The sequence below is a fragment of the Sus scrofa genome, chromosome X, assembly GCF_054392235.1.
Source record: "Sus scrofa isolate SSC_HxYL_T2T_F1_AM1 chromosome X, Sscrofa_HxYL_maternal_Yorkshire_Landrace_v2.0, whole genome shotgun sequence".
Lineage (NCBI taxonomy): Eukaryota > Metazoa > Chordata > Mammalia > Artiodactyla > Suidae > Sus > Sus scrofa.
In genome coordinates this window covers 25,988,941-26,133,119 of record NC_139401.1, presented here as the reverse complement: position 1 = coordinate 26,133,119, position 144,179 = coordinate 25,988,941, and the positions used below count along the sequence as shown (strand labels likewise).

The 144,179-nt window shown below is 36.8% G+C and overlaps 1 protein-coding gene and 2 long non-coding RNA genes across 3 annotated transcripts; 1 reads left to right on the top strand and 2 right to left on the bottom strand.

Moving 5' to 3' along the window:
* Window positions 1-50,222: 50,222 nt before the first annotated feature.
* LOC146394519 (uncharacterized) lies at window positions 50,223-126,643 on the bottom strand. The gene is made up of 3 exons (XR_014835684.1): window positions 126,513-126,643; window positions 97,096-97,171; window positions 50,223-54,142 (listed from the first exon to the last, which is right to left on the bottom strand). It is a non-coding gene; the product is annotated as an uncharacterized LOC146394519 (long non-coding RNA).
* LOC106506928 (uncharacterized) lies at window positions 53,705-66,090 on the top strand. The gene is made up of 4 exons (XR_014835683.1): window positions 53,705-53,799; window positions 56,347-56,505; window positions 59,056-63,114; window positions 65,785-66,090. It is a non-coding gene; the product is annotated as an uncharacterized LOC106506928 (long non-coding RNA).
* Window positions 103,973-104,755, bottom strand: LOC100157863 (cytochrome c oxidase assembly factor 8). The gene is given in 4 exon segments (XM_013986024.1): window positions 103,973-104,208; window positions 104,211-104,521; window positions 104,523-104,617; window positions 104,723-104,755. Coding segments are annotated over 4 exon segments (675 nt in total).
* Window positions 126,644-144,179: the final 17,536 nt, after the last annotated feature.

Here is a 144,179-nt window from a genome sequence, read left to right as displayed (position 1 = left end):
TATATTTAGTTTTCTGAGGTACCTCCATACTGTTTTCCATAGTGGTTTTACCATTTTATATTCACATCAATAGTGAACGAGGAAATTTTAATATAAAACTTTATTTGTTAAAATACTAAAACATACATTTTGTTATTCTAGAGACAAATTATTGGTTCCTTTGATAGTTCCTCTAATAATTTACAAATGATAATTATAAGCATATTTCTCCATTTTTTTGCAAAAGAATGTGTTAAATGAAAAAAATATTGCATCACCTCATGAGTGATGAACTATTCCCAACAAAGTGAACATAAAACACCTGTATCACAGCTGTTCTCAGCTATATTTGTGTCATTGCTGATCATTCTGGAAAAAAGAAAACCCTGCAACATTTTAATGAGGGTTAATTATGAAGGAGACATTTCACAGAATTCTCAGGAAGCTTACTAGTGTTCTCAAGTAGTATTGGTGATAGGTAATGATGATTTATCACTCTACATAGTTGCTGATAAAGCAGTTCTTAGTAGAGTCATGACAATTTGTTATTACTGGTATAAAGTATATGATTTTTTAATTGGCCCTATCATCTCTTGCTGAGAAACAGGCCACACCATCTATCAGGCAGAAAGCTTGTTTTACAAATTGCTGCTGCCTACCTGCAGTACATGTTTAATCTTTCGTTTTCTGTGACTCCTGAAGTTTACTGTTTTATCCTTTTTGTATAGAGAGTAAATGCTCATCATTTTGAGTATTTGTTTCCTGGTATTTTGTATAATTATTTGCAGTGATTGTTTACCCTTTGGACTTAAGTACATGAAATTATTTTGCCATCTGAGAATGACTTCCATAAGGAAATTAATGACCTTCACAGTTTTGGCGGCTATGTAGCACTTATAGAAGATATTCATGAAATACTTCTATAAGGAAATAAATGAAGAATTTGAGAAAGAGAGAAAGATAGGAATGGGCAGCAGAGTGGGATGGTGACTAATAAAGACGCCCCTTAGGTTCTTGGCTGAATTTCTTGTCCTGTAGTCAGGCCTCGACCCCTCATCTCTTTCTTGCAGAGCCTGGCCCTAGCTACACTAAAATGGGCAACCCAGCAGATGGGTGGGAGATGTAGAGAAATCAGAAAAGAACCTCAGCCAAGGGAAATGGGAAAAACATCAGGATACAGACTAAGTGAGAAATAACTTAGCATTATGAGCGCCTGAGAGTGGCATAAAAAGATTAAGGATAGCAATTCAGAGTTGGGGGAGGGGATTGATTATGGGGAAAGAGAATTTATGAAATATTAAAGCTCTGGAGACAAAGATTTTATTCAGGAAGTCTTCTTCACTGACTCAGTTTTCTCCCTTTGGCTGAAGACCATCCTTGCTGACTGTGAGTTCAGTCAAGGAATCCAGGAAGCTTGTAATTTATCATCATTCTCCTGAACAGAAGCACTTGGATTATTAATGTCAGTTCTTTCAAATAATGAGTCAATCCCTTATGTAAAAACATTTTTAAAACACCTGAAGAGAATTAATTAGTCTCCTTTCTCAACTCTAATAAGACCTTCTTTGTTCCAGAAGTATCCCAGATGTCTTATAGGGATGGTGAGGGAAGCTATGCCCACAGAAATATTTGCTGTTCTCAACCCATGGAGCAGGCTTGTTTCTATTAAAGAAATTGGCAACTCACCTCAAATGTGTTTCTTCCTGACCTAAATCCTGCAAGTTATTTTCTAAATAAGGGTTCACTTTAATTTAAGGGCAATATTTATTTATAGCTACTGCATCTTACTTTCTAAATTACTTCATAGTACTGGTTACTACCTGACATTATTAATTATGTTGAAATACTGCATGTTCATCTGTTCATTTAATTATTGATCTCATCTTCTATTAGAATGTAAGTTCTATGAGGGCAAGTACTTTTGCTTACAATTGTGTCACCAGTTTACAGGAAAATAACTTGGCTCAGAGTAGATGCTTAATAAACATTTGTTGTTGAATGAGCTCTGGTACTTACATGATTATGCGGGCTTAGGAGTGTATGGATTCCGGCCTTTTCTTTATTCCATCCATTCATCTAAAGCAGACATGTGGATGGGAGGCTAGACTGGGGTACTCTGCTAATTGGAGCCTCTACCTTTATTCTAAGTCTTTGCTCTATCCTCTCAACCTCATACTTTCTAATATTGTATGTGAACTGGAATTTACCAGTATTGACTTCTCCAATATTTCCCATTATTATGATTGCTTTTCTGTGTATATGTGGAACAAGAGGGTGGTGGATTTTCTCTCTACAGCACTCACAGTTCACTTGGGTCAGCAGATGACTTACTCCTTGAGTAAGTATATATTTCTTAATATATATATATATTACATATTTAAAGTATGCCAGTCATTTCCACATATATATATATATATATATACACACATACATATGTATAATTATAGTTGATTTACAATGTTGTGCCAATTTCTGCTATATAGAAAAGTGACCCAGTCATGCATATATATATACATTCATTTTCTTATATTATCTTCTATTATGGTCTACCCCAAGAGACTGTATATAATTCCCTGTGCTATACACCAGGACCTCATTGCTTATCCATTCTAAATGTGACAGTTTGCATCTGCTAACCCCAAACTCCCAGTCCATCCCACTGCCCCACACCCTTGGCAACTACAAGTCTGTTCTCTATGTCTGTGAGTCTGTTTCTGTTTTATAGATGGGTTCAATTGTGCCATATTTTAGATTCTACATATAAGTGATATCACATGATATTTGTCTTTCTTTTTCTGACTTAATCCACTAGGTATGATAATCTGTAGTTGGAGTCATGTCATGCACAGAGAGAAATGTGAGTCATTTCTATAGTTGAAGAAGGCATTTTCATTTTTTTTTTTTGCTGTCCATCCTACTGAAGGTGTATATATAATTAAATGTATTTCCTTTATTATATCCCTCAACTCGCTCATTATTGAGTGTCTGCTATAGTCCTGTTCTTCCTCACTAGCATTCAGTTCAGTGCAGCAACTTGGTAATATTGGTCAGCAGTCATAGGTATGGCCTCTGGATGTGAGTTTCAAAGAAAAAGATGTCATTGTAACAAGAAGGAAAACCCCCTCTAAAAGTTCAGTACTCAGAGGTAGGGTATGGAAGTGCTTCTAGACTCTAAACCCTTAATTTTACCCTACAAGATATCGTGAAACAGCTCTTCTAATGTCTAACTCTACCTCACTTAGGGTAACACCTAGCCAGGCATTTGCTCAGCTTGAGTCTTGTAACTCACCACGTTTTGCTTTTGTGAATTCAATTTCTTAACATAAGATTTCTAAAGAAACAGACCTAAAATTCTCACTGAATAAAGAGCACTAGGGGCCTTGATAGAAGGGAACATGAAGGGGAAAGTGAACACAATATTGAATTACAAAAGCTAGGAAGAGGAAAAAGTCAAATGCACAAAAAAAGAATACTAAGTAGGGAAAGGAACTCTTTAAAATGTCCTTGAAGATGTTCTAAATCATTTTTCAGAACACCCAAAGCCCTTCATGATCTAATATCTTTTTCATGTTGATTTTGTAACACTGTACTCTGGTCAAATATCTTTGGATCATGCTGAATATGCATATTTATGCTTTATGTGCCTTTGCTAAGATTGTTCCATCTACCTGGAATTCTCTATTTTCTCAATCTAGTAAAATCATTTTCCTATTTTCAAGAAGTACATGTTATTTATTATCTTTTATTTATCCGTAGATATGAAAACAAAACTTTCTAAAGTGAAGTGTTTTCATACCAATTTAATAGGAATTAACACTAAATATTCAATGATGTAAAATAAAATGTTTGATTTAACACACATATTTCTGGATAGAGAAGCTATGTTTAAGAAAATGTTAGTCACAATTTCCTTATGGTTTCCTCTTTGACATAGCTTTGCTCCACATCAGACTTTGTGGTGAACAAAATAAGAGTGATGAGGATGCTGGTTATTACTTCTCTATGTTAAATCATATTCCAGATTTAACAGCAAAAAATAATCAGCCCCTTTGGGCTTGGCATAAGTCAATCCAGAGAAGATAGTCTGAGCCCCAGGCAAATTGGGCTCCTCTGTTTCACCTTCAGCTTAGCAACCAATTTAACCCATTTACCTATGTTATTCTTTGATCTTTGCCCTATTTTGTAGGTCAGATAGCTGCTAAAAATCAGAATAAACTGTGCCCAAGTATGTGCCACATTTAAGAGAACCCAAGCCATATATATATATACCCCAGAACTCCTGGGAAAAAAATACCACAAATAAGAGAAAATGGATCACCATTCCAGATGATAATAGTAACAAAAACAATAAAAGATAAAGAAGCAAACGAAGGACATGTTTTCCCTAGTTATCAAGTTCTCATAGACTCCATTTTTATCTGGTCTTGAAGAGGACCCTCCCTGAATGCCATTTGATGAGCTAAGCCTAATTAGGAAAAGTAAAGCCCACAGCATTATTCTAAAGTAATGAATACACATTAGAACTTAACATTTTAAGCAATGACTTTATTTTTAAGCACAAATGGCAGTGTATAAATAAGTAATAGTTGCTACAAGATAAAACAAGGAATTTAAGCAAAGATGGCCATGCCACTCAAATAGAATTTTATCAACAAAAAGATGCAGTTGTAAGTAAATTAATCAACATTATCCTATTTATTCTAAAGCAATATTTGTGTCCTGTTTTTTCTATCTAGTGTTAGATTTATGACTGTTTCCTATTGACAAGGATTGACTAAATATTACCCCAGTGTAATTTTTCTGTAGCATTAATTATAAATATCTCACTGGAGTAATGTGAAGGCAAAAACTCATTTGGAAAGCTGATCACCTAGGCTTCATGCTAATAGATTAAAATCAACAGACGAGAAACCAATCCCTTTCTCACAAATGTAAATATCTTTCTTGATCCATTAAAGTTCACATATCACAAATTCATGGTCTATGGTTTAATTTCCATAATACATTAATATTATTAATACATTAAATACATTTAAACTCTGTTACAAATCTTTCCAAGCCATGCAGTACATCACATCCACAGCAAAACTGTTAAGTTGTGTTTCTATAATTAAGATAAAATAGTCATATGCTTGCTGTACAGTACTTAATTACATCTGAATTAGAAGAAAAAGATATACATACATGCATATACAAGTTCAAGTAAAACTGGGGAAATAGGAAGATAAGTGTATTGTTTTACTGTCAATTTCCTGGTTGTGATATTGTGCTATCATTTTGCAAGATGTTACCATTGGGGGGAACAGGGTGAAGGATGCATAGGCTCTTTCTATATGGTTTCCTACAACTGCAATGTGACCCTATAGTTATCTCAAAATAAAAAGATTATTTAGTATATACAAGAAAATATTTACTTTGTATTTGACAAAGAAGAGAGAGAGAGAGCTTTAGGAAGTAGGAGCTAAGGAGAAGTAAAATAGGAGGACTTTAAATCACTGACATACTGGGGCTATACTCAAGAGCCAAGAGAGCTGTAGATACTTAAAGTAGACAGTTCAGAAAATTCTGCAAAATTTTATTTTACTCTGGCTTGAAGTTAACCTGGCTGGAGTTAACAGGGTACATCCTTATACGGTCAGGAAGATTCCTATGGGATTCCTATGGGATTTGTGTGTTTTTGTTTCTTTTTAGGTACACTGTTTAGGATGATTCCAAACTGTCCAAAGGCCACAACAGGAGGGAGATATTAGCAGTGTACATAATTGTGGAAAGTGTGAAAGAATAATGCTGGTCCTATATTTTATAATCTTGTTCATATTTTTGAATTTTAGAATTGTTTTAACAAAAGTTATCAAATTTATAAAAAGATATTCATTCTCTCTAAATTCACCTATGATTTATTTCAATATAAAATATCAAGATTATTCTATTAGAAATAATCCAACAAGTGACTTCAGAGCTCAAATGGCAGTAGAGAAAAAACATGAGATATATCAATAAATGCATTTAAAAGAGGAAAGGGGGGGATACCCTTATCTTAAACCAAAATACTAAATAAAACTGAAGTAATTGAAACAAAGTAAAATTAGTGTAGGAGGAAACAAAAGTTGATAAGACAGAAGAGAGAATTCCAAAAGATTCATGTATAGATAAGAATTAAATTAATGGGTGTTCCCATTGGGGTGCAGTGGTAACGAACTAGACTAGTATCCAAGAAGATAGGGGTTAAATCCCTGGCCTCGCTCAGTGGGTTAAGGATGTAGTGTTACTGTGAGCTCTGGTGTAGGTCACAGATAGAGCTTAGATCCCGCATTGCTGTTGCTGTGGCTGTGGCATTGCTGTTGCTGTGACTGTGGCATAGGCTGCCAACTGCAGCTTCTATTAACCCCTAGCCTGGGAACTTCCATATGCCGCGGGCATGGCCCTAAAAAATAAAGAGGAATTAAATTTATGATAAAGATGCATTTCAAGCAAATAAGGAAATGCTATATTAAAATAGATTGAATGATGTTTGAAGAAAAAACATCACTTAACCAACCTTTTTTTAAAAAATCAAGAATATAGAAGTTATAGAAAATATTGTTTGAATTTTTTTCTTTAAATTTTTTAAAAAACTATGCAATTTTAAAGGTTACTTTCCATTTACAGTTATTAGAAAATATTAGCTATATTCCCCATGTTGTACAGTACATCCTTGAGTCTGTATTATTCCTACGTATAACTCCTCCACACCTATATTGCACTGCCCTTCCCTCTCCCCACTGGTAACCACTAGTTTGTTCTCCATATCTGTGAGTCTGCTTTTTTTGTTATATTCACTAGTTTATTGTGCTTTTTAGATTCCACATATAAGTGATACAATACAGTATTTATCTATCTCTGTCTGACTTATTTCACTTAGCATAATGCCATCCATGTTGCTACAAATGGTAAAATTTCATTCTTTTTATGTCTGAGTAATATTCCATTATATATATATATATATATATATATATATATAATATGTATATATATATACACACACACACACACATACCACAGTTTCTTTATCTATTCATCTATTGATGGACACTTAGGTTGTTTTGTCTGGTTAGTTACAAATAATGCTGCTATGAATATTGGGATGCATGTATCTTTTTGAATTAGTATTTTTGTTTTTTGCAGATATATATCCAGGAGTGGAATTGCTGGGTCATGTGGCAACTCTATTTTTCGTTTTTCAAGAAAGCTCTAGGAGTTCCCATTGTGGCGCAGTGGTTAATGAATCCGACTAGGAACCATGAGGTTGCGGGTTTGATCCCTGGCCTTGCTCAGTGGGTTAAGGATCCAGTGTTGCCATGAGCTGTGGTGTAGGTCACAGACGCGGCTTGGATCCCACGTTGCTGTGGCTGTGGCATAGGCTGGTGGCTACAGCTCCGAGTAGACCCCTAGGCTGGGAACCTCCATAGAAAAGGCAAAAAGACAAAAAAAAAAAAAAAAAAGAAAGAAAGCTCTATACTGTTTTCCATAGTGACTGTGCCAATTTACATTCCCACCAACAGTGTAAAAGGATTCCCTTTTCTTCACACTTTTCTTCACATCCTTGCCAATATTTGTTTTATCATTTTAAATGATGTAAATAGAGACTCCAGCTCTCTCTTATCACATTGATTGAACACTGCTGAGACATTTGGGGAAGACAATTGATAAGATCTACCAAGACTTTGAAATACTGATGGATGGACCCCATATTTGATAAGCTTTCCTATAGACATATTTATGGGAAAATACAAGAATATTCATTACACTATAATTTGCATTGATTTCAAATTTGAAATGAAGTAAATGTGCATCACTATGGGTTTCTAGGTTCATTTTGATTCCATAAGACTACATTGTTGATATGCAGCTATTATAAAGAATTAGGTAGGAGTTCCTGTCGTGGCGCAGTGGTTAACGAATCCGACTAGGAACCATGAGGTTGCGGGTTCGATCCCTGCCCTTGCTCAGTGGGTTAACGATCCGGCGTTGCCGTGAGCTGTGGTGTAGGTTGCAGACACGGCTCGGATCCCGCATTGCTGTGGCTCTGGCGTAGGCCGGTGGCTACAGCTCCGATTAGACCCCTAGCCTGGGAACCTCCATATGCTGCGGGAGCGGCCCAAGAAATAGCAAAAAGACAAAAAAAAAAAAAAAAAAAAAAAAAAAAAAAAAAAAAAGAATTAGGTAAATGCAGAAAAATTATGTTGACAGAGGAAAATGTCTTGAAGTAGGTTCCTGAAGAATTTGGTCCCATTTATTTTTAATGTCTATATGTGTGGATAACAGTTATATTCTGCTTCTTCTCTCCATTCTCCTCTATTTCTATGAGTTTGGCCTTTTCTGATTCCACGAATAAGTGAGAACATACAATATTTGTCTTTGTCTCAAACCATTGATTTCTAAATACCTCTGACCTCATACCTCAGAAAAGTATTTTGTAAAATTATGTACTCCCACTCATGTTTCATTCTAAGTTTTCATATTCAAATTGCAATATTAAAAGAATTTCAAAGACAATAATGTATCATGAATAGTAAATAGTGACATTTTAAAATAAAATTGTTATGCCATATTTTAGGTATTTCCAAAGAAATTTAAATAATGTATTATCTTGATATTCATTATGATCTGCTTAAACATAAACATATAATTCTTAATAGCTGGAAATGTTAACTCATTCCTTTTTTAATTTGACTTAGTATTTCCATTCCATTTCTCCCACAAAATTTATCCTAATGAGATATACTTTCTGCTTAGAATTCCTTTATTTACTATACTATCATATTCCAGTGACTAACATATGTAAATTTTGAAGTATTACATTTTTTAATTTGCTATGACCGAAAGATCTCATTTAAATTTTTAGTTGGATGGAGTTGTCATCCTAATACTAATGAACACAAAATTGATCAAAGGAATAGAAACATGACATAATTTTGAGAAATAATTATTAAATATGAGAAATACATTATTGAAATGTTTGTCTATTAATGAGATGGATGGGGATTTTCTTTTCTTTTTCATAATATATGTAATCCCGAATAGCTATTACTTATTGCTGCAATGAGCCAGGGTTGAACGTAGACTTTTATCCTCATTTTAAAATTTTGTAATAGAGAGTGTTGATAAAACTCGTAAACAAGAAGAAGTAAAGGAATAGGTTTTGTTTTAGCAATTCACTTCCTTAAAGCCCTAAATTATATGCAAAAATAACTGAATGATCCACCATAAAAGAGTATTTTAATGATCTGTCAGCTGACAACTTGGTTAGATCCTCTTCAGTTCCTTGAAAACCAACAAAGGGAAAACCAACTCCTTCACAAAATGATTTGCTGTCTAGTAATTAGAGTTATTTACTTTCTCTAACCAATATAATATGATTATATTGTAGCTAATTGTCCCTTTGTTTGGTATCCTGGTGGTTCTTACCACCTGGGAAAAAGTTTAGGGATAGGGTGGAGGTTTTCGTTCTTTTACAAGGGCCTAAGGAGGTTGTGAAAGGGAAGGAAGAAAAGAAGAACCAGCATCTCTACCATACCTGTGCCCTTTTTAGATCCATTTTAGGAAAGACTGGAAGTTGAAGACCTGCAAATCAGTATCTTCATATGATTCATACTTTCTTTTTTTTTTTTTTTTTTTTTTTTGTCTTTTGTCTTTTTTTTTTGTTGTTGTTGTTGTTGTTGCTATCTCTTGGGCCGCTTCCGCGGCATATGGAGGTTCCCAGGCTAGGGGTCCAATCGGAGCTGTAGCCACCGGCCTACGCCAGAGCCACAGCAACGCCAGATCCGAGCCACGTCTGCAACCTACACCACAGCTCACGGCAACGCCAGATCGTTAACCCACTGAGCAAGGGCAGGGACCGAACCCGCAACCTCATGGTTCCTAGTCGGATTCGTTAACCACTGAGCCACGACGGGAACTCCATGATTCATACTTTCTATTGTGGGGAAGTCTTGGCCTGAGCCAGAGGTATATATACCCTAGATTGAACACTTCAAACTTAAGTCAAAAAGGCATTTATTGGTTATTTGACCAGAAGTCCAGAGACTGGCAGTCTCTTGGTTGATTCTGTGGTTTCATAGTATTTTCTTGTACCTACACTCCTTCAGTACTTCACTGATAGAAATTTGATGACTGGAGTAGCTCCAAGCATCATAGTTTCAAGTGGCAACATCAAAAGCAGAAAACATGGGATGAAAGATGATACATTTTCAGGAAGAAACCACATTCCCAGAAGTCTAAATTAGATTTTCCATTTGCCAAATAAGGGACACATGCTCACACTTTGGCAAAGGAAACAGAAGTGCCATAAACATAATAGACCAATTGTGATCCAGCCCCTGATGAACTGAGGCAATGTACATTGGCACTCCGCCCCGCAAAAAAATAATCAGATTTTTTTAAACAAAGAATTGAAGTATAATAGCAGATGTGTTCAGTGCTTTGCTCATGTCCCCTAGAATTATTTTATCATTTTTGTTCCCTTTACCATCTTTATGTATACTACATGATTTCAGTCCCAAAACCCAGCATCTGTATCTCTGTTTTGAGGACTGTTCTCAAGATTCAAACCTGCTTCGCTTGGGTGCATAGAGGGCAGAACTCCCTGGGAATTTACTATGCAGGAATAAATTGCTTTCCCTGCAGGAATTGTTTAACCAACAGCTTATTGGTATGTGGAGTAGAGATGCTACAGCTCCCTTAGGTCATGCTGGAGACAACTCTTAAGTGTGATCAACACAGTCAGTCAGGCTCCTCTGTAGGATTTGGGTAAAGTTACCTTCCCGGGGGCTTTGCTTGACATGGTATCCCTGCTCAGGCCCCTCCACGAAAGGGGTGGGAGTGTGTGTGTGAGGAAATATTTTCTAGCAAATCACTTTTACATGAGTCATTGCCTCAGGGTCGGTTTCTGGAATGCCCAGCCTAACACAGGAGAGTTGGCTATTGCACAGACACCAAACGTTTCCGCAAACAGAGGACTCTGGTATAGAGAAGGCTGGGGAGAAAGCATGGGAATAATTCACTATTTGTAAGATAGAGCCTGTGAGTGAATCTTAAAGGAGCAAACAAATTTGCCAGCTTACTTCCAGAATGTGTATAACTTTTACACACACTTCCCAAAATTCCTCAGTATAGAATAGAGAATTGTTAAAATCAATTCCAAACCTATAATGCTTTGGTTTATGAAATAGAGCCAGATATAATTTTATAACACAAATCCCTTGCATAAATGAGAGAATTAAAAATTGAGGCATCTATGGATGTAGAATTTCATATATCTAGACTATAAAAAATACATTAGAAGTACTTTGTAGTTCCCCAGTAGGATTGAGAGTAGCAGAATTATATCTACATGTTATACAAACCATGTTCCTAAAATGATAAGATGAATTCCCCAACTTCATGCAGAAATCTGTTTTATTATTTGAAATCTATCTTGTTACCTGATAGTAACACCTTATATGAGGAATCTCTATGTATATTGCAATGTTCAGTAGAAATATTCATATTTTAAGTATGTTAAAGATCACTTTTAAAATTATTTTTAGCGGTGTTCCCATCGTGGCTCAGTGGTTAACGAATCCGACTAGGAACCATGAGGTTGCGGGTTCGATCCCTGGCCTTGCTCAGTGGGTTAAGGATCCAGCGTTGCCATGAGCTGTGGTGTAGGTTGTAGACACGGCTCAGATCCCCAGTTGCTGTGGCTGTGGCGTAGGCTGGTGGCTACAGCTCTGATTAGACCCCTAGCCTGGGAACCTCCATATGCCCCGGGAATAGCCCTAGAAAAGGCAAAAAGACAAAAAAAATATATAAAATAAAAAAATAAAATTATTTTTAGCTAGAGTCAATCGATAGATAGGGATAGATAGATAGATAAACATTTCTCACTGGAATAAATGGCTGCTGAACAGACAAGCCCTAAGGAGGTAAACTAGTTTTTAAATAACATATGTTGACTATGCCAGTAGGGAAAATTGGTAAATGGAATGATTATAAATGATATAATTATCTCTATAAATTCATTTGTCCATTATATGCAATGTGCTATGGTATATATCTTTTAATTTGAGCTTCGTATTAAATGTAATTATCCCCTTAAAAATTATCCTTATTTTTGCATAAAAGTAAAATGAGCTTCCACAAGATTAAAGGTCCTTTTTCAAAGATGTGCTACAAACCACTAATAGAGCTTAGACTTAAACACAAGTCAACATGAACTTTAAGTATGTGGTACTACACTCTTGTGTCTGTACCATTTTATGAGACAGATTAATCTGTTTTGAGAAAATCACCCTGAATTGTTCTACTCGTTAGTGTGGCAAAGCACAGTGCAATTCTACTCTCCCTTAACTGTCCAAAAGATTTTAAATAGAGAACCTCTTCTCAGGATAGGGTGATCACCAGAGATATCTGCAAAGAATATGGGCTAAGTGTGGGTGAAGGAAACGCTGTAGGACGTAGATATGAGTCCACTCTGAGTCCCATTGTCTCTGCAGGGCCCCGCAAGCATTTGTTTACCAAACATTTATTTCTCCATGGCCCTGTGAATTGCCTTCCTCTCCTTTGATGCCCCAAACCACTACCCCCAACATCCTCTTTTGTTTTTAGCTGAAGTTGGTATTTAAGGTGAGGGTTTTGGCCATTTTGTTGAGTTACACTGTTCTCCTGAGTCTCTCCCATGTATTCATGTTACTAAAGTTTTGTTTGATTTTCTCCTATTAATCTCTCTCATGTCAAGTTAATTTATAGACCAGAAGAATCTAGAAAGATTAAGGAAAATGTCTTCTTCTTCACAAGTAATAATACTGAGTTTTCTAATGCATGGCTAGAGTAAACATTTTTAGTAGGAAAGAGTTGAATACAGTCAGTACCAGAAGAGAAGGGGTTGCCTTTAGGTACATAGAGAGTCCAACCATCCTACCAATAGTAAGGCCAATATTCTACCACTGTTACAGTGAGAAGTTTGATAGAAGAAGTAGTAGAGCTTTTATTTTGATCACTTCCTTTTTTCTCATATAGATTAGTAACAAGGTCATCATCAGAAAGAAAGAGCAAGGAATAATATTTCATGAAAGATAAGAAATTGTGAAAAGATCTTGAGGAAGTCGGGGAATGAACTGACTGTGAGACAGTATTGAGAGTATTCTGTTACTGCTTTGGGGTATCCTGTGATTATTGATAGACAGTGGGCTCAAGCTATCTTGCTGGGTATATATTCCCTGTCACCCCTATCATCACAGGCAATAGCTAGCACAAAGGCACAGCCAGAACCCATTATCAAACATGGAAATAAGTCCAGGTAATTTCCATCACATGGGTGAGCTCTGATAAGACCAACAGGACTGCCCTGCTGAGCCCAACCTAAATGCCTCGTCCACACAACTGTGAGCTAAAAAATGTTGCTTTAAAGTTTTGAGATTTGTCTTCCAAATTGACTGTTACTCAATTAAGTATAGTACTAACTATGAGTCAAGCATTGTTTTGCTGACTTCACATTTATTAGCTTATGTTAAGGTGATCACTTTTTCCCTGTGTTCTCATGACCCGCCTAATTTTAGCACTGAAGGTTGCTTCATCCTGGGCAAACTGGGACAGTTGGCCACCCTATATTTAGCCCTATCTATGTTTCCTTATGACTTCAAGCCTGTCTGTTGCATGTGAAGTATGTGGAAGGTTGTATATAGATATTATATTAGAAGAAAGCATTTGATATACCCCCCTCCATCATCACCTAGGTGATCTTGGGCAGTTAACTTAGAGTCTCAGTTTCCTTGTCTGTATACTGAAGATAACAGTACTACCTATTCACAGGGTTATAGAGGGAATTAAATTAGTTGGAGGTTGTTTAGAAGAGTTCTTGGTTCTACATCAGTTCACTATTGTCAAAACTTCTATTAATTCATACTCAAAAGTCTCTGCATTAATAAAGAGTGGGCACATGTGAAGATGGTATTGCTTTCAATACTATTGGTACTGTCTTAAGTAGCACAGCATGCAAGTGCTTATTAACAGAGAAACTGACATTTTAGCTTTAGTTGAAATATTATTTCAGATCCCTAGTAGTATTAAACTTAGTTAATTTAGAAGGAAGAGGGAAGGCTTTGATTCAATGCATGATAAGCCTATCTTGGAGTGTTCATATGGCACTGCTTGTTCTTATGTGAGTGGAAGTTATAAATTTTAAAAATGAAATTTAGTCATAATCGTAGTAACTCATCTACCGTGGATTAAATATTAATAGTAATTTTTGACAAAGTAATGCAATTATTTGGGGTAGGGGTTATCAGTAGCATTTGAATATTTTAAGACATCTTTCAAAGGAAATAATAAAATGAATTTAAGCCCCCAAAATCATGAAGTCCCTATTGTTTTAGAAAAGAATAGTGATGTAAATTTTACCATGTTACTGATATCCTTTAAATAGAATCATAATTAAAATCTGCCTTCTGGAAGAAATATTTCACTACATTTACAATGCTGACCTAGTGATTATATGTGTTCAACTTGCTCATAGAATATGACCTGAAAGGCAGAAAATAAAAAAGGATTAATTCTGCCAGTTAAGTGGATTTGGGGCAGGGGGAGAGGGAATAGAAAAGATGAAGAAAAAGTGGTATTAGAGAAAAGTAAAAATGAATATAAAATTCAATGTTGAAAAGCAAATACATATTGGCTATTTTTAGAGGAAGAAATATGATAGAATTATATAATAACCCATTAAGTCTATGTCCCATTCCATGGATTCAGAATTCCTAAAAGAATAAAGTGGTTAATTGTTGTGATCTTTACCCAGCTTTCCTGGAACCAGAAATTCCAGGAAGTAGCAGAAGTACTGAGATTTTGTTAAGTGCCTTCTGCATTGAGGAGAGAATGCCTATTGCACTTGTAAGAGGGATAAAAATGGAAAAGGTTCATATATGGTAGTTTTATATTAGCCTGATACAGAACCAAGAATCAAAGAATATGAATTTGGGTGTTTATGTGTGGGTAAGTGTCTGTTTATCAAGCGGGGCTGGGTGGGGTGGTTGCTACTGCCTTAGTGAGCTGGATGGCAATGTGAGCTGATGTGTTGCCATGAATATTGAGCAAAGCTTGCTTTACATCTCAGGACAGCCTCAGTGTGATTGTAGCATTTGTCACTTTCCTTGACTTCAGTAGACTACTCACAATGATCAGCTAATAATAATGGTCTCCCAATACATTTGGCATCAAGGTGTACTGAGCTGCATTTTCCTCTTTTCTGTTTTCATTTCTCTTCTGCAAATTTTGCCTTGTCTTTCTTGAGTCTCTGGAATATTAATTTTGCTTTGTCCACTCTTTTTTCGTATATTAACAGGGAATGTGGAGTTTCTAAGGTAGAATCTTTATAAACAAACATTAATGTCCTTGCTCTTTGAATATCCTCTTAATGAGTAAGATGTTTATTGTTTTAAAGGTTCTTGTATGTTATTTTCATCTGTTTGATGACAGTGTATTTATATATTTACAATAGCCAAATTATCGCCTAGGTAATTTCCTATATAACCTGTTTCTTGGCACTAATAAATTACAATTTTTTCTGACAATGAAATAAATATTCATCTTGGAAAACTAACAAAATCACATACACACCTACACACATAGAGAGAGAAAGTAATAAAATAGAAATAATTTCATTTCCATTTGTTCTTTTTTCTTCTTCTTTGTTTTGTTTTCTGTATATTTTCCAAAAAATTGGAATCATGCTACATGCACTGATTTTGCACACTTTATATGTCACAAAATATTTTTCTATATTATGACGTTAGTAGTTTCCTAGTGATGATATACTAAAGGCTGGGTTCTAGTCTAAATAATTTTCTTTTTTTTTTTTTTTTGTCTTTTTGTCTTTTTGGGGGCTGTATCCGCGGCACATGGAGGTTCCTGAGCTAAGGGTCTAATCGGAGCTGTAGCCACAAGCCTACATCAGAGCCACAGCAACGCAGGATCCGAGCCGCGTCTGCAACCTACACTACAGCTCACTGGCAACACCGGATCCTTAACCCATTGAGCAAGGCCAGGGATCGAACCCGCAACCTCATGATTCCTAGTCAGATTTGTTAACCACTGAACCACGACGGGAACTCCTAGTCTAAGTAATTTTGAAGTGCGTTTCAGTAATCTGCACATTAACAAATTGAGGTGGGTAATATTATTTTTATTTTAGATATAAGAAAACTGAATCTTTAAAAGAATAAGTAATGGAGTTCCCGTCATTGCTCAGTGGTTAACTAATCTGACTAGGAACCATGAGGTTGCGAGTTCGATCCCTGGCCTTGCTCAGTGGGTTAAGGATCTGGCGTTGCCGTGAGCTGTGGTGTAGGTCGTAGACTCAGCTTGGATCTGGCATTGCTGTGGCTCTGATGTAGGCTGGTGGCTACAGCTCTGATTAGATCCCTAGCCTGGGAACCTCCATATGCCATGGATGCAGCACCAGAAAAGACAAAAAGACAAAAAAAAAAAATATATATATATATATAAAAGAATAAATAACATGTATCATACTGATAATAAGTACTAGAGCACAGATTCAAATACTGGTGTTATGGTTCATACATTTTTATAACTTTATTTTGCAAACTCCTCATAATATTCAATTGAATGGATAAGAATAATTTGTTCTACCAGTCTTTTCTTGTTGGCTATTTAGTGGTGTTAGAAAATAGCCAGTGGAGTTCCTGTTGTGGTGCAGTGGTAATGAACCCGACTAATATTCATGAGGATGCAGGTTTTATCCCTGGCCTCACTCAGTGGGTTAAGGATCTGGCGTTGCCATGAGCTGGAAATTAAAGGGAAGTAGCAGGAGTTGCCATCATGGTGCAGTGGAAACGAATCCTACTAGGAACCATGAGGTTGCAGTTTCAATCACTGGCCTCCCTCAGTGGGTTCAGGATCCAGCATTACCATGAGCTGTGTTGTAGGCCGCAGACACAGCTTGGATGTGGCATTGCTGTGGCTGTGGTGTAGGGCGACAGCTGCAGCTCCAATTTGACCCCTAGCCTGGGAACTTCCATATGCCACAGGTACAGCCACAAAAAACGGAAAGGAAAAAAAAAAAAAAAAGAAAGAAAGAAAATAGCCAATGTATTTGTCTCGTATTCTTTTATAAAAACTCATATTCATAACTATTAGGTTAAGGCTCTGAATAGTTGTAAAACTTGTAGTATATATTGCCAAACTGCACAAAAGTTTTTTTTTTCAATTAAATACTGTTTCGTTTTAAAGATTTCTTTGCAAATGTCCTTTTCATCTTTTTTAAGGTGATTCTATATATTTATACAGATTGAGATCATTCATAATTTTATTATCCCCAATCTGAGGTGATATATTTAGATCTAGATCATCATCTAGATCATCTATTTCCCCAGGATTTTCAAACAAATGAAATCCTTTTATTTACATTATATTTCATCACTATTAAAATTTGTTGACTATAGTTCTTCTTTTCAATTTCTCATTCATATGCTTTGCCTTTTTAAAAAATAATACATCGATCTTTTTTTTTTCTTGGCTCTGCCCAAGGCATGTGGAAGTTCCCAGGCCAGGGATCAAATCTACACTACAGCAGCAACATAAGCAGCTATGGTTACAACATGAGGTTCTCAACCTGCTGAGCCATCAGGGAACTCCATATCTATCTTTTTTTGCTTTTTAGGGCCACACCCACAGCATATGGAGGTTCCCAGGCTAGGGGTCTAATCAGAGCTACAGCTGCCGGCCTATACCACAGCCATAGCAATGCCAGAACTGAGCTGCATCTGCAACCTACACCACAGCTCAAGGCAGTGCCGGATCCTTAAGCCACTGAATGAGACCAGGGATCTAACCCTCAACCTCATGGTTACTTGTCGGATTTGTTTCCACAGAGCCACAACAAGGACTCCCACATCTATCTTTTCTTAACTGATTTTAAAAATAAATTCTTTTATTGAGTTATAACTGATTAATGTTAGGATCATTCTCTTCTTTTATAGCATTATGAAATTAATAGGGCAAATGACATCCCAGAAGAATCCTGTCCAGCTGGTCACTGAGTGTAAATAATTCTTGTCAATAGGGTAGAGTAAAAATGTTATGTGGTAGATTCTGAGAGCTTTCCCTTGGTGACTCAGTTCTGTGGTGTGATTTTCAGATCCATTCTGAAAACTACCGTTTATTAGTCACCTCTTATTCAAAATTTCAGTTGTCTCCAACCTTTCTTTCTCATGTATCTGTGAGCTAGCTGTGGCAGCTCTATTTCAGGCTGCAGACCAGGCTCAGTTATACTTCATAGATCTATCATTCTGAGATCCAGGCTGAAGAAGCAGCAGCTTCCTAGGTCATACTCTTCTCATGATGGACAGCAGAAGGACAAGAGAGTGAGTTGAAATGAAAGATTATTCTAAAAGCAGCTACTCAGAACTGCCATAGTTGCACACTCATGTGGTCAGATGGGATGCGGATATATACTCTGCCTGTTCTATTGGTAGACACTTCAGTATCACATGACAGAGAGCTTGGGTGTCCAACCCTATAATATGGAGCAGAGCTGTCAACTATAATTGAATCCACCACACTCAGATTACATGCTGTTTCTAAAATCAAGGATACCATGAGCCATTGGATTTCCTATAAAAAATTCCTTCCTTGTTTTATATTGAATGGCTTCTGTTCTCTGCAGATAGATCCTGACTGCCATTTTCCAGAAACTTTCCTTTTTTAAGTTATCTGCAATTTATGTGCTGCATGGTCAGAAAGAAGATAGAGTGTTCATCTGATATTTCTAAACATGTTCTTCACCTCTGCTCTGTGAAGCAGCATGGTTTCACTCTCTATGGCCTTTGACTGAGCCATCCTACCAAGAGTGGAATGTGTGATATCATCTTAATTCAAACAAGAATGGAGAGACATTGAAATACAGTGGGGTCGGAATAATCTTATGGATCTCATAGTAATTAGAATCTCTGAATGTCCAGGGAAAGAATTAAACCAATAGAGTGATGAAGACCAAAGAAGTCAAAGCGATATTCTGAGTATAAGCAACTATTTAAGTACAATGAACATGGCCAGTGGGAATATTATTAGAGTCAACAGTAGATCTATGCTAGTCAGTAATGGGATATGCTTACCTGGTAACTTTTGGCTTTCTGAGAGTGAACAGAAAGACTGTAGAAGAAAATGTATAGGTAGATTATACATGTGAGCATTATCTGTATACCCTTTCTTCTGGATAGAAAGGAATTGAATTTGTTCTCCAGAATTATTGTTTTAGATTAGTTCGGCAAAAATAATCATTTCAGAGGGGGACATTTGAAAAAAAGCAGGAAAAGGTGAGTGAAAGGAAGAACAAATCAGTCACAGAGTAGAATTAGATTCAGTTCAATTCAGGTGGTTATGTATGGCAGAAATAAAATTCAAGAATAATTTTTTCCCACATTCAATTTAGGGAGAGTGATTTTCTCCTCCAAAAGTTCTGATTTTTCTTATAACAACTTTACCTCTTCATTAAGTAGTATTACATTTTCCCTTTGTTTACCCACTTCAAGGGAACTCAATATGATTTCCAATCAAAATTATATGAGCCTCTGCTAGGCAGAACTTGAAGCATAATATATAATACCTTTAGAAATGAACCTCTGGTATATACTTCTTCTCTCAGATACATATATTATATTCCCAGAAGCATATAGAGAGGATGAAATATGATTTTATTCAGTTACCCAAATAATTAAAGTCAGTGTCAGGTACATTGTTACTGTAGCTGATCCCATTCCAACAATTATTCCCATGAAACTCATTGTTCTTCATGGTGGTCAATATATCCATAAACAACATACATTTATTAGATAAAATAACCTCATTTTGGAAAACTTGGTTCTATTTGTGCCCAATTAGGAGATATCAATATATCTTTGAAAACCATAGAAAATTTTATTGCTTCATATTATATGGAGACCTGATGTGTAAGACAACAGAGGTCACTACTCACCAGGAGGGCTAGCAGCTATGAGTTGGGTTAAATAGGTAGAGAGAAAAGAGAAGACAGACAGAATATTTCTCAGAAGTACTATACACTAGGAGGATCAGAGGACAAATAAAAAATATTGCTAGAGTCATGAGGAAAGAGTCCAGGGTCATTAAATCCATGATCTAAGGGATGGAGTAGCAGAATCTTGAGACATTAGGCTAAGGGAATAATGACCACTGAATTGCAACTCAGGTACATTTTCTTGTAGCAAAGATGAAAATAGAAACTCTGGATGGGCAGAATCTAGAAACTAGATCTGAGTGACAATCCTTATACACAAACTGCAAGAAATACACTTGACTTGGTAGCTATATAAGAAAAAAGATTAATCTTCACATATTTCAAATGGAAATTAGTTTCATTACATTAGAGTTTCTTCCCAAACTCAGAACTGGTTCCAAAGAATACCCCTAGCCCATGGGTTGAAACAGGTAGGCAGACTAGGCCCTACTCTCATCTTTTCTAGTTTGGCTTTCTAATTTCTGTGTCTATGCCTCCTGATCTCTAATTCTGCTACTACTTCAGATTAATTAATCATTGAATGGCTTTTCATTCAGATTTTTACTTTTTCAAATAACGCTTAAAAATATAAGTCCAGACTAGGACTTTATATTTCTTAACATTTAGAAAAGCTATTTAGAAAAAATGCTATTGCACCAAAATATGTTACATAACTACACTGTTTCCCCACTGAGGCTCTATACTTACCTCCACTCAAAGACATTTGTCTCTACTCATATGTATATAAAACACACTAAATCCCTTAAAGTCCATTCATTTAATGGCTTAATATTTGCCTTCTGTTCTCAAGCATTTTATTTTTGTGGTCTTAACACTGTGTACTATTTTAATTTTTCATCTTCTGAATGTTAATCAACAAATCAATAAAGAACCCACACACTTGCGTCAAGACCATCCCCTACAGGATTGTATGTTTCCGTCAGCAGGAATAATTAGAGACTTGGAATTCTGCATGCTCTTGGCACTGATTCCCCCACTTCTTATCCTCCTTAACAAATCAGAGATTTTTCTACCTTAGGAAAGTCATCAATGATCTCTCTGTACCCTTGATCTCTTTCTAGGGAGTCTCCATAGCAATCACAGGTCCTCCTGGTAATTAGAATCTACACATAGCTCTCTTGTGACTCTATATTATACTCTAAATTAGTCAGGGTCCTTCCATGAGATAGAATGCCACTCAGATGGTTCCTCTGAAGAGATGTGATGAAAGAGCAATTTATAGAGGTCTGAATAGAGTTAAAGCAACCAACAAGAAATTGATGTACCCTGAGACAAAGAAAAAAAGAAATCATTATCATAAGGATAATGGGAGAAAAGAGTGTTTAAGGAGCTCAGTGAAAGCCAAAGCAGTGAAGGAGGATAATCAGAGGCAATGGTGATGAACAGAAGCAGACATTGTCAGAATAATGGCCTGAAACAGGGAGAGAGTAGGGAAGAAAAAACTGGATATTCCTGTGCTCTCTTTCCACCTACTATCCAGTCTCCTAACAAAGTTAGCAGATGTTTGGTTCTGTACAAAATATCCATAAGATATTTGGTGCCCAAGACATGTTGTTCATAAGATGCTTGATCCATGCAAAAATTTCCTTGATACTTATAGGGCCATTTGGTCCTGTCCAAAACGTCCATAAAACATTTGGTTCATGCCTGAAGGTCCTTGATATTGGTTTGGTCATGTCCAAAACCATTTTGCATGGGGCAAACATGCTCATAGACATTTTGGAAAGGACCAAATTTCAACATTTAATGATGCTGCTTCTTGTCCAAACTTAAACAAATGTTGACCAGTAAAGGTGATGTAGTCCATAGGAGTCAGATTCCTGGGGTATATATACCGCAGAGAAAAGAATAGAGAATGAATTTGGTGGGGGCAGGGGGTGGCGAAACATGCTCCTCCCCACCTACTGAAATTATTTCATCTTAGTGCAGCTCAAGATCAATTATTAGCAAAAGCCTCTATATTCTCAACCTTTATTCAAAGCTTCCTTCTTCTTCTTACTCAAAATGTTAACTAGAAATTCTTCCCCAAAATACTCCTTCCCCTGAAACCCTCATAAATACTGGCCATTTTTTTCCCTAACTCTTACACTCCTGTTATTTACAGGTAGAGTCGTTCTTCATTGCTGCTTCCATAACATTCTCCTCCTCTCCTTTAAAGTATCGCAATATTTGAATCTCATGTCAGTAGGGTATAATACTCATTACTCCTTATTGCAGCCATCCACAGCTTCTTAAGCTCCTACCTGTTATTTTACTAATATGTTATTTTGCTCCTGGTTCATTGATATTTTCTGGTATACTATTTCTGTTATAATTATAACTGATAACTGATTCCAATATCCATTTTGATGACTATTCAGATATTTTAACTATCAGCCCCTGACTTCTATCAATAATTTTGTCATTTTTTAACCATAAACTCATGACCATAGAATTTGTTACTACCAGTAAATATAACTCTTCAGAATCCTTGTTCAAGATCCCACCCTTCAGTTACCACCTGCCGTATCTTTCAACTTCCCTTAAGCCAACCACCACTGTACTTTCAATTGATGGATTCTATAATCTTTTTATGTCTCTCATGTCCCTCTTGTCCTCATTTCCTTTTTAAACTCTGCTTGAATTCCACAATCATTATTAATCCTTCTTTGTGTAGATCCTCAAATCTCTTGCCCTACTCTAAGTCATACTTTCTTGGACGTCCTATAGTTGATTAAATCCCTTTTTCTGTCTAGTCCTTGATGGCACACACATAGTTAAATCTAGCTGTAGCAAACCACATACTATGGTATTTAGACCCACTTAAATTCATTGTCACTCGTTATGAGAACATAATACTGTTCAGTCACACTGCATTTCCCTATCCATTCTCTCCTTCGTGACTAGTTTATAAATCTTTTTTTCCCTTCACATTTCCAATACCTACTTTTTCATTATCACCCTCAGCTGATGATTTTGTATTCTGTTTCACTGAAAAAAATATAGCTATCAGAAGAAAATACATGTTTCCAACACCACATCTACCCACTTACCTTTATCTGTGTCTATATGCTCTAGAATCTCTGTAGGGATTGTCAATAAACCTAGATAAAGCCAAATTCTCCACTAATGAACTGTGTCCCTTCTCCACTGAATCAAACACTTTGCCCCAGAAAGACTCTTTTTTCTCTTGAATCAATGATCTTTCCATGTACATGATCATTTCCTTCTGCATAAAATTTGCCTTACCTCTAAAATCAGCTGAATTGCTTCTTGTGAATTTTGTCTACTTTTCAATGTGATTGTTTTTGTTTATGATTTATAGTAATAAATTTTTGTATATTAACCCTATATCTGTGATATATTTTTCAAATGCTATCCTGTAATTTTACACTTGATACTGAACTTTTTGATGTTGTCTGCCATATAAATAAATTTAGTATAGTCAAATTTGTATGATTTCCTTTTAAGAATTGTTTTACTCTCCTATTGAGGAAGCCATTCCTAGCTCAATATCGTAAACATTTCCTTTTTCTTCTAATACTTAGTTTGTTTTGTTTTTTCTTTATATATGGACTTTAACGCATCTCAAATGTTATCTTTATGAGTAGTGTAAGTTACAAATCCACCTTTGTTTAATTTACCTATGTTTTCTGAAAATAGATATCAAAGCTACTTACCTTTTAAACAAAGTTCTGTTTTTTCCCTTCTTTCAAATTGCATCTCTATCATACACTAACCTCATAAATATCTGCCTGGTCTTACCTCTTGGTTCTATTCTACTGATTCCCCATTCTCTTGCTAATATTGTACATTAATTTTCTAGCTATTTTATTAGACTCAGTTATCATAGTTCATTGAGATATGATGAAAAGGTGAAATATACAAAATGGATTCTTTCCAGAAGTTTAATAATTAGTGGTTCTATAGTTCAAGCAGTACAATGAAAGGTCAACTGGTGGCTCTTAACTAATCAAGTGTTTATGTATGTACTTTTCAAGAGACCAGCCATTATAAATACAAGATTTGCTCCTCTGAGCTGTTGAGTCTCCTCAGTGAATGCTCAGAATGACAAATATAAAGCATCTGTAACTTCATTGGCTCCCCGCCTATTTTCCAATTGTTATCAAGTAGCAAAACCAACAGAAAATCAATTGCTACCTTTTCCTATCCTATAGGGAAAGATAGTTTGAGAAACAATCACCAGTATCCAATTGCCATCAGCATTTTACGGCAACATACAATTTGCAAACTGATTTTAGTTTAAATTTCTTGGAAAATTAAAGTAAGGTAGATTTGGGAGAAGATGCCCTATCAATCTAGTGGACTTTTACTCACTTTCAGCAGAATAGGTATTACTGCATACATAAATAAAGAAGTGATTTAAATGTTAACACAGCATTTTAACATTAGAAATTAATATCTTATCATTAAAATATATGATCATAGTTAAGGTATATGCATATAAATTAATCGCTAAGATAGAAAAGCTCATTAAATCAATGAATGCTATGTATCTATTTTTTCAATTACATACTCCTTTGTTTCGAAAGCTGAGGACTAATTCTGATGCAGATTGCTCAGTTTCCTCACAAATATGATTTTTCCTTCTTATAACTTCTGTAACACTTAAAAAGCTTTACATTTTTTTCTAAAAATACCTTACATGCTATCTTTTAAAATATACTAATAATACCTTATACTTGCACAGAACTTTAACATTTGCATTATGCTTTAAAATACATCATCTTTATTTATATACAACAGAAGAAAGTTTTTTTTAATCACAGTTGCTTATCTTGTGGCTCTTAGGAAGAACCTAGGTTTGGGGGAGAGTTGGGAAAAAGATGTTCTAATAGTGACATTCCGTGATTATATTCTATTATAGGATTTTTGTATGTGAATAAATGCCCCACATCCTGCCTGTTGCCCTTTCCCCTTTATCTACCTTCAGGAGGGCCACTGGGAAGCACAAAGTAGAAATGATTGCTCTTGAGATCATTTATTTAGAAATACAACTTCCAGATTTCCCACTTTGCATGGACGCTACCCCCTTGCATTTCCTGCTACCATGGGGCAATGTAGCCATCATTCCTCCTAATCTTTGAGCTTCCTCTTTAGCCTGGTTCCAAAACCTCTCTTTTGGCTTCAACTGAATCCTCAACACAATGAATAGAGATCCAAATACAAGTAATTTTTATTAGTTAGTAATTCTGACATTAAAATATTAGGTGTAAAGGCATAGCGTTAGTTGGATATTTTTCTTAGGCTTCTTATTTATCTGTCTCTCCATGATTTTCCTCATGGTTCTTAATTCTCTTTTACCAGACTTTTGGAATAGACCATACTTTGTGCTATTCAAACAAATATTTGATAATTACCTTGATTTACATCACTATCCTCAAGGTAATATGAAGGAAAAGTGACCTAATAGTGGTCAATTACCAAATTATCAAAGTGGATATTCAAGAAATATTAGATGTTTCTTGAGGCAATTTATAAGGAAAAACAAAAGAAGAAAGGAATACATACCTCAGCATTAGAACTATAAACCCTAGAAAACTATGAGAAAGATCAGTAACTGTGTACACATCACTTTATTTACATTAAGATGGCTATTTATCAAAAAAGGAAAAATTAACAAATGTTATTGAGGATGTACAGAAATCGGAACCATTGGCCATTACCGATGGAAATGTGAAATGGAGCAGAGTCACTAGGGAAGGCAGTGTTGTAGTTGCTCAAAAAGTTAAACAGAATTACCATGTGATGCAGCAACTGCACTTCTAGGTATATACCCCAAAGAATTGAAAGCAGGTACTCCAACAGCTATTTGTACACCAATGTTCATAGCATCATTATATACAATAGCCAAAAGGTGAAAACAACTCAAATGTACATCAATAGATAAACAAGATATAGAGTGTATATATATGTATATATGTGTGTGTATGTATGCAATGTAATATTATTCAGCCTAAAGAAAGGAATACAATTCTGAGAAAGGCTACAACATGGATGGATGAAAGTTAAAAGCATTATGCTAAGTGAAATAAGCTAGACAAAGTGATGATTATTGTATGATTCCACTTATGTGAGGTATCTAGGGTAGGCAAATTCATAGAGACAGAAGGTGGTTGCCAGGGCTGCTAGGAAGAAGGAATGTGAATTATGGTTTAATGGGTATGGAGTTTGTATTCAGGAGAATAAAAGAGTTCTGAGAGTGGATACTGGTGTTAGTTACACAACATTGAGAATGAACTTAATGACACTGAATTATACACTTCAAAATGGTTGAAAGTGTAAATTTTCTTATGTATATTTTATCACAAGAAAGAAATCAGGCATGGAGGAAATTTATGTGCACAGAAACGAATGTACATCTATCCTCACGTGACTCTTTAATAGAGCCAGAGGATCATTTTCAGAGAATACTTTGCAGATTGGTAAACTCTCCCATTCCCAGCACTTCTGAGAATAAATGTTAGGTACAGAGACAAGTCCCCTTAACATGAAGTTATAATAATAACATATTAAGAGCAGCTTTCTCTCACCACCTATTAGCCCCAATGAAAATTGTGTAGAAAAATGGCCGTGGAAGAAATTTGTGATCAGAATCTGGAACCCTCCCTGCTATGCTCCTGCTCCATTGTGCCCCACCCCTCGTCATAAATCTGAGACTCCAGAAATCAGATATCTTATAAATGGAGACCATTTGGTAAGTAGGACATTAGCATATCTTATGACAGGTAGCCTCCACCATACATAGAGGAAGCTAATTCCCAGATCAAGTAATCTCATAGAAAAAAGCTTTACAAATGATTTTTTAATTTGGACGTGATCTTTTCTCTTCCACTACTTTATTTTCCCTCCCACAGCAGCGTTCCCAGTTGCAGGACTTGTGGTTGGGTTTATAAAGAATTCTGTCTGAAAAGACGGGGGGCGTGATCTCATTTTTGTAACCACCTACCTTTCGCCCAGAGAAGTTTGTGATAGTAACTAGTCCAGTGTATTTGTCTCATTCTTTGCAGTTCTTTATAGGCTACAGTCAAACTAACGGGTCCAGGCAGAGCGTTAACAACCAAAAATACATTCCATAGACCCTCCAACTTTTATTGTATTTGTAAGGAGGGGCATAGAGAGTTCTTGGCAAATCTTAGCTCTTAAAACAAAGATGTTAACTCAGTTCATTGGGAATGAGAAGAAAAAAGTAATTTTTATGCAGATGCCTGAACATTCAAAACCTACTCGACTCAAATATTAACCTTTAAAGGGAGAGAGGAAATACTCTACACATGAGAAGTTCCTAATTGCATGGTTATTAATATATAATTCAATGGAGCATAAAACCAATTTGGAAAAAAAAAATGGATAACAATATAAATGCCTTAATGAAAAAAATGGAAATGCTTAAGAAATAGATCAGAGCTCACTGGATGTTGATCTATCCTCTATCCCAAGGAGCAGCCCATAGTCTGGTGTCACATAATACAGCAAAAATTTAAAAGCTCATTTACAAAAATTTTCATTCTCCTGATTTTAAGATTCTTTTAATTGGAGTTCCTGTCGTGGCTCAGTGGTGAACGAATCCGAATAGGAACCATGAGGTTGCAGGTTCGATCCCTGGCCTTGCTTGGTGGGTTAAGGATCCGGCGTTGCTGTGAGCTGTGGTGTAGGTTGCAGACATGGCTCGGATCCCGTGTTGCTGTGGCTCTGGCGTAGGCTGGTGGCTACAGCTCCAATTAGACCTCTAGCCTGGGAACCTCCATATGCCATGGGAGCGGCCCTAGAAAAGGCAAAGAGACAAAAAAAAAAAAAAAAAGATTTTTTTATTTTCAGACAGTTAGTTCTTCCTTAAATTAACATTATTAATTTTAAGGGTAATATCTATATACACATAGATTATTATTTATAATACATCTACTCCATTAAGATAAAAAATAAATCTACAGAACAGAAACAAACTCGCAGATATGGAGAGCAAACTTGTGGTTGCCAAGGGGGAGGAGGAGGGAGCGAGATGGACTGGGAGTTATAATAGATGCAAACTATTACATTTGGAATGGATAAGCAATGAGATCCTGCTGTGTAGCACAGGGAACTATATCTAGTCACTTGTGATGGAATATGATGGAGGATAATGTGAAAAAAAGGATATATATATATATATATATATATATATGTCACTTTGCTGTACAACAGAAGTTGATAGAACAATATAAATCAACTATAATAATTTTTAAAAGAAATACATTAAATCATTTGATAAGAATGTAAAGCAAAGGGGAAAGGATATTTTAAAAACTAACAAAATGAAAATTTCATTTAAAAAAATGTCACAAAAATAATTACTGTGTTAATGCCCTTGTCATCTTGCAAAGTAGCTGCTTTTACATATATTCTATTGGAAACCTTGAAATTATCATTTGTCTTTCTCCATATTTAATGTTAATCTTTTGCTTTGGAATGGTTTTCCTTCCTAAAGCTGTATAAGTTTTGCTTTTTATTTTAGGATGAGAGTGTATATGCATATACTATTTATCCTGCCTTATTTGAAAATCCCAAAGGATTTTAAATTATACATTAGCATCTAAGCAAATGTTACAAATGAAGACCCTCTCTTAAAAGGAACCGTATTATTCATCTAATGTACATTTTTAATTACTACTAACTTGCTTCCTTAAAAGATAAAACTTCTCCCATGATTGTGCTGTTTACTGAAGCAGTAAAAACCATTCTTTATTTGTCAAACTCATATTAGCTCAGTATGTTGAAGGGTACTAAAATGTATGATTTCAGTCTTTTAATTTTAAATTATTTTATATGTATTTGTGATGGTTATTTAACATAAAGGAGCTAAATTTATTTTTCTCAACAAATGACAATTTTAAAGCACTATTAAATGGATTTAATCTAAAAAGATTAAACACTTTTAATTGTTCATAATTTTTAATACACATAATTTGGTTTTATTACCACTTTATGTACTGTGTATATATACAAGTACACATAATTATATGATATAATAGCACATGATTTGATGCTTTCTGCATATATATTCCATGGTGATTTTAAATAACAGAAATGAGATTTTAGAAAAATTTTTGAAATAACTGGCCACATAGTTCATGAAATTTCCAAGATGTCCTTGGAATTCAGTATAAGTTTTATTTGATGCCACTAATGACTTTCACAGTATAAATGAGGGTAATGAATTTGCAATACAATGCCAGCTAATAGTTTGGTATACCTTTCTGAAAATCCATGTAGTATACTGCACGCATGCTAGCATTTGGTATAAACTGGAAGGGCACTCATGTGTACTTAGGGTGATGCTTAGTCACAGCTTTAACCACTCTTAGGTTTGCTCATATCTGTGCATATGTAAAGAATAGGTAGGTTTATCAATCAGCTTCTTGGGGGGACAGTACAATAAGAAGAGGAAAAATGCATACATGACGAACTCAAGGCGAGGAGAAGAATTAACATGCCCCACTGAGGTCATGCTCTTTTCCAACCTCTTGAATTCTTGACTGAGTCCTTGCATAAGTCCTAGCAATCAGAGAACAGGTTAAAAACTAAAACTGAATTAGCACAAGAAGCAGATAGGTTGTTATGGCAGCGTTTGATGCCTGTGAAGAAATGAAGTGAGTGATGTCTTCCGATGGGTGATATAGGGATGTTAGTGGCTTTGCCAATGGCAAGAGATTATAATCTCATCTCAGACATAATCATTCTCAATAGTAGGCATTAGCCAACATGATGAAAGTATCAGCAGGCCCCAACCGCTGAAACACTGCCTTTGGCAGGCGTGAACAGCAGCAGTGACTTCTGGGGAAAATGACAAAATCCTTGCTCCCTATTAGTGTCAACAGAGAGAGGAAATCTCAGGATAGGGAAATAAAGCGTAATAGTAAGATAATCGCTGCTGCCACGTTTTGGCCAAAGAGGTACGTGAGTCACTCTCTAGGTACTTCTGGAACCATTTTCAAATAGTTATGGATATTAGGATTTTCTAGAAATGAATGGGGATAGAGGCTGATAAACACTGCTTCATGCCTATTATTTTGACCATATTTTCCTTTTCAGGGTTTTATAATCTCAAAAATACAGGTTACATGTATAAATAGTTTGAATTATACCCAGCACATGCATTCTTGAAAATTTTGATATGACATACTTGCTATGTATTGAATATATTTTTTTCATTCTTTTCAAAAGCATGGTGCATAGCTTTCAATTTATTTGTTTATCAGGCATATAAATTCATTTTCATTTAAAAAATCTTTTATTTTAGATTTGTTTGCAATTTGTTCATTGAATCACCTCATAAATGTTTCTTGCTTACGTACTACGTTTCAGGCACAAACGCTATCTGCCAATGATATATTGATCTTTTCGTATAAATATTATTAAATAATATCAAACATGCAGAAAAGCTAAAAGAACAAATTGTTTTTAATCCTAAAACTATGAGAGTTTTGGTAATCTGAGGCACTAACACTTCCAAAATTTATTTTCTAATTCACATATGTAGGGAAATATCCTTATTTGAAGCTTTTAAGTCAGAAAAATAGTATTATTAAATGGCCGCTAATTTTAAATCTCATTCATACTCAGTTGTCCCAGTGATGTTCTTCATAGCAAAAGCGCACAATTCAGAATCAGATATTACATTAATTTGTCATATTTTCTTGGTTTCCATCAGTCGGGAAGAGTTCTTAATCTTTGACTTTCACGACCTTGACGATTGTGAGGATTATAGGACACTTGATAGAATTTTCTTCAATCTGGGTTTGTATGGCATTTCCTTACAATTATATTCAAGTTGTCAAGTGATGTCCTGTTATCCGCAGTGCTTCCTACAGGAGGTGAACAATATTGATTTGACTCATTACTGACAATAGTCACTTTGTTCTCTTAGGTAAAATGTCATCTTCCAGGATTGTAGCCTTATACTTTCCTCTTTTTAATTGATAAGTATCTCATGGCGAAGGTACTTTAAAACTATGTCAATACCTTTTTTGGCCTCAAATTCTAAATTTATTATTTATTCATTTATGTTAGTATACAGTTGAGGTTCCACTATTGTCATTATTTATCCTAATCTCAGTTTTGGTCCATAGGAGGTTTTCGGCTAATGCATTTTTCAAGCCCCCATCATGTTTTGAATACTTCTTTGTTTCCTGACATGAGAAGATATTTGGGTATATGTTGTATATTTTCTACCTCAATCCTAGAATCATCCACAATCAGAAGCTTTGTTTTCTCCTGGAGATTGGTTTGGAGAAGCCAAGGTGTAGACACTAATAGCTCAATGAATGCTCTTGTGTGCGTTGCTGCTCCAAGGCACACACATGTGTATGTATGTGTGTGTGTGTGTATGTATAAAAATCATAGGACCCTTTCTAGTTTCCTCCCTTCCATATTTATTAATTTCTTCTTCACAGTAAGAATAATCCTGGCTTCCATTATTCTTTATATATATATATATATATATATATATTATTTGATAAAAATCCCCTGTATGTAACCAATCTGCCACCACTGCCATTACTGCCCCCCCGCAACATTGTTACCCTCCTCACTCTACTCCCACTCTGATGTGCCTCACCAGGCCTTACCCCCATGGATGCCCTCTTCACTGTAGTCATACTCTGGCACACCAGCATCCTAAGTATACTGGCACCTTCCACACCCTGCTTAGTCTCTGACTTCCCAGGCTGGGCACATAGATGTGAATGTCTTCTTCACCCCACTTGGAGCCTGAACCCCATGTCAACTTTTACTTCCATGTGGATATCCTTCTCTTGTTCTCAGACCCTACACTGGGCTCTCCCCTATGCAGATTGCCTCCTCAACCTGCTTGGGCTGCTTCTACACATAGAGGCCCTCATTGCCTGAATCAGGTTCTGAAACCCCATACTGGACACCTTCCCCAAGTGGAAGCACTTCTCACCCCACCTGGCTCTGATTCCCTGCTCCAGACAGCTCACACACCATTCTCACTTGGCTCAGGACCAGCCTTCATGCCAGGCCATTTCACCTGCCACAGACACCTTATCCATGTCCTTGGATTCCTTTCCTTTCCTTTCCTTTCCTTTCCTTTCCTTTCCTTTCCTTTCCTTTCCTTTCCTTTCCTTTCCTTTCCTTCCCTTTCCTTCCTTTTCTTTCTGACATGGTGTGTAGCAGCTTGACATGGGATCTCAGTTCCCAAACCAGGGATTGAACCCAGGCTACAGCACTGAAAGCACTGAATCCTAACCACTAGACTATCAGAGAGTGTGGTTGGACTCTGACTCCTCATACCAGTACACCCCTCCTTGCTACCCTGGCTTTCTCTAAAGCCACCTACAGGCTTTAGAACTGTATTGATTGAGAAAGTGGGGGGAAGGGAAAAAAGAAATGAATGATAAGGTGAGAAAGAAGGAAAGGGCTCTTCATTTTTATTATTTAATGGGATCCATGAGACCACAGAAGTAGGAGTGGCATGGTGGTAGCAGCGATCAGTGTATCATAGTAGCCCCACGTTATGGAAATTATATTATTCCTGCTCCTCCTTATCTGTTTTTTGCTTCTAATATAGAAATAGGAAAATGATTTTTAATGAATTAGTATATATTTGTAGATTCTCTTCCCTTTTATAGTTGTCAGTAACATTTTGCAACAAATATATTATTTCCTGCATTGCTGACTTGGAAAAAAGTAAGGGGTTTCCAATGGGGAGGAGAGTAAAAATGGAGGGAGGGATAGTAAGCAGAAAATAAACTGTAAATGTCTGAGTATACAGTGCTGAGAATAGGATTTGGACCCTTGAGTCTTCCATAAGGTGAAGGTGTAGGAACTGAGATTGCATGATAGGCAAACATCCTCAAAGGAGGAGACAATATCCCAATTCGGTTTTGGTCTCTGAACCCATATTTTGGTCCATGAGATTCCTACCATTACAATCAACCATGTGTAACCTCATAACCAAATATCGCCAAAACACAAGGAAACAAGCCACAATGAGATAAAATCAACAGAATAAATACATAATAGATTTAGATCCCCAGAGACTTCAATTATTGGATTCATCAGATGAAGACTATAAAATAGCTTTGTATTAAATATTTTTAAAATTAAATATTGGAATAAAAAAAAGTGATAAGACTCTCAAAAAGTGCCAAAAATTTTTAAAAGAATAAAATGTAACTTGTAAATTTTAAAAATCATTAAATTACCACTTCAAGGAGACAAAATAATCAAAATACACTGTCTTTGGAAAAACTGAAGTGTTTTTTTTTTTTTCTTTTCATAAAGAAAGCACTGACCCTTGAATTGTGGACAATTTGTTCAACTTTTAACTAAAAGATATTTGCAATCTTCTATAAAATATTCAGAGTAAACACAAATAAGAACCATTAATGAATTCATTTTATAAAACTAATACTAAGCCAAATAAAAATACATTAAATCTAGTTATATATACAAGTAATATTCAGTAGTTAATTTGAGTTCAAACAAGTAATGCAGGAGTTGCTTAACATTTGGAACATACATAAATTCCCCATGCCAGTTTAAAGAAGAAAAAGACCACGGTGAGAAATAATCACTTGGAATAGTAGGAAACTTTCCTAAATGTAAATATCAAAGAGGGTAATTAACACTACCCATGGCATGGATAAACTCAGACACCTCTGAAGTGTAACATGATTGTTTAGGTTTCTGGTATTCACTCAGGTCATAGTTTACTATGTGTTGAACCACTCTCCTTGAAGCAGGTAGATGGTATGATCTGTCCCTCAAAACCTCCTTAAATAATAAAGAACATATTGCCCCAGATGTTGTATTATTGCTGTAAAGCCCAAGGTTGTCAGCCCCTTTGGGATTGCCTCAGCTGAAGAGAGATGCATTGCTTTCAAGAATCCTGCTATATTGGAGTTCCCGTTGTGGCGCAGTGGTTAACAAATCTGACTAGGAACCATGAGGTGGCAGGTTCGGTCCCTGGCCTTGCTCAGTGGGTTAAAGATCCGGCATTGCCGTGAGCTGTGGTGTAGGTCGCAGACGCGGCTCGGATCCTGCGTTGCTGTGGCTCTGGCATAGGCTGGCAGCTACAGCTCCGATTCGACCCCTAGCCTGGGAACCTCCATATGCCACGAGAGCAGCCCAAGAAATGGCAAAAAGACAAAAAAAAAATTCTGTTATAGCCTGCATCCAAAGACTGACTGACCTGTAGATAGAAGAGCTTGGACAGCACTAATGAGTCATCTCACTTAACAGTACTTCTTACAGAGACAGCTGAAGTCCCTGTTGAGATTGTACTGTTCTTAACTTCTGCCTAATCCTTGTTTTTCACTGCACAGATGTTTTCCCAAGAATAGTCTAATACATAGAAACAAATTTAGAATTACAAAAGGGGAAAGGAGGTGGGGGAGGGATAAATTAGAAGTTTGGGATTAGCAGATACAAAGTACTTTGTATAAAGGAGATTAACTGCAAGGTCCTACTGTATAGCACAGAGAATTATATTCAATATCCTGTAATAACCCAGAATGGAAAAGAATATGAAAAAGAATATATATACATAGATATATAACTGAATCCCTTTGCTGTACGCCAGAAATGAGCACAACATTGTAAATCAACTATACTTCAATTAAAATTTGTTTTTTAAAAGAATAGTCTAATAAACCTTCTACACATTAATTTCAGTCTCAGAGTCTGCTTGATGATGAGCCCAGCCTGAAGCACAGTGACCCAAGGTGCTGTGCCCTCTCTATTTTGTGGCTCTGACATCCTGCTTCTTGCCTTATAGAAAGAGAGAAGCACTGTGGATGATATTTCATAGTGGTTTATGACTTACTCCTGGAAGTCGTGTACTTGACTTTCTTCCATATCCCAGTGGTCAGATCTCTATAGTAGATCCTCATCACAAACATAAGGAAGGTTAAGAAATATACTTTTCCTTTGTGCCACAGAATAAGAAATAGGATTAGGATGGATCAAACCATTTTCTGCCACAAAGAATATCTGGGCAAATTAACTAGCCAACATTGTTATTAATGGTGAAAGAGTGGAAGCACTTATTTCATTCAGAAAAAAAAAAAGATGCATATGGCCACAATGACAACTTTAACGTAAAATTTTAAGTGAGGCCTTGGTAGTACAGGTATACAAGTAAAATGAAGTAAGTTTTTGTGACTTAGAAGTGAAGAAAGAGGAGTTCTCATCTTGGCACAGCAGAAACGAATCCAACAAAGAACCATGAGGTTGTGGGTTTGATCCCTGGGCTTGCTCAGTGGTTTGAGGATCCAGCATTGCTGTGAGCTGTGGTATGGGTCACAGACGCGGCTCGGATCTGGCATTGCTGTGGCTGTGGCTTAGGCTGGCATTTGTAGCTCTAATTAGACCCCTGGCCTGGGGACCGCTATGTGCCACATGTGCAGCCGTAAAAAAACAAAAGACAAAAAAAAAAAAAAAAAAAGTGAAGACAAAATACTATCACTTTTTAAAAATACAATTATAGCAAGAGATCCCACTTAAAACACCTCAAAAATCAGAGACTGTATTTTTTAGAATTAAATAAGAGAATTAAATAAGAGAATATACCAAGCTGACTAGATACATGATTAACAACAAAAGATCATGTGTGGCAAACAGCATACAAAAGCATGCTTTTAAAAGATACTATTGCATTCCCAACTGTAAGTTACCTAGTAACAAGTCCAAAACATGGCTAAATTTTATGAGGACTTTTTTTTTTTTTTAGTTTCCAAAAAACAAAAGTGAGGACAAGTAAATGGATACAATCCATGTTTCATACAGATGCCATTTAGTCTCCACATTGTTCTATATATTCAAAATGAAGCTTATAAAATTCTTAGTATGTTTCATGAAAGACTTTGTCAAATTTATAAGCAGGAGCAAAGACCACGGATTTGGCAACATTTTCTTGAAAATAAGCAACACTCATTAGTATATGCTTTTAGCAATAAAGACCATGTTGTATTTGCAAAGTTACAGAAAACTGTTGTTTGAAACAGAATGTAGAAGCCAAAGAGACAAAGCAAGTGTGTGTGTGTGTGTGTGTGTGAGAAAATGAATAGCACAGGTACCAAGGAAGATCTGTGGAGAACAGATGGTCTTTTAAATTAATGGAACAATTGATGTTCCATCTAAGAAATGAAAACATTCTCTACATCATACACACATGCACACACAAATCTATTTAGCTGGATTAATTTCTTAAATGTTAAAGAAAAACAAAATATTCAGAAGAAAACAGAGAATTATCCTTATGATTCAAGGTTAAGGAAGAATTGTGGGGTTTTGGCTTTGTTTTGTTCTGTTTTGTGGCCACACCAGTGGCACACGGAAGTTCCTGGGCCAGGGATTGAATCTGAGCCGCAGCTGCATCCTATGCCATAGCTGCAGCAATGTTGGATCCTTTAACCCACTGTGCCAGGCCGGGGACCAAACCTGCACTTTCACAGTGACCCGAGTTGCTGCAGTCAGATTCTTAACACACCGTGCCACAGTAGGAACTCGAAAGAAGAGTTTTTAAAACCATATATTAAAAAATTAATTATATAAGAAGAGATAAATTCAATGTTGATATTAAGAATATATCATAAATATATAAATCTATAAATCTACAATAGGTATTTTAACTACATAAGGTCTATTAAAAAAATACTTTAACAGAGATGAAAATAAACAGGTATATATTGGGCATAACTGAACCAGGAAAATTAATAAGATACCACATTGATACTTCTTGATATCCACTAAAGCTAAATAGTCAAAAATTCTGAGGCCAAGGTAGACTTCCTCATGTGCTCTCCTTCTAAAAGTCTACTGCTCCCCTTTGAATCCACACAAGGAGATAAGATGGGTCTTATGAGCAGACACTTAACTAACCTGTTTCCTGGGGAAGCAAAATTTGCTTCCAACTTTAGTTAGTGCAGACAGCATTAAAGAATGAGAAAGTGTTCATTCTAATACATTAGAGACGGTAGTCTCATTTTATTGGTCAAGTCATAAAAGGAGTAATTGTATGTCTTCTCATATGTGTGTCTTAAAAAAAAAAACACCGTTCTCTCCTTTATGTTTTCCAGCAGAAACAGGCCTCTAAGAGAATACAATTTTAAGGAATCATGATACCATTCTATGTTTTATTAGATACCAATAAGAGTTCTCAGCATGAAATCCGACATGATAGAGAAAGAAGCCCAAGAGCTTTTAGTGATATGAGTAGTAGAGGAAGCAAGCCAGGGAGCAGTGGGAAATATATGTGCATTTGAGTGTGTAATCAGAGAAGAGAAAGGGAAAGGACTTCTGCCACCTTTATTTGAGTCAATTTTTTAAAGAAGATAATTCAAGGCAGTTCTTGTGTTAACCTTTTATGAATGATTCTCCTAAGATGATGTATATGATAAAGTGACTCATTTTTCAGCTGGTTGTTTCGATAGTTAGTGTAGCATCCCAGCCAATAAGTTACAATGTATTGCAGAAATCATCAGGGGGTCAATAATTTTTCAAGAAAATTCTTCTTTGATATTTTTTCCTCTGCTCTGCCATGTCATCACCCTTGATTTCCTGTTCTTAGATACTTAATATATAATTATTTGAAGCATTTAACTTCAACCTTCCCTTCTTCAGTCCTATAATTGAAGTTATTTTACTGGTACAAAACTTTCTATTATAAAAAGGGATTATATTTTAAATGAGGACTGTATGTAGAGAGAGGGAAATGGATGGATCAAATTAGGAAAGGAAGACTGATTGAGGTTTAAATTAAAAATGAACTATAAATGACATAAAAGTGATGCATTTTCTAGATCCTATACTTTATATTGAAGAGAGCTTTTAGCATTCTGGCTACTTTTGTAATTGCTGAAAAGGATATGTTCATTCAGGGCTTAATAGGATAGGCAGCCTTTTCAAATGTATTTTCTCACACTAAGTTAATATCCATTTTATATCTCTTAGATTGCTTTAGATGACTCTGCTTCCAAGGTATTTATTTTGAGGTTGTAGGGGAACAAAATTTGCCACCCCCAAATGTCTCTCTTCCATGTGGATTATTTCAAGCTGAAAACAATCAAGGTCCAAGAGATTCAGAAAGAAATTTCCACCTTTCCTCTCGTTTCCTGGAGAATTTACATATAGGAATAGAACTATCATGGAAGATATCTGCAAAGAATTTGAGTTGTGTGTGGTGGGGGAAACTCTTAGATATCAGAGTCCGCTTTGTGTCTCATTGCCTCTTTAGGGCCCAGTGAACAATTTTTTTTACCAAACATTTGCTTTTCCATGTGAATTACCTTCCTCTTCTTTCTAGAGGCAAACTACTACCCCCAACATCCTCTTTAGTTTTTGCTCAAGGATGGTATTAAAGGTTTTACCCATTTTGGTGTTTTCCTGAGTAACTCCTGATTTTCTCCTATTAATCCATCTCCTGTCAATTTCATTCTTAGAGCAGCCAGAAGAACCTAGAATGGGAGAAGACTATTTCTTCCTCCCCAACAGTGTCCTATATAACATTTTGTGTTAATCCTGACTACTATTGCAATATTTATCCAAAATTTTCCCAAGAAAAATACCTGTTTATGGTACAATAAGTGTTCACTTTTCGCTATTCAACCTAATGTGACACTGTGTGGCCATGACTTTTTTTGAATAAAGAGAAAACAATTATTTAGCTACAAATAAATGACATACTGTATTTTGCTAAAATGACTAGAAACTTGATCCATCCCATCAAGAGGTGGAATCTGCTTCCACAACCCCCTTCCTGCCCTTGAACCTGGGGCAGTGAGTGGAGAGGGGCTTTGTGTCTGCCTCCCTTAATAGAATGAAGTAGAAGTTAAGCTGTTAGGTCCTAACAGGAGATATGGCTTCTGCCAGACTCTCTTTCCCTTGGAACCAAGTCTTGGGAACAGGAATCAGGAACTAACTGACATGTGTACGAAGTCTAGCTACCTTGAAACTACCATACTGGAGGGACCTTGTGAAGAAGCCACATATGAGTAGAGAAGACATAGGAGCCTTGTCTGGTCAGTCCTGAGCTGTTGGGTTTTCCAAGCCCAGGCACCAGACATGTGAGGGATATGCCTTCAGACAATTCCAGGCTCCAGCCTTTGAGCTGCCTCAGACAGTGCTGCATGAAACAGAGACACATTGTTGTTGCCAAGCTCTGCCTACAATGTAGATCTGCAAGCAAACTAAATGCTGTTTTAAGCCATTAGGTTTTAGAGTAGTTGCTTACACACCACTTAATGACTGGAAACAATGGTGAACTTCAGATATATTCATTTATTGTTTGGATCTCAAAAAAAAAAAAAAGAAGCCATTGACCCCTATGAGACAGAGAGATTCGGGAAGAAGGCCTCTCCATTCATTACGTGGGAAACGTACAGGGAAGTGATGAGAAAGGAACTAGAATCTGTCTTCTTACAAACCATTTTTCACCACTTCCCACCCAAAATATATCCCACATATGTTCCATACTATATGAAAAAAAAGTTCGTTTCAGTCTATACATGTAAACAATGGCAAAGTGGATAAAAACACATAATGAGAGGTTCCACCCCAAAAAAAAATGTACATGTAGGAACTGGGTAGATAACTGTACTAAACATCAAGAGAGGAATAGGTTAGTAGGCAGGAGGCCACTCAGGTAAGGGACTCAAAAACTCAGTTGCAGCTCAGGATTGTTAAAGACCCATTAAAGAGAAAGGTTAGTCAAAGGAGATTCATAACTGCTATAGAAGAGCAAAATTTGGAGTTCCCAACGTGGCGCAGTGGTTAACGAATCTGACTAGGAACCATGAGGTTGCAGGTTCGATCCCTGGCCTTGCTCAGTGGGTTAAGGATCTGGCGTTGCTGTGAGCTGTGGTGTAGGTCGCAGATGTGGCTCAGATCCTGCATTGCTGTGGCTCTGGCATAGGCCGGTGGCTTCAGCTCCGATTGGACCCCTAGCCTGGGAACCTCCATATGCTGAGGGAGCGGCCCAAGATATGGCAAAAAGACAAAAAAAAAAAAAAAAAAAAAAAAAAAAAAGAAGAGCAAAATTTGCTACCCTAAAGTGTCTTTTTGGCATATGGATTATTTTGAGTTGAAAACAATCAAGGCCCAAAAGACTCAGGAAGAATTTTTGACTTTCTCCCTAAGTGCCTAAAGAATGTAGATGGAAGACCTGTTCCAGGAAGGGAGCTATCACCATAGATCACTATAGCATAAGTAGTGTAATATAGTATAAGTGGGTGCATAGACAGAGAGGAACCTAGCAAAGTCTGTCAAAATTCTTCTCTGTGTCTCATTGTCTCTGTAGGGCCCAGAAAAACATCTGCCTTTTCATTTCCAGGTGAATTGCCTTCCTCCCCTTTCAAGTCTCAAACCACTATCCCCCACTCCATATGGGCCTCATATCGTCTTTTGTTTCTAGAAGTAGATGGTATTTAACGGGATGCTTTCAGCCATTTTGCTGAGTCAGTCAGCTCTCCTAGGTCTCTCCCATGTCTATATGTTATTAAAGTTTTGTGTGATTTCTCCTATTAATCTTTCTCATGTCAGTTTAATTCCTAGACCAGCCAAAAGAACATTAGAAAGACAGAGGAAGATTTCTTCCCAACACTGTAAATCTTGCAAGGTAAAGCTACTAGAACTTAGAAGGATTTTGAGGGTTGTTCATAGAAGGTGGAACCAGCCAAAGAAATTGAGATGGACTGGCCAGATAGGTTCAAGGAAAACACTGTGGGGCAATGTCATAGAAGCCTCAATTTAATACTGCTTTAATATTGAGGTCATAGAAGTTTCCACTGGATTTTGTCAACTTGACTTTTTACAAGAGCAATTTCAAGAGTAATGATGCCTGGCCAAAGCTCCATATGCCATGGAGTAGCCAACAAAGACCTCAAAAAAAAAAAAAAAAAGTGATGGGACTATAATCAAAAAAGGAATTATAGGCATACTTCCTTTTATTGTGACTCGCTTCATTGCTCTTCGCAGATACTGTGTTTTTTACAAATTGAAAATTTGTGACAACCTCGCATCAAGCAAGTGTATCAGCAGTGTTTGCTCACTTCATGCCTCTGTTTTATATTTTGGTAAATCATAATATTTCAGACTCTCTACCAGCGTGAACATTATAACTCGCTGAAAGCTCAGATGATGGTTAGCATTTTTTATCAGTAGTCTTTTTAATTAACGTATGTACCTATATTTTAGACTTAATACTATTGCACGCTTAATAGACTACAGATAGTATAAATGTAACTTTATATGCACTGGGAAGCCAAACAATTTGGGTAACCTGCTTTACTATGATACTTTGCTTTATGGCGGTGGTCTCGAACCAAGCCAACTTCAAGTTATGCCTGAAATAGCACAAAATTGGAGACTGTAATGTAGACAATCTAATAAAGAAATCCCTGTGAATTCTGGGGTAGTTAGATGTGATGCCTTCTTTCCTACTCACCTCTACTTTGGATTTGAAAAATGAATAGAAGAAGAAATTAAGAATATGTGAGGAAAAAAGTGGAAGTACAAGGGAACAGGAAAATGTACTGCTAATAGTTGACACATTCTCAGAATTTGAACAGATGAAAATCTACTCTCCTACTTCTTCTTTCTCCCCATTCAGGCATTTAAATATTCCAGACAGCAACTCTGCATTCCTGGGCAGAGCATTTACTTCATCTTCTTTAAGCAAATCTAGCTGAGAGAACTCCTTTGAAGTTCATGTTAGTCCTTCCAAAATTCAAGGAAAAAAAAAATTTTTTTAAAGCCAGCAATCTATATTAGAATGTATATGTACTTATACACCCCAAAAAAAAGAAAAAAAAAATCACAGATTGCCACTGTGTAGCTAATGGCTTCATCTGCAATTCTAGAATGGCAATTGCATTGCGTGAATATTTAAAAGTAAAGCGTTCTGCTAGCTCACGCCAAAATATATAAATCATTTCAGGATAGAATGTTGAAAATGGATTCAAACTTAATAGATTTAGACATATGTTTCTAATGGATTATTCAACCTAATCCTACTTAATATAACTCTTAAATATTTCTTAAATTGGACCATGTGCAGTGATTTCTAGAATATATCATCTATCTCTTCCTAGCCCCACTCCCACTGCCCCCTGTGCCTAAATACCAGTTCCAAATTCTTAGCATGGTGTACAAGAGCCCCAAGGACCATTCCAGTTTTATGGTCTGTTAGCACACTTTACACTTGACAGTGCTTGGAGTCCCTAATTTGTATCAACAGTAGTAAAGCGCAGCTTTCTTTTCTGTAACATGTGCCACAGAGCCTCACTCTCTTAAAATGCTCCACAAAAACAATAAAATGAAATAAAATACAAAAGTAAATAAAAAGGTTATGTACTTTTAAAAAAGAGAAATGTCACCGATTACATTTTTTTTCCTGCAAATTCACACTGCATATTAGCAAAAAATTTTCCAAAAAACTGAAATGAACATCACCTCCAAACTTTCACTCTTTTAAGAACTCAGTAAGTCTAGGAAATACTAATTTAATGGCAGTGCCCCCTCACCAAAAAAAAAAAAAGAAAACAGCTGTCTCATACATCAATATTTAAATTGTCAAATATCACTGAAAACAAATCTTTTCAAGATTACTTTAAAAAGAATTATTGGAAGGAGTTATTTTGGGGAGATGACAAATTACACCAAAAGGATAATATGTTTTTGGTCTCTTGACCATGCAAACTGGCACTCATGGCTTCAGTTAACATTTCCAGCAAGAATACCAAGTGCAAAATAAAAAATGGGCTTTGTCTCAATAACTTAGGCTGAAGTGGTGAATATGTGCACTGGAACTTTGAGTTCTGGGACACAGAAAAGGGATTGAGGTTATGAGAGAACATTGATGCTGGAGCTGGTTTTGAAGCATCTTAAGAAAATTATTTCATTAAATAGGGGTAGAATAAAGAAATACTTAAAATATTAATTATATATGAGATTTAAATAAACAGAACTGAATAAATTCAGAGATTATAAAGAGATATTTGATCTTTTCCCCTATATCACCCTTAGATTTTATATTTAAATTGGCCCAAATATTTACATATGAGTGTATGCATGTGCATATATGTGTTTCATTGGAATAATGGGGGATTAATTTATATTTTCACTTAAACTTCACTATCTTTGTGAAGTTCCTTCCTCTTCTGAATTCCTTTCTTCCTTTTCCTTATCTCTCTGCCAGCGTCCCTGAGTTTTAAGTATCCATATAAATACAGATCCATGGAGTTCCCTTCATGGATCAGTGGTTAACGAATCCGACTAGGAACCATGAGGTTGTGGGTTCGATCCATGACCTTGCTCAGTGGGTTAAGGATCTGGCGTTGCGGTAAACTGACGCAGCTCGTAATCCGCGTTGCTGTGGCTCTGGCGTAGGCCGGCAGCTACAGCTCGGATTCGACCCCTAGCCTAGGAACCTCCATATGCCACGGGAGCGGCCCTAGAAATGGCAAAAAGACAAAAAAAAAAAATAAAATAAATACAGATCCATGAGGTTTACATCTCTCTTCTCTGCTTATCCAGATGCTTAGGTTTTATACGTATTTGGACTTAGCTGCTGGAGAACAAGCATGTATTTCACTGGGCTATTTAATTTCCATGGATTATTATTACAGTGCTAGGCATAAAGCTCAGTGAATATTTGTTAAATTAATAATGTTCCTTTTCAAGTTAACTAATTGATTTCCCTCAGATTTCACTTTCTTCTTTTGTTTTAAATCAGGTTGCATGGACACATGATTTATTCAGTAAGTCAGTTCACATGCTAAAGACTTTGAAATTCCTAAGATGAAAGATGAAAGTATAAAACAGCCTTATAGATGAAAATAATCATTTTAGGCTACAAACTTTCACTAGTCTTTTTGACACTTCCCAGTTTCAGAGAAATAATATCAGTGAGTTTATTTGATATCAGCAAAACTCTGAGCCTGTGAAAAAATAAAAATCTACTTTTTCATTTCTATGGAAATATTTTTATGACGAACTCAGGTTTCTTTGTCTATATACTATATCCTTTCTGATACTCAGCTGGAATCATGCTGCTCGATTGCTAAAAACTTGCAAATTTATTGTTCTCTATCATTGTATTAATGAATTCCAGAATAATTAATTACTAAAAACTGGGTTGAGGTTAAAAAAAAAAGAGAACTCATAGCCCTTTCACTTTGTCAACTTATACATTATAAAGGTTATGATTAAGATTTGAGCATGTAGAAAGAGCTGTAGTAACCGTACTAACCAATAATTTATGTAATTTATGAGCTCGATTCAGGCATTGAATTTAGTGACTATAAAAAGGAAAATAAAGCTTCATAGAAATATTGTAAATGGTTTGTTCATAGTCTATATAAATCAGCCAGGTATAAAGCATTATAAATATTTAAACTTTTATAATATAACCAGCTCTATTATCTAAAAACATGGTCATAAAATTGAATACTTTTCTTGAATTCAAATAAGAAATCTACTAAGAATTTACAATTCTTTGGGTAAATTGGGAAAGCAAATAAAAAAGCAATTTCCATAAATTTCACCACTAAAAGATACCATATTTTTCATTTATGTGCTTAATTTTACAAAAGATATTATTCCTTAAGCACAGCTTTGCTGAATTTTAAATGTCTTTATTGACTAATTTTTTTATAACCTTGGGAAATTCACTTCAAATCTTTATATTATTTCAGCTCATCAATAACATTACAGTCATCTAATATTTTTAAGTATTTCTTTATACTGTAACTTGATTTATACTGTAACTTAGATTGTTGATTCTCTTTAAAACAATAATGGAAAATAATTAGTATTCATAATCCTTCACTTAGAGTTAGGAAATAAATAGACACTGAGGTTTCCATCAGAATTTAATTAAATATTGGGAGTTATAACTTGGTGCTTCTCAGCATATAAAAAAAGAAAGTTGACAAGTCTCATCTTAATTACTTCCTCTCTCCCCTCCATGTCGATTTGATTCTTTGTTAACAAAACCACATTGCCAAGTATCAGTAGTTAAGTCCTGACATAAATTTATTAAAATTTGTATTGTGATATTTCCCGTTGCTCTTAGTGTAGAAGAACTGGGGGATGGGTGGGAAATTGTATCATTTTATACTTTTGTAAAGTTATCCATCTTTTTGTGTATTATGTAGTCCACATTTAATGCATTGCCTTGTCACCTGATCTACGTTCTTCCAAAAACAAACCAAAACAAAAAATACTGTTTTACCACCAGATTGTAGTATCAGCTTCCTTAGACACATTCACTTGACATCTGTGACATTGTGAAGAAAGGAAGAAAAAAAAATGGGTTCCGCAATTACATGTTAATAAGCCCTTAGTATTTCTTTTCTGTTTATGTAAAGTAGGCTTAAAATTGTAGATATCTAACTGAAGGCCAGGTCTTCAGCTTTCGGTAGTGCGACAGCTCCCCCTATAGGAGACTTGGAACTGTGTGTTGATGTGCTAATCCAGAAAAGGCAAAGCAGTTGTTCTTTTTCCTAAGCACCTTAAGTGATCATTTATTCAGCTATTCATCGATTTATTTTTTAGCAATGTGTATCTTTAAAGTTACTTTCCTTTTAAAGTGGAGGGAGGGAGAGGGGAGAGGGGAGGAACAGGAGGAGGGGAGAAAATGAGAATAGTGTAAGTGAACTGATGCCGGAAGATTTTGAGAAAGAATTTTATATATGCAGTCCATAATAAGAGAAATCTAAAGTAAAATCTATGAAATTTATTCTTTTTTTCCTGTTTCTGTCTAGTTTTGTTTTATTAGCCAAAATTATATGTACCTGTACCCAGACAATGGGAAGCTACAACTTCATGCACATACATGTTCAGTCTAAGAAGCGCTTAATATAGTCATACCGGATACAGATTAGTGCAGCTCTCTCATGACTGGATTTAGCTATCAGAGTATTTTTGACAAATGTGACTTCTATATTTTAGACCAATCAGAAAATGGAATTATGAATTAGAAAAAAAGTTTTAATTAGCACCAATAACCACCTTCAGAAATGCAATATTACATCTCTAGCTTACACACACCTGAAAAAAAAAATTCAAGGTTACCACTAAGTAATAACTGTATTTCACAAAATTAATCATGTAGTTAGCATGTGTTTCTTATCTGATATTATGGCAGTAAAATGTCAATGATGTTTCTTCCCTCATATGAGTCAGTCATTCTAAATCTTGCATGGTGATTTTACTATCTTGGTAAGTAGTGCAAAAGCCCAACTCAATTCAGTACAGGATAGTTCAAATTATCATTAATTTTCATTGACTGAGGTTGTAATGAATGCAGATTGTCGTGTAATAATATTATGCTGTGTTCCTCAGAGTAAGTTTACCGCATAAACAATATTTTATTAAAAAGCACTAGTAACCTGAATTTTTTATTCAGTCTTTTAACTTAGTCCAAGTGCCTTCTGAATACAGATGCAGGATATCATTTTAGAATTACCTCAGTTCAGGTACCAATTACTCACTCTTTCATTATAATAAATACAGTGATAATGAGTTAGTTTCACCCCAGTTTGAGTATGTGGTTCCAATAAGGTTGATATAAAAGTTATGTATGCCTGAATTGATGTCATTTTTCCTTAATATGTCTGTGTCAAGATCACTGCCCTTTACTGGCAAACTTCTGTGGTGAAAATAAGATAGAAAGTCAGTGTATAGTATCTATGGTTGTTTTCCCAACTTGTCCTCTTAATTATGTATGTGTGTGTATATATGAATTAACAAATATTTCTTTATGGACAAACATGTTAACGTCTGGAAAACCATTCTGGATAGTCTTTGCTAAGAGAGAAAATGGAATGAGACTTCAAATTATATAAGGCTATACTTTACAAAGCATTTTGCCAAGGTAACACTAGGGGCAGTAGAGAGTGGTCATTTTCCCCCTGTGGGAGCAGGTCATACACAGGAGCTCACCACCAGACTGGAGTATTTTTGATGTCTCATGTGCTGTCGAAAAGACTTTATATTCAATAATATATCTGGGAGTTCCCGTCGTGGCGCAGTGGTTAACGAATCCGACTAGGAACCATGAGGTTGCGGGTTCGGTCCCTGCCCTTGCTCAGTGGGTTAACGATCCGGCGTTGCCGTGAGCTGTGGTGTAGGTTGCAGACGTGGCTCGGATCCCGCGTTGCTGTGGCTCTGGCGTAGGCCGGTGGCTACAGCTCCGATTCTACCCCTAGCCTGGGAACCTCCATATGCCCCGGGAGCGGCCCAAGAAATAGCAACAACAACAACAACAAAAAGACAAAAAAAAAAAATAATATATCTGTAGGTGTTAATTTACAAAGTTGTTTGCAATTAAGTTATGTGATTTTCTCCCCGCCCCCCAAGATTTCACATGGCATGAACATTCACAGAAGATGCATTATACTTTGTGCTTTGTGTTCACTTGGCAGTCCCTGACATGTGCCTATGAAGCTCCAATTTCAGAAGCATGAGCAAGATAATACTTCTATAAACTTCTCATTTATCCACTAATAAAGGGATTCATAAATTAGGATAAAGTTTGTGTTCGACATTTCTATCTTTTTGGCTTTTTAGGGCTGCACCCGCAGCATATGGAGGTTACCAGGCTAGGGGCCGAATTGGAGCTGTAGCTGCCGGCCTATGACTGAGCCACAGCAACGCGGGTTCCGAGCTGCATCTGTGACTTGCACCACAGCTCACAGAAAAGCCAGATCCTTAACCCACTGAGCAAGGCCAGGGATCAAACCCACTTCATCATGGATACTATTCAGGTTTGTTAACCACTGAGCCATGATGGGAACTCCTGTGTTTGACTTTTAGAATGCCTTTCTGAAGCCCACCATATTCTGCTCTTAGAAATATTGTATTCTGAAATACATAGCAAAACCTTTGCCTCTAAATAGGCAGAAAAGCCCAGATAGTTTTAAAATATGTTTCCATATTTTCTTATTATGTGCTATATACTGCAGAAGGATAATCCAATGTCACTCATGAAGTCATTTACTCCTTTCATAAAATAGGAACAGGAGCAAAAGTCTTCTATTAAACTCCCTCCATTGCAAGAACAGTGGCAAAAATTCTCCTGCCAGAGTTTGGAAAACCCTTTACCAAAAATACCATTTTTATCCAAAGCAATGTGACCATTTAGATAATTCTATCTTTACCATGTACACTAGATGGCTCTTCAGGGGTATATAAATACTATGTGGATGTTTCAATTTAAAGAGACAGTAAAGGGAGTTCCTGCTGTGGCTCAGTGATAACAAACCCAAGTAGTATCCATGAGGATGTGGGTTCGATCCCTGCCTGGCCCTGCTCAGTGGGTTATGGATCTGGAGTTTGCGTGAGCTGTAGTGTAGGTTGCAGATGAGGCTTAGATCCCATGTTGCTGTGGCTGTGGTGTAGGCCAGTAGCTGCAGCTCTGATTAGACCCCTAGCCTGGGAACATCCATATGCCGTGGAAAAAAAAAAAAAAAAAAAAAGAGAGAGAGACAGTCAAAATCAATCTTAAAGCAAATATTGAAAGTACTGATATTAATGAAAACATCGTCAATCAGGTAGTCTCAACGTTTATTGTAACCTTTCAGATGATAACAATAATGATTGCATCTTTTTGGTAACACGCCACCATCAGTCACTTAGCTGTAATTTGACCTTAAATGATGTCATTATTAGTGACTAATTAATTAGTTAATTAACCTAATTAATTAAAAGGCTTTGGGTCTTTCCCTCACCTCAGCTAAATGGCGTGAATAAAAGGAAGATCAGGTAATTGTAGGAAATGTAGAGTCTGAGAACCATTCTGCAACGATGCAGGAGCAAAGACAGGATGTGTTTCATCAACCATATTGAGAATTAAATGGTCATGTCCTCAAAAGTACAGAGTAGGAGTAAGATGGGCAACTTGGAAACTTTCCACATTTTCTCAGAACAGACTGTTTTAACCAAGATTTTTAGTCAAGTAAACACGAAACAAATTAAATACCCGAAGAAAGCAATTAAAGAAAGCACATGTAAATAAACAGGGCAGTAACTTGGATTTAAAACCAACGAAAAGTCAAGTATCCATTCCCCAAAGCATGCAGTTACACAGATGGGGAAAATGGTAGGAAAGGGACTAAGTACGAAGTGAAGCAATTTGAACATATGGCATTCTTAAAGGTTCATATGAATTGGAGATCAGGGAGCATTTGGGCTGCAAAAGAGGCTAAGAGATCACCAACATAATTGGCTGGCTAATGGGATATCTTTGAACAAAGGAACTGTGATCATTATACCTACAGGATATTATGTATGATAAACAAATAATTCTGTAATACACAGAGATGGTTTTCCTTTTTTCTAGAAGAATAGAGTAAGTCCATGGAAGATCTTATAATAGAAGACATCATCAGTCAGTGCTGAGAGATAGTGTCCTAGCAGATACCACCTTATGGTGACTGGCCACTCCCAGAAAGAAGACTGTGAAGGGAAAGAAGCTTGTGAGTTACCAGAAAGGAGAGTGGGTTATAGACAATGTATTTTGCTTTCCTACACATGTTCATAGTTCAGGACTCCTTTACAAGTGCAGATGGAGCAAAGCTAGTGTTTGTTGACCATGTATTCTGTGATCAGTTCTCTAGGCCTAGGCATCTCATTCAAGCCTGAAAATATCCTTACCAAGGAGATACTATTGCAATTTTGTAGATTAAAATAGCTGAGATTTAGAGACATTAATTTACCTCAGGACTCTCACCTAATAAGTGTGAAAACAGGTTTGACTCAAAACTATCTCCCAAGCCTGCCCTCTTTCCTCTACATCCTTTTCCTTAACAAGTAAAATTTGGAAGTCACCCATGATCACTCACTAGTCATAGGCTGGTGACCTTTATCTTATTATAATGTGCTTTTTTACCAAGATGAAACATGGCCATGGGGTCCCTCTCTTAGGTGTGGCCAGCAGTCACTTTAGCTAGAAGTGACATTTTATGCTACATGAGATTCATTTATCAAGTAAAGAGTAAGCAATATCCTAGCCACAAAAATGGACATTTTCAGACAATAAATGCTATGTGGTCTTAAAGAAAATAACTTTTAGGCAGCAGACAGTAGTTTAAAGGTGTAATTTCTTCTGGTATCTTTAATATTATTTAAATGTTTGCTTCTCATTTATTATAATTCAGTCAGCATTTAGTATCTGTTCTTTTTTTTTTTTTTTTTTCCAAGCTTGCATCTGTTTCCCGGTTCCTTGGTTATCCAGTCTTGGTGTCAAATCACCATATTGGCTTAGGGCGATTCTTCTAGTCAAAGATAAACTTACTGGGAAGGTTGGAAAGCAGTCTTCGGAGACTGTCATTTACCTGATTTCTCCAAAGGCCCTGGTGTTTTGATGTTGTGATTTGTGAGAGCTTTCATAAATGTGTCACTCATATTCCCTTTCTCATTCTAAATACTAACTTTTATACTTAAGTTTGTATTTGTTGCTGGAGATGTACTTTCATAAAAGAGGACTCTGCAATTGTATAAGCCTCAAGCCTTATGAAACCTGGATACCCCCTCCTCCTCTAACATTTATACAGTAGTTGTCTTAAAACTGATGTGGGAGTTCCTGACATGGCTCAGCAGAAACAAAGCTGACTAGCATCCTTGAGGATGAAGGTTTGATCCCTGGCCTCACTCAGTGGGTTAAGAATCTGGCACTGCCAAGAGCTGTGGTGTAGGTCGCAGACATGGCTCGGATCTGATGTGGCTGTGGCTGTGGCAGAGGCCAGCAGCTGTAGGTCCAATTTGACCCCTTGCCTGGGGCCCCCAAAAGCAAAAACAAACAAAAAAACCCTGATGTGATTTATTTGAAAAGCTAAGTTTCCATTTGTTTTGTATCTTTTTGTCCATTTAAGATTTGTAATGTCAGATGAGAACAATTCTCTTCTACGATGGCTGCTAAAATTCTTTTGGGGTGTGCTTTGCATTTTTCCTAACTATCATTGAGACAATACAAGCACTAAGGGAAATGTTCCTTTTTTGACAATGGGATGAAAATAAGATTAGAAGGATCAAGATATACTATTTGAAATACTGAGCATACTTTATGAAACAGTCTAATCTCTAGCTGTACATACTGGCTTGAGATTTATTTGTATATTTTGCTTGCGGATTTGTAATTTTCTACAGAAACCCTATGGGGAGAGGGAATTCTATCTGCTTTGTTCTCCAGAGGCTCTCCACCACTTAGAAAAGGGCCTGGCACATGGGAGATGTGAAATAAATATTTGATGAATGAATGAGTGACTGAATAAATGAATGTTATGTGCTAAAAACCCCCAAATATACTGATAACTGGAAGTCATCACTAAAAAAAGACCTGATTGATCAAGCTGAGTCTTTCAGAAGTATTCAGGCATTCACAAAATTATACTAATTTTTACTCAACACTCATCATTTCTATACACCAAGTTTCAGCCAGATGTTATTTAAAGTATCTGAATTATAGACCCTTGAAAGCTGGGGTTTGTAATGGAAACGCTGACAGCCACTTAACCAGATAATAGCACTAGTTCACTTGGTGTGTATATATAGTGTCACTGCTAATATGGCTGTGCCATCTGTTCTGAGAGTTGCAAAGATCTGAGCTTCAAACTACTGGTTTTAAAAAAAAACCCTGCTGTATAAATTGGATCTGAAAAGGTGAAGTAATGAAATGACACTTGAATGTTTTAATTACAGTGTTTTGGTGACTACCTAAGTGCAAATAGGGTGCCATGAAAGAGATGATTGGACAACGGCATGTCACCTTGAAACCCATCAGGCAATTCTGTTTACAACTCTGTCCTTGCTAGGCAAAGTAGGAGAACATTTTGCACTCTGAAGGAATATTTTTTTTTACAGCCTAATAATAGTACAGGTGTGGGGTCAACATGGCATGGTGAAAATGTGTTTTTTTAAGGGCCTAATGGCTGTGCCTCTGCTGGCTCATAACTTGAAGAGAAAGGTCAGAGAAACTCCAGATGGCCATCATGATCTCTACAGCAATAGGCTTTCCCAATTACTGATACTTGACAAATGCTCCCCACCCCCCACCTCCCCAGAATGTTTACACCTGTGTGAGCAGGGGCTGGCAGCCTGGGAGCTCTTCCCTTAGGTCTTATAGCTGAATGCCTGGGAGAGCCATCATTTACCCTCCCAACCTCCTAACAGAAAAACAATGAGACATACACCAAATGGAAAACCTCAGAGGTCACAAGGTAAGAATTGCCATTCTCATTTTATAATAGCTGTTGAGTGTCAAATGAACCTGGGCTGCTTCCACTACAAAAGCCTTGCCTGTCCCATCGAGCTGACCAATAAATGTAACCATAGATAGGAAGTCCACTTTCAAGGAGCTCTCCTAATGGTCTCCTCACAATGTTTATAGTTTCCTGGACAGCCTAAACTTGACCCTTGCTAAAAACTTCTCCATTTCCTGCTCCAAGGTTCCACTCTGCTTGTACTGCATGTTTGTTTGTTTGTTTTCACAGTTTCTTAAGAACTAGTATCTTTTCAAGTGTCTTTTGTTCTCCTTTACATTGCATTAATTTCTCAATTGCCAGATAGTCTCTCTGAAAATTGCTAAGTGGAGCTCCTGGCAGAGCAGATTAAGGGCAGAAACAAAAAAAAATGAGGGAACAGTTCACAATTTTAAGAAACATGTGCCATTTGTGAACATTTTATTATGACTCAAGAAATGCTTATGAAACAAAGCACTTTCATAGCATACTACATCTGTGGTAGAGAGAAAAAAGTGTTAAATGTTATATATAATTAATTTAAAATGAAAACTAAGGTACATCAAATATATTTCAATAAAAATATTTAAAAACTAAATAAATAAAGGGAGGGGAAACACTCCGAGGAAAAAAACTAAGGAAACAATAGTAAATATGTTGTCATTTATTAACTCGCTTATTCATCAGATATTTTACATTTAGCACATGCTAGTTTGTGTTCTAAGTGATGGGGATATTTTGGAGAACAGAGTTTTTTTCCTCTTTACAAGGCTTATATATTTGTGAAGAAGATAGAAAATCAACACATAAACATGCAAATAAAGCTCAAGCCAATATAAACAGTTAAAGATTAGGAGATGTTTCATAAAGTATTCTCAATATTTTAAAGAGTGTTTCTTAATCTTATTCTCATCCCACTGTCAAATGAAATTCATGTAACTAAATGAAAATCAACAATATGTAGTCGTGAAAAAGTATTTGGCAAAGTGGTGTGCAATCCTACAGAAGTTACAATTTGAGGGTTAAGTAATTGGTATTCAGTTCCCGGTTTACCACTGATTGTGTAACTCTAGGCAAGTTACTTCTCCTGGATCAGTTTTGTCTCCTATAAAAATGATGCTAATAAGAGTACCTCCTGTGAGTTATTAAAAGGTAATGAAGTACAATATAGTAAATATAATTAGCACCATTGCATGTTATAAATGAAAGTTAAGAGAGTAAATCCCAAGAACTCTCATCACAAGGAAAAATATTTTTGTATCTATATGAGGTGGTGGATTTTCAGTAAATTGACTGTGATAATCTTTTCATGATGCATGTGTCACGGAGCAAAAAGGGCCTCCTGCCCAACGTGCATAGAAGCCAATGCTATGGCATCTGTTATTGAGAAAAGAGAAAGTGTTATTGCAAAGTCCACTGGCAAGGAGACAGGAGGGTACAGCTCTAATCTGTTTTTCTGATCTGGGGTGGCGTCAGACTTTTAGAAGAGGAGGGTTGATTTTCAGGAGCAGCGGAGGGGTAAGTTTGAATTGGAGGGCTTTAGAACCTGGCCATTTATGGTGAGGTGTGAGAATGGCCTTCAGCATGGGGTCTTCCTGGGCAACCTCCCCTTCTAAAAAGCTTCCACCTTTTGTTTGAGGTTATTTCCTCCCCCATGCTTGCTTCTGCTACATGACTTGTAGAAGCTCTGTAGCTGGCTTCCACAAGTTCTGTTGTCTCTGAAAAAGAGCTTAGTGTCCTGTTAGAAACAGGTTAAGGGCCAATTTGGAGCTGGTTCTGTGGGTTGCAGATGGCACTCAAATCATTATGCTGTACACATTGTACTTACACAGTGCTGCATGTCCATTAAACCTCAGTAAAACTGGAAGAAAAAGAAATGAACACGTTAATGAAGAAATGTACATGTAGACATCTCAGCAAAGTGTCACACAGCAAGCACCTAATAAAATTTAGATTTTTTTGTTACAATTTAAATTTACAAGTAAAAACATCCTTACCTCATAAAACCTTGACAAGAAATAGTTGGCATTAAATAACTACCAAAACTTTTTTTCCTATAGTAATAATTAGATTTAGGAGTAGAATAATTTGAGGTCAAAACTTTTTTTCTTCAGCAACTGCAGTGCTGCAGTGAAGCTGACATCAACTAGCACATATCGCAGTGACAATGGTGGACTTTCTGCTCAAGTTTTGTTTTTTTTTCTGACAGGAGTCAGCCCCCTGCTAACAACTAAATTGCAGTCTAGAGGAATAATCCTCCCAAAAAATCTGTTCAAGGAAATTCTGCTTTATAATGTAGGGCATGTTAACCTTTACTTTGAAATTCCTTTAAAAAAAATATCGAAATATACATTAACTTACAATGTTGTGTTAATTTCAGGTGTGCAACAAAGAGATTCATTTGCTGTAATAAATGAATTACATTCTCTTCTATTATGGATTATTATAAGATATTGAATATAGTTTCCTGTGCTCTACAGTAGGTCCTTGTTGATTATTTTATATAGTAGTGTATATATTCTAATCCTGAATGCCTTATTTATCCCTCACCCCTCCCTTTTGATAACCATAAGTTTGTTTCTAAATGTGAGTCTGTTTCTGATTTTTTGTTCTTGTTTTGTTTTTTTCTCTGGCTGCATTAGTGGCATATGGAAGTTCCTGGGCCAGGGATCGAATCCAAGCTACAACTGCAACCTATGCCACAGCTGCAGCAATGCCAGATACTTAGCTCCCGTGTGGCTTGCAGCATAACTATTCGGTGTTACTTTGAAATTCCTCATGGCCAATTACAGTGGACTTTCATATTTGAAAATACACCAAATTGGAAGGGGAGCTATTGTCCCTGATTTTAGCTATTTGAAATGCAGCTTTTGATATCCGTAGTGACTTTTTAGCTGCTTATTTCATCTGACAGCTATTGACTCTGTTACTGGAGAAAGTGTACTTACAAACATTAAACATGAGATCTCTCCTTTTAACAAAATTTTAAATCCACAATAGAAGACTATTAACTGTTTCCACTGTGTTGGACAGTAGCTGTCTAGAACTTATTCCTCTTGTATAATTGAACTGGACCTGTTAAATAGTAGCTCCCCCTTCCCCCTCCCCCAGCCCCTGGCAACCCATCAGTCTCCTCTCTATTTCTGTGCGTTTGACCATATATTTTAGATACCTCATTATGAGTGGAATCATGTAGTATTTGTCCTTCTTATTTGTGCCTGTCTTATTTCACTTAGTGTAATATCTTCCAGATCCATCTTTGTTATCACAAATGGTAGGATTTTCTTCATTTTGAAATGTTGAGTAACATTCCATTGTATGTGTAAACCACATTTTTTTTTATCCATTCACCCGCTGATGGACATTTGCTTCTACCTCTTGGCTATTCTGAATAATGGTGCTATCAATCTAATCTAGATTTAAATTCTTTTGGACATGTACCCCCGGAAGTAAGATTCTTGGAGGGAGTTCCCGTAGTGGCTCAGTGGTTAACAAATCCGACTAGGAACCATGGGGTTGCCGGTTCGATCCCTGGCCTTGCTCAATGGGTTAAGGATGCGGCACTGCTGTGAGCTGTGGTGCAGGTTGCAGATGCGGCTCGGATCCCGTGTTGCTGTGGTTCTGGTATAGGCCGACGGCTATGGCGCTGATTCGAGTCCTAGCCTGGGAACCTCCATATGCCACGGGAGTGGCCCAAGAAATGGCAAAAAGGACAAAAAAAAAAAAAAAAAAAAAAAAAAAAGATTCTTGGAGCATGTGCTACTTCTCTTTTTAACTTTTTGAGGAAAATCCATACTGTTTTCCATTATGGCTATACTAGTTGACATCCCCACCAATAGTGTGCCAGTGTCTGTCCTGTGATTGATGTCTTAAAACTTTCTATTTCTTGTTTCATTAAGCAGTTTCAAAACTGAAAACTAAGGTGTCTTAGACTTCATGGGCAGCAGTTCTAATATCTGAACTTTCTTCCTTCCATGTACCCAAATTCATCCTCATTCAAACTCATTCCTGAGAATGGCCCATTTATAATTTTTTGTTTTATGGCTATTTTGTACTTATCCTTAGACTTTTGAACAGCAATTATGAAAGAACAGGGAAAGGAAATGGCAACAAGAAAAATACCAGACCAGTTTCAGCTCACAGGAAAAAAAAAGAAAGGTGGAGGAACATGAATGGAACATGGAGAAATGCTACATGAAATTCTCACATCTTTCAGTCTGCCATGTGAGTACAAACTTGCAGGAGTTTGAAAATAATTTCTATGCTAACTCAACATTAATTTTTAGGATGGCTTGAGGCCCTTGGAAACATAGAAAAATTTATGGGAAAAGACAGAGTATATCAGCTACCTTTTTAATGAAGGGAGGAATGGGAGAGTTGGGCTTAAAAAGTGCTGCATAGCATACACATTGTCTCTAGGATTAGCTAAGGTTTTGCATGAGATAGTACTTATCCTCACCTTCAGGGTTTCCAGTAGAAAATGAGCAGTAGCTAGCTCAAAACACCATCTCTCAAATCTTTTCAGACCAACTATTAAAGAATTCTAGAAAATCCATTTGAACACAGGTGCACAAATTAAAATCTGATGTTTTATCATTTTTCTTTCTCATTGCTTGGTTTTATAACCATCCTCCCTCTCAATATTTTATAATTTAATTTTTAAGAATTTTTAAAGTTTGATAGTTGGCGATACACAGACAAGAAATAAAATTCAAAGGATATAATACTGTACAAGCGATTTCCCTCTTACTCTGGTTGCCTGTCCATTCACTTCTTTTTGATAATGGCAACCAGTGTCATGGTGTCACATTTTCTTCTAAAGATACGAATATCTTTCTTCCAAAGATATTCCAAATATATTCCAAAGAGGTATATATTTATATACATATACACATATAAATTCAATCATATCTTTGGAAGAAAGCATATAACACTATATATATATTTCTTTCTCAGAAAAGGTGGGATACTATAAACACTCCTCTATTACCTTTTTTTTCCCCAAACTATATCCCAGAGAATGTTTCATTTCATAAAATATGGAGCTGCCTCATTTAAAACAGAGCATAAATAGCCAAGACATGGAAGCAACCTAAATGTCCGCTGACATATGAATGGATTAAGAAGATGTGCTACCATGTGGTACATATATACAATGGAATACTACTCAGCCATAAAAAAGGAATGAAGTAATGCTATTTGCAGCAACAAGGATGGACCTAGAGATTATCATACTAAGTAAATTAAGTCAGAAAGAGAAAGACGAATACCACTTACATGTCACTTATGCCATATTTTAGATGTCACTTATATGCGGCATCTAAAATATGGCAAAAATGAACCTATTTACAAAAAGAAACAGACTCACAGACATAGAGAACAGACTTGTGGTTGCCAGGGAAGACAGGGGGAGAGAGTGGGATGGACTGAGGGTTTGGGATTAGAAAATGCAAACTATTACATTTAGAATGGATATAGTTCCCTGTGCCATACAGTAGGACATCATGGCTTATCCAGTCTCTTGAGATAGACCATGACGGAAGATAAGAAAGGGAATATATAGATATGCATGACTGGGTCACTTTGCTGTACAGCAGAAATTGGCACAACATTGTAAATTAACTATACTTTTTTAAAATGTAAATATGGGGAAAAAAACACAGCCTAGAATCCCATTGGACAAATGCACCACAATTGATAACTCCAGTCACTTATTAAGAACATACAGTTAGGTTCTTTGAATGTGAACACTTTTCATTTTATCACATTTATTATAAATTGTTGTACTTGTGGTACATCAATAGTAAACACACTTCTCCTAAAGTGCCATTCAGATCTGTTATCTCTACTTCTTCAGAGTATTTATTCAGTCTTTCCACTCTTATAGCTAAGTTTTCTCTGTAATTTCTCCTTGCTCTTGACCATGGAGGCATTTCAATGTGGCATTTGTTGGTTATATCTCTGTTCGTCCACAATACTGGGGTGATGATCATGGTCACTCCTTGACTGTGATTTCCTACCTTCAAGACCAGTGCAAGTTCAGACCCACTCCTATGCATAACAAAGGCTTAAGTTTCTAGTTTCTCTAGGGTGATTATTTTTCTATTCAAGGTGATCAGCCCAATTACCCTCCTTAATCTCCATCGAGGGTGTGAGTTAGCCATTTAAATAATGGGACTCATTTAAAGCTCTTCCAGGCTTTGCATTTTAAGCAAGCATTTATTTTTAGGTAAGTATAAAATGACAGATGTTGCTGTTTTAATAGGTACTTTTCATTAGACTAAACTTCCCTTCTATTCCTAGTTTGCTCAGAGATTTTATCAGGTGTTGAATTTTATAAAATTCCTGTATATTAAAAGATAGGATTTTTATCCTATATTACTGTTAAAACAATCTTGCATCTTTGAAATAAAGCCAACTTGTTTGTGATATATAATTCTTTCTAAATATCACTGGGTTTAATTTGCTAATGGCTTACTTAAGATTTTTGTTTTTATGTTCAGATTGGCCTATAAATTTCTTTCTTGTAAGGTTCTGGTCAAATTTTGGTTTCATAGTTATTCTAGCCTCATGGAGAGTGGAGATGCATATTCTCCCCCAATCCTGGAAAATTTTGTGTATGGTTTTTATTGCTGTTTAAATATTTAGAAGAATGCAGTTAAGAGGCTATCTCATGCTGAAATTTTCTTAGACTATTTTAAATTAGGGATTCATTTTTAACAGAAATAGGTGATTATATATGTATATACAATTTGTCTTTTTTTTTTTTTCCAGAATGTTGGGTTTTTTTTCCCTGTGCCAAGTTGGGTAAGTCGTGTTTTTCAGTGAATCTATACATTTCATTACATCTAAATTTTAAATTTAATCATATACAGTAGTTCACAGCATTTTCTTATTTTTAAATACCTCTATTGGGTATGTGTGATATATCCATTATTTCTGATCATGGTAATTTGTGCCTTTTCTCTTTTAAGTCATCATAAAAACTTTTGATAACTTACAAATTTCTAAGTATTTCTAACAAACGAAATTTTGACTTTTGGTTTTCTATTACATACTAATTTCTATTTTATTATTAATTTCTTATATTACCTATTTTCTTACTCTTTGGGTTTAGTTTGTAGTTGGTTTGGATTCATTGGTGGACAGAAGATTAAATCAGTTAATTTTTACATTATTCATTTCAAATGTATGAATTTAATGCTATAGCTACTCTCTGAGCAGTTTTAGCTATATTCCTGACATTTTATGTCATGTTTTTATTACTCAGTTAAGATATTTTCTAAGTATGATTATGATTCTTCTTTCACCCATGGAGTATTTAGGAGTGTTTTACCTCATTTATAAACATTTAGGTTATCTTTTCTTTATCATTGCTTTTGTTATTGATTTTATTCCACTGTGGTCAGAGCAAATATACAAACTCTGTCAGTCCTTTCAAAATGTTTGAGGTTTGCTTTATGACCCATGGTTAATTTCAGTATATATTCCAAGAGCACTTCAAACAACTTATATTCTAGAATTTGAAGGTTACAGCATTTTATATATGTCTACTCAGAACTACTAATCTTATTCTTCACCCTTGCTAATTTTTGTCTATTTAATTGGTTATTGCAAAAAGGTATATTGAAATCTCTCTTTGTTGGCTGGTTTCTTTTTCTTTGTCCTTTTTTGCTTTACCTATTTTGAAACCATGTTATTAGATTCATCTAAATTTAGAATCTTAGCTCCTGATAGATTGGTTCTCTCATCATTTTGAAAAGTCCCTCTTTGCCTTTAGTAGTCAGTCTTGCCTTGAGGTCTATTTTTTTTTTTTTTTTTTTTTTTTTTTGGTCTATTTGGGGCCTCACCCATAGCATATGGAGGTTCCCAGGCCAAGGGTCCAATCAGAACTGTAACCACCAGCCTACACCACAGCTCATGGCAACGCTGGATCCTTAACACACTGAGCACGGCCGGGATCCAACTTGTATCCTCATGGATGCTAGCTAGTCTGGTTCGTTTACTGCTGAGCCAGGACAGGAACTCTGCCTAGAGGCCTATTTTGATCTAAATCTTGTTATCAATTTTCTTTTGTATAGTGTTTAGTCAATCTTCTTGAATGCTTTGACTTCAAATTTTGGTATACCTATTTATTTAAATTAAGACTTTATTTTTTAGGTACATAGCAAAATGGAGAGAGGAAGGTAGATTTTCTTCATAACTCCTGCTCCTACGCATGCCTAACCTCCTTCTATTATCAACATGGTTCACCAGAATGATAGTTTTTTACCAAGGATGAACCTAAGATGTCACATCATAATCACTCAAGTCCATAGTTTACATTATAGTTCACTCTTGTGTTGTACATTATGTGAGTGCAGGCAGATGTATAATGACATGTATTCATCACTATGACATGATTTGGCATGCTTTTGTCGCCCTAAAAATCCTCTGTGCTCTACCTTTTCATCTCTCCCCCCAATCCCTGGCAACTACTGATCTTCTTACTGTGTCTCTAGTTTTGCCTTTTCCAGAATTAGATTCTTTTTAGAATATAGAGCATATTTTACTTAGTAATATGCATTTAATGTTCCTCCATTATATGAAGGTAACACATCTTTTTCATCTGCCTCATTCAAGATTTCCTCTTTATATTTGATTGTCATCAGTTTAAACTATAATATATTTAAGATTTTATTTATAATGATCATGCTTTAGGTTTTAGAATTTGTTGAGACTCTGTTGTACTTAGGTTCCTAGGTTCTCTTCTCTCTGAATTGTAGCCTCTCCTGTTTTGGCTCATGTTCTTAAAAGTCTTAACAGCAATTCTACTTTGTGAAGCCTTGTTGCTTAAATCTCTGAGCCACAAGTTTCTGCTTGATCTCTTAGTCTTCACCTTCTTTAGAACTGGCATTTGATACCCTCAGTATTTGCTGTCCCTCTTTCCTCTCTGACTTTTCTTATGCCTTTGCTTTTCACACTCCCCTAAAAACTTTCATCTCTGGCTCTGTTCTCAAGTGAACCTAGGCTAAGATAATTGTGATCATATTTAGCCAGTTTCACTATGGCTTTGTTCTGAATCTTTGGAAAATTCTTCTGGGTACTATTGCCCATGCTGAGCACTCCTATCATTCCCTCTGAGAGCTGTCATATTCACTGGTTCACTGAGATTGAAACAAACAAATTTGTTGGAAAACAATTCACCAAAACCCTTTGGTAAGAAAAAACTTCCTCAAGTGACTTATGCACAGAAATAAATTAAAAAAAAAAAACAAAAAACAGTACTTAAAACCAATTGGCATTTTCATGGCAACTTAAACTGCCTGTTCAGCAGAATAGAATGTCAATTGTAAGCGTACAATTTTAAGACTTGTGTCAATTTTATGTATAGAAGTTTAAGATTAAAATGTCAATTTTATAGTTAAAACTGTCAAAGATATGTGAAAATTAGATGCAGATACCTGGTTGCTTTAGAGATTAATCCAGGAATGGTTTCTATGCAGGTGGCTAGATATTCGCATTTAGTTGGGCAGGGGATTAAAATTCTTCGGCATGTGTGTATGCATTTTTCCAAGTATGCATAGGTCTATTGGGTATGTGCCAATGCTTCTTTTTTAAGTTTCCAGTTAAAGTTTTCACAGCCCCACCTGTAACTTTACTCCTTTCTTTAGCCCCTTAAATATCTAGAGTGCTGAAAACATGTGATTCCACAGATGGTACAAAGTAGCTAATACTTGAGTCTCTGGTACATTGTTAACAGTGTTATTATTTCAAATCATTGTCAATTTTGCATTTCAAGTTAGACAAATCCTTGCATTATAGGCCATATCCAGCCTGTGGTCAGATATGCTTGCCTTCAACCCTTTTAGGACCCTTAGAAATTTTTTGAGGTATTTAAAGTAGGGGTCCTTAACCTTTTCAAAGTCACAAACTCCTTGGACCTCTAGTGATGTGTATATTATTCATCTCAGAATAATATTAAATGTATACAATTAAATGCATAGGATTATCATGGAACCACTTAGAATAAAGTCATCAAAATATTAATTTGTGTCATAAGGACATGTACATTTCTTTATTATATGCTTTTAATAATAATATCTATTGGAAGGTTTAATAACTATAGCAATTTTGAAATCATTATACCCATAAAAGACATTTTAATAGATCTGTAACACCTAAAATGTGATGTAATATCTGTGATGTCTACTGGTTACAAACTCATAGTTACTGCTAATACTATGGTTTATTAGTCATGGTAAAAGGAAAAGATCACTTTCGGTTAAATGTAGTGCAAATATTTTTTCCATCCAAGTTCAGGGGTACTCTAAATTTTATCCAGAGTGCCCTTATGCTTCTGTGGATCCCAGATTAACCCCTGGTTTAAAGGAAAACTATTCTTACAATGTTGAAAATCCAGTAGAAATGCAATGAATACTATTTACTAAAGGTAAAGTATTAGAATTTTCTGGAATCTCTAATGCTCTAGCTCCAAACACTATAGTCACTTGAGTTTTGCTGTGGGGCCTAGAACCATGTCCAAACCTACACCTGCTAAGTTTGGTTTGAACAAACTCTTTTGTTTGAACAAGTCTCTTATAGTCTATGTCAGATCCCATTGCTTTGTTAACCCCAGAAAAATTCTCTCCCTTAGGAAAGGCTAGAGGGGAGAGGATAAAGTTTCCACAAATTAGTATACCATATGTTTAAACAAATCTGCCATATGTTGGATATAGTAAATATAACTGGGATTTTTTTTTTTTTTTTTTTTAATGCTTAACCCTGAGGAGAAGCAGAGATGTGAGTCTCAGGGCCAAGGGCCAACTGTACATGTGGGGTGGAGAGCACAAGGTAAGAACCTGTCCCCCTGACCTTCCCCACCATAGGCAGGCCCCGGGCTTGGACCTTCCACACCCATCGCCAAAGGGAGGCTGCCTCCTATTGACCAAGAGAGCTGGGGGTGGGGTTGGGACACTATTGAGCTGCCCTGGCCCTCAGGGAGGCTTGGGAGTGATTTTGGCCACTTGAGGGTCCACAGCTGGGATATAATATATATGACTATGTCCCTACCTGCTGGGATATAGAGGATGAAATTTTTAATACCTTTTTGCTTAATATATATCTGAGACTTTCAATTCATTTTAGTGTCAACCTCTCTGCTACTTATCTCCCACTGATGACTTGTTCATTTTAATTAAACTTCAACTGCTTTCTCCTTAACACAAGGACAGAGAGCTCTTTTTCTTTCAGTCAATGACCACTCCTATCAAACTCTGTTTAAATTATCCTTTAAGCATAATTAGCATAATCAGCTACAAGTATTATTCCTAATAACTGAGAGTGAGCCAGTTGGATGGCCTAAAATGAAGTACTTTCAAAGAAGCTTTTCTTTTTGCAAAATTTCCTCCAACACCAGATTAGGAAGAGTTTATTAGAACTCTGTCCTAAAGAAAACCCTTAGCCTATTTAAAAAAAAAAATTTTGGTTCCTTATATATATGTATCAATGTATTTGTCCGTGGAGGCAGTAGTGGTTGTTCAGAATAGACATTGCTTACTTGAGCATCAAGAATGTTTTAGTCAAACACAGAACAACACTAAAAAGATGAGAAGGTTCATTAAATGGAAGGACAGATTTTAGGGACTAATAGGCAGATGTTGGCACACAGGGTCCATACAAGACAGTGGGGAAAGATCAAAACAGCTCAACCAAGGCACAGACTTAATTATGCACCTGGTTTACACAATACACAACTGAGCTCCTTTATGTTGTTATTTTACTGACTTGGAGCAGAGCTCCCCTGCAGTCCTAAATCAAGCCAGGGAAGCCAAGGATATTTAAATAGAGCTTTTTAAAAATTGGAGACGCTTCCAGAATATGAGCTTAAGACTTAACATTCATGTGAAAATTATGTATGCTATGTACAAATTCCTCACTTGTATTCCTGCCTATAAATGTTTGTGTTATTTTCCAGAAGTTTACAGCTCTTTGACAAAAATTTAAGTTCTCAAACCCTTAGAAGTGTTTCATAAACATGAGCGAAGTGTCTCTTCAAAGTCAAAAGTCATATATGTTTTTCAAAATTGGATTTTTTTATTTCATTTCATTTGTCATATGGTAGTTCCATCATTTATCCCTATTTTAATGGGGCAATACTCAAAAATCACGGCACTATCAAAATTAACTGTGGTAACTACAGTAACTAGCTACAGTGTTACAAAGTAAAATACCTAAAATGTTTTCTTCCTTAAAAAATGACTGCAAAATTGCCTGTTCTATTAAATAAATATTGAAAGCTGTAATTTTAAGCTCACAGACTACTTTGCAATGGTAAACTTTGTTATTCATTTTCTCTCTAGTATTATATAAAAATAGAAATGATGAGCATATTAATGAAAGAATTGCACAATTTTTTCATTATAAAGTATACATCCTTTGTCAAAGTTTTAGGGTTTTATATAGCACCAAAGCCCAGTAGACTTCTACAGTCACACTCTATTTGAATATAGGGGGTAGCATTTTTCATCTGTGAGCTTAGGAAAGTTAAACAATCTGTGCTTTCTTTGGGTTTCTCATCTGTATAATAAGCAAATATCAGAGCCTATTACAAAGAGTTATGTTGAGACTAAAATTCTTGAAAAATATATGCTAAGTGGTTATTTATATTACTAATATCCACTTTTTGTATCAGTTGAAGGTTTTGGAAACTGATGAAAACTAATTCATAAAGAGTATCTTAAACATGTTTTATCTTAGAATGAAATTTTGCCATTTGAAACAATATGGATGGACTTGGAGAACATTATGCTAAGTGAAATAAGTCAAAGACAAATACTACATAATATCACTTATATGTGAAATCTAAAAAAGACAATAAACTAGTGAATACAGCCAAAAAGAAACAGACTCACAGAGACAGCAAACTAGTGGTTACCAGTAGGGAGAGGCAAGGGGCAGGGGATTGAGAGGTACCAACTAGTAGGTATAAAATAAGCTATAAGAATACATTGTACAACACAGAGAATAAAGCCAATGTTTTAAAAATAACTATAAATGGAGTGTAATGTTTAAAAATTGTGCATCACTATACTGTATATCTGTTACTTATGTAACATATATCAACTATACTTCTTTTTTTTAAAAAAAAATCACAATTTTATCTTGATTTTTGAAAGCTGTTATTGTTTTGCTGGTTTCTTTAAGTCTTCTAAGCTAAAACAACCAAACAATGTATTTCAATTTTCAATTGAAACATATTTTTAAACTCAAATACAATCAAAATCTTAATGTATGCTCAAAAATATGGTTGGGCCCTTTTTATCAGCTAGAACAAATTTCTTCCACTAATATTTCAAAGCCTCTCCCAGCCCCTCATGCCTCTCTCCACCTGGCAGTCATGGAGCAGTCCTCATTCCGCTCTTTCTGCCCTGCCTTTGGGGCAAGTCAGAACATGTGCTCCTTAAGAGCCAAGTCCAGGCTTCCCATATCCTCTTGTTAATCCTAGCAGCCCTCTTTCCTCAGTTGCCGCTAAAGTACTCGGTCCTTCCAAGGATGCTAAGGCCGCAATGGGGTGAGGACCTCACTTCATCCGGCAACTAGCACTGCGCCTGGCAGCCCCCACCTAGCATTTGTCCACACCATAGCCTCCCTCTCGGAGCTCGCCTGCATCTACTCTGCCCTCATCCTGCATGACCAACGAGGTGACGGTCCCCGAGGATAAGGTTCTCATTAAAGCAGCAGGTGTAAATGCTGAGCCATTCTGGCCAGGTTTGTTTGCAAAGGCTCTGGCCAATGTCAACATCGGGAGCCTCATCTGCAATGTGGGAGCTTGTGGACCTGCCCCAGCTGAGCAGAAGAAAGTAAAGATCATTTATTCTATGAATTTTCCAAAGAAACATAGAAAGTAGAAGCGAAGAAAGAAGAATCTGAGGAGTCTGATGATGATGTGGGCTTCTATAACACATTCAATAAAAAAAAAAAAAAGCTGAGCTCTTAAAAAAAAAAAAAAATCCTAGCAGCTCTATTTTAAAATGTAATGAAAACTAAACTTTTTTCTATTACATATTTTTTTCATTATCCTGAATACACATTTCCATTTTCTAATTCTGATAGAGACAATACGAGAGTTGTATTCACACTTTGAAATTTAGAACAAAAAAGTTAAAAGATTAGTTTTTACTCTCCTTTATCAATTCAGTGAAGCATGGAACTTGCCAATTATTCCATCTCATTTCCCTAATATAAAAACTTCACAATTCTATCCCTAGGAATGTATGAGTATGCTTTACTGCAATGAAATCACTCAGCAATTGATAGCATTCATTTTAAAAAGCCCTTTCCTGTTCCTTTTAAATATATGACTTGTTTAAATATTAAAAACTACCCATGGATAGTTAATCCAAAAATAACACATTAGTATTTTTATTGAATTTTTAGTGAGTATACATAGTGGTTGGTATTGGATCATACCCATTACCCCACTAGTAAAAATTGAAGAGAGGTCAAAATTTTGGATTGAATCTTTTTAATGGAATTAAATTTATTTAGGAAATAAATGTTCAATTAATTATGGCTATTGCTATCTTTTTAGTAACATCTAATTGGAGACAACAATGTAAGTGCCTACGTTTCCCAGTGCTCATTATTGTAATCAGCACTGAAGAGAAATTCCTATCCGAAGTTATTTTGTTACATACCAGGTCAAGGATTGGGAAGCCTAATTTAAACAATTAAAATATATGCAAGAATGAGTTTATATTCTTTCACTAATGTAGCAGATCACTCCAGATATTGTTTTCACCAGCACCTTGATTCAAAGCGATAGACTAGTAGTAAACACACCTATAAAATATTACAAGGAAATCTTTTATAAGAAATTCTTGAGTTAAATGTTTCATAATCTGCCACTGTTGCTAGGCCCAATAACGTTGTTTTAAAAGTATTTTAAAACTAAGACTCTTTTCTTTGGTCCTCTAACTAACTATAAATAGCCTGAAAGTTAATTTCCAATGTACTAGGGCAGTGTAAGAAAGAATAGACTGTAGAAAATAGATTAATAATGGAATTATATGATAAAAACAAATGGGCATCTATATTGATGGTGTCACAGGAATGTAAAACAAGCAGTACATAGAATTAAACTGTGATGAATCATTCAAATATATTGAAAAATTTAGGTCTGCTTGTTAAACACAACAGAAAGAAGACACTGTTTTAGAAGCTACCTTTTACATCATTATAGATTGTTTTTCTGAAGTATAGTTTTTTTTAAATTATTTACTGATTAAATTCTTTTGTGATAATGTGAACAAGCCAACCCTTTTGTTAGTTCTACTTCACCACTTAGTTCAAGTGAAATAAGCCCACTTTAAGACTTGCCTTCAATTCTCAACCTGATAAATGATATATGTTATTAAAAGTAGCACTATGATTGTATACTCATTCAAAATCCTTGGTATTGGAACTATTTAAAATTAGTCTTCTATTTGTAATGATTTAACTGTTTTTTCCTAATATAAGTAAAAATATATATATAAAATCCAAAAATGGATTTTAAGCCTTAAATTATTTTGGCCTTGGTTTGTTTTATGTGTCTTAATTTGATCTCTAAAGTATACTGTTAAATTTAATCATTAAGGCACTTTTACTTGAACCCAGAACCAACAGTGAGGAATTTAATATTTGCCATAGTTTGTTCTGAAAGCTGAAGGCAATTCCTCATTATTTCCATTGTATAATTATCTATTTCTTCTGTAACATTTTTTACTCTGGGTATGAAATCAGAAGAAATAATCCCTGGGAAGTAATATAGAAAAAGGTAAATATATTCAACATCATTCATAATAATGAAAAAAATTACAATGATTTTAAGTGCCTGCTCCAAATTCATATCCACCCAGAAACTCAATGTGACAAAATTGAGAAATAGGATCTTAGCATATGCAAATAAGCATTTCAAGATGACTACATTCCTGGATTTAGTGTAGGCCCCAAATTCAACAGTGGGTGTTTTCATAAGACAAAGAATGGGGAAACTTGGACATGGAGATTCACACAGACCCAGAGAGCACAGTCATATAGAAGAAAACCATGCAAAGTCAAAAACAAAGATTGGAGTTATGCTTCCATAATCCAAGATGAATTCCAGAAGCTACCATAAATTGGGAGAGACAAGAAAGGATTCTTCCCTAGAATCTTTGAAGTGAGCATGGCCCTGATAACAGGTAGATTTCAAATGTCTAGACTCCACAATTCCAAGAGAATAAATGTTTGTTCTTTTAAGCCACATGGTTTTTGGTACTTTGGTGCACACTAGGAAACTAATGCAACTGTAATGGTACTTCTGCAGTTATAAAAAGTCTAATAGACCATGGTAGAAGATAATATATGTATGCCTGGGTCACGTTGCTGTACAGCAGAAATTGGCACAACATTGTAAATCAACTTTACTCAATAAAGTTTTTAAAAAGTCTAGTTGCAAGTGAATGGCATTTATACATTTAACAGGTTTTTCCTTTGTTAATCATAAAATGGTTGAGAATACTTGCCAGCCTAAATTGTCAGCATTAGAGTAAAAATATAAAGTTGGTACATTTTAAAGCCGCTTTACTGATTAAATCTGATCCTTAAAAATTCTTGTAAAGATCATTTATTCTATGAATTTTCCAAAGAAACATTAGATCTTTCTCTTTTTCTTTAAAGTCCCCAAAATTAATCAGCTCAGATTATAATTCCCAAATAATGGGCCTTGATACAGAATCAATGAATCTATCAATGCCACGGTCAGACGCCTCTACATTCTAAGCTAGTTATTAGTAAGAAAAACATAATCCAGATACAAATAAAAAAATGTTGTAATTGAGAACTGAGGGAAGTATTGTTAAATCATAGGACAATACTAAAAAAGGAGGGATCAGAAATCTTAATTCCTGGTTCTTTTATTTACTTCTTGGGGGAATTCATTTAACCTCTTCAGGTTTTCTTCTCTTGCCTATAAAAAGATCTCCAATTAAAAATCTAACTTTGCACCTAAGGAAACATAAAAATGACAAAGCAAGCCATAGAGAGCAGAAATAAGGAGGTTATCAAGTTTAGAGCAGGAGGAGGGCTCAAGATGATGGAATTAGAAAACATGGAACTCATCTCCACCCATGAACACATCAAAAATTCATCTACATGTGGAACAATTCTCACTGAAAACTAACTGGGAACTGGCCAAAGGACTCTTGTACAACCAAGGCTATAAGAAGATAGACAATTTTTAGTTCCTGTTGTGGCACAGTGGAAACAAATCCAACTAGGAACCATGCAATTGTGGGTTCAATCCCTGGCCTCACCCAGTGGGTTAAGGATCCAGCGTTGCTGTGAGCTGTGGTGTAGGTGGTAGACACAGTTCAGATCTGGCATTGCTGTGGCTGTGGCATAGGCCTGTAGCTGTAGCTCCGATTCGACTCCTGCCTGGGAACCTCCATATGCCACGGGTGCGGCCCTTAACAACAACAACAAAAAAAGGCAGACAGACAATCAGGTAGGAATGGAAGAATAGCAATCAGATTGGGACCTGTGCCCCTGGGAAGGGAGTCAGAGGAAAACAAAGATTACTAGGCTATACACTTACTCTGGAAAGCGAGTGGTTTAACCCTGGGGAGTAAGTGGTTTAGCAGATTGGGCACCCTAGTCCCGGAGTCCTGAGTGGAGGAGACAAGCCCCTTGGGCTGGTTGGAGGGCCACTGGGACAGAAAGAAGTGGTGTGGGAAATCCAGACTCTTCTTGTGTGGAACGTACTGATAAGCCCCTGAACCAGGGAGGAGAGAGGTCTATTCTAGCAGCTGCACAGGTTTCTCACACCACCTTGCCATGGACTCCAGCCCAAGCTGAGTCAGTGCTCCAGTTCTCCTCACTCCATGCCACAGTACAGCACTGGACCTGGGGTGGCCGTAACTAAGGAAAAGAATCAACCACGGGACACGAAGGCAACCTGATCCCAGGACAGAGCCTATGTGGACTGGCAGTGGCCACTGTTGGTGGTTACTGAAGCAGCACCTCAGAAGAAGCTGCTCACATCTCTGGCAATGGCCCTTTTACAACAGCTCACCCCTCGCCCCCATACATGCAGGGAGATCATGTGGTCTCCACTTGCACTGCAGAGTATTCTCCAATAGGGTGGGAGCAGTGATGGCTAGAGACAGTGATCTGCTATGAGAGACAAAGAGGTCTTACCCCATAGGCAGGGCAGTCTCCTGCCACAGTCCCCTATAGTGGCTGTCAGGTTTCCTGCCACCTTCTTACCACAATGCAGCAGTGGATATGGGCCTCCTACATCTGGGAAAAGACTTGACCATGGGACACAGATGTGACCTGATCCCATGGCAGAGACTGCATGGGGCAACCACTGTTGGCACTTACACAAGTGGTGCCTCAGAAGCCACCCAGATACCTGATGGTAGCTACTCCACCATAGCTCACCCCTCAATACATACTAACAGTCCACATGAGACCCCACCAGCCCTGCAGAGAAGTCCCATAACAGGGAAGAGGGGGGCAGCAAAGGCTGAGATCAGAGATTGACTGAGAGGGACAAAAAGACTTGAACCCAATGTTGCATTGAGCTGGAGATGTGAATGTCTACACATTCAGTGCATCAGATCTCTATTTGTTCATGGGCCCCTCTTGCTTCAGCACCCCCCTTCTCTGGGGCAAATATCCCAGTGTGGGGAGAGAGAAATACACTAAAAGGGAGTAGAGCCAGCTCAGCCCAAATCTCAGGGCTTCTGCTCCAGCAACTTGGCATCAGACTCCCCCATAATAATGGTGATGGCCATTAGACAGAGAAGTCTCAGTTCAGACCCAGTGGTTGTTCTAGTCCCTTGATCTCCAGTCCCACCCTCTAACAAGGTGATGGTGGCCAGCACACCCAGAGGTAAGAGATGTCTTGTATCCACATCGAATCCAGCTCTTCCACCAAAGACTTTGAATATAGGAGGTCTATAGTGGGATGTTCCCTCATAATAACACCCCTTTAAGACCATAGTAGTTAACTGTTTCACCTAAATTCATAGAGGCAGAGGTTCTTTGTTTACTCTCAATTGAAAGAACAAGAGAAAACACCTAAAAATAATGAATTAAAAATAAACAGTTTACCAGATGAAGAATTCAAATCGCTGGTAAGAATGTTAACTGAATTAGGGAAAAGAACAATGAACACAATGAACATTTTAACTAGGAACTAGAAAATATAAAAAATACCTAATCAGAAATAAAGTATCGATAGCTGAAATAAAAAATGTACTAGAAGGAATGAATAGCAGACTAAGTGGTACGGCAGAATACATATGTGATCTGAGAGATACAGTAATGGGAATCATCCAATCAGTAAAGCAGAAAGAAAAGCCAGTTTTAAAAACTGAAATCAATTTTTAAGAGATCTCTGAGATAACATTAAGACTATCAACATAGACATTATATAAGTCTCACAAGGAGACTAGAGAAGGGAATCAAGAATGTATATGAGGAAATTATGGCTGGAAACTTCACAAACTTGAAACATATGTCCATACGTGTCTCCTATAATAAAATTAAGTACATACTGTCTATCAATAATTACTTTAAATGTCAAGGTGCTAAATGTTCTGATCAAAAGGCATAGGGTGGCTGATTATATTTTTTAAAAAAGACCCTTCTGACTACAAGAGACTGCCTATAAGAGACTCTATTCAGGGCTAAAGACACACACAGACTCAAGGTGAAGGAATGGAAAAGGGTATTTCATCCAAAAGGAAGTGACCTTATTTATTTATTTTTTTTTTGCTTTTTTTTTTTAGGGCTACACCTGTGGCATATGGAGGTTCCCAGGCTACAGGTCTAACTGGAGCCATAGCTGCTGGCCTACGCTATGCCACAGACATAGCAACATACAATCCAAGTAGTGTCTGTGACCTACACCACAGCTTATGGCAATGCCAGATCCTTAACCCACTGAGTGAGGCCAGGGATTGAATCTGAAACCTCATGATTCCTAGTTGGAATTGTTTCCACTGCACCATGACAGGAACTCCAAAAGGAAGTGATCTTAAATCATACAATAGACCAGTTGGACTTAATAGCTATCTAGAGAACATTCCATCCAATAAATAAGAGAATACATATTCTTTTCAAGTACACATGGAACATTCTCAAGGACAGAGCACATGCTAGGCTCTAAAGCAAATCTCAGCAAATGTAGGAGAATAGAAATTATAGCAAGCATGTTTTCTTATCACAACAGTATGAAACTAGAAATCAACTACAGAAATAAAAATGATAAAAGCACAAACATATGAATAGTAAACACTACAGTATTAAAAAAAAACTAATAAGACAATGAAGAAATCAAAAAGGATATGAGAAAATACATAGAGACAAAAGAAAATGGAAAAAATGCTCTAAAATCTATGACATGCAGCAAAAGCAGTTCTAGGAGGGAAGCTGATAGGGATACAGGCCTTTCTCAAGAAATAAAAACAAATCTCAAACAACCTAACCTACCATATAAAGGAATTAGAGAAAAAACAAACAAAGCCCAAAGTTAGCAGAAGGAAGGAAATAATAAAGATCAGAGAAGAAATAAAGAGACCAAAATTACAAAAGAAAACATCAATGAAACCAAGATCTGAACTTTTTTAAAGGCAAAAATTGATAAACCTTTAGCCAGGCTCACCAAAAAAAGAGAGGGCCCAAATAGAAAATAAAAGAAATGAAGAAACAAGAGAGGAGGAACAATAACTAATACCAGAGACATACAAAAAATCTTGAGGATATTATCAACAGTTATATGCTAGCAAACTATATGACCTAGAAGAAAAAGAGCAGTTTCTAGAAACATACAACCTGCTAGACTGATTCAAGAACAGAGAGACAATTTGAACAGACTTACCAATAGTAGTGAAAATGAGTTTGTAATTTAAAAACTCGGGAGTTACCTGGTGGCTCAGTGGATTAAGGATCCTGTGTTGTCACCACTGTGGCATGAGTTTGATCCTTGGCCCAGGAACATCCACATGTGGCAGGCATGGCCAAATAACAAAATAAATAAACTCCAGACAAAGTCCAGGATGCTTTCTCAGGGAAATTCTACCAAACTTACAAAAGAGCTAATACCTACCCTTCTCAAACTATTGCAAAAAAACAAAACAAAACAAAAAAAACACAAAGTGGTTAAGAACACTCCCAAATTCATTTTATGAAGGCACCATTACCCTCATACCAATACCAAAACCAGACAAAATCACTGCAAAAAAGAAAACTATAGGCCAACATATTTAATAAACACAGATACAGAAATCTTCAACAACATATTAGCAAACTGAATCCTACAATATATAAAAAGGATCCTACATTGTGCTCAAGTGGGATTTATCCTAGGGATAAGTGATGGTGCAGTGTTCACAAAACAATGTGATATATGACATTAACAGAGGGAAGTATTAAAATCACATGAATATCTCAAAAGACCAAAAATGGTGACAATATCCAACACCAATAAATGATATATACTCTTCAAAATGAGTACAGAAAGAACATATTTCAGTGTTATAAAGCCCAATTATGACAAACCCATGGTAAACATCATATGCAACAGTGAAGAGATAAAAGCCTTCTCTCTAAATTCAGGAATAAGATAAGGATGCCCAGTCTTCCCACTTCCTTTTAACATGATATTGGAAGGTTTTTTTTTTGTTTTTTTTTTTTTTTGTTTGTTTTTTTGCTTTTTAGGGCCATACCCATGGCATATGGAAGTTTCCAGGCTAGGGGTCCAATCAAAGCTGCAGCTGCTGGCCTACACCACAGCAACACTGGATCTGAGCTGCGTCTGTGACCTACACCACAACTCATGGCACCCCTGGATCCCCAACCCACTGAGCAAGGCCAGGGATCAAACCTGCATCTTCATCAATACTATTCGGATTCATTTCTGCTGTGCCACAATGGAAACTTCAATATTGGAAGTCTTAGCCACAGAAATAAAGAAGTAAAAAATGCCTTCAAATTGGAAGAGAATACAACTATCACTATTTATAGATGACATGATATATAGAGATAATCCTAAAGTTTTCACCAAAAAAAACTATTAGAACTGATAAACTAATTCAGTCAAGTTGCAGGTTACATGGTTAATATACATAAATCTGTTGCCTTACAAAATTAAAGAGAGGATTCTAAAGGTAGCAAGATAAAAAAAAGAGAGTTCATTACAAGGGAATTCCCGTAAGGCTATCAGCTGATTTCTCTACAGTGATGCTACAGGTCAGAAGAGAGTGGGAAGATATATTCAAATTCTGAAAGGGAAAAATCTACGAACTACAATACTCTGCCCAGCAAGATTATTGTTTAGAACAGGAAGAGAAATAATTTCTTTCTTTCTTTTTTTTTTTTTTTTTGTCTTTTGTCTTTTGAGGGCTGCACCATGAAAAATGGAGATTCCCAGGCTAGGAGTCTAATCAGAGGTGTTGCTGCTGCCCTACACCACAGACACAGCAATGCCATATCCGAGCCATGTCTGTGACCTACAGCACAGCTCACAGCAATGCCAGATCTTTAACCCACTGAGCAAGGCCAGGGATCAAACCCACAACTTCATAGTTACTAGTCGGATTAAGTTTCTGCTGAGCCATGATGGGCCCTCCAAGAGAAATAATTTCTCAGATACGCAAAAACTTGAGTACAGTAATACTAAATCTATCCTAAAACAAATATTGAAATGCCTCCTCTACAGAGGGAAAAGCAAGAAGATGTAGGAAGGAAGAATTCACATTTCGAAAGTAATCACCTAAATAAGCCAGTATACAGGTCTGAAATGGGGGGAAATATATTTGTGAAAGTGATGATAAACACAAGGAACAACAAAAGGATAAACATGAAGATGTTAAACAGGTCATCAAAACCATAGAATCATGCAGAAGGAGAATTTAAAAATGGTTTTTCTTTTCTTAGAATGTGTTTGAGCCTATATGGCTGTCAGTCTAAAGCAAGCTGATATAGGAGGATGTTAACACACTTGAAAATCAGGGCAACAACAAATCAAAAACATACAATAGATTCACAAAAACCAAAAAGATAACACAAGCATAAATTAAAAGGAAATCATCAAATCTCAAAAAGAAAAAGAAAGGAGCAACAATGAAGAAACATAGAATCAACTGGAAAACAAGGTTTAAATGGCAATAAATATATATGTATCAACAATTACCTTCAGTGTCAATGGACTGAATGTTCCAATCAAAAGACAGAGTGAAAGACAGGATTAAAAAAAAGAGTCTACAGGGAATTCCCACCATGGCTCAGTGGTTAACAAACCCAACTAGCATCCATGAGGACACAGGTTTGATCCCTGGCCTGTTCAGTGGGTTAAGGATCCAGCATTGCCATGAGCTGTGGTGTAGGTCACAGACGTGGCTTGGATCTGGTGTTGCTGTGTCTGTGGCATAGGCTGGTGGCTATAGCCGAGTAGACCCCTAGCCTGGGAACCCCCATATGGCATGGGTGCAGCCCTAAAAAGGTTAAAAAAAAAAGAGAGACACACCTTATGGCAAAGGACACACATAGTTTGAAAGTAAGATGTAATAAGGTATTTCATACAAACAAAAATGTTAAGAAAGCAAGTGTTGCAATACTCATATCAGACAAAATAGACTTTAAAACAAAGGACATAAAGAAGGATGCTATTTAATGATAAAAGGATCAATTTGAGAGGATATTACACTCATCAACATAAATGCACCTGATTTAGGAGCACCCAAGTACATAAAACAAATATTAACAGACATAAAAGGAGAAATTGGTAGGGATATGATAATAGTAGGAGACTTTAACATCCTACTAACATCAATGGAGAGATCTTCTAGACAGAAAATTAATAAAGCGACAGAGATCCTAAATGACACAATAGAACAGTTATACTTAATTGTTATTTTCAGGACATTGTATCCAAAAAAACTAGAATGTCCTTTCTTTTCAAGTGCACTTGGAACATTCTATAGCATTGATCACATACTAGGGCACAAAACTAACTTCAACAAATTTAGGAGTAGAGAAATTATATGCAAATCAATCAATGCAATACACCATATTAAAAAAGGAAAAGTCAATACCCACATGATCATCTCAATAGATATAGAAAAAGCATTTGAGGAGTTCCTGTCATGGCTCAGTGGTTAACAAATCCAACTAGGAACCATGAGGTTGTGGGTCCAATCCCTGGCCTTGCTCAGTGGGTTAAGGATCCGGCACTGCCATGAGCTGTGGTGTAGGGTGCAGATGCAGCTCAGATCCTGCGTTGCTATGGCTCTGGTGTAGGCCAACAGCTATGGCTCCAATTGGACCCCTACCCTGGGAACCTCCATATGCCATGGGAGCAGCCCAAGAAATGGCAAAAAGCCAAAAAAAGAAAAAGAAAAAGAAAAAGAAAAAGCATTTGACAAAATCTAACATCCATTCATGATAAAAACTCTTAACAAAATGGGTATAGAAGGAGTATATCTCAACATAATATAAAGCCATTCATGACAAACCCACAGTTAATATAATACTCAACAGGGTAATGCTGAAAGCTTTCCTGCTAAAATCTGGAACAAGCCAAGGAAACCCATTCTCACCACTTTTATTCAACATAGTATTGGAAGTCCTAGCCACAGCATTCAGAAAAACAAAGAAATAAAAGGCATCCAAATTGAAATAGTATAGTGAAAGTAAAATTATCACTATATGCAGATGACATGATATTATATATAGAAAACCTTAGGACTCCACACAAAAACTACTAGACCTGATAAACAAACTCAGCAAAGTAGCAGGATATAAGACTAACATTCAGCAATCAGTTGCATTTCTGTATACTAATGATGAAATATCAGAAAGGGGATGTAAACAAAATACATTTTAAGTTCATGCCAAAAATAAAATACCTAGGAATAAACCTGACCAAGGAGATAAAAGATAAAGAAGATGAAAAAAGGAAATGAAAGAGGATTCAAAAAAATAGAAAGGTATCATATGCTCTTGGATTTGAGAATTCATATTGTTAAAATGACATTACTACTCAAAGCAATCTAGATTTAATGTGATCCCTATCAAATTACCCATGATGGTTTTAACAGAACAAGGAAAATAATCCAAAAATTTATATGGAACCATAAAAGACCCAGAATTGCCAAAGCAATCCTGAGTGAAAAAAATAAAAAGCAGAAGGCATAATTCTCACAAACTTCAGAAAATACTACAAAAATACAGTTATCAAAACAGTGTGGTATTGGTACCAAAACATACATATGGATCAATGGGATGAAATAGCCCAGAAATGTATCCACACACCTTCATTAAATTAATCTTTGACAAAGGAGACAAGAATGTAAAAATGGGAAAAAGTCTCTTCAGTAAGTGTCACTGGGAAAGTTGGATGGCTGCATGTGTATCAATGAAATTAGAACATACCCTCACATCACACACAAAAATAAAATCTAAATGGCTTAAAGACTTAAACATGACATGATACCATAAAACTAGAAAAGAACATAGGCAAAACATTCTGTAACAGAAATCTTACAAATGTTTTCTTTGGTCAGTCTCCCAAGATAGGAGAAAGAAAAAAAATTAACCAACGGGGCCTCAAACTTACAAACTTTTGCAGAGCAAAGGAAACCATAAAAACAAACAAACAAACAAGAATTCAACCTACAGAATGGTAGAAAACAGTTATAAATGACAGAAAAGACAAGCACTTAAACTCCAAAATATTCAAACTACTCATACAACTCAGTGACAAAAAACCAAACACCCCAATCAAAAATGGGTAATGACCTAAATAGACATTTATCCAAAGAAGACATATGTGTAGCAAGGTGCACATGAAAAGATGCACAACATCACTAATTATTAAAGAAATAAAAATCAAAACTACAATGAGGTACTACCTCACTCTGGTCAGAATGGCCATCATCAATAAATCTACAAATAACAAATGCTAGAAAGGGTGTCAAGAACAGGGAACCCTCCTACACTGCTGATGGGAGGGTAAGCTGGTACAACCACTACGGAAAACAGTATAGAGTTCCATAAGAAAATTAAAAATAGAACTACCATATGATCTAGCAATCCCACTCTTGGATGTATATCCAGACAAAACTATAATTCAAAAAGTTACATGCACCCCTATGTTCACTGCAGCACTATGCATAATAGCCAGGATATGAAAACAACCTAAATGTCCACTGATAGAGGAATGGATTAGAAAGATGTGGTATATATATATACAATGGGACATTACTCTGCCATAAAAAAGAACAAAATAATACCTTTTGCAGCAACATGGATGGACCTAGAAATTATCATACTAAGTGACATTAGACAGTGAAAGATAAACATTATATCAGTTATAAGTGGAATCTTACAAAAGGATACAAATGAATTTACTTGCAGAAGAGAAACAAACTCATAGACTTTGGAAAACTTATGGTTACCAAAGGGGACAGGTAGAGGGGGGATGAACTGGGGGTTTGGGATTGGCATATTCACACTGAGGTATATTGAACAATTGACCAACAGGAACCTACTCTATAGCACAGAGAACTCTACCTGATATTCTGTGATAACCTATGTGGGAAAAGAATCTGAAAGAGAATGGATGTGTGTACATGTATAACTGAATCACTTTGATGTCCAGTATACATTTTCACCACCTGTAAATCAACTAATTCAATAAAACTTTTAAAAGGGAAGGAAAGCCTGCAAATAACAAATGCTGGAAAGAGTGTGGAGAACAGGGAGCCTGCCCACACCATTGGTGGGAGTGCAAGTTGGTGCAACTGCTATGGAGAACAGTATGAATATTTCTTAGAAAACTAAAATTAGAATTACTATATGATCTAGCAATCCTACTCCTGTACAATATATCCAGACAAAATTATAAATCAAATAGGTTCATGCACCCCTATGTTCATAACAGCACTATTCACAATAGCCAGGATGCGAAAACAACTTAAATGTCCTTTGATAGAGGAATTGATTAGGAAGATAGGATGTGGAACTTATATGCAATGGAATACTACCCAGCCATAAAAAAGAAGGAAATAATGCCATTCATAGCAACATGGATGCAAGTAGAAATTATACTAAGTGAAGTCAATCAGAAAGAGAAAGACAAATACCGTAAGATAGCACTATATGTGGAATCTAAAATACGGCAGAAATGAACCTATCTATGAAACAGAAACAGATTCACAGACATAGAGAACAGACTTGTGGTTGCCAGGTGGGTGGGGGAAGGAGGGGAGAGATGGACTAGTTTGGGGTTAGTAGATGCAAGCTATTACATTTAGAATGGATGAGCAATGAGGTCCTGCTGTATATCACAGGGAACTATGTCCAATCTCATGGGATAGACTGTGATAGAAAAGAATATCAAAAAGAGTGTGTGTCTATGACTGTGTCATTTTGCTGTACAGCAGAAACTGGCACATTGTATGTCAGCTCTACTTCGATTAAAATTTTTTTTTAATAATTTTTTTTATTTTCCCATGATTAAAAATTTTAATAAAAAAAGAAATCTGTTGCCTTTCTATAGACTATTAGTGAACTTTCAGAAACTGAAAACAAGGAAATCCATTTACAATCTCTTCAAAAAAGAAAAAACAATGAATAAATTTAACCAAGGAGGTCAAGAACTATTTACTGAAAACCATAAACCATTGATGAAAGAAACTGAAGGTAGTATAAATGTTCTTGGATTGGAAAAATATTTTTAAAATATCCATAATACACAAAGCTATCTACAGACTTAATGCAATCCCTATCAAAATACCCAGGACATATTTCACAAAATTAAAACAAATAATCCTATGATTTATATGAAACCACAAAAGACCCTGAATTGCCAAAGCAATCTTGAGAAAAAAAGAACTAGAGGCATCACACTCTCTGTAATCAGACTATACCACAAAGCTGCAATAATCAAAACACTATGGTATTGGCACAAAAACAGACCTTATATATAGAGTAGAAAGCCCAAAACAAAACCTACAATTAATCTGTAGCAAAGAAGCAGGAATACACAATGGAAAAAAGACAGTCTCTTAAATAAGCAGTGCCATGAAAATTGGAGTGCTACATATAAAGCAATGAACAATTCCTTACACCATACACAAAAATTAACTCAAAGTGGATTGAGGAACTATATTTTATTCCTTAAGCCATAAAACTTCTAGAAAAGAATATATGCAGAACACTCTCCAAAATAAATAACAGCAGTATTTTTTGGCTCTGTCTCTTAAGGGAAAAGAAATAAAAGCAAAAACAAATAGGACCTAATTGAACTTAAAACTTTTACACAGCAAAGTAAACCACTGACAAATTTAAAAGACAACCTGCTAAGTTCTTCATAATATATCTGAAGAACTTTTTGCAATTTCCAAAGTATATATGCATATATATATAATGCGTGTGTGTGTGTGTGTATAATGTATCATCCATTATGGTATTAACAAGAGTGATAATGTACAGACCTCAATTTTGGAGGGATCATTTATATGACTTCCTGAGTAAAGAGAAACTAGTAGTAAATCATGTACTTTTACTTGATAATCAACCTTTTCTAAAAAAGCTAAAAACCATAAAGAAAAACTGTACCAGGAAAAAAAAGTTTGAAAGAGATGAAGTCATATCTGTACCTGAAATATATCTTTAAAACTGTGAAGTACTAACATTAGAGAAATGTAATTGCTTTGCCAGTTTGGTACTTTTCATGTTATTAATTTTACATATAAATTGTATATTACATATAAATTATATGTATTGTATACAATCATATTGTATGTATTGTATAATTGTTCACTATAACAAAATATGAGCCCAAAGGTGAGTATATCTTATAAATTAAACTTGAACATGTCATTCATAATAACTGTTAAAATTTTTAAACTGTTCCCCTCTCCCCACATTTTTTTGCTAAACTTTGTAGAAAGATAATTAGCTGCATAACACTATTTGTGCTTTATTTTTTGTACTTTTATTAAATATTCTTTTTAAATTCTAAAGCCATATCATAGAAATGTTTTAGTACCATTAACTTTATTCACATATTTTAATATATTCAAGGTATTATATTGCATCAGTGTTTCATAAATATTTTAACCATTTCCCTACGTTACATCCCTCTTTTATTTAAAGCAATGCTACTTTGAACATACCTATGGCTAAAATTTCACACATACACACATGCACCTAGATCTTTCTGTAGAATGAACTCCTCAAAGTGAAACTTATATTACCAAATTGAATTTCAGGAAAATTTTCTTAATCTTGATCATAACCACCTCCAGTTGTGTAACTAATGACTGTTTCTCATACCTTAGCCCAAACCAGGCACTATCCATTTTACAATGTTCTTACTTTTAACCTTTTCCAAATTTCTGAGAAGTGATGGTAAATGGATGTTTCAGTATGCAGTATTAGGAGGAAAACTTTTTGTTCTTAGGGAGAGAAATTCTTGCTTATTGTTAACGTTTCTTTCATTGTAGAAGGAGCTCCATTATAATAGGATACTTTATATTGTACATTAGAAGCACCAAAGATATACTGATTAATTCTGTATGAGGAGGGAAGTTGAACATTTTAGGTTATTAGCCTAATACTCTAGGCTTCTCCATGTCCCTCATTTATGCTGCCCCAGCAAAGATGATGTGCCTTTTCTGATTGGTGCATGTTGAAGGAGAAATTACTCATAGGTCAGGGGGCCTAGGCCTTCTTTCTCCACCCAGGGTAACATTCTAATCCTGTGGGTAAGGCCTCTTCAGTTTCTCATCTACCTGAATGAATGGAGAATTCAGCCCAGGTTGAGGGTTCAGATTTAAGACAGTAGCATGTAGTTATAAGCTATTATCTATCATTCATTTGTAATAAAGAAGATAGTTTAAAATACATATTATTATTTTGTCTTTTTTATCAACTGATTCAAGATGAGATGTAGTATGAAGAGGGGTAGTAGGTTAGGACCCCAAAAGCTCCCAACTTAAATTCAGTTGATTATTTTAGAGGATGAACATATTTTTTAAGTTTACTGGACAACTGTGTATCTGTAAATTTTTAACATTTAACCATTTTCCACTCTGAAAACTTTAATAAATTTTAGATTATGTAATACTATACACATTAGCATTTATCTGCCATATACATTTTAAAATTTTCTCTAGTTAACCATTAGTCTTTTGTTGTTTAGATTTTGATAGCATGCAATTTAAAATTATATGGTCAGCCCATTGTTTTCCTTTGTGGCTTCTCTTTCCAATCATTTCCTAAGTTATTGTTAAAAACTAATCCATGTGGTCTGCTGAAATAAACCTAGTATGACTCAATGGTCAGCAAACATGATTCCAGGTGGGCTTTTGCCTCTATTTTTTACTAAACATAACTTCATCTATTTTGAAATAATGCCTTGGAAAAAATAAGTGTATTGACAAATTACCTAAAATGGTAAGCCTCCCTCCCTGTATGGAATTAACCAATATATCTTTGGTGCTTCCAATGTACAATATAAAATATCCCATTATAATTCTTAATATGTATTTGTCTCACTCAATTATAGACCTTGCATTTTTGTTCTGTAATTGTTAGCATCTAAAGCCATAATTTGGTATATATTTATTTTGTAGATGAAACTTTTTTTTATTTTAATGATTTTTGTTTTTCCATTATAGCTGGTTTATAGTGTTGTGTTAATCTTACATTGCACAGCAATGAGACCAAGTCACACATACATACATTCATTTTTCTCACATTATCATGCTCCATCATAAGTGGCCAGATATAGTTCCCAGTGCTATACAACAGGATCTCATTGCTTATCCATTCCAAAGGCAATAGTTTGGATCTATTAACCCCAAATTCCCTGTCCATCACACTCCCTTCCCCTCCCCCTCCCCCTTGGCAACCACAAGTCTGTTCTCTAAGTCCATGATTTTCTTTTCTATGGAAAGGTTCATTTGTGTCCTATATTAGATTCCAGATATCAGTGATATCATATGGTATTTGTCTTTCTCTTTCTTACTTCACTCAGGATGAGAATCTCTAGTTCCATCCATGTTGCTGCAAATGGCATTGTTTTGTTCTTTTTGATGGCTGAGTGGTATTCCATTGTGTATATATACCACTTCTTCTTGATCCATTCATCTGTCAATGGACATTTGGGTTGTTTTCATGTCTTGGCTACTATGAATAGTGCTGAAATGAACATGCGGGTGCATGTGTCTTTTTCAAGGAAAGTTTTGTCTGGATATGTGCCCAAGAGTGAGATTGCTGGGTCATATAGTAGTTCTATATACAGTTTTCTAAGGTACCTCCATACTGTTTCCATAGTGGTTGTACCAATTTACATTCCCACCAACAGTGCAAGAGGGTTCCCTTTTCTCCACACCCTCTCCAGCAATTGTTATTTGTGGACTTGTTAATGATGGCCATTCTGACTGGCGTGATGTGGTACCTCATTGTAGTTTTGATTTGCATTTCTCTAATAATAAGTCATGTTGAGCATTTTTTCATCTGCTTGTTGGTCATCTGCATATCTTCTTTGGAGATATGTCTATGCAGGTCTGCTGCCCATTTTTCAATTGGGTTGTTTGCTTTTTTGCTGTTGAGGTGCATAAGTTGTTTATGTATTTTTAGAGAATTTAATGACTTAATTTTAATGGCTTAAGTCTTTAAGCCATTTTGAATTTATTTTTGTGTATGGTGTGAGGGTGTGTTCCAGTTTCATTGATTTACATGTGGCTGTCCAGGTTTCCCAGCAACACATACTGAAAAAACTGTCTTTTTCCCATTTTATATTTTTGCCTCCTTTGTTGAAGATTAATTTACCATAGGTGTCTGGGGTTATTTCTGAGTTCTCTATTCTGTCCCATTGGTCTGTATGTCTATTTTGGTACCACTACCTCACTGTCTTGATGACTATGGCTTTGTAATATTGCCTGAAGTCTGGGAGAGTTATGCCTCCTGCTTGGTTTTGTTCTTCAGAATTGCTGTGGCAATTCTGGGTCTTTTGTGGTTCCATATAAATTTTTGGATTGTTCTAGTTCTGTGAAAAATATCATGGGTAATTTGATAGGGATTGCATTGAATCTGTAAATTGGTCTGGGTAGTATGGCCATTTTTACAACACTGATTTTTCCCACCCAGGAGCATGGGATATCTTTCCATTTCTTTGATCTTCTTTAATTTCCTTGATTAACGTTTTATAGTTCTCAGCATGTAAGTCTTTTACCTCCTTGGTCAGGTTTATTCCCAGGTATTTGATTTTGGGGAGTACAATTTTAAAAGCTATTGTATTTTTGTATTCCTTTTCTAATATTTCATTGTTAGTATGCAGAAATGCAACTGATTGCTGAATGTTAATCTTATATCCTGCTACTCTGCTGAGTTTATCAGGTCTAGTAGTTTTTGTGTGGAGTCCTTAGGGTTTTCTATACATAGTATCATGTCATCTGCATATAGTGATAATTTTACTTTCACTATACTATTTCAATTTGGATGCCTTTTATTTCTTTGTTTTTTTGAATGCTGTGGCTAGGACTTCCAGTACTATGTTGAATAACAGTGGTGAGAATGTGCAACCTTGTCTTGTACCAGATTTTAGTGGGAAGGCTTTCAGCTTTTCTCCATTGAGTATTACATTTGCTGTGGGTTTATCATAAATGGCTCTTATTATATTAAGGTATGTTCTTTCTATACCCACTTTGGTAAGAGTTTTTATCATGAAGGGATGTTGGACTTTGTCAAATGCTTTTTCTGCATGTATTGAGATTATCATGTGGTTTTTGACTTTTCTTTTGTTGATGTGGTGTATGGCATTGATTGATTTGTGTATGTTGAACCATCCTTGTGAATCTGGGATGAATCCCACCTGGTCATGGTGTACGATATTTTTGACATGTTGTTGGATTCGGCTGGCTAGAATTTTGTTGAGAATTTTTGTGTCTGTATGCATCAAAAATACTGGCCTATAGTTTTCTTTTTTGGTAGTATCTTTGTCTGGTTTTGGTATTGGGGTGATGGTGGCATCATAGAATGTCTTTGGGAATATTCCTTCTTCTTCAGTCTTTTGGAAAAGTTTGAGGAGGATGAGTAGAAGTTCCTTTATGTATGTTTGGTAGTATTTGCCTGTGAAGCCATCTGGTCCTGGAATTTTATTTAGGGAGTAGTTTTATTATATATTCAATTTCATTTCTAGTGATTGGTCTGTTCAGTTGATCTATTTCTTCTTGATTCAGCTTTGGTAGGCTTTAAGTTTCTAGAAAGTTGTCCATTTCTTCTAGGTTGTCAAATTTGTTGGTATACAATTGTTCATAGTATTCTCTTGTTTTTTGTTTTTTTTTTTTTTTTTTTTTTTTTTTTTTGTACTTCTGCAGTATCCATTGTGATTTCTCCTTTTTTATTTCTTATTTGGGTTTTTTCTCTCCTCTTCTTGATGAGTCTGGCCAGAGATTTGTCAATTTTTTTTTTTGGTCTTTTTAGGGCAACACCTGTGGCATATGGAGGTTCCTGGGCTAGAGGTCTAATCAGAGCTACAGCTGCTGGCCTACACCACAGCAATGCCAGATCCAAGCCATGTCTGCAACCTGCACCACAGCTCATGGCAATACCAGATCCTTAACCCACTGAGCAAGCCCAGGGGTCCAACCCACACCTCATGGTTCCTAATCAGATTCATTTCCACTGTGCCATGATGAGAACTCCTGGTATGTCAATTTTGTTTACCTTTTCAAAGAACCAGCTCTTGGTTTTGTTGATTTTTTTCTGTTTTTTGAATCTCTATTTTATTGATTTGCTCTCTGATCTTTATGATTTCCTTCCTTCTGCTGACTTTAGGTTTTGTTTGTTCTTTTTCTAATTCATTTGGGTGGTGGGTTAAATTGTTGATTTGAGATTTTTCTTCTTTTTTGACGAAGGGCTGTACTGCTATGAATTTCCCTCTAAGCACTGCTTTTCTGGCATCCCATGCATTTTGAATGGTTGTGTCTTCATTATCATTTGTCTCGAGGTATTTTTTAATTTCTTTCTTGATTTCCTCATTGACCCATTGTTTTTTTAGTACCATGTTTTTCAGTCTCCATGTAGTTAGTTTTTTCTCATCTTTCCTGTGTTTGATTTTCAGTTTCATGCCATTGTGGTCAGAGAAGGTACTTGAAATCATTTCTATACTCTTAAATTTGTTGGGGTTAGCTTTGTGCCCCAGTATGTGGTCAATCCTTGAGAATGTTCCATGGGCACTTGAGAAGAATGTATATTGTGATTTTTTTTTTTTTGGATGTAATGTCCTGAAAATGTCAACTAAGTTTAACTTTTCTATTGTGTCATTTAGGGTCTCTGCTGTCTTATTTTCTGTCTAGAAGATCTGTCCATTGATGTGAGGGGGGTGTTAAAATCTCCTACTATGATTGTATCCCCATCAATTTCTCTTTTTATGTCTGTTAGTATTTGTTGTAGGTATCTGGATGCTCCTGTATTAGGAGCATGTATATTGACAATTGTAATATCCTCTTCTTGAATGGATCCTTTTACCATTAAATAGTGTCCTCCTTTGTCTTTCTTTATGGCCTTCATTTTAAAGTCTATTTTGTTTGATATGAGTATTGCAACTCTTGCTTTCCTGTCCCATCCATTGGCATGAAACATCTTTTCCCATCCCCTCACTTTCAATCTACATGTGTCCTTTGCACTAAGGTGAGCCTCTTGTAGACAGTAGATGGTAGGTTTTTGTTTTTTTATCCAATCTGCCCATCTGTGTCTTTTGATTGGAGCATTCTGTCCATTGACATTTAAGGTAATTATTGATAGATATGTATCTATTTCCATTTTAAAACCTTGTTTTCCAGTTGATTCTGTTTCTCCTTTCTTCCTTTCTTTTTTTGCTTGGATGATTTCCATTTATTTTATGCTTGTGTACTTTTCTTTTTAGTTTTTGTGAATGTAATGTTTGGTTTTGATTTGTGGTTGCCCTATTTTTAAGTATGTTAACCTCTTCTGATATCTGCTTGCCTGATAGTCATATAGGCTCAAACATATTATTAAAAAAAAAAGTCTCGATTTCTTTACTTTCTTTCCCCTCATTCTATGATTTTGAAGTCCTTTTTTTAATGTCTTCATGTTTGCCCTTTTGCTGTTCCTTGTGTTTATCATCACTTTTACAGTAGTTTTTTTTTTTTCCTACTTTTAGATCTGTATCCTGGCTTATAAAAGTGATTGCTTTCCAGTTGTGCTTTCCTCCATCCTATTTCTTACTTCTTTTTTATTTAGAGAAGCCCTTTCCATATTTCTTTTAGAATGGGTTTAGTGTTGCTGTGCTCTTTTAGCTTTTGCTTGTTGGAGAATTATTTCCCCTTCTATTTTAAATGATATTCTTGCTGGATAGAGTATTCCAGGCTGCAAATTTTTTCCTTTCAGAATTTTGAATACATCTTGCCACTCTCTTCCGGCCTGTAGTGTTTTTGTAGAGAAATCAGCTGATAATTATGAGGAAACCCCCATAAGGTTAACGCTTTTTCTTTTGCTGCCTTTAGAATCCTCTCTTTAACTTTTGCCATTTTCATTATAATATGTCTTGGTGTGGGCCTATTTGGGATCAACTTGTTTTGGTCGCTCTGTGCTTCCTGGAATTCCTATTTAGTAGATGAATCTTGCTTGTCCCAAACTAATAGCAATGGTTCTTAAAGTTTGGTTGCATTAGCACTATATCAGATTGACTGGACCAGACTCTCTGGGGGTGGTGTCCAACAAGCCCTCCAGGGATTCCAATGGACACTAAGGTTTGAGAACCACTGAGATAACGAGTACTAGATAGATAATCTACAATAACTAGGAATCAGTAAAATTCAGTTGAAAGCACTACTTTCCCAAATGTTTAAAATGAGATGCTGTTAGAGTTCCCACTGTGGCACAGTGGGTTAATAATCTGGCTTCTCCCTGTGGAAGGAGGCACTGGTTTGAGACACAGTGGGTTAAGAATCTGGCATTGCTGCAGCTGTGGCTTGGATTTGATCCCTGGCCTAGGGATTTCCCTATGTCCCAGGGGTGGCTGAAAAAAGGAAAATAAATAAATAAATAAAATTAGATGCTGTAATATTCTGATGCTAGAATGGAATGTGATGTGTGATCATCATAAAGACATCATAAACAGTCTTAAATTCTTAGTGCCAAACACCTGACATGTTCTTTATGCAAATTATTGGCAAGAGCTTCATACTGAAGTGATAATACTACTGAAAAACAAAGGTGTGGTGAAACAGTAGGTTGAAATATCTGCATACCGGAGGCCTACAAGGCAGAATTAAACAACTGACAGCAGTAGATTCTATTTGGATAAACAATATTTATTCATGTTTCTTACTAATTTTGGAATGCTTTTGTTATTGAATAATATTGCAGAAATATAGAAAATATTTCAAAATACAGAAAATAATCTAGTAGCTTATATTAGAAAGGGAAGTAAATTGAAAACAAAACCTAAAATGGGGGTCAGACTATTAAATCCTTGGTTGCCTTCTACCTAACATACCATAGAGTATGGAATCATAATTTGGTTCATATATAGTAAAAACAATTTATGGAGACATTCAGTGAAAAGAAAAGAAGTAAGAACTCAATTTCAAGGTTAATCATTGATCTTGTCTCAATTTCTCATTTTGTAAAGATCGGCCCAATGTTATTTTCTGATTTTTTCTTTTTTTAAATTTAGCCCTTTGAGCTCTCTGTCCTTGAAGCACCCCATCTTTACTTTCATATCCTCCATCTCTGATATCAAAGTCTGTTTTTCTATAAGGAGATCCTTTTGTTCCTCTTCTTCTTCTTCTTGACTGTGGTTGTTGTCTAGGTATATAATCACATTTTTGTAAACTTTCTGCTTACTTTTTTTTTTTTTGTCTTTTTAGGGTTGCACCTATGGCATATGGAGGTTCTCAGGCTAGGGTTGAATTGGAGCTGTAGCTGCTGGCCTACATCAAAGCTAATAGGAACACTAGAACTGAGCCGTATCTTCAACTTACACCACAGCTCACAGAAATGCCAGATCCTTAACCCACTGAGCGAGGCCAGGGATTGAACCTGTGTCTTCATGGATGCTTTTCAGATTTGTTTCCACTGAGCCACAACAGGAACTCTTCCTCTTACATTTTCTATTGAAAAACATATTGATTCTTTCATCCTCTAATGGTCCATTTATAAATCTAAAACATTACATCTAATTTCCTTTTATTTAAATACAAATAATTTTAGGACATCATATTTCAATGTCATCATTTAGTTCAAATAATCCAGGATTTGTAAAGGTAAATTGCTAACTTATTCTTAAACATCTTTGTGATCCCAATTCCTTATTTCTATCAAAAGCAGCATTATTCAGCCACTTTCCAATTACAGACTTGCTTTCAATTCCCATTTCCTTCATCTTCTCTAGCTAAATAATCCTGAAACCATTTCATTCCTTTTTCTCCAAGAGCATTTATGTATTTCTGTTAAGGGCTTTTGACCTAAGACATGAAGCACTACAAAAACCTAATTTTCTGCCAACTCTTATCTTTGGTTGAAGATCTGTTCATTTTATAGGTCCCTGCTATATGATTTCTCTTCCTTAAAAATGATTAAATCATGTTTCTACCATGCTTAAACTTTTCACTAGAACTTTACTCTGTGGGGGAGGAAGAAATTTTCCTCTACCCTCTAGGTTCTTCTTGCTGGTCTAAGAATTGAATTGAGACAGGTTAACAAGAGAGAATCAAAACAAAATTTTGATAACATTAAGACATGTGAGAGACCTGGAAGAACAAAATAACTCCCCCAAATAGCCAAAACCTTCATCTTAAATACCATCTTCAACTAAAGACAAAAGAGGATGTTGAGGGTAGTGATTTGGGACTTCAAAACAGAGGAAGGCAGTTCACATGGAGTTGGAAAAGCAGATGTTTGGTAAACTAAGGTCTGCTTGGCCCTGAAGAGAGAATGGGACACAGTAGACTCTAATCTCCAAGCCCCGCCCAATCTCCCCACCACACCTCGCCAGCCCATATTCTTTGAAGGGATCTCAGGTGATAGCTATTTGAGCAACAGGTCCTCTATCTCATATTCTTTTAGGCAGTTAGGGACAAGTCAGAGTTTTTTTCCTGAGTCTTTTGGGCCTTGATTATTTTCAGCTAGAAATAATCTAGATGCCAGATATTTTGAGGTTGATGAGTTTTGTTTCCCTATAACTTCAAAAAGATTCATCCAAAAATCAAAGCCTGGATGTCAAGAACCTCCAGACAGTAGTATTTTTGAATCTATATAGTGATATATAGCTGACAAAGAGCTTCTATGCATTTTAATCATTTTTCTTTTCACCAGCTTTGAGTTGTATGTGAAAAACTAGGAAACTTTCTCAGATTCTGCATCAGTGATGAAGTCTTCACTGAGGCTGGGTCCTTTAGTTTTTTTATATTATTTTCTTATTGTTTTTTTATTAAACTATAGTTGATTTACAATGTTTCTTCAATTTCAGTAAAGTGACCTAATCACATATAGCTCCGTGTTGTACAGTAGGGCCCCACTGCCCATCCATTCCAAATATAATTGTTTGCATCCAAACCCCTCCAAATGCCCATCCATCCCATTCCCACTCCCTCCCCCTCCTCCCTCCCCTCTGAGAGCCAGAAGTCTGCTCTCCTTGTCTATGATCTGTTTGTTTTGTAGATAGGATCCTCTGTGCCATATTTTAGATTTCACATATAAGTGATATCATATGGTATTTGTCTTTTTCTTTTTGGCTTATTTCACTTAGTATGAGAATCTCTAGTTTCATCCATGGTGCTTCAGATGGCATTAGTTTATCTTTTTCATTGAGTAGTTTGACATTGTACATATGTACCACATCTTCTTCATTCATGCATCTGTTGATGGACATTTAGGTTTTTTCCATGTCTTGGCTATTGTGAACAGTGCTGTGATTAACATAGGGGTACATATATCTTTTTCAGTGAAAGTTTTATCTGGATATATGCCCAGGAGTGAGATTGCTGGATCAGATGGTAGTTCTACATTTAGTTTTGTGAGGTACCTCCATACTGTTTTCCATAGTGGTTTTATATATTACTTTTTTAAATTAAAAATGTTTCCAGTTTTATTGAGGTATGATTGACAAATAAAAATTGCATATATTTAGACTACAAATGTGTATTTTTAACGTATACAATTGATAATTTAGTCCACATACACAATGTGAAATGATTACCACAATCAAGCTAATTAACACATCCATCAACTTACATTGTTACCATTTGTGTGTTTGTGGTGCAAACACTTAAGATTTACTCTCAGCAAATTTCAAGTATATGATACCGCATTAACTATAATTATATTGTATATTAGATTTGCATCTTGCCCATCTATCATTCTTTATGGCTTCTAAAAAAGAACTGAATGCAATATTAGAGAAATATGTGTTATATCATTGTAATTAATCTTCTGTGGGCATGACCTTGAGTGCTATGAGTCTTTTTTTCAAAAATATCTAAGAATTCATTTAAGTCAAACATAGTACCTGGATACCAACTGGTCAAAACTGAATTTCACTTGCTCTTCAGAAAGATGAAAACTGAAGTATAGCAGACAATTCCTGAGTAACCAAGCACATGAAATAGATTCTGGATTTCTATTTTGTGCACTGGCTTTGGGTTTAAGCACTCCACTGGCAAGGCTGCCAGGAGATAACTGGGATCAAAGGAGAAACAGGCCTGAGATAGTTCAGAGTAATGGATTAGTAGAGGCAAATTATTTTCAGTTGTCTTTCATCAATGTATGATAACGATGTAATTTATGTTCTCTTTTTATTATTTGATAAAGAATATTCTATCTCGTGACAACTATCAAGTGGATTTTTTTTAACCTTAGCCTTTCTGAAAAAAATGCAAACCCTTCATTTTAAGGACCTATTTCAATTGTGTTAGTATTTTTTCTTATGAGAGGATTCCAATTTTTTCTCAAAAATATAATCATCTACCTCCTGTATTAGATTTGATTCCCCAGTAGCAGAACTCTGACATGACACTGTGGTACAGGTGGATTATTTGAACTCTGAGCCCAGGAAAGCATAAGGAAGGGTGTGGGAAACTGATATAAGAAGAAAGCCAAAGGTGAGTTAAGAAGGGATTATGCTGTAGACAACTGTATCTCAGTCCCATTGTGAAAATTCTCAGATACCCTGTAGAATAGAGCTTAAAATTGTCCCACTGAGGAATGAGGAAGCTGGCACATATATTTACCACTCCTGATCATCGGGGGTGCTTAATTTCTTAGCTGCCCCAGAGAAAACCCACAGGGAAGCCAAGAGATAAACACTAGAGGTGAGAATGTGGAAACCAATTACAAGGCTGCATTTAACTGAGAAGAGGTACCAGGAGAAATATCTCAGCAAATCAACTGTATCTTATAATGAGTTTGTTTTAAACAAGTATTTCTTTGGAATTTTGTACTAAGCATTGGCAACGTATTGGGGAGATCTAAGTCAACAAAGCCAGAAACCTGGCCTCCATCATGTATTTACTCCTTTCCTTCAATCCCCATATCGAATGATATTTTTTATCCCTTTCTCCCTCCATCCCCCCACCCCACCAATGCCCTAGTTTAGGCTCTCGCCATAATTACTTACATGGATTACTGAAGCTATCTCTTAACTGGTCTTTCTTGCAGTTTCACTCTACTTAAAGTCTTTTAAAGGTTTGCAGACTACAATTCAAACTCTTTTGTCTAAAGCCTAATTGCTCATCTTGCCAGAATCAGTGTACACTTCTCTCCCTTCCATCCCACATGCAATATATGATTCATCCTTGTCACAATTCTTTGTGTCCCAAATTCATCAGGTGATATACAGCCTATGACTATACCCTTTCTAATCTTTGAAAAATGAATCTTCACCCTTTAGCAGAAACTTGCAAATGTATTGTATTTTCTAATTAACTCCTGTCAATTTGGTACAGCAGGCAGATAGTTAGATATGAGCAAAGAAAAGGGGGCTGCAGGCCAGGTGGCAGGAAACCACGCATCTTATAAACAATGGGGTGTCCAAGAGCAGACAAAGAAAAGCAAAAACCTCCAGTTGGGCAGGAAATCACACATTTGAGATAAGTGTCCTGGAGGCAGACAAAGAAAAGTGGGAAAAGGCATGAATCTCCAGAGTCTGAATGTAACCTGTTGCTCATTATGCCCTCATTACAGTAAAATTAGCTTTGCAGATAAGAAGTTTCCATTATGAATCAACACCATGACACTTCTGATCAAGGCTAAATAAGGACAAAAATTCCTCCCTTCAGGTGGAGCTGTAATGAAAATCAGGGAATATGACTCCTAAAGCCCTCTTTTCTAATGACTATTCTTCCCATTCATTTGTATGCCCTTCTAAAGGCCAAAGATAAATAGGACAGCTGCTCATCTGTCTGGCTGCCTCCCCTCTGGAGGCATAGTTCTCAAATAAATTCTCCACTTTACTTTCTCAATTTCCATCTTGTTTCTGAATTCCTTCTATGACGAGACAAGAACCTTTCTGCAAGAACATCTTCGAAGAGCCAGACAGGAGATTTCAGTAAGCCTCAATCTCTTGCCTCCCTTGTGCCTGAGAGGTACTTCCCACCACTACACTCACACTCTACTTCCACACTCTCACTTTCTGTCTGTCCCATTTTTGGATCTAGTGCCACAAAAATGTGGGTACAGGATAAACAATTAAATGCCATCAGGGCATTCACCACATAAAAGAAGTCTCCAGTGAAAGGATAAGTGAGTCATGGAATGGACTAGAGATATAATAAGTCTGCCCATCTCAAGGCAATTTCCAAGCAATGTTTTTAGGCAAACAGTTAAAGGCATAACACCACCCCCTCCCTGAAGCTACCTTTATAGGTTTATTATTGGTCCACCTATGCCTACCTATCCTTGTCTCCAGTCTGTATCCCTTTTTCCATCTACTTTGCACTCTTATTTCATGACTCTCTGGAAATGAGGAAAGAGAAATCTGCCAGACATTTTCCAACTCACCATTAGGTCTCCCACTTCCTACCATTACATATACACAGGGCATGGCAGGGAAAATTTCTAGCCATCCTCCCAGGTAGGAGGTAGCTAGGGACTAGAACCATAGGAGTTTTGCCTCTGGGTATGCAACCCACTGCATTAGCCAATCAGCCTCTGACCTCTTCCAGAAGCTTCAAAAGCTTGCCAAGGGGCCCCAGACTCTCAACCTTCCTACTGACACAGCCTTCAGTGTCTTTAACAAAAGAGACCTGCCTGAGGAGGAAAAGAAGGAAGAGCATGACTTGAGGAAGGAACATGGCCAAGCCAGCCCTTTGGTCTGAACAAGACCTAACCCATCTCATGGTTACCCCAAAAGTACTCCCAGGAGACCTCTGCCAGGAAAGGGAGCGAGTTATAACTGTGGGAGTCCTGAACACTGGAATAAGGAATGCCCAGGAAATAGGTGTCAGTCTACACTCAAAACGCCATGCCTGCTCTGCAAGAAGATGGGCCACTGGAAAAGGGAATGCCCCCAGCTACAAAGTGAGCAAGGAAATTCCCCCATGCAAGTCATGTCTGCTGTTGATGGGCAGGACCCAGGACTTCCCAAAGCTCCTGAGAAGACAGTCATCATCACATAGAAGGAACCACAAGTGACCATAGGAACTTACAGGTGTCAGGTAAGCTTGTTCAGTATCCAGTGGACGTGGGAGCCACTTACTCTGTCCTGACTTCTCACGCTGGGCCTCTTTTCCCCAAAACCTGCTCTCTTGTTGGAGTAGAAGGAAGGCCAAAGCTAAAACATTTCACTACCTCTCAAACTTGCACCTGAGGAAAGATTCATTTAACTTACAAGTTTCTTGTCATGCCTGAATGCCTGAGCCCAGTATTGGGAAGGGATTTTCTCTCACCCTTGGAGCAATTTTTACTCTCCCCAAAACTAAAGCCAAGGAATGTTTTTAGCTGGACTATGTATTATACAACACATGGATAGTCCAACTCAAAAAATTCACCCAGAGACTGAAAAACTTACAAATCCACAGGTCTGGGATCAGGCAATCCCAGGGAAGGCAAAGTTTGTCACTCCCATAAAAATCACCTTAAAGGAGACTAATAACTTCTCTTCCAGAGGCCAATACCCCATAAACCCAGAGGCTTGACAAGGCCTCCAACCCCTAATCTCAAAATTCACCAAATATGGACTTTTGGTGTCATGCCAGTGTCCCTGTAATACTCCAGTCCTACCTGTCTTTAAACCAAATGGCGCAGAATGGTCTAAGATCTCCAAATCATAAATGAAGCTATAATTCCCCTTTATCCCCTTTTCCCATATATAATCCTTACTCAGATCCCCAAGGACACAGCCTGGTTTATAGTCCTTGATTTTAAAGATGCCTTCCTCCCTGATTCTCAATACATTTTTGCTTTTGAATACACTGACCCAGACACTAATGAAACCCAACAATATACCTGGACTGTCCTTCCTTGGGGATTTTGGGACAGCCCACACCTGTTTGGCAATGCCCTAGCAAAGGAATGAAGGGAACTAAAATTAGACACTGGGGCATTACTATAGTATGTAGATGACCTCCTTATCTGAATCCCCTCAAAGGAAGCTTCAGGCCAAAATACTGTACAGGTCCTCAATTTCCTGGGCTCCAGGGTATATAAGGTATCCCTCTAGATAGCCCAAATTTCCTTCCAAAGAGTCACCTACCTGGGACATGTTCTAAGCCCAGGGAAGCACACTCTTATGATCCAGTGTAAGGAAGCACATGTACAACCACAACATACAAAGAAACAGAACCTTTTTAGGAACGGCTGGGTTTTGTAGGATTTGGATCCCTGGGTTTGGTCTCATGGTAAAACCATTATATGAGGCCTTAAAGGGACTGGACATGAAACCTCTAGATTGGACAGGGAAGTTACAAAGAGCATTTGCTCAGATTCAGATTGCCCTGACTAGTGCCCTGGCCCTAGGGTCCTATCTCTCAAAACAATTAGACTCAGTGGTCTCAGGATGACCAGGATGTCTGAGAACTATAGCAGCTACAACCCTGCTAGTTAAAGAATCTATAAAACTCACCATGGGTCAACTCCTGAAAGTACTGACCCCACACTAGGGACAAGGAGTATTAGAAATTAAATGACGTCAATGGCTGACTGGAGGCTGCCTCACAAAATATCAGCCCCTCTTTATAGATTCTCACGAAATAACCCTTAAATTATGTTAGGCCTTAAATCCAGCCACACTTATGCTAATGGAAAGCCGAGAGGAACTGTCTCATACTTATACTGAGACCATGGAACAGGTATATTCTAGCAGACCAGACCCTCAAGGACACTGATGCTACCTGGTTTACTGATAAAAGTAGTTACATACATGACTGCATCCAGAAAGCAGGGTATGCCATAGTAGATTTACATGAGATCATAGAGGCTAATGCCCTGCCTCACCAGACCTCAGCACAAAAAGCTAAACTTATAGCCCTAGCTAAAGCTGTAAGGCTAGAAGACAAGAGGCTCAATTTCTATAGAGATTCTAAGTATGCATTTTTGGTGTTACATGCACATGTACACAGGGGACTGCTGACTGCATAGGTCTCTCCAATCCAGCACTGCAAGGAAATCTTAGAGCTTCTACAAGCAGTACAAGACCCTAAGGAGGTGGCAGTTATCCACTGTAAGGGACATCAGAGGGAGAATTCAGACATAATAAAACGAAATATTCTAAAGGACAAAATATTAGCAAACTGAATCCAACAATATATTAAAAGGATCACATACCATGATCAAGTGAGATTTATTCCAGAGATGTAAGGATTCTTCAATATTCACAATCAGTGTGATACACATTAACAAACTGAAAAATAAAAACCATATGACCCTCTCAATAGATGCAGAAAAAGCTTTTGACAAAATCCAACACCCATTTCTGATAAAACAAAACAAAACAAAAAAACTAGCCAGAAAATGGGCATAGGGGGAAACTACCTCAACATAATAAAGGCCATATATGACAAACCCACAGCTAGCATCATTCTCAATGGTGAAAAACTGAAATCATTTCTGCTAAGATAGGAATAAGACAGGGATATCCACTTTCACCACTTTTATTCAACATAGTTTTGGAAGTCCTAGCTGTGCCAATCAGAGAAAAAAAGAAATAAAAGTAGCCAAATCGGAAAAGAAAGAAAATTGTCACAGCTTGCAGATGACATGATACTATACATAGAAAATCCTAAAGATGCTATGAGGGAGTTACTAGGGCTCATTGATGAATTCAGTAAAATTGAAGGATGCGAAATTAATGCACAGAAATATCTTGCATTCCCATATACTAACAACAAAATATCAGAAAGAAAAATTATGGCAACAATCCCATTTAGCATCACATGAAAAAGACTAAAATACCTAGAAATAAACCTACCAAAAGAGGCAAAATAACTGCACTATGAAAACTATTAGACAGTGATGAAATCGAAGATGACACAAACAGATGGAAAGATACACCATGCCCTTGGATTGGAAGAATAAATATTGTTAAATGATTAAGTATATATATATATATATATATATATACACACACACACACATATATATACATATATAGTGGAATGTTTTATATATATATATATATAGTCAAATGATTAAGTGTATGTGTGTATATATATATATATAGTGGAATGTTAGCCATAAAAAAGAATGAAATAATGCCATTTTCAACAACATGGATGGACATAGAAATTATACTAAGTGAAGTTAGTAAAAGACAAACATCATATGATATCACTTATGTGGAATCTAAACAAAGGATACAAATGAACTTATTTGCATAACAGTTAACAGACTCACAGACTTTGGAAAACTTATGGCTACCAAGGGAACAGGTGTGTGTGGGGGGCGGTGGACTCGGGGTTTGGCATTGGCATATGCACACTGTGGTATATGGAATGACTGGCCAATGGGGACCTGCTGTATAGCACAGAGAACTCTGCCCGATATTCTGTGATAATATATGTAGGAAAAGAATCTCAAAGAGAATGGATGTGTGTGTGTGTGTGTATGTATATATATATATATATATAACTGAATCACTTTGTTGTACAGCAGAAATTATCACCACCTTGTAAGTCAACTCTATTTCAATGAAACTTTTAAAAATGAAAAAAAAAAACCCTAAATATAGAACTACCATGTGATCCAGCAATCCCACTCTTGGGCATATATCTGGATAAAATCATAATTTGAAAAGATACGTGCCCCTCAGTGTTCATTGCAGCACTATTCAAAATAGCCGAGATATGGAAGCAACCTAAATGTCCATTGACAGAAGAATAGATAAAGAAGATGTGGTACATATAAAGGAATACTACTCAGTCATAAAAAAGAAAAACCAATGCCATTTGGTTTGAATGGACCTAGAAATTGTCATACCAAATGAAGCAAGTCAGATAGATAAGTATCATATAATATCACATATGTTGAATCTAATAAAAATGATACAAAAGAACTTATTTATAAAATGCAAACAAACTCAGGCTTCAAAACCAATCTTAAGGTTATCATAGGTGCAAACTTTGGGGGCAGGGAAGAACTGGGAGAGTGAGAATAACACGTACACAGTATTGTATAAAATAGATGATTAATGAGAACCTACTGAATAACATAGGGAAATCTACTCAATAGCTTGTAATAACCTATATGGGGAAAAAAAGCATATATACAACTGATTCACTTTGCTGTATACCTGAAACTAATATACTGTAAGTCAAATATACTCCAGTAAATTTAAACAAAACAAAAACAAAAAGGACAAAGACACTTCTCAGATCTAAGGCTGGCTGAGTACCCATGCCTGCTATTTTCCTTTTTGCCTCTGGATATCCCAGACAACCCACAAAATAGGTAATATGCTGTGGTGAATTTGGTATTATCCTCCTAGTTCTCCTTCTCACTGTCACAATCTTTTATGAGTGCTGCTATAGCTCCACACCTATTACCTGTGAAAGAACTCCCCTGTCCATGCTGGGTTTGATAAGATCTGTCGCAAATCTCAAAAGATACTTCCACAGCCTCTATCCTTTCTCTTTTCTGCTTCCAAAAGATGCTAGGGACCCTACACCTCTGCTCCTACTTATTTCTCAGCTTATCCATCCAATCTCTTTGGTTCTAAGACTAAATGTGGAAAGATAACATAATGGTCAATAACTCCAAGATTATTGCTAAAGGGGAAAATCTCTCTGCTGGGTTTGCCATCCTCACCCCATCATCCTAGGAGACATAAGTACCACCCTCAAAACCTACCCATTCAAAGACCACACTGTATTCTCAGCTTTTAACCAATCTTCTAGACAAGATTTTTCTTTCATTGGTACATGGGAAAGGTCACCTCCGCTCTGCTATCACATTACACCTTCACCAAAATTTCCCTCATCTGCAGTCAAACCTTAGGATGAACCCCTTGCCAGAATAATACTCACAGAGAAAATACGAACACTTTTTTAGCCCTTGAGGCTCTAACAGAAGCTTAAGCCTGCCCCTAGATACCTTTAAGCCTATAAACTGGAGCAATACAGTGGGCCATCCTAGTCATACTTCATCCAGCACCTCTAACAACACACATGCACATTGTGACAATTCACAAACTAATGCGAACAAAATTTCTTATGCCACCTAATTTATCAGATATCCCCTTATCATGACTCTTCCTGAATATAGACCCCCCCTCCCCCGCAAAAGACACTCCAAACCAGGAACAAAATCCAAAATACAGATGGGACCCCTCCACAACTGTCTCCCACCTCCCAGAGCTTTTCTCCAGCTGTATAACCAAAGCTATCATACTGTCTTACCAGCACCAACTGGATTATTATGGCCATGTGGGACTGCAGACAACTACCTCACAATGACCAAAGCCATTGCTCTATCACACCTACACAACACATTTCATTATGGGAACTGCACTTTGAGAACTGTGACTCCAGCCCAAATAACCATCCTCAATGTAACCCATGTAAGACAAAAGAGGGCCTTTGGTCTGGTGCCAGCAGTAATTATGGGGACTGCAGCTACCCCTTGGGGAGGATTTGCTTATCACGAGGCACCCTTAGAGGATCTAAGCCCCTTCCCTGGCTAGTGCACTCTCCCCCTCCACCACTGTCAACAACCCTGAGACCCCTATCTCAGACAGATAGCAAGCAGATCTGGACCCACAGGTAGGGACAACACCTATGTTCAGCTTCAAGCAGTTAAAGAAGATGGACCGTCAGCCTTTTTCCTTTTAAAACATTTTAAGTGTCCAGACTTGAGGGGGGAATGGTACAGTGGGAAGATAGCTAGGTATGAGCAGAGAAAAGGGGGCATAGGTGGCAGGAAACCATGCATCATCTAAACAGCGGGGTCTATGGGCAGACAAAGAAAAGCAGAAATCTCCAAAATGACAGGAGATCACACATTTAGGAAAAAATGACCCGGACACAGACAAAGAAAGGGGAAAAGGTGTGAATTTCCAGAGTCTGAAAGTAACCTGTTGCTCATTATGCCCTCATTACCATAAAAGTAGCCTTACATGTAAGAAGTTCTCATCATGTACTGACACCATGACACGTCTGATCAAGGCTAAATAAGGACAAAAATCCATCCTTCCCAATAAAATATTCTGCCCATTCATTTGCATGCCCCCTGTAACCAGTGGGCAAGAAACACTAGGCAGCTGCTCACTTTTCTGCCCACTTCCCTCTAGGGGTGTATTTCTCATTTAAATAAATTCTCTCTTTATTTTCTCTATTTCTGTCTCATTTCTGAATTCCACCTGTGATGAGACAAGACCCTTTTCTTTGGGAACAAGTTCAGGTGACTTTTCTTTCTTTCTTTTTAACTCTAATTAAAATGTATTTGATAAACAAGGATTTGCTATATAGCACAGGGAACTGTACTCAAAATCCTGTAATAAACCATAATGGATAATCAAAAAAAAGGAATATAGCTATAAACAGATATATGTATAACTGAATCACCCTGCTGCACACCTGAAACCAACTGTAAATCAACTATATGTAAACAAAAAACTAATTTGCATTTATTTGTGGCCTAAAGTTAACATTTACCATAATCATTTAATCTTAAATGTTTATGAATCCAAGAAAGAGGAAAATAGCACTGTCATCCTTGTTAATTCACTCAACATAAGAACCTAGCAACACAGTCAACAACACAAGTCAAGTAACTGCTTTGGCATTAAATTAAATTATTATAAAAAGACAACATACACTTACTGTGTTTCAACTACAATTAAATCTTGGGTTGCTAAAACATTTCTGCCAATCCTCAATGTCTAATTACCACGTAATTTATGTCAAGTGGAAACAATTAGAGGAGAACCACTCAGGACTCTGAGACTTAGGGGTGCTTTTCACTGTGCCAGGGACTCTGCCATCCTCCTAGCACTGAGGGCGTCTGGCATGGAGATGATATACCGGCAATTCCCACCTCACCTCCTAGCCGAGGATGCTGCCCTTTCCAGCCTTTTTCCAAAAAACCTTTCCTTTCACAATGTTTATTTTGCAAAGTCTAAAAACCACTTCTGCTTTGTCTAAATACAGAACATACGTTGACTTTTTGCTCACTTTGAAGTCACTCTTAAAAGAAAGCATCCTTGGAACTACATCAAGAACGTCTCCTGGTCTCATACCAGAGAGGCTCAAGTGGGGATAAGAACCTTCGGTCTCTGCACTGTACTGTGTCACGCCAGTCACACTGCAGGCTCCACACTCACTCCACAGTTGGAAGGTGGCCACTGACAAACACCAGAGATGTAAAGGTCCTTGGCTGTAGGGCTTTCCCCAATGCAGAGGCTCAGGAGGTCTGTGTCTGGATACCTTTGACTTTTGCCAGTTACATGTCCATAACCATTGACCAGAGATCACCTAAATTTCTGTTCCTTGAAACCTCAAGAGACATGCCCCTAAGAGCCCCTAGGAGGTAAATAATGAAATGTGCAGAAAGAGCTACAGTTGGTAAAAGTTCTTGTATGAGGTAAATCCTGGTTGTAGGTCACCAAGCCACCAGCTAAAGGGCAGAATCCATTTGCTCAATGATCCTGTAAACAAGTCTGGGACACCAGAATCTCAATGTCTCAGAGGGTGATTCAGTACATGCCTGTGTCTGTGTGGTTGTTCTTAGTCCCACAGGCAATGAATATACGCTCATTTTTCTTATTCTTGCTCTGCCTTCACAGAGTTGGTAACATCTAACAAAACTAACAGTTTGTAATTGGTTACTATACAAAGTCACCCACAAAATCTCTAAGAATTGGTGTGCAAGAGGAATTAGAAGAAATAAGACCACTGACTTCAAGTTGCCAGGAGAAGACCTTTAAGTGACCTTAAAGTCAATCAGTGGGATTGACGGGATGGGAGAAAGAATTAAAAGCTAGAAAACAGTTAACGCCTCTGGGCTCACTCACACAGAACTGGAGGCCTTGCCTGGCTCCCTAGCTCTGCTGGTTATCACTTTTCCCTTGTTTCTTTTTCTTTTTGGTCACACTCACAGCATGTGGAAGTTCCCAGAATGGGGATCAAACCTACACCACAGCAGCAACCCAAGCTGCTACAGTGACAATGCTGGATCCTTAGCCCACTGCACCACAAGAGAATTCTCACTTTTCTCGATTCTTTGCAGATACACAGTGTCACACAGGCTGGTGACAGGTTGTGGGTTCTGTGAAGACTCTTGTTCCATGCCCTTCCTGAGGACCTCTGGACACCTAAGTCTACCACCTATGGAAGTGATAGACCCAGAACAGTGTTAACCAGAAATCCACAGCACTTAGCAGAGAAGATTCCTTGTCAGAATCACCTTCATCTATCCACATGGCCCTTAAAAGCCTGGGCTGGCTGTGGAGGTGGTGGAGGGGGTGGGGAAGGGGATGATGTACTTCCTCTGGTCTCTGAAATTTCTGCTTGGAAATCTTCTTTGGTGGAAGAAGTTTATAAGCCACAGAAGAAATCCAGTCTTATAACCCTATTGTTGCACCTTGCTTTAGAATAAAAACTGTTTGCCAAATGGCTTTTGGTGAAATCCAGATGTGCCTCCCCCACCCTCATGCCTGCCCATGGGCTCCAGGATGAAGTACAAAGAGAGCCTCATTACTTTATAACCATATAATCCTATTTGAAACAATGCTGATTTTTATAAGATTTAAATAAAGGGATATGATCCCCGGCAAGCTGTTTAAGAAAACTTTTGGAAACAAATTCTGCCTCACTGGACTAAGTGGAAGAAAGTTCTCTGAAGGCACCTCCACTGTCCCCTGGGGTCTCTCTGACAGAGGAACTGCACCTGCTTCCAGGTCTGGACAGGGGGGCCTTCCAGGACATCTGCATTTTATCAGGGCCTGGACCCAGGGACCTCCAGTAACCAGGACCCACTGGGCAGGTAAGGCTGTGATAACACTTAAGCCAGCTTTCAAATTCTTGTCAGTAGAGTAAGATTTTTAAAGTAAAATTTTATTAATTTTTGTGTTGTTCTCTTTCAAATTGGTATAATTAAAAAACACAGAAAACAAGCACACAGTGCTTGAGTTTTCTTCAAAGTAATTTCTATGACCAAGAGCCAAGGGGGAATCCACAATCAGGTTGGAGACACATGGGCACACCAGGACTCACATTCTCCTAGTCTGCTCTGCACTGAAACCTAAGGAACGGGACGGGACTCTGGTCATATGTTTTAGAGCCCATGTAAAATGAGCACCTATAAGCAGCTGCTCCTTGTGGAAACTTGGACTCAGTGTGAGTGAGTTCCTGCTGCTGGTCTTTTGTTGCAGTGTAAGCTTGTTCCAAGTCCTCTCCAAGGTCAATTTTTCCATGAAGAAGCTGATGGCAAAATTACGCTTATACAGTCCTTATTATAATATATATGCTTCTGAAAATTTTTACTTACAAATTTCTTGTAAAAATTAGCCAGTTCTGCATTCAGTGTTGCTTTTTGACCTGATTCAGCTTTCAGTTCCAGGCCTTTAGCTTTTAGTCTTGAGTGGATAAATTCTTTTTTCCTTATGAACAAACTCCTGTTTGCCTACAATTGTTGGTCCCATTCTTCTGTTTCTTGTTTTAATTCTCTTAGTTTTTGTTCCAATGGTGATTCATTTTTCAGGGAGTAAAAGTGAACAGGTCAAAGGTTTGAATATTTTTCTGGGGGTCCTATCCAGTCAAGATTTTGGAGGGTTTCTTGGAGGGCACAATCTTGAGACCTGCCTGGGCGCTGCATCCCTCTGCTCAGCACACGCCACCTGGAGCCTAAGAAGGCTCTACAAAGAGCAGGGAGAGGGACCTCATGGGACATAAGACGGCCATGGCTCAGCTTCTTCTTTCTTGATGTCTATCTATTCCTTGCTTGTTTTCCAATAAATTACTTTACCCTTAACATATTCTTCATTGCACTGCATTGTGGATGTACTATTATCTGCTCTGCAACTAGCCTGTGAACCCCTTGAAGAGAATGATTTGTGTACTTGTTGACAGTATCCATACCCCAGACCCTGAAATTCATGCTCATTTATGATAATATTGTATGAATGTGAATTAATAAAATACAACAACGTCATAACTCCAAAGATCTCTCAGAAGAAGGCATGCTGTCTGCCTTTTGGGAACACGCAGTCTGGTGGCCTTATACTTTTTGGAAATTGAATACTTGCCAGAGTGGTTTATGTAATAACTGTAGATTCCTCCCCATTGAGTTCATATGATCTTAGAAAGCAAGATCCAGTCAGAAATATCCATGATAAACCAAATTCCCCTGGTATTAGCAATAGGCTTCATTCTGGGTAATTATGGTCCTAATTTCCTCCCATTTTTCCTGCTGAGTCCCTCAATCATCTTTCATCTCTCTGGGTCCCACATCTTCAGAATCTGATAAAACCCCAAAATTTAGCTCCAAGGAGCCCCAATGGTTTAGTATTCCATGGTTTTCTCTCTTTTTGCCTCATTTTGTAGATCTTATAATACAGGCTTTAAAAGGCAATGAGACAGCTGGAAAAGGGTTTCTTTCTCTCTGCCTTTATTTAGGAATTGCTTCATAAAGCAGGAAAAGAACATCATTTTCATGATTCATCAACTTTTCCCCCTATATTAGTATCAAAAGGAAGTAAGATGTCAGTAGATTTGTAGCAATAAAAGGTTGTGATTGGTAGTACCGTAGGCTCTTTGATTTGATTTACAAACCAAAGAGCTAGAAATGGAAGACTAGTAAAATATGACATATCACATAAGACTAACATTAGAATTAGTGACGGGATCATTGTGTTGACAAAGATCTCTCCTTGACCAAACTTTAGACAGGTTCCTCTGAACCGTTTGGACTGGACCTTGTCCTTGGGCCCAGTTTTCAACCTGCTTAGTCAGTTGTAGCAAGAATCCTGCTAAGCCAGTTTAGTAAGAATCTCCCCACCCTTGTTATCTGATCATCCTGGCCTGTCTTCAGTAAAAATCCTAAGTTGGTTTAGCAAAAGTCCCCTACCCTTGATGTCTCCTCCTCCTAATATTTCATTTGCTGATCCTCCTATACACTCTGCTCCTGGGCTATTGCAGGGGTTCAGAACAGGCCTCCTCCAAATGTGCCACTTTTGCATGAGGAGTATTTTGTGTTAAAGGCAATCGAGATCCTGTGGGTCTAAAGAGCAACTACTGCCCCTTACCTACCTAGAAGAATGTAAATTGGGGATTTTTCCCAGAAAAGGTCATTTTATCTAAGTGGCCCCCTCTATGTGGAAGGGCAAAACATCTAAATTACCAAACATTTGCTCTTCTTGAACAAAAATGACCTGTGAATGACCTCCCGTCCTTGGGAGCTCCAGGCCCCCATCCCATTCCTTAGCTCAGATGGCATGTATATCCACTTCATTTTACCTTTCTGTCTCTGAACCTCTCATGTATGTGGGATTCCCATACATAGAAAATTAAATTGGATTTTCTCCTGTTAATGTGTCTCATGTCAATTTAATTCTTACAAAAGCCAAAAGAACCCAGACGGGTGGGGGAAAGTTTTCTTGGTCCTCAACAATTTTGGTGCCCAACATGAGTCATTTATTGGTGGCAAAAGCTGCTTTCTCCAGAACACTGCTGCAGCTGAAAGAACCTGGGACATCTGATGGGCACTCACAAAAGCTAAGTGTTCTTGTTGTATCAGTCTCCCAGGTCTCTGCCTGCTGCAGGGTCTACTAGCAGCAAGAGAGTTAAGTGTCTTTCTCTTTTCTACATTTAGATTAGAAAGATAAAATATGTGTGGCACTAGTTCCAAGGGCAAAAGCAACTCAAGTGAAGATTCAGAGTAAATACTCTGGACTTCGGTTGATCCTGTTCCTCCCAAAAATGGTCAATATATTTTCTTAGGCTAATTCAGGGAGTGAATTTTCAGGATCTCTTGAAGACTGCATCCTTTGCACTCTCTTGTGGGATGGCTCTTCTATCCTTGGTTAGTTGAAAATAAGGCCCGCTGGTTTGAGTCTCTGTTAAGATCAATAGAACCTACTTGTCAGAGTTCCCATTGTGGCATAGAAGAAATGAATCCAACTAGTATCCATTAGGATGCGGGTCTGATCCCTGGCCTCGCTCAGTGGGTTAAGGATCCGGTGTTGCTGTGAGCTGTGGCGCAGGTCACCCATGTGGCTTGGATCCCATGTTGCTGTGGCTGTTGTGTAGGCCAGCAGCTGTAGCTCCCATTCAATCCCTAGTCTGGGAACTTCCATATGCCACAGGTGTGGCCAAAAAAATAAAAGAAAGAAAAAAGATCCTACTTGTTAATTGCCAGTGAGATGATGGTTCCTTGGAACTGGTTAAATGATTTCCCTCCTCCCCCCCCCACCCAGGAAACCCTCATGTTAGTGTAATGGCTAGAGATTGGGATTCCCTTAATAAGACGAAAGGACAGCCCACTCAGAGTACTTCCTATTTGCCTTCAGAAATTTGCAGATACTGTATAAAATCAGGAGATTGGAAATACAATTGTCCTGTACTTAAGAAAAAATATTTCTTAAACCCAGGAAGGATCCTCAAAACTTTTACAAATAGATTGCTTCCTGACATTAATGAATAAATTAAAAGTCAATAAAAATCGATAGCAATAAACATTGATGGGATTAAAACAAAGGTTTTAATACAACACTACCAAAGGCTGCGTGGGCCAAAACATCTACCTGTTGGTCCCCCCACTATAAGAAGAACCCAAACAAATACATTCTATATACCCTGGTTTGAAGAAATTTGAAAAGCAGAAGGCAGAAATTACAATGGGAAACCTCAGCAACAATCACTTGGGGCAAAAGACTAATCAATTTAAAAATTCACAAAAGGGCTGGGTCCCTTGGCTTGATTCCACTTCAGGGATCCAGAGCCTTTTGCCCAATAGTGGGCAAAATGGTCAGAACAAAGAAAAGAAGTTTCTAGGACCCCTTAATAAGGGAATTTCATCAAGTGCTGTAGCAAAACCTACTGATGAAGCTCTGACACAAGCTACAAGTAGATTGAAAGAATATAGAAATGTAAGGGTTGACAAGATTATAAAAATTAGAATGTTTAAACAGGCTTTATGTAAAGACGTTATCTTAACTTTACCTCAATGTTTTAGGGAATAGCTATATCTCACTGGGAACACTTCTCCATTCCCATATGGTAAAACCAAAACCTGCTAATGAAGTCCTAACGGAGGCTACAATTATGGAGGTAAGAGTTGATGGAATTAAGGTAAGATGTTTATAGGAGAATTGGTGTATCTGAATATAGTCTTTTTATAGAATGGTTGCATGTCTTTCACCTGCCTGTATTATGGGGATGGTCTTTCTATCTCACTGAGGAACATTTCCCCTACCTAGTAACTTAGGACAGAAGACATGTAAATCTACACTTTAAGCAGTATTAATTGGACATGATAAACGAACAAAATTCTTGAGTCAAACCCAGAAATCTTTACATCTTACATATCTTTGCAAAACTAGAGATGCCAATCCAGAGGCAGTTTGAATTTCACCCATTCCTTTCTACAATCTCCCCTATTTCTCTCCAAAGTTATGTAAGCTCTCCAGGAACTCTTATCCAGACCATTTCCAATTCCCCCCAAAATATAAAATAAAGGGGAAAGGGGAATGTTAGAAAATATAACCTGCTATAGAAGCACCTTTGCCCAACAAGTTAGTTCAAGGAATAATTTAAAACAAAATCTTTTAAATCTCTGTTTGCATCTATCTGTTCATGTGTGTCTATATATACACATATGTTGCACATGTGTGGTATTTCTTCTACCTCCATATGGTATTACTAAAATTAATTTGTGAAAGAGTTCTACTTAATTGGCTTAAAGCAATCACTATATAAATTGAGTATTGCTCAAAAATATAGTAGAAACTGCTCCAAATGTTTTTCAAGTTCATATAATTTAGGATTAATCTTTGCTAAACAAAAGCTAATTTAAGGTTGTTGGTATAATACTAACAAGTCTTTAGACTTAAAACATTAAGTATAATACTTTTACTCTACCTAGGTTTACTAAAAGTCAAATAAGCTCATCTTATCCTTTTTATGAAATTTGTCAGCTATCTAGAGAAATAACTTAGGGTAATGACTTATGTTGTCTAATGAAGTTTTGTTGTCTAATGTCTAATGAAGTTTTGTTGTAGGTAATCTAAATATGGTTATAATATGAATTAAATAAATGTTAATGAGAAAAGTTTTTAGGTGAACATTTTAGCAGTGATTGCTTTATATCTACATAAAATATTTTCCCAAATCTCTTTGGTAACTTACACCCTTAGAGTTTTGCTAAATGAGTTAAATGATGAGTTAAGTTAATTTGAATATCTAGATCATTCCCAAATAAGAAAAGATACTGAAACATTATTGAACACAGGCTTTACAGACAAACTAAAGACATTTGAGATTATTAGTCAATATTTTTGGTGACACATTGAGAAATTTTCTGTGAGAAAACACATGTTTCTAGCAATTATAAAAATTATTTGTTTGCCAATTTACAGATTGCTAATGTCAAAGACCATTAAAAATTGCTTACTTTTTAGTTTTCACTAGAAATTAAAATTTCTAAGGGTTTTTAAAAATTCTTACATACGTGATTAAAGCTACTGAAAAAAAATAAGAGAAACATCTCCATATTCAAGGAAAGCAGCATGAAAAAGCAATCTTTGGAAAGGAATTTTAAGTGTGGCAGAACTAGATAAGACTGGAATGAATCTAATTAAGTAAATGAGGGGGTTTTTTGTGGGTTTTGTTTTGTTTTGTTTTTTCTTTTTTTTTAGGGCCACACCCGAGGCATATGGAAGTTCCCAGCCTAGGGATCTAATCAGAGCTACAGCTGCTGGGCTACACCACAGCCACACCAATGCAGGATCCGAGCCATGTCTGCAAACTACACCACAACTCACAGCAACTCCAGATCCTTAACCCACTGAGTGAGGCTAAGGGATCGAACCCACAACCTCATGGTTCCTAGTCGGATTCGTTAACCATTGTGCCATGACGGGAACTCCAGTAAATGAGTTTTAATACCCAAAGTGAACTTGTGTATAACTGGATTTTTGTGCTTTATGTTAAAAGGGCAAAGTTTTATTTTCCAATGGTCTGTTAAATTTTGCTCTTTTAAGTTTGCTCTTCGTGACCTTCTGAAGTTGTCCGTTAAGTCATTAGTTGTTATTTTGGTTAAATGGGTAACTAAGCATTGTCAAATAGGACCACAGATCACTGTGAAAGAAGTGTTTTAAAACCTTTAGGGTATTTTTGACAAGCTTCACAAAATTGGATTCTAAATGAAGTATTTTTAACTTACAACTATGAGATCTGAGATATTTCAGAGGGCCCCTAATGTATCTCCAAGATTTGTTTTCTCTTTTTATAAAAATGGAGGTTCTAAACAAATAAGGCTTATTTGATATATAAAATTACACAGGAAGCATTATTGAGTAAGGAGTAACATTAAGCTTTCTTTACATTGTGTGTGTGTATGTATGTGTTATAAGTGTCCTAGAAACTGTGTGAAATTCCTAGATTTCTGATTTTTTTCCTGGCATAAAATGTTTTATGTCATCAAACTGAGGCTCACATTAAAGGAATTGAACCTAAGAATTGGAGAAATGATCTGACTTATGCAAAGGCAGCAGCAACAGACTTTTGCCATCCTGACCTTCTAACATGGCCAAAGTCTGATCCTATACCAGAGAAATTAAAATGGATAAATGATAGCTGTAAATTAAACCATTGATCAGGGCTATGGGGAAAACCAGGACAGCTGACTGGCTCCCTGGCAAACTCTTCTTGCATTTTGCATTTCTTCACCCACCATGACACACTTAAGATAACTCAAATTGTAAGCAGCACAATTTTATAGAAATCTCCCCACCATGTGTCTAACAGTCTACCAGTACTGTCTGACCTGTGAGGTATATACCCTGGAAATACTATTTCTACCCAGAGGCCTCAGATCTATTCCCTTCTGGACTCTTTGAATATGTGCAGCTGGACTTCATCCAACTGCCACTTTGTATGGGTTATAAAAATGTTGCTATGTTCTGTACATTTTCTAGATAGGTTGAAGCCTTCCCTTGTTGCAAGGCTGATGCCCTCCTGGTAACAAATAAGCTGTTGGAAAATGTGTTCTCCACTTGGGGTTTAACTTTTATAACATCCAGTGAAGGCACACACTTCACTGGGCCAAGCGTACAAGCCTTAACAAAAACTTTGCAATCTTCTTGCAGTTATCACTATCCCTGCTACTCTCAATCATCAAGCAATACTGACAATAGAAAACCTGCACTCAAGCAAAACAAGAATTACACAGGATTGAATGAACTGATGAATATTATTTTAATGTTTATGACTTGTCTAAAATGTTACTTTTAATCTTTTGTTTTCCAGATATAGAGAAAAAAATTAGAGCAATTTGGTAAATTATACCTTTGTAAGCAGATTTAAAACATTTATCTTCTCTCCACTTATCTCCAGAACTCAGAAACTCTCAATGAGTATTTTTATTTTCTTGACAATGTAGTTATTTGAATAAACTCAGTAAGAATTTGTTCTCCTTCTAACAGGACATAGTTGGAAAAGTTGATTATATTATGAAGGCTTTGACTGGAACGTCACATTTGACAGAGATGTATATAGACTCAACTATGACCAGACAGCTTGAAGAACCTAAGGATGACTTTCTGGAGCCCTAAAACCCTTAGAAAAACAGCCTAACAGAGTTCCCAGCAGACTTACCGGGTGAACAAGGAAGGTCACTTCCTGGCAGGTTCAGTAACCTTAAGATATTTGCTACCTCAAGAAGAGAACAATTAACCCCATTATACAGGTATTACAGGCAGAATCTGATGGCCAGTCTTTGGCTTGGCTTTCCTGACCTCAAGAGGCCTTTAAAAGTTCAATCCAAAATTCCCTGTGAAAAGGATAAACTCTCTTGTTACACTTGTATAAGGCCAAGTTTATTGCTACTGGACTTATATTTCTGTACAAATTATTGATTTGACTATCTTTTGGTAGAAATGGGGGTGAATTTAGAGACAAAAAATATGTTTCAGTAATATCTTTGTGGATATTAGATTCTAGTGCTATTAATTGTCTTTGAGGCTTTATTATTTACCTATAAACTAGACTTAGTCCTGAATTCTTCTAATTTCCTCCACTATCTGGCTATGTTTCTCCAAACTAACATTTCTTCTTTTTTTTTTCCCCCATCTTTTTGACTTGGCATCATTGAGAACTAAAACAACCCTTTTTCTGAAGCCTGGAAAGGTTAAATTGGACAACTTGACGTAAGTTTCAGAGAAATCACCACAATGACTCATGTATGGACAATCTTTGTGCCTTTTGCCATGTGGGCCACTCAAAAGTCAGAGACATTCAAACTGCATCCTAAGAAAGTATCAGACTGCCACCACCTGCCTCACTACATCTGAGCATCTGAGGATGCTTCTAGCCTGACATCTAGAAATCTTCTCTACTGATTACCCTTAGAACCCAGAAACTGAAATTATAGACTACTCATTTATCTTTTATTTCCAGAGAAATGCCTTTTAATAAATATCTGATTGTTTGCAACATGAGACTAACTATGAGTGCCCACCTGCATCACTACCTCCTGAAATAAGAGACAACTATTAAACTGAACTGACCTACTCTCAGGACTGAAAGACACATTCAGTGAGATGGAGGTATCAATCAACCCAGTCTGGACTGTGAAACTTCCAAGGAAGTTTTAGAGGAAGGAACTGAAGGAGTTCAGAACAAGCCTCCCCTAAATGTGCCATTTGTGCATGAGGATTATTTGAGTTAAAGGCTATCAAGAGCCTGTGGGTTCAAGAGAAACTACTCTTTCTCCCTTAAACCGTAATAATTTAAACTGGAAATTTTTCCCATAAAAGACAATTTTATGTAAGTGGCCCCATCTATATGGAAGGACAAATATCTAATTATCCAAACATCTGCTTTTATCATCCCCAGGTCCCTATCCCATTCTTCAGCTCAGGGTGTCATATATATAGCCCCCCCCCCCTTTTTTAAACTTTTTGTCTCTGAGCCTCTAATATATGTGTATTCTCTTTCTCATGTATGTTGAGTTCCCTTACATACAAAATTAGATTTTTTTTCCCTGTTAATTTGCCTCAGGTCAACTTCTTAGATCAGCCAAAAGAACCTAGATGGATAGAGCAAAGTTCTCTTCCATCATGATCTAGCTCCATCTGTCATTACCTCATTCAAGGGTGAGTCCCATCCCTCACCTACTGCCACAGTCTTCCTAACACAATAGTCCAAAATAGTTGTACTTAATGTTTTCTTATTTTTTTGTTTTGTTTTGTTTTCTTATTAGGGCTGCACCTGTGGCATATGGAAATTTCCATTACTAGGGGTGGAACTGGAGCTTCAGCTGCTGGCCACAGCCACAGCCATGCTGGATCTGAGCCACATCTGTGAGCTACACTGCAACTTGTGGCAATTCTGGATTTTTAACCCAAGGAGCAAGGTCAGAAATGGAACCTATATCCTCACAGAGATTCCATCAGGTACTCAAGCCACTCAGCCACAATAGGAACTCCTTAATGTTTTAACAAGCATTAGAATTGTTTCTTTAATACTGTTAAACCAATGGCCAAAGTGTATAAAAATTTTAGAGTCCTAATGTTTTCTAAAATCAAAATTATTTGATTATCAATTATCAAATAATTTGTATCAGTTATCAAATAATTTGATTACAAATTATCAAAAGAATAACTTTTTTTTCCTCAAAACACAAGTTAAATAATAGCATAGGGCCATGAGAGGTGAAACCTATTCAATTTATGCTCATAATATTGCTAATGATGAACTCTCTCATCTTATTTCCTCCTTTCAGGGCCTTTCACCACACTGTTTCTTCTGTCTTGAACATTCTTCCTCCCCTTTGTCATGTAGCTGAGTCTGTCTCCAGATCAGCTTGTCTAAATAATGCCCACCCTTATTTCTTATCACTATATCCATGTGGAATTTAGAATAAATTTGTATCTTCACTAAATGGTTTATTGTCTTTTTTCCCATTTAAATTAACCCCATGTTAGAGTCACTAATTTATACCCAAATAATGTTAATAATTTCATAATTTTAAATGAATGACTTATATTTAACACCCTATTATGTAAGTTATGCACTAGCTCTAGGCCCCTTCCTAAAATACCTAAGTCTTTGTTATTGTGCCCATTAGGCAGATTAGAGTACAAAGTTCTAGGAAGTTTAAGAAACTTGCACAGAATCACATGACTAGGAAGTGGTAGAGCTGAGAATGAAGTGCAAATCTTCTTGATAGCAGCCCATGCACTTAGCAAATCTGTGAAAGTATCTCTCTAAGAGAAATACTGGGTCATTACTTTCTGATAATGCAAGTACCCATCTGTTTCTCTGCCATTCATCCTACTGGTGTTTGCATGCTGCTATTGATTTGAGTGCAGAACAAAAATACCCTGAAAGAAGAATGACATACAACTTTTTCCTCATAGTATTTCCCCTAAGGTTGCTCCAGGAGACTACCTAAGTACCCCTATTGATGGTTCTCACTGATAATAGGAACAGCCTCGTAAAGGTCAGATGAGGTTATAAATTTGCAAATATGCACAGTTTAGAATTAAAAAGGAAATCGCTTTCATTTTTCTCCTTTGATTCTAAATATTCTTATGCCAAAAAAAAAAAAAAAAAAAAAACAAAAAAAACGCACGGACTAGTCCAGAACAGCAAGGAAGACAATGTTCACAAGATCTTATATTTTTCTTATCTGTCCACTCTAAAGGTTTGGAGGTGTATTATCAAAGATAATACATGCATAGTGATGTTAACAATTCAATACATCACTATGCATGTATTATCTTTGATGTGCTGGATTTATTCTTCATTAAAAAAGAAGTGACTTTAGATACCTTCTTGGACTCCTAATTATACTGTGGAATCAGCCCATGACATGAATCTGCATCCACTTTGCCCTCTGACATGCAGAGTTTAGAAGGAAAATAAAATAGAAAAAAGCTATTTCAGTTTCTGCATCATCAATATATTCACTGAAGGGGAATTTAATTACTCACTCCAAAATACATCTTTTTGCCATATTTTGAGCTAGTTACTTAAGAAACACCAGACATAGGGAAAAACTCTGAAATCCAAGTAGAAGTTCGCCTCTTGTGAGAGACATTTACATTTAGAAGGGAAATCTCCATTTCTAAGGAAGAGAGGATGACAAAATCTCTAGAAACTCCTAAATGGAAAAGGCAAGGACTTAAATCTTTATAACAACTGTAACCTTGTTTAATGTGCTTTTCCTTGAGTACTTCTTACAAGTGAATCCTTTACTCCCATCTTTTGTCTTTAGTTGTAGGTGGTATTTAAGGCTTGGGCCATTCCAGAGTACTTAGTTTTCCTGGCTACCTTCCATATATATATTGGAGGTTTTTGTACAGCAAAGGAAACCATAAACAAAATGCAAACACAACTTACAGAATGGGAGAAAATATTTGCAAATGATGCAACTGACAAGGACTTAATTTCCAAAATACACAAATGACTCATACAACTCAACGACAAAAAAAAAAAAAAAACAACTCAATCCAAAAATGGGCAGAAGACCTAAATAGACATTTCTTCAAGAAGAAAAACAAATGGCTGATAGGCGCATGAAAATTTTTAGCCCATGAAAATTTTTAGCCCAATATCACTAATTATTAGAGAGATGCAAATCAAAACTACAATCACCTCATACCAGTCAGAATTATCATCATTAATAAATGTAAAATAAAATTTGCTAGAGAGGGTGTGGAGAGTGGGAATGTAAGTCGGTACAGCCTCCATGGACAAAAGTATGGAGGTTCCTCAGTAAACTAAATATGCAACTACCATAAGATCCAGCAATCCCACTCTTGGGCATGTATCTGAATGAAACTATAATTCAAAGAGATACATGCACTCCTATGTTCATAGCAGCACTCTTCACAATAGCCAGTACATGGAAGAAACCTAAATGTCCATTGACAGAGAAATGGATCAAGAAGATATGGTACATGTACACAATGGAATACTACTCAGTCATAAAAAAGAATGAAATAATGCCATCTGCAGGAACATGGATGCAACTAGAGATTCTCATACTGAGTGAAGTAAGTCAAAAAGAGAAAGACAAATACCATTATGTTATCACTTACTTGTGGAATCTAATATATGGCACAAATGAACCTACCTACAAAACAGAAACAGGCTCACAGACAAGAACAGACTTGTGGTTGCCAAGGGGGAAAGGGATGGGAGAGGGATTGAGTGGAAGGTTGGGTTAGCAAATATAAGCTATTATACACAAAGAAGGGATAAACAACAAGGTCCTCCTCTATAGCACAGAGAAATATATTCAACGTCCTATGATAAAACATAATGGAAAAAATATTTTAAAAGTGTATATATGTATATCTGAATCACTTTGCTATACAGCAGAAATTAACACAACAATGTAAATCACCTATACTTCAATTTAAAAAAATACTTGTTTTGCTCCTGTTAATATATATTTTATTTCAAGGGGCCAAGAACCTAGAAAGGTAAAGGGGATATTGTTTTCTCCCTACATTAGCTAGGAAGTAAACTCATAGCCACTTAAGATCTGAATTATCCTGTGATAAAGCAGTGTCAATCTCCAGTGTGTGATGTATACTTTACAGTCAATTTAAGGCTCTAATTATTTCTCACGTATACAAATTTTATTGGTAGACATCTTTGTAACAAAGTCATTCACCAGTAAAAAACATGAAATAAACCATTTTAGAATACTATTGATAAACATTTTCCACAGTAAAAAAATCTTTTGAGAGAGTAATATAAAGAAATAAGGTGGAGTTTCCGTCGTGGTGCAGTGGTTAATGAATCCGACTAGGAACCATGAGGTTGTGGGTTCGATCCCTGGCCTTGCCTAGTGGGTTGGGGATCGGGCATTGCCATGAGCTGTGGTGTAGGTCACAGACTTGGCTCAGATCCCACGTTGCTGTGGCTGTGGTGTAGGCTGGCATCTACAGCTCTGATTGGACCCCTAGCCTGGGAACCTCCATATACCATGGGAAGCGGCCCAAGAAAAGGCAAAAAAAGACACAAAATAAAAAAAAAAATAAAGAAATAAATAAAAAGAAGTAAGGGCAGTGAATTTAAACATGGAATTGTACGTCTAAGCTTCACTTGAGACAGTGCACTAGTGCCAATAATATTCTACCTCTTATAATCTCTTTTTAGACATCACCTCATTAATGATTTTTGATTTTATAGTTTTATATCTGATAAATACTCAACTTTTCATTAAAATATTTTATTTATTGAAACATAAACTAATGATATGGTATCATGGGTGTCATTTTATCTAAAAGTGGCAAAGTATTATTTAACAATAAAATTCATAAAATATTTTCTAATTTAACCAAGTAAGCTTGACTATCTTCCAACTATCATTTCACTGAAAACGTGGCTAATTAAGTGTAGAATATTCTGGAGTTAAAAAAAAAAAACATGAAAAACAAAACAGAACAAGCTGGATGATAGGTTAAGTGCAAGAATGGTTTGTTTTGAGAATTACTTCAGTTTATTACCTAATCTAGTGGTTCTCAAATTGCAGTCTCAAGACCAGCATTGTCACCATCACTGGGGCTTGTCATATATGCAAAATAACCCTAACCCACATCTCAGACCTCCTCAATCAAAAACTCTTTGAGGTTGATAATGTGGCAACCTGGGTTTTCACAAGTCCAATAGGTTATTCTGATGTAAACCAGAATTTGAGAAATTGCTCAAATGCATTCATTTATTTATTTATTCATTCATCTATCACATGTATTTCTAACTTCTTACCATGTGCTAGGTACTAGGTGAGCAGCTAGGCCAAAAATAAGGACTAATATATCAATAGCAACTGCTTACTGAGACTTACTCTTCCACAAGACATTTTCTTAATTAAGATCACTAAACTTAGACGGGACAAGATGGCAGAGGAGTAGGGGGACACGCTCGCCCTCTCCCACAAACACAACAACAAAAAGCACATCTACAGAATAAATGACTCACACAGAACAGCAACCAATCGCTGGCAGAGGAACCTAAACTCCAATAACGGCAAGAAGTTCGTGACATTACTGGGCAGAACGGGAGAAAAGAGGAGAGTGAGAGAAGGTGAATCCAAGCGAGACGGGCGTTCCCGAAAGGGAACTGCGGAGGAGAAAGGGATCCCGCACCCTGGAAAGTCACCAACACGGGGTAAAGATCAAACGAACCGGAGGAATCTCCAGATGCAGAGAAGAGTGTAGCAGTAAGTTGGAGTACTGAAAAGCCGATCAAGAACCAAATGGACCATCTGAACTACGGGCACAGTCACCAAAAATTGAGACACTTGGGTGGGGGCTGGGCACCAAGTCCTCGGCTCCAGAGATTAGTCCCCGGGAAAGGGCCGGGGGACGCCTAGGTGGGGGCTGGGCACCGAGACCTCGCCTTCAAAGGTTAGTCCCAAGGAAAAGGGCCAGGGGACGCCTGGGTGGGGGCTGGGCACCGAGACCTCGGCTCCAGAGGTTAGTCTGCGAGAACGGGCTGGGGCGGCAGGGCAGAGCGGAGACTGCTTGGGAGGTCTAGAAACTGGTCTGTCAAGTTTGACGGGGCAGAGACTGCCTGAGAGACTAGAAAACAAAGCTGTCGCAGAGGAAGGGAGCAATACTCTAGGGGCGGGGAAGTGGAAAGCCGTATCAGAGGGAACCTGGGAGAAGATCCTGTTCTGCGCCCGTGCCAGGGAGGGGAGAGAAGAAGGGGTGGGTCCCCATAGAATACTCCCCACGCCACAGCAAGCTTACAGGCCCTCTAGCTAGCAGAAAACTGTGCTTCCCAATGCATCCCCTCCCCCCACCCCCACCACCCCCTACGCTCTCGCCGAACCTGGGGCTGCCTGCCATCTGGGAGGGCTGGCCTCAACAATTGCCTGAAGCCTACCACCACAGGGGCTGTCCCTGCACAGGCCTGCTTGCCCTTGGAGGAGCTACACCTCCGCAGAGCAGCACCAAACACCACCAGCCCCCGAGAAAAGGCCTGCAGCCCAGAAAAGCTAGAATAAGCCTAGCCAGGCCGTGAAAAGATCAGCCTAATTCTCAGACAGTCTTTCTGAGTTGGGCTGCCCTGGGGAGGAGCCTTTTGGGTTTTCAGTGGCCCTGCTACCCGCCCAAGCCCCCAAGGGGTGCCAGGCTATAGCGGATCAGCTGCATAGAACTGCCAGCTCCAGGCAGGACCCCCTGCAGCCCAGAAAAGCTGCAACAAGCCTGGCTGAGCCGGGAAAAGATCTCAGACGGTCTTTCTGAGTCGGGCTGCCCTGGGGAGGAGCCTCTTGGGTTTTCAGCAGCACTGCTAGCCACCCAAGCCCTCAGGGGTTACCCCACTCCCACGGAATAGCTGCTCAGCTCCACCAGCCCCCTGGAGGAGCCCCTGCAGCCCAGAAAAGCTGCAAGAAGCTTTTCCAGACTGTGAAAAGATCCACCTACATTCTCAGGCCGACCTTCTGAGTTGGGCTGCCCTAGGGAAGAGCCTCTTAGGTTCTCAGTGACCCAGATAGCTGCTCCAGCCCCGAAGGGGTGCTGCACTCCTGAGGAAGAGCTGCCCAACACTGCCAACCCCCTGCAAGAACCCCACAGCCTAAAAACACCAGAGCAAGCTCTGCATGACCAAGTGAAATCTGCTACCATCGCGGTGTGGACCTCTCAGTCCTGTCTGCCCTCAGGAAGTCATCCTTTGCTTCAAAGAAACACTGTTAGCCCCATCAACACTCCAGAAAAGCCACACTGCCTCAAAAAAGATTGACCAACAACGCCAGCCCTCAGGAAATATTCCACGGCAGTGACAAAGCAAACACTGCCCGATCACGAAGAGTACAACTCCCTCAGGAGAAAGAAAACAACAAGCAAGATGAAGAAGCTGAGAAACCACCCCCAGTCAAACCAACAGGAGAACTCACCTAAAACAGTCAACAATGAAACAGATCTCGGCAGTCTGACAGACCTGGAGTTCAAAAGAGAAATACTGAAAATACTGAAGGAATTAAGAGAAGATATGAACAGTAATGCAGATACCCTCAGAAAGGAAATAGAAAATATAAGGAGGAGCCAAGAAAAACTAGAACATTCATTTGCAGAGATGCAAACTGAACTAGGGGCAGTAAAAACCAGAATGAATAATGCAGAAGAACGAATCAGTGATATGGAAGATAGAATAATGGAAATCACTCAATCTGGTCAACAGACAGAAAACCGAATCAAAAAACTGGAAAGCAATATAAGAGACCTATGGGATAATATAAAGCGGGCCAATCTACGCATAATAGGAATTCCAGAAGGAGTAGAAAAAGATAAGGGAATGGAAAATATATTTGAAGAAATTATTGCTGGAAACTTCCCAAGTCTAAAGGATACTGGATTCAAGATACAAGAAGCACAGAGGGCCCCAAACAAACTGAACCCAAACAGACCCACACCAAGACACATCATAATAAAAATGGCAAAAGTTAGTGATAAAGAGAGGATCCTAAAGGCAGCAAGAGAAAAACAGAATGTTACCTACAAGGGAACCCCCATAAGAATATCAGCTGATTTCTCTACAGAAACACTACAGGCCAGGAGGGAATGGCAAGAGATATTTAAAGTGCTCAAAGGAAAAAATATGCAACCTAGAATACTCTATCCAGCAAGAATATCATTTAAAATAGAAGGGGAAATAAAAATTTTTCCCAACAAACAAAAACTTAAAGAATACAGCAACACAAAACCCAGGTTAAAGGAAATATTGAAAGGGCTTCTCTAAACCAAAAAGAAAGGAAGGAAAGGGAAGAAAAAAGAAAAGAAAAAAAAAAAAAAAAGAAGAAGAAGAGGAAGAACTAGGACTGAGGAAACCACAATCAGAGAGCAGTCACTCAAATAAGCCAGCATACAGATTTAATCATGAACATGCTTCAAACAAAATAAAATTAAAAAGAAAAAAATAAAAAAGAGTCATCAAAACCATAAAATATGGGCAAGGGGTGTTAGGAAATAAATAACCCTTTTTGTTTGTTTGTTTGTATGTTTCTCTTCTTAATTTTAATATAGCAATGAAGTGTTTGAACTTACAGGACCATCAGGCTAAAACACACAATTATGGGAAGGGGTTAGCATACTTAAAAAACAGGGCAACCACAAGCCGAAACCAAATATTGCATTTGCAAAAAATGAAAAAAAAAATACACTCAAGCAGATAATAACAGGAGACCATCCAACCAAAAAAAAAAAAAAAAAAAAAAAAAAAAAGAAAGGAAGAATGGAGAACCATAGAATCAACTGGAACACGAGGTTCAAAATGGCAATAAATAATCATCTATCACTTATCACCTTAAACATCAATGGACTGAATGCCCCAATCAAAAGACATAGAGTGGCTGAGTGGATAAAAAAGCAAAAACCTTCAATATGCTGCCTACAAGAAACTCACCTTGGGACAAAGGATACATATATATTGAAAGTGAAAGGGTGGGGAAAAATATTTCACGCCAATAGACATGACAGAAAAGCAGGAGTTGCAACACTCATATCAGACAAAATAGACTTTAAAACAAAAGACATAAAGACAAAGAAGGACACTACTTAATGATTAAGGGATCCATCCAAGGAGAGGATATTACTATCGTCAACATATATGCCCCAAATACAGGAGCACCCAGATACATACAACAAATATTAACAGACATAAAGGGAGATATTGATGAGAATACAATCAGAGTAGGAGACCTTAATACCCCCCTCACATCAATGGACAGATCCTCTAGACAGAAAACCAATAAAGCAACAGAGATCCTAAAGGAAACAATAGAAAAGTTAGACTTCATTGATATCTTCAGGACACTACATCCAAAAAAAGCAGAATACACATTCTTCTCAAATGCTCATGGAACATTCTCAAGAATCGACCCCATATTGGGACACAAAGCTAATCTCAATAAATTTAGGAGCATAGAAATTATCTCAAGTATCTTCTCTGACCACAATGCCATGAAATTAGAAATCAACCATGGGAAAAGAAAAGAGAAAAAACCTACTCCATGGAGACTCAACAACATGCTACTAAAAAACCAATGGGTCAATGAGGAAATCAAGAAAGAAATAAAAACTATCTTGAAACAAATGATAATGAAGACACAACCTCTCAAAATCTATGGGATGCTGCGAAAACAGTGCTCAGAGGGAAATTTATAGCAATACAGGCTGTTCTCAAAAAAGAAGACCCCAAGTTGACAACTTAACCCTCCACCTAAATGAATTAGAAAAAGAAGAACAAAAAAGTCCTAAAGTCAGCAGAAGGAAGGAAATTATAAAGATCAAAGAAGAAATCAATAAAATAGAGACTCAAAAAACAATAGAGAAAATTAATAAAACCAAGAGCTGGTTCTTTAAAAAGGTGAACAAAATTGACAAACCCCTGGCCAGACTCACTAAAAAGAGGAGAGAAAGAACCCAAATAACCAAAATTATAAATGAAAAAGGAGAAATCACAACGGATACAGCAGAAATACAAAAAACCATAAGAGAATACTATGAACAACTGTATGACAACAAGTTTGACAATCTGGAAGAAATGGACAATTTTCTAGAATCTTACAGCCTGCCAAAACTGAATCAAGCAGAAACAGACCAACTGAACAGACCGATCACTAGAAATGAAATTGAAGAGGTCATAAAATCACTCCCTACAAATAAAAGTCCAGGACCAGATGGCTTCACAGGTGAATTTTATCAAACATATAAAGAGGAATTGGTGCCCATCCTCCTTAAACTCTTTCAAAAGGTTGAAGAAGAAGGAATACTCCCAAAGACATTCTATGAGGCCACCATCACCCTCATTCCAAAACCAGACAGAGATACCACCAAAAAAAAAAAACTATCGGCCAATATCATTGATGAATATAGATGCAAAAATTCTCAACAAAATCTTAGCCAACCGAATCCAACAACATACCAAAAAAATTATACACCATGACCAGGTTGGGTTCATCCCAGGTTCACAAGGATGGTTCAACATACGCAAATCAATCAGCATCATACACCACATTAACAAAAAAAAGGTCAAAAATCATATGATCATCTCAATAGACGCAGAAAAAGCATTTGACAAAGTTCAACATCCATTCATGATCAAGACCCTCGCCAAAGTGGGTATAGAGGGAACATTCCTGAATATAATCAAAGCCATTTATGATAAACCCACAGCAAATATAATCCTCAATGGGGAAAAACTGAAAGCCTTCTCACTCAAATCTGGAACAAGACAGGGATGCCCACTCTCACCACTGCTCTTCAACATCGTTTTGGAAGTCTTAGCCACAGCAATTAGACAAACAAAAGAAATCAAAGGCATCCATATAGGAAGAGAAGAGATCAAACTGTCACTGTATGCAGATGACATGATACTATACCTAGAAAACCCTAAGGACTCAACCCCAAAACTCCTTGAACTGATTAATAAATTCAGCAAACTGGCAGGATATAAGATTAACATTCAGAAGTCAGTTGCATTTCTGTATACCAGCAATGAAACATTAGAAAATGAATACAAAAATATGATACCTTTTAAAATTGTACCACACAAAATCAAATACCTCGGAATACACCTGACCAAAGAGGTAAAGGACCTATATGCCGAGAACTATAAAACTTTAATCAAAGAAATCAAAGAAAATGTAAAGAAATGGAAAGATATTCCATGTTCCTGGATTGGAAAAATCAATATTGTGAAAATGGCCATACTACCCAAAGCAATCTACAGATTCAATGCAATCCCTATCAAATTACCCATGACATTTTTCACAGAACTAGAACAAACAATCCAAACATTTATATGGAACCACAAAAGACCCAGAATCGCCAAAGCAATCCTGAGAAACAAAAACCAAGCAGGAGGCATAACTCTCCCAGACTTCAAGAAATACTACAAAGCCACAGTCATCAAAACAGTGTGGTACTGGTATCAAAACAGACAGACAGACCAATGGAACAGAATCGAGAATCCGGAAATAAACCCTGACACCTATGGTCCATTAATCTTTGACAAGGGAGGCAAGAACATCAAATGGGAAAAGGAAAGTCTATTCAGCAAGCATTGCTGGGAAACCTGGACAGCTGCATGCAAAGCAATGAAACTAGAACACACCCTCACACCATGCACAAAAATAAACTCCAAATGGCTGAAAGACTTAAATATACGACAGGACACCATCCAACTCCTAGAAGAAAACATAGGCAAAACACTCTCTGACATCAACATCATGAATATTTTCTCAGGGCAGTCTCCCAAAGCAATAGAAATTAGAGCAAAAATAAACCCATGGGACCTCATCAAACTGAAAAGCTTTTGCACAGCAAAGGAAACCCAAAAGAAAACAAAAAGACAACTTACAGAATGGGAGAAAATAGTTTCAAATGATGCAACTGAGAAGGGCTTAATCTCTAGAATATATAAGCAACTTATACAACTCAACAGCAAAAAAACCAATCACCCAATGGAAAAATGGGCAAAAGACCTGAAGAGACATTTCTCCAAAGAAGATATACAGAGGGCCAACAAACACATGAAAAAATGCTCAACATCGCTGATTATAAGAGAAATGCAAATCAAAACTACCATGAGATACCACCTCACACCCGTCAGAATGGCCATCATTAATAAATCCACAAATAACAAGTGCTGGAGGGGCTGTGGAGAAAAGGGAACCCTCCTGCACTGCTGGTGGGAATGTAAACTGGTACAGCCACTATGGAGAAAAGTTTGGAGATACCTTAGAAATCTATACATAGAACTTCCATATGACCCTGCAATCCCACTCTTGGGCATCTATCCGGACAAAGCTCTACTTAAAAGAGACATGCACCCGCATGTTCATTGCAGCACTATTCACAATAGCCAGGACATGGAAACAATCCAAATGTCCATCGACAGGGGATTGGATTCGGAAGAGGTGGTATATATACACAATGGAATACTACTCAGCCATAAAAAAGGATGACATAATGCCATTTGCAGCAACATGGATGGAACTAGAGAATCCCATACTGAGTGAAATGAGCCAGAAAGACAAAGACAAATACCATATGATATCACTTATAACTGGAATCTAATATCCAGCACAAATGAACATCTCCTCAGAAAAGAAAATCATGGACTTGGAGAAGAGACTTGTGGCTGCCTGATGGGAGGGGAAGGGAGTGGGAGGGATCGGGAGCTTGGGCTTATCAGACACAACCTAGAATAGATTTACAAGGAGATCCTGCTGAATAGCATTGAGAACTATGTCTAGATACTCATGTCGCAACAGAAGAAAGGGTGGGCGAAAAAACTGTAACTGCAATGTATACATGTAAGGATAACCTGACCCCCTTGCTGTACAGTGGGAAAATAAAAAAAAAAAAAAAAAGAGAGAGAGCAAACTTAGGAAAAAAAAAAAAGATCACTAAACTTTATAACAATCTTTTTAAGCATTTCTGTTGTTAGGTTCCAAATCCCCTTTTGGGTAGACAATGGGACCACAGTGCAGCAACCAGCATTGGTAGAAAAGTGCCTAGCTCTGACAGAATCCAAGATGGTTGCCCAGAGGAAGTGACACAATAATTGCCTCAAAATTTAAATTGAATTTCTAAGAAAAAACAAGTTGAAGTACAAGAAACTATGTATCAGATCATTTTCTAATCAATTCATATTTTGTAATTTATGACAACAACCCTCTGAGGAAATTAGCAACCCATTTATAAATTTTTTTTTAAGAAAAGCATGACATGAACCTAAATGAGTAATTGTCTAAAACCATAAATTTTCAAGTTCCAGAGAAGGGAATTGAGCCCTGGCCTGAAACTAGAGCACCTGCAAATCCTCTGAGGTGTGACAACACATAGTCAGGAAGCTTAGTATGTGACTGGAGTGTGGGGTTTACGAAGGTCACACTTTTAGGGCTGAATTGAGAACTGAATGATTGTTTGGAACCATCTTGCAGAGCCTTGACTACTCATATGCTGAGTTCTGATTTTTGTAATTGCAGGTTAATGTCTCAGTGGAAATATATACAAAATAAAATATGACACGTGAATTAATGTAAATCTCCTAGCTCATGGGTCAGCGAACTTTTTGCATAAAGGTCCAGAAACTAAGTATTTTCAGCTGAGCAGGCCATGCAGTTGTCAGAGGACTTATTTAACTCTGTGATGGTAGCCCCCAAAGGATCCATAGACAATACATAAAAGAGTGGGCATGGCTGCACTATAATACAACTTTATCTATGGACATTGAAATATGAGCTTCATATAGTTGCCAGATGTCGTAAGACATTTAATTTTTCTAACCATTTGAAAATGTAAAAACATTTTTTAGCTTGCAGGGCATACAAAAAGGATATGAGGTGAAGGTGGCTTATAGGGTCACTGCTGATTACCTCAGAATTCTCAGAAACTCATCACTTAAAAGTCAAGGAGAATTTCTAAAAGGAAGAGAAAAAAGAGAGGCCAAAGAAAAGAGGAAAATATTATCTAAGTAATTGACGGGATGGTTACAAATGGTTAAGTGCATTCATTCCTCTGAACAAACACAAAAACAACCTCACTCCAATGGCCAGGGACTTACCTTTATCTTGCTTGAGGCACAGCAAGGCAAAACGTGGAGCCTGAAGTTTGCAACAAAGAGAGGATTTATTCACAAGGCAACCAGGCGAGGAGTTAAGCCACAGCTTCACCTTTTGAGGGCAAGGAGCTTCTGGGAAAATGAATAAAGCAGCAGGGCAATCTGGGCCTTGGGAAGCCTGGGGAATGGTGATTGGAAAAAGGTGTGATAATCCCAGTTCTGCTCAGGCATTAACTAAGTTACAGGATCTTGCAATATTCCCCAAATGGCCCAGCAGACACTGGCGCATGCCCAGTGGAAGAATTGGTGATTGTTGACCAGCTGACTTCAAGTTCCTAGAAAACAGCCTGGACAAACATCTTACTAGGCTATGAGCAGCTTGGAGGATATGCAAGTTTTTCATAGCAAAAATTAAAATAACTGGTGCCAGCAAGTTACAGGTGAAACAGATTTAAGTACTGCTTATCCATGGTTTCAACATCATTGTAAGATTTAGAAAAATGCCCATCTTTTCAAGGTGGAAGCATAGGCTCTAAAGCTAAACTCTAATTGGATTTCAGCCTTACTTGCCATAATGCCAAATACCTTTACACAATTGCTCACGGCAGCCCAGGAGTCTTCATTATCCCATCAACTTTTATCTTCTTTTTTTCACCTTTTTACCTTTACTTAAAAATAAATTCTCATATAACAAGTCTCCCATGAGCAGAATATTAAATAGTAAGTACATGATATTTTTATTTTCTGTCTGGCAACAATCATTAGTCATGATTAATAAAGGCTTGGCCCAACAAAAGATAAATGCTACATCTTCCATCTTTTACTTTAAGCTTGGTGACTATTGCATAGTCTAATCAAGAGAAAAAACGTGCTCAGGTCCTTTTTGCTGAGCTGATCTAGAGAATTAATTGAGGTCAGGTTACAGTTAAAAGAATGCCAGAGGAGGAGTTATAACAAAGAATGTTAACATACTTCCAAAAATCAAATGCTGAAAATAATACGCAAAGTGTAGAAAAGAATGCATCTAAATTGAGGATAACTGAGCGTCATCTTTACAGGTTAGAACAAGTAGAGCTATAACAGAAGAGGCTAAAAGAGTTTCTGTGAGCTTTAACTCAGCCGCAAATGGATACCTCCTGTGTTTTTCCTTGGTACCTTGTTAACACAAAAGTTTTTCAATGAATTATACATTCCTCATATTCTAATTGGAAACACTTGAACCTAAGAAAACTAAACTATGTCATCTTTTATATAACTTGATGTTTATTTCTTCAATGAAGACAAAATTGTTTTGACATTTCTTGCTTCTTCCATTCTTGCGCTTCCAAGAGTGTGATGTTTGATTGTAAAACAAAAGTAGTAGTCTCATGTTAATTCAGGGAAGCATCACAAAATTTCAGATTCTAGTAAACCTGCTTTCAAATGTCTGTTTCACCAACTTGAATATGTAACTTTGGACAAGTTATTTCTTTCTGTTGAGCAATAATTTCTTCACCTGAAAAGTCATCATAATTCCTACTTTACAGCTGCTTGGGGAAGGACTAAAGGTAGATATAGTCAAAATAAAAGTTAAATTATAGATACCATGATAAAACCTCACAAAAATAAAGGATGATTGTTGCAGAAATATACTATGAATTTTCAAATCATCATGAAAATATAAGCATTTATTAGTATGAGTGAATATTATCCTTTGCTTGAATTATTGATACTGTTTTTCATGCTCTGATATGTGGCATGCCTGACATTTATGTGCCTTAGAAATTCAAACACTTCATTTACTTATAAAATTGAATGGCTTTTCCAAGGACAAAATACTTTGTACAATATAATTATGTGAGACGATGTGACAATAGAAATATTAACAAAATTTCCATTCACACATTTCCAATTATTCTTTCTTAACCCATGTTAATAATATTACCTTAGGTATGGGTGAACCAGATATAATTTGATATACTACCCTTTAACATACCAAATCCAATGTCTTTTCTCCTCAGTAACCGGAATCCTATGGAAACTGATTTTTTGGAATTAAGCCTTTTCTCGAATTCGTATTGCTGAATTTCCAATAAATATAGCATAATAAGGCTCAAACTACTTAATAAGAGTGATTTTATCGGATTTTTCAGACAGAGGAGATGATTAGCATAGGGATGAAAAGTCATGGAAATTAGAAGAGTGAGGCCACACTAAAAGTGACTTTGATCCTTAGCTCTAAAGTGAATAAACATATTTGGTGTGGCATTTGGGACTAATTACTTGATTTCTCTTTGCTTCATTTTTAATATGGGGACAATGATATTTCCTATCACAGTCATTTTTTGTGTGGATTAAATGAATTAATACATAAATATATAAAGAACTTACAGGAGTACCTGCTATCTATGATGATGATTAATATATCTACATGGATGTCTCACAGAAATTTGAATGTCAACGTAGTAAATAAAGCACCCCCTTTCCATCTTGCTTAAGCTTGCTCCTTCTAATTTATCATGTTTTCTGACCTTAGCTCTTTCTTACTCATCCAAACATGAAATCTGGCAGTCATCTGGGGCTCTTTCTGCACTCATACCTTCCACATCCAATCAGTCATCATGTTTGTGAGCTCCACTCTCTAAATATCTCTTAAAGAGGTCCTTCCTCTTCATCTGTTCTATATGCTTATAATTCAGGTGGTCATTATTTGTTTTGATTCTCATAATTATCTTATATCTGGTTTATTTGCCTTGATAGTTGAACTTTTTCTCTAGTAACCAGTGTCAAAGTCTCTGATGATCATCATCTCTTTTATACATGCTCTTGTGGAGGCTGCTATGATACTGAGTCAGGTTTGGTGTGTGTGTGTATTTTTTTTAATATTTTTTTACAGCCACACCTGCAGCATATGGAATTTCCTGGGTAGGGGTCAAACAGAAGCTGCAGCTGCTGGCCTACACCATAGCCACAGCAATGCAGGATACAAACAGCATCTGAGACATACACCACAGCTTGCAACAATGCCGGATTCTTAACCCACTGAGCGAAGCCAATGTGTATTTTTTCTGACCAATAGAATATGGTGGAAGTTATAGTGTATGACTCTGAAAAGCATTGCAGTTCTCTCTTTGGTCCCTTAGTCTATAGCCATCATACTGGCAGGACATTCACATAGCCCCACTGAGCTTTAGCTAGAAAGAAACTGAAACCCCTTGTCAACAGACAGAAAAAAACTTGCCAGTTATGTAAGAGAGTAACCTTAAAAATGTATCTTGTGGCCTCAGTTGCTGGGAGCCAAGTTTCAAGAATGGAATCCACCTGACGACAACGTCCAGGAGATTCAGAAGACGGGAGTCCACCTGATGACAAAGTCCAGGGGACTCTGAAGAAAGGAATCTGCCTGATGACAAAGTCCAGGAGATTCTGAAGAAGACTCTGCAAAACAGCACATCCACTAGGCCTCGAAACCTCCACCAGGCATTAGAGACCCATACATATGGAGACACATACATACATATGGAGATACATACCTTTGGCTTCTGTTCTTTTGTTATTAATAATTGATCCATGCCTTGCTTACTGTGCCTTAACTCTGTGTTCTTTTTACCTTAAGAAAGGAATTTATTATTCTCTATTTAAGCTTCAACCTATTTTTGTTTGTTAGCCTTTAGTTTATCTTTGGAGCTATGGCTCCATGCTGTCTACTTCCAAAATAATAGCTTCTGGGGAGGTTTCTGTTTTTTCATATGATGATCTTAGATAATATTGGCATGCTTTATTTAGGCAGCACAATTATTTAGTTTTTACAATATAGTATGTAGGCATTAGGAATTGATGAGTATTATTACTTTATTGTATAAGTATAAAAATCTATCATGTTAGAAGTTAAAGTAAGATTGTTGCTAGGTAGTAAATAGACGTTTGTGTTAAAGGACAATGAGGTGTACATGACATTTACAAGGTTGTTTGTGATCTGTGCCTCTAGCTTTCTGCTTGTTTACTCTTTAATGGGTTTATGGTGTACTTTCTCCAATCTAGGTGTCTTTTTCTATCTTTACACTTAATCTGTAACCCTGGAACAGTTATGAGATATTGATCTTTTTTGCTGGTGTGAGTTTTAAATTTTTTCCTATATAAGTTGCCACTGTTCACCAATAAATTTGAGACTGCTTAAGCACTACTCGAGAGTGTGTGTGTCTCCCTTATTCCTGCGCCTGCTGCCCCTCCTCTTTGGGAAATCCAGTTTGGTGTGTGTGTGTGTATTTAAAAAATTTTTTTTTACAGCCACACCTGCAGCATATGTAAGTTCCTGGATAGGGGTCAAATGGAAGCTGCAGCTGCTGGCCTACACTATAGCCACATCAATGCAGGATCCAAACAGCGTCTGAGACATACACCACAGCTTGCAACAATGCTGGATTCAAAAATGTTCCAACCAACATCTGTAACCCCATGAAGACCTTGAGTCAGAACCACTGACTCAAGCTGTTCTTCAATTCCTAAATTCCAGAACCTATCAGAGACAATATATCACTATTGGGTTCGTTAAGTTACTATGTTTTGGGGTGATTTGTTATGTAGTATCTTTCTTGAGACCACTCAGGAACAGAACAATCTTTTGAAAACAAAAATTCAATTATGTTGTTGCCATGTTTAAACCCTTCAATGAGCCCTGTTTGCCTATCGAATTAAAATTAAAATTCTGGGAGTTTCCACTGTGGCTCAGCAGGTTAAGATCCCAACATAACATCCATGAGGATGTGGGTTCAATCCCTGGCCTTGCTCAGTGAGTTAAGAATCGAGAGTTGCCTTGGGCTGCGGCATAAGTCGCAGATGCACCTTGGATCTGGCATTGCTGTGGTTGCAGCATAGGCCAGCAGCTACAGCTCCAATTTGATCCCTAGCCTGGGAACTTCCATATGCCACAAGTGTGGCCATAAAAAGAAAAAAAAAATCAAAATTCTTAGTTCTCTTGAGCTTTTAATGATCTCCTGTATAATTTTCCTGCCTCATCTCCATACACCTTATGCTTCACATACACAAACATATGCATACACATGTGCAATATGCCATCTTCAGTCATTTGCAAACACTTCCTTTCTTTTTGCAATAGCCCCATGAGCTTATTCTACCTGGAGTACTTCTCAGCACAAGTACCATCTTCACTCCACAGCCTCTTTGGATTTCCTGAGGTGGTTATCCTCTAAGCTACCATTACACACTAAATATATTCCCTAGTACAGTAATTATTATATTTTAAAATATCTTTGTGTGTCTCTCTACCCCTTATCTCTGCCATTAGACTGTGAAGTTCTTTAGGGCCATGCCAAACACTTAATAGTTATTAATACATAGTTGCTAAATAATTGAATTTTTGAACCAATTGGTGAAAAGTTGTACTGAAGGGATTCACATATGCCCCCAATTTCCTCTTGAGACATGTTAATCTACATCTTTAAATTACTTCTCCAGGTTCAAGATTATATGTCTCCACATGAAAGAGAATAATTGTCTATGTGTCTTGGACTTGCTGAACTGAGACATTGATGTTGGCTTCATTAACCCCTGGGTTCTAATTTTCACTGGTCAAGATTATAAACAAATTTATAATCATATTACAATTTCATGTGTTTTCTTTGTAGTATTACTATGGTTTGGAAGTTCTCATTAGTTCACTACATTTGATTGTCCCTGTGAAATGTAGTTGTTTTGATTTTGGCAGGAATTTTTATGAAGCTTCACAGCCAATTCTTGGCAGTCAATTTATAAGCTTGAAAAAGGGAATGTTAGCCAGAGTGTGAATCTCTTTCCTTTTAGTGCATATCATTGATTTAAAATATTTAGTTTCCTAATGTAGATAACATGGAAAAGAGTATCATAACAATTATGAACAATAAGACGATATGATAAAGAAATGTCAACTTGTGAAAAGAAATTTTAAGATAGAAAATTACACTAATATGAAGCAAAGCTTTTTTTTTTTTCTGGAAAATTTGTTTCCAAATTCGATTAAGATGAACAAGTGAGATGCCAACTCTATCTCTTAGATTAACTGAAAAATGACTGTTTGTTTCAGTCAAGATATTGAAACATTCATAAATCTCTCATTTAAGACACCAAACTATGGAGTTCCTGCTGTGGCACAACAGGGTCAGTGGCATCTTTGTAGCACCAGGATGCATGTTTGATCCCTGACCTTGCGCAGAGGGTTAAAAGGATCCAGCATTGCTGCACCTGAGGTGTAGGTCACAATTGCAGCTTGGATCTGATCCCTGGCCCAGGAACTTCATATGTTAGAAGGAAACCAGAAAAAGAAAAAAAAAAAAAAAAAGATAACAAACTACTAAGTAGACCATTTATTAACAAACTATTCTCTTAAATATGTGAACTAAATTGTCACATGAATCAAAGTGGCATTTCAAGGTAAATGATATTATACTGGTTTTCAGCAGACATGAACAATACAAGTTTAGCTAAAAAAAAAAAAAAAAAAAAAAGGACATTTCTTGTGAGCTTTCGGACACTAATTAAAATCTAGTCAAGTAATTTAAATATACAAATATTATCTCCTTCAAATGTCATTTTAAAAACTTTCAGGTGTCTTGTTATGTTGTTTATGCACTTATTTTTATCTGCAAAATGCAGCCGGAAATCAATCCAATACTCACTATTTCAAAAAATGTGGGTGAAAAGCCATGATTAAAGAGTTATTACCAAGAAGTTTACATAAAAAAACAAGGTCATGTTTATAAGTCACAAGTAGAGAAAATCATAGAAAAACATATTTGGAAATAATTAAATTCTACTAAATTAGCTATTTTTCAGGGTTCAGAAAATAGCAGTATTTAGACCACCTCCAAATAAAATTATTTTCATATCACTTTCACATTTTAATACATTTGACAACTTACTTCTCTTATTAAGTCAGGCAGAACAATAAACATTGAGCAAGTAAAGTACACTTGTAAATCTGCATTCAGAGCACTTGTCAAATAGAAAGGTGAAATAAAATTAGTGTAACAATTCTGCTTCATTTAATAATTTTTCTCTACTTGGGGCAATTCAAGATGCTTATAACTTATCAGAAGTCCAACTTTTGAATGTAAACTTTAGTGTAAACTACTGAATACAAATACATTGTGTACTTAGCCTGCAGTTCTACTTTTATTATTGACAGAAATATTCAAAGCAACTTAGCTATCATGAAGAACATAACTTTATCCAGCTAAAACATAGTTAAAAATAAGATCCATTGTAAAAATATGAATTGTAACCATTTGCTGATGATCCATTTTTTTCAGACAATTTGCAAAATATGTAGAATATTATGAGAGAAATGGATCTGCTTTGTTCACTTATGTATTACAAATACCCACAATAGTGCCTGGTACAGTTAGTATTTAATACATATTTGATGAATTAATTTAATGAGGAGTTGAGCAGGCAGTTACTTACATTCAACTTGGTTTCTTTATAGTCAATGATTAAGGATTATATGGCAATGGTTTAAATGACCAAATATTGACCAAGAGGCACACTTCAAAAGGGCAAATACATATTTTGATGTCGGATGAAAAGATTTTCATTTAAATGGTGTATAAAAGAAATAATAGTCGCATGCCTACTATGTGTCAGGCAAAACCACTAGACCATAATTTCTAGAAAATAAGATCAACCCTCAGATTATCCTAAAATCTCCAGAACTTTCCAGAACTAGAGAATTGATAGGTTTTATCGGATGGGCATATCCAAAAATATAATTTACTAGGGGTCAGTCCCTATTTACTCAAACCTATTTATCGCTTCATTACAGCATATCTGCCTAAGAATCCTGAACTAACTGTTTCGGAAATTCTGGTTGGTGTGGAAATGAATGTGTGTTTGAGCCAAGTTCCCTAGCTATCCAAGTTCAAACACTCTCAAGAGGAAATGCTGAAATCTAACTGCAGAACCTTGGAAGTGTTTGTTGGAAAGGCACCTCGAAAAGTTCGCTCTGAGCCAAATAAAAGTCAAAAGGCCTGTCTTCTACCCCAACATACAGTTAGAAGGAACAAAGCTGAGCTGGGCTTGTGGTGGGGTTAATACTGCATAGAATTCCTCTAATCACTGGGCACTTTCAGGATTAATTTGCAGTGAGCTGGTTCACCCTGGCCACCTCTTGTGACCCAACTTTAAAGGTCCCAAGAAAGAGCCACCCAAAGTGTATGAAAAGGTGGAGACAAAAGAATAACAATGTATGTCGGCTTGAGCCCTTATTCAGTTTACCAGGGGCAGAGGCAAGCCCTATTTATAAAGTATCAATTCCTCTCACCCTGCAGGCCACTGGTCTGTCTTCATGGGAACTACTCTAATGGAGAATGGTGTCAAACCAACCATTCTTCTTTGCTTATTTCTATGGGAAGTGCTGAGTGACTTTCTGACAGCAACCTTAGGTTAAAAAACAATATTTATTGTATTAAGTAGATGATAGAATCCCTGCAAATCTTACTGATTGGTTAAGCCAGCAGCAGTACTACTGAACTTTAATCCCTAGGTCAGTGTGATGTTCTGAAAAAGAGATTGACATTTAATTGGCCCATATTGATCCATCAATCACACAGTTCTAAGTATCAGCTTTAGGTAGCCTCACAGGCACCACTCCAAAAGTGCTCTTTCCTTGTGGCTTTATTTGGCAATAACATCGGTGACACTTCACCCTCCCTGACATTCTATTGCTCTAGGTAATGTTGCCAAAGCCTCAGTCTTCAGTCTAGATGGTATTCCTCACAAGTCTATTCTATCATCAGCCTCATGAATTTTTATTCTCTTTGCTGCCCTTGCTCATTCCAGACTAAGATTATTCAATGCATTGTTTTCAGAGCAGACTTAGTTGAAAATGCAACATTCGTTGAGAGCGTTTCAGATTAATATAAATATTCATAGAGGAGCAATAAACCAGGTCAAGTATTTTCAGTTTTTTCACAAATGGCAATGAGTTTATAATCTTGTGCATTTTAGACAGAGATATAAGAGGAAGGAAACATTGGGATGAGCTCTTACTTAAAATGTATCTATATAAATGTATGTGTGTATGTACACCCACATGCATTGTTATATATTTTGAGAAGTTTTTAAATCTTTTGTATCACAAATTATACTAATGAGATTTTAGAGATTATTTCATATTTATTGCTAGCTCTGGTTTTTTAAAAAAATGAAAGCATTAAAAGATTTGTGAAAATAGGCTTTAAAAATCTTCTCAATTATCAAAAATTCTATCAAAATGTTGTTCCAAAACCAAGTTGTCAGTGTATCATAAATATTTATATTTCTTCTAACCTTCATAGACAAGTACCTATGGCTTTATCAACACATCCAAAGAATGTGAACTATTATTGCATTCAAAACATAAATGGGCTCACCCACTGAAGATGATAGTTTTCAGCATTTGTTTTAGGAATGGGAAATCTCACTTGGCAATATTAATGGAACACACATTTAACAGGGTAATATTCACGAGAAATACTGATGCAAAGAAAATTCAAACTCAAAAGTTCACATTGGGAGTTCCCGCTGTGGTGCAGTGGAAACAAATCCAACTAGTATCCAGGGATAGTATTCTATCCCTGGCCTTGCTCAGTGGGTCAGGGATCCAGCGTTGCCATGAGCTGTGGTGTAGGTCACAGACTCAGCTCAGATCCTGTGTTGCTGTGGCTGTGGCATAGGCTGACAGCTGTAGTTTTAGTTTGATCCCTAACCTGGGAACTTCCACATGCCGTGGGTATGGACATAAAATAGCAAAAAAATAAAGTTCATATCATCTTCTAAAATAAAGATTTTATACAAGATTCTTGACCCTTTCTTCCCATTCCAATGAAGTGTTGAGTGCAAGGGTACTGCACTATGCTTATTCTTTGGAATCTTTACTGTCCTTATTTTTGTTGACAAGTTTAGTTTAATTCACTTCAGCAGTTGGGTGGCTGATTTATCTCGCTCTGAAAAATAAAAAAGTACTTCCCTTATGAATAATTCAAACCTTTGCTGGTGATGAAATTGCATCTTTGGCTCTCTCCACAGCCAACTGCTTCTTTCAAGTAGCAGATTCCAATCTGTGAGTTTGTATCACAGGTCTGACATCTGGGGGGAAAAAAACAAAAAAACCCCCACAAGATTTGGTTTAAACAAACTTTCATTTTCTCTTCACAGGTGCCAGGACTTGCTTTTTATTTTTGTTCCTCAGAAACTAATGTTTTCCCCAGAATCTGTGTTCTGGGCTTCTTTTTGTGTGCTGAAGTTGAAAGAGGAACAAAACAGGAACAGAGTGCTGTAAATAAATTACTTAGGATTGAGAACATCTGCAAAATGTGAACAATAAAAATATATGTATATTTTTGTCCCATGTAAAAAACAACTGCTAAGTTTCACAATATAGGATTCTACCATCTTCTTGAACTGTATTTTGAAAATTAATTTTTCATAGATGAAATGCATTTCTGCTTTCAAGACACTTTTTAGGTATAATCATTGTTTATTCATTTTTCACTTGAATAGATATATGAAGTCATTTCTTTCCTTTAACTATACATATTTTAGTTAAAACTTCATAGGACTCTTTGAATATTATCCTACTGTCTAGTCCAGTTTCAACTTACTTTAAAAAACAGATTAATTTTTTTCTCTTGCACTATTTTCCCCTTTTAATACCTATTTGTCTAGCAGATCAGGTGTTATCTCCATCCTGTGACTCAGGGTTCAAAGGAAGTATGGGACAGCATGCAATATAATGGTACTGTCACTGTTAAACCTGCTGGGGGGGGTCACTGTGTGTAGCAAAGTCTTAATTATCTTAACTTTGCCTTCAGCTCTTTTGCAATGGGCCCTATATTTGTACATTATTGAGAATAGGATACAGTTAGTTATGAGCTCTGAGCTATACTGATGTTTTATGCCAAAACCGATTTCTTCTGATTATTATTATAACACATATCTTGTTCAATTCTACCTTTAAAGTACAATATATTTTAATTTTGAACATTGCCAGTAGATTCCTAGTAGATTTGCTAATGGTAAGGCAAATGAGGCCAAAAGATAGTTGAAAAAGACATTGTTTTCAGCTTGATTTTGGGCAAGGGCGCTTTTGGTTTTGTTTTAGACTTTTAACAGTTTGGTGACTATTCAATTTTATCCCATTTTTAACTGTTCTGTATAGAACAAAACAGATTTACTTCTTCTGGACACAACCCAAGATCTCTTCTTTCAAGCTTTTCATGATGAAAGTGAAGTTTTTCTTGCCCCGTGTGTGGAATGGAGCCAAGAAAATCATTCATGACACTAAGAAATCATCATTATTGCTGATCTTCTTTTGAGCCCTTCCAGATTAGTTCCCAAGAGGATTCTACAATGGAGAGGGGCCCCCAAAGTGTGAATATGTACGTATGTGTGTATCTGTGGTTCTTGTGTCACATGGAGCAAGATCTATTTTCTCCTGGGAAACACAAAACCAAAAAAAAAAAAAAAAAAAAAAAAGCCCAAAACAAACAAAACCAACAAAAGCTTACTCACAGTTTGGTTAGGGAGGTAGAAGCAGGCTAAAGGAGAAATCTGCATAGTGTTTTTCTCACAGAATATATTGACAACTAAATTCTATTGAGAAAATAAACCACATTTTCAGGATACTAAATCAGCCACTCAAGACAGCATTTGAAGTTAGAAAATTCAACAATTACACAGGTGTCATTTCTATCAGGCAATGAAGGAAGTAAGACACTGTATGTAATTACCTTCATGCTTGAGGGTGTTTTGTTTTATTTTTTAAGAAAGGTAAGTTGTTTCATTTTTATTTCAGATAATTAGTATGGTGTTTTGCCTCCTCTCCTCCTCGCGTGACAGTGTTTCCCTATTCACCCAGTGACAGTAGAGATGAGATCAATAGTTTTTTGTTTTTTTTTTTTAAAGAGTACTTCCTAGAGTTAGATTAATTGAGGTTGTATTGAAGTAGATTTTGTGTGATGTTGGTCAAGATTCATCAACACAGAAAGCTTCAAACTTAGTTACTATTACCTATAAGAGAGGAAAATCATAGCACTTGTCTCATGTTTTGTTTTGGTCCTCTAAGAATTAACTAAGATAATACATGTACAATATACTTCAAATGGTGCTTGATAGATAGCAAGTGGCCAATAGCTGTCAACTATTATGGCCATCGCTTTATAACATTATTTCAATGTTGCACTGACATGTGTAAAAGACTGTTTCTCCAGAGGAACTTATGTTACATGTACTCTTTGTTGCTGGGGGCAAAAAATAGAGTCTAGAATTGTTAAACAGTCCTTACTAGCAGCATTTTTAAATGTGAGGTTTAGTAAATGACAGGAGAGCTGGCATTATCTGTTCCCTCTAGGCCTTAGGAATTAGGCAGAATTTTCAGCAAATTTTCTTGTTTGATTTGGGCTATTAATTAAAGTACTAGCTCATTTTGGAAGACAAGTATAAGCACCTAGAATGGTCAAATTAGGAAAACCTTTCTCTTTCTAGATGATGCCTTTTTTCTTAATTGCCATGTTTATTTGACATCTAGAGAGACATTGCTAGGGGGAGGTTTCTAGTCCTTCTCCTGCCAATAATTAGATGATTGTAAACAAGATAATTAGTATTTGCTTCCTTTTCTGCAGCATTGTAAGCAAAAAGAATGTGAAAAGTAGAAATATGTTCCTACTTTTGTGTCCTTCACATGTTGTTATATTCATAGGAAATTGGAGCAATTAATAGTGAATTCAAAAACCAGTTCCAAAGAAAACCTAACTGTGTTTGATGCAAAATGGAAGTCCAGCTCTCTGAATTTAAATTTTAAAACCATCATTTGATGAAAATATATTAATTCAATTCTAATCCTCTAAACCAACCTCTATCAACCTCTGCTTGGCCAAGCTCCCTCTTTTATGATTAAGTCAATTAAGCAGAAAAATCATAAAAGGATTCCTTTAATTTTTTCAGATAAGGTAATAATGAGCAACATGATCCATCTGAAAGAGGACCTCTGGGAGTGAGCAGGGCTAGTGGGAAAAAAAAAAAAAAAACATTTTGTAGTCTGTTTTGTTACATGGCAAATGTATTTCCAAGAACTGATTTACCCTCTGGTTTCCATTCATAAAGATAAAGTAACAAATCCTTGCATTTTTGTCCTAAACTTATACCTAAAAATATAAGTAATATTGTATCTAATTCATGCTGCTCACTTCATTCACTCAAAATCTAACTCGACATAAAAAGATGCATATTGAGGACTTATCATGCCATTTATAAAGACAAAATAAATTGTTGTGTTTCTTACACTTGAAAATTAATATTGTATTTAATTAATTCTGCTCACTTCACTCAAAATCTAAATATAAAAAATGTATATTGAGGACTTACCATGTGATAGAAATAGGTACCTGGTTTCAAAAATACAAAGGAAGAAGCTCCCATCCCAGGGGACTTGCCGTCTATCCAGGAGTCAGGTGTTCAGTGTTCCACAGGAGCACCAGGACAGAGGAAAGAGAAGCTGCAATGACAACACATAAAGAAGCCTCAGGTGCTTCATTTGGGTGGGAAAAGGGATGAGAGAGGGGAAAATAATCCAGGTAAAACAATTTAAACATGATGATTCAGGAGTTCCCGTCGTGGCACAGCGGAAACGAATCCGACTAGGAATCATGAGGTTTTGGGTTGGATCAGGGGGTTAAGGATCTGGCATTGCCGTGAGCTGTAGTGTAGGTCGAAGATGTGGCTGAGATCTGGTATTGCTGTGGCTCTGGCATAGGCCAGCAGCAACAGCTCCGATTAGACCCCTAGCCTGGGAACCTCCATATGCCCTGGGTGGGGCCCTAAAAGAACAAAAGACAAAAAAAAAGATGATTCAAAAATATGTAAACCATAGGGAAAATAGCTGAATAAATGTTGATTAAAAGCTAGATTGCTACAGAATTATAATGCCAAGATTAGGAGTTTGGACTTCATTCCAATTCCTCCAAAACTAATAGCATTAATTTTATCTTAACATATATTTAATTAATGACCGTTATATATAAGGCACTGGGATAAGTATTGGGGATATTTGAGAAAGGGGATGGATATGGCTCCAGCCTCCATGAAGCCTATATTATTACTTGTTTAAAAAATTAATAATAGCTACCATTTACTGAGTAACTACTGTGTTTCTGTGAGGCATATTGTTAATTTAATCATAACAACAAATTGGAGGTTGTTTTTGATTTCATTTTACGCGAGGAGGAACCACAGGATAGAGAAAGTGGATGACATTTCTGAGACTGCACTAAGAGTAAGCAACTCCCATTGCACTACATTATCCATGGCAGTGCTGATGTACAGATAAAGCTCACTAGTAGAATCACAATTTATAAGTTAGGATTTTGAGACACATCGATTTAGGCTTACAGGTGTTAGAGCTGAAGAGAACTTTAAAAAAATATTGAATCTTTCATTTTCTTATCACATTCCTAAGTCCAGTAATGATAGGGGATCACTCCAGATTTGAGCAATGGGTATCCTGACTCTCTGGTAAGGATCCCTTTCCCCACACTTTACTAGTCATACAAAACCAGTTATTTCAGCCCCCAGCTCTGGAAACACACTAGCAAGGAAAGCAAACATAGACTTTGTCCTCATAAAGCTTATAGTCTAATTGAAGAGAACAAGGTAGTTCTTGGGATAAAACAGTTATGTTTGCCTATGAAACTCACCAACTGTCATCTTACACTCTGTGGTGGGTAAGACAACCCTAGAAATAAGATAAGGCCATAACTATTGTCCTCTACAACCTACTAATTGCTTCTAATTCTGAATAAGATATTTTTCTGGTGGGGTTGTCTTTGTGTTATCTTTTCAGAGAGTCCATGTGAAATGGCCCATTTTTTGTCCTAGACCTATTTTTTTTCCTTGCTGCCATTAAAAAAAAAAAACTAGATGAATGTTAACTAGACTTATTGTGGTGATCATTTTGCAATTCAGACATGTTGAATCATTGTCTTTGTACACCTGAAACTAATGTAATATGTCAATTACATCTCAATTAAAAAATCTAGTTTTAATTTCAAATACCATAAAAAAGGACTTGGTTTTAATTACTGTAATAGTGTTAAAGCACTCCTGGGGAAAATCTGGTTCTTAGATCTTTAAATATGAAATTAATAATATATATTAATTTTAAATTGTTCTCAATCCTAATGCATGTGCTATTCATCAGGGTTGAACTTTGGATTTGAATACATTGGTATAAAAAAAATTGAGCCTTTTCGGCATCACCATATTTTTATTAAAAATGAATAAAAGACTGCTAAGTGATTTAAGCACTAAACTCAACAGAAATAATTTTTTCAGTTTAAATTACTTAAGCATCTATCAGAAGATGAGCATTCAACATAGGAAAAAGATAGAGCTAGTTGCTGTTTTACTCTGTACTTTCTTTGACAAGTATTCTTGAGAAAGTGACTTTAGGTCTGTAGAGAAATAGAGAATGAAAATATCTAGAGATTTTCCCTAGTCATTGCTGTACCCAAGAGTCTAAAAGGCTCAAGATTAGAAAGATTTCCCATTGACATACTGAATAGCTTAGTGGTCTACAGATAACACATGTGGAGAGTCAGAATTTGCTTTAGATAGCATGACATGCCAAGGAATTACAGGAAGTATACAGTTAAGAATTTCAATCTTAAGATATCAAATGTCATATAGACACCTCAATATAAAATAATTATTATCAAGCTAGCCTTCAGGTTTTTGCTAGTGGATAGCTATGCCAAGAAAATAGCAAGGAAGAGGCAGAAGGTTGAAACTTGCAGCAGCAAAACTAAACAGACCGAAAATCTCTAACTCTGTGTGACATTTCAAATTAGACATGATCTCTTCTACTTTCCAAAACAGACTGTTTTTAGAGGCAAGTTTTCTACTACCTGGACAGTGTATAAGTGAGCCAGGAGCTTGAAGAGACATTTAGCACCCTATTTTGCATATTATTTGTGTTTGCTCTCTTAAGTTCTATTAGTTTTTTTTTTTTTCCTTTAGATGGAAAAGGAGTCATTATTGTTCTTATCATTGTGTTTTAGATGCTGGGAGAGTTCCCAATTTAATTAGACTACAAGTTTTTTGATATGGTAAAGCATGCTCTTAGCTATCAAATTTGACCCTGCCATACATATATCCCCCACTTATAATAATGAATGTTTATACTATTTATAACAGAAATGGATTTTTTAAAATCTTATATTTTTGCCATGATATTATTAGCACAGCTCTTAAAAATTTAAGTAGATATCATAGATTTAGATTGCTTTAGCTACAACTTTCCCAAACTCCTTCCCTAATAACCTTTTACAATGTATGATTTAATTGTACTTGAGCTGTTTTTCTCTCTGGGAAAGGTGTCCTCAGAAGCTAGAAACAAAATTAATCCTTATGATTTTTGAGAATAGGCAATTTGGTCATAAATACTGTTGAACATTCAAATAAGTATTTGTACCTTAATAAGGATGCACATGTACATGGACCAGCGTACTTCTGAGACATCAGTCTCATGAGAAAACTTCACTGTCAAGCTAAGGTCAAGTAGCATATCACACTTTGCTATGGTTAACTTACCACAATGTTAAAGCTATAGTACTTAGGACAGTGACTATAAATAGATGACACAGTAAATACATGTTAGACAAATGGATGCACTGCTAATCTGTTTAATCAATATAATTTAATCAAAACAAGGTGAAAATATAATATTAGAAAAATATATGAAACAACTGTTTTGAGATACTGGCGAAAGAAAACAGAGTAAACATTTTTGTACAATGACAGTTTTAGTTTTTAGCCATTCACACATTTATTCATAAGATCTATCTGATAAAAATTACCATAGATTAACATTCTCAACTTTGGATTCAAAGAAAATATGAATAGGAGATTTTTTAAAGTCCAAAGCTGAGGCTACACCCAAGACTAACTGAATTAGGAAGTCTGGAGTAAAATCCAGGCATCAGTAATTTTTAGAGCTTGTGGGGGCTTTCAGTGTTGCAGTCATGGTTGAGATCCATGATCTTAGAGAGTACCAAAACTTGACTTTGGTCTGGGGGAAATGTATAATAAATACTTTTGCTTTTTTCTCCACCACTTACTTTTGCAGCCATGGTTGAGATCCATGATCTTAGAGAGTACCAAAACTTGACTTTGGTCTGGGGGAAATGTATAATAAATACTTTTGCTTTTTTCTCCACCACTTACTTTCAAATCTTCCCTTTTTATGCTTATCACAGGACATTGAAATTATTTTATCAGTTTCTATTCCAGTAATCTGAAGATTCCTTCAAAGGACAGTATCTTATTTAGCAATGTGTACTGTTAGCATTCCCATTTATAAATATCTGTTCAGCAGACTTGTGGTTGCTAAAGGGGAGGAGGGAGTAGGAGGGACTGGGAGTCTGGGGTTCATAGATGCAAACTATTGCGTTTGGAGTGGATAAGCAATGAGGTCCTGCTGTGTAGCAAGGGGAACTATATCCAGTCACTTGTAAGGGAACATGATGGAGGATAATGTGAGAAAAAGAATATGTATATATATTTAACTGGGTCACTTTGCTATATAGTAGAAATTGACAGAACACTGTAAATCAAATATAATGGAAAAAATCATAAAAAAAGAATGGCTAGGCAGTGAGGCCTTAC